The 121,733-nt window shown below is 47.8% G+C and overlaps 4 protein-coding genes and 1 pseudogene across 13 annotated transcripts; 2 read left to right on the plus strand and 3 right to left on the minus strand.

The window, feature by feature from the left end:
* Positions 1-315: 315 nt before the first annotated feature.
* Positions 316-11,193, minus strand: LOC109459189 (CKLF-like MARVEL transmembrane domain-containing protein 1). Its single transcript, XM_019753496.2, has 4 exons — positions 10,842-11,193; positions 8,521-8,679; positions 1,976-2,074; positions 316-455 (listed from the first exon to the last, which is right to left on the minus strand). The coding sequence occupies exons 1-4, from the start codon at positions 11,190-11,192 to the stop codon at positions 330-332; spliced, it is 735 nt and encodes a 244-aa protein (XP_019609055.2). The 5' UTR covers position 11,193; the 3' UTR covers positions 316-329.
* Positions 11,194-11,689: 496 nt separating this feature from the next.
* Positions 11,690-19,868, minus strand: CKLF (chemokine like factor). The gene is made up of 4 exons (XM_019755225.2): positions 19,664-19,868; positions 18,590-18,748; positions 14,148-14,240; positions 11,690-11,825 (listed from the first exon to the last, which is right to left on the minus strand). The coding sequence occupies exons 1-4, from the start codon at positions 19,739-19,741 to the stop codon at positions 11,715-11,717; spliced, it is 441 nt and encodes a 146-aa protein (XP_019610784.1). The 5' UTR covers positions 19,742-19,868; the 3' UTR covers positions 11,690-11,714.
* A 3,672-nt stretch (positions 19,869-23,540) lies between these two features.
* TK2 (thymidine kinase 2) lies at positions 23,541-48,858 on the plus strand. Of its 3 annotated transcripts, XM_019755200.2 has the most exons (10): positions 23,541-23,844; positions 24,800-24,831; positions 28,226-28,300; positions 31,038-31,091; positions 33,440-33,529; positions 35,519-35,592; positions 42,339-42,427; positions 43,007-43,086; positions 45,332-45,412; positions 46,463-48,858. In XM_019755200.2, exons 1-10 carry the CDS (start codon positions 23,556-23,558, stop codon positions 46,559-46,561), a joined length of 963 nt encoding a protein of 320 aa, XP_019610759.1. In that variant the 5' UTR covers positions 23,541-23,555; the 3' UTR covers positions 46,562-48,858. The 3 variants fall into 3 exon arrangements, with proteins under 3 accessions (XP_019610759.1, XP_074170879.1, XP_019610774.1); XM_074314778.1 differs by lacking the exon at positions 43,007-43,086; XM_019755215.2 differs by lacking the exon at positions 24,800-24,831 and having other exon boundaries at positions 23,583-23,844.
* Positions 48,859-61,178: 12,320 nt separating this feature from the next.
* On the minus strand, positions 61,179-97,551 carry BEAN1 (brain expressed associated with NEDD4 1). Of its 8 annotated transcripts, none has more exons than XM_019755167.2 (6): positions 97,420-97,551; positions 91,026-91,157; positions 87,476-87,582; positions 66,618-66,875; positions 63,982-64,132; positions 61,179-62,943 (listed from the first exon to the last, which is right to left on the minus strand). In XM_019755167.2, the coding sequence occupies exons 3-6, from the start codon at positions 87,498-87,500 to the stop codon at positions 62,604-62,606; spliced, it is 774 nt and encodes a 257-aa protein (XP_019610726.1). In that variant the 5' UTR covers positions 87,501-87,582; positions 91,026-91,157; positions 97,420-97,551; the 3' UTR covers positions 61,179-62,603. The 8 variants fall into 8 exon arrangements, with proteins under 8 accessions (XP_019610726.1, XP_019610699.1, XP_074170881.1 ...); XM_019755140.2 differs by having other exon boundaries at positions 66,618-66,878; XM_074314780.1 differs by having other exon boundaries at positions 90,926-91,157.
* LOC141567689 (nuclear envelope phosphatase-regulatory subunit 1-like) lies at positions 76,957-77,546 on the plus strand (annotated as a pseudogene).
* Positions 97,552-121,733: the final 24,182 nt, after the last annotated feature.

Here is a 121,733-nt window from a genome sequence, read left to right on the forward strand (position 1 = left end):
GGCGGGAACCAGAGCGGGGTCAAGGCCCTCGCCGTGGCCTCCTGAGACAGCCATGCCCAGTGCCCCACGGGCGCACCAGCCTGGGCAGGAAAATGTAACTCGACTTTTACACAAGGCAACACGTGGAAGCAGAAGTGTTCCCGACTTAGCAGCCCTGATTTTATGATCACAGGTGGGCGGAAATGGGTGGCAGCAGGCGAGCTTGGTGGGGGGAGCAGGAGGGGTGAGACACCCCGCTTTTGCCTGCAAGGCTGTCTGTGAGGAGGCCTTCGTGGGTTATGGGGCGCGCGTCGCGGTGGGTCCCACCGGGGCGGGTTTCGGGGTGGGTTCTACCGGGAAGGGGAGGACCTGGTTTCGCTTTCGAGTCCCAGGACTCTTTTCACGTTATTCCTCATCGTTTTGGTGACTATAGTCGCATCGACGAGACACACGATTGCCGCCGCGAAACACAAGGCCTGTCAGACACAAGACCGTGTATGGGAAGGAAAGGGGGTGTTATTTTGCAGCTCAGCAACAACTTATCTTCCCGAACCCCAGTCCGGGATGCCGGATGCTGGGGGCCTCTTTTCCCTCTCTGACCCTCCACTACCTGCTGCGGCCCTTTCTGCCGTTCCCAGAGAAAGGGACTGTGGAAATGGTGGGTTTTGCTGCTAGTAATGACCTTGCCTGATGCCCGAGGCGCCAGAAAAGGACTAGAGGAGGGCAGTGGCCCCAGGAGTCTCCAGCTCGGGATGGGCTCCTGAAACAGACGTCCCTCGGTGGAAAGGACACTTGGGCTAAGTTTGAAAGGGCAGAAAGGAGTTTCCCAGGGGACCAGCTGGGAGGAAGAGAACTCCAGGTACTGGCTTGAGGTCTCCAAGGGATCTGGTGTGGCAGAGGCCTCTGGAGCTGGTGAGTGAGGGAGCAGAGTTGAGGCCGGGGAGATGCCGTGTCTGGGACTTCATCAAGAGGAGAGGTCAGGTGTGCCAGATGCAGAATGGAGATGCAGACGGAGAGTGAACCAGGCTGGAGGCAGAGAGACCAGTCCGGGCTGGTGGGGCTGCTGCCATCCAGGTAAGAATTGATGGAGATCAGCGGGTGGGGGCCTCTGGAAGGCAGGGGAAGGCTTGGTGGCTGAGTTAGCAGGTGGGGATCAGCTGTCTGCCTTGGATGTTTCTCTTTATGGTCACTTAAACCCCGCTGCTTAAATGAACTTTTCCTAGGTAGGTCTTGCCCCAGCTAATCTGTGAGCTCCCCGAGGGGGAAGGGACTGTATCTCCAACACTGAGTTTAGGCCTGGCACAATCCAGTGGGATTGACAAAATATTTACTGATTATGGAATGAATTCAATAAATTAAACTTTTTTTTCTGGATTAATTTCTGTTCCCATTGCTTGACTTCTTGAGTCAAAGTCTCACCTCCCCACCCCCAACTTCCAAGCATTTAATCTGCCATATCTTGTGCTCTTCATATGAGGAGGCTTTGTGACCCAGGGCAAGGTATTTTACCTTAGTGCCCATATCTGTGAAAATGAGAGTTGTAAAGATTAAGTCAAAATGTGCCTAGCCTTGTGTGGGGCACATGCTGAGAACGTCCTTCCTTCCTTCCTGAATAGGTTGGGTCACACACCTTTGATGATGCACTTGTTTTTTCCTACCATCATTCTTTTCATGTGCTTTTCTTCTCTAGTCCAGAAAAGTCAAAGTCCTATTTATAGACAAGAACATCTTGCTGAAACAGTTAAAAAAATTGTACAATTCTCAAAATGGGTTCAACAGACTTGTTTTTGTCCCTATCTGGAGAATGAGAATGAAGATTTTCATGAGCTTAGAGTTTGCACAGTTTCATATCTTCCGTAGAAGTCAGTGCAAGAAAGAGAAGGGGTGGTCATGGGGATGTTGTTCTGGAAATGAAATAATGATGGTCTGCCGGTTTCCCTGTTCAAAGAGTCTTGAAATACTGATCTTAAGTGGAGTCACAAAGACCTCTACTTACCCCTCCAACATACAGTAGATGGTTTTTTTCCTTTTCTTGTATTGTCAAGGAGGCAACTATGAAAAGGGACACAGCTGTAATGAAACTGTTGATAAGATCCTGTAATACAGATTTGAAAATTGTCAGCTTTACATGAAAATGTGTTTCGTAAAATATTTAAATTGGTCAATTAGCCATCTAAGCATGGATGCCTTTTAAAAACTTTCTCTTTGAATAATACAAAAAGGAACCCTCAGCAGCATAATTCTTACATCTTCCAGAGACATGAGTTTATTTGATTTTAAGTTCTTGGGTAGGATTTTGTCAGCAGAAAAGGGTTTAATTTCATTAACACCAGTAAAAAACAAACAAACAAACAAACAAACTAAAAACTGACAACTTTTCTATTAGACTTTTCTTAAAGGGCATACAAAAGTGAGCATGGAAAAAATCTAGAGGTTAGGGGGCCAAATTGGTCTTCCATGATATGATTTTTTTTGAAGTCTTGTATTGTAAATTCAGCATTCTATTCCACACTATGTTTGTCTTAATATAAAAATAAAATTTTAGGTTAGCGCTCCACGGATTTAATTCTACTCCCTAGTCTGCAGGTAGAACCGATCCTTTGGCAGGTGGGTCATGTGATTCTGTAGGTTCACATAGCCCAAGAAGGCAGGAAGCCACCTTAGGAGCATGCCTGGTATTCTGAACTGAATGCCTGTGCTACTGACTTCTGCTGTTCCCTACGATATGGCCACAGTTGAGTCTGCCCTGACATGTATAGGCTATTAGTGTCCTTCCTTCTGGGTTTCCTTACTGGCTTCTTTAACTGCTAGCCCAATCTGATGCTTTGTGTGCTAAATAAAGGGTAAGGGTGAGTGGGTGGGGGCTCACCCCTGAGTATAAGTAGAAGCTGGGCTTTGGTACTGGAGCAGTGATGGAAGAGAAGGTACTCGATGTGTCAGTGGCACCAGTTTATAGAGAGGGCCAAAAGCCCAGGGTGATATAATCATGATAGGGCCCAGATGTCTAATGGGAACATTTTCAGTCTTAAAGTCTTGGTGGCTCATTATGCTGTTTTGTACACCTGAAACTAATAAAAAAAAAAGTCTTGGTGGCTTGACTTGGTAGTGTCAGCCTGTCTGTGCACTTGCCCAAACATAGCAAGGAGCCCTGCCCTCCAGTGTGTGGAATCATAATGGCTCTAATGAAGTGTGTTCAGTGTGCCAAGTTTCCCAGTCATTGTCTCATTTAACGCTCATAAACACCCTGCAAAGGCAGTATTATTATGATCTGCATTTTAAGAGGATGTAACAGAGGCTTAGAGACGTTTATTAAATTGCCTAGGATTGAGTATCTGCCAAGGAGTGGAGTCAGAACTCGGGTCACTGTTGTCTCCCCTCAGGGACACCCAAATAAGGAGGAAATGAACTATCTCCCTAGGATGGACGTGCAGCATCCATCTTTTGGCATTTTCTGTGGAAAGGGTCGTGGAAGGTCAACATAGTATGGGACAAATACCGTGAAAGTGTTTTTTGTTGATGAAATCGTTTGGCCTGCCAATTCCTAGATGTGTGACCCGGGGCATGTTTTATCACACCTCTGTGCCAACCTGCTGATTTTTAATATGGGGATAATGATTGAGATTCATTGTGTTGATCTGAGAATTACATGGCATAACGAATCTGAAAGCATCAAGTAAGGTGCCTGGCATCTAGTCGGTGGTGGGAGTACCTCAAAATGTAGATTCGTGACAGATATCCTCAAAATGTGCACAGATAGCAAACTTTCTGCAAACTCCAGGTGTTTCTCCTGTTTTTATTGGCAAGCAAGGAGCCCTATTGTGGACTGTGACTTGCCTCTTGGAAGGGCACTAATGTCTATTATTTGGGCACCTGGTGGGTAACACTGGAAGGGGACGTGGAGTAGGGCTGTGAGGATCAGAAATGTTTCAGCTGGGTCATGTAGGCTGTGCGGAGGTCTGGCCATCGTGGGGCAGGCACCGCGGTTTGCAGCTTTGCAGGAAGCTTAGCACCTGAGGATGATGTAAACCAAGATATCCAGAGATGTGAGCAAGGACGCTTACAACTAAGGGGTGTAGTGTAAACTTTTTGAAATAAAAATTAACTAGCTGTGGTCATAGATCACTGAGAATCGGGATGAGAGTACATTAATAATGATAATAGGAATAAACCAAATGCAGACTAGGCCTCCCTGGGCAATCGCTGACTCCCTGTCATCATTCCATCTCCTCGTTTGACTCCCGGATGTTATAGTTTACCCTGGTCCTTACGCAAAAGGAAGTGCTCTCCTGAATTGTCCCTTGGAGCTAATGCCTTGTACCTATCATTCCTCTTGTAACTCACATTTCTTGAGCACTTACTGTGTGTCATATACTGTGCCACATATACTGTGTAAATACGTGATCTCATTTGATTCTCACAACAAACTCTCATTAGCCCCAGTTTACAGATAGCGGAGCAGCTTGTCCGGGGTTGACTTGAGTGACCAAGGGCCTTCTCCTGACTAACCCCACTTCCTTTTGCCTTGGACACAGACCTTCTTGTTTGGCTTCATCTTTGACACAGAGAGAGATGTTTTCCTTGATGGGGTAAAACTGCAGCTGAGCCTTGCCACATGCAATAGGACTTCTGGTTCCCCCCCAAATGCTGTCCTCACTCACCTTTTTCTTCCCCCCTTGACTGAATACCCTATTGATTCAGGTAACCTCCTCTGACTCAAATGAGAGATGGGTTTGTTACTTGACTGTTATTTTTCCATAAAGCTCTCAGACTATTCTCTGAGATAAACAAAATGGTATAGAATTACAACTAGGAAAGAAAAAGATGCTTTAATGGTGAATGCTGATTTTTAAAAATCACTGAATATTAGAAAAAAAAAGTAAAACATTTAAATTTGTTTCACAAAATGTGATCTTTGTAACAAGAATTTATAAATAGTAAATATTAGATGGTAGTCAGCTAACTACAACTTTCGTTGGTTCCATTTGTGCCTGGAGTTCTCCAAACACATGGCAGAGCCTCATTAGAAATCACCAGACCTGTTGGTTTTCATTAATCTTATTTGAAGGGGATATTCTAAGGCTGAACTTATAAATGTAAAACTATTGCTGGTAATTTTTGAAACATTACTTTTATAGAGTTTTAGCTTAAAATATGTTTATTATTATTTTTTTAATTGCTTTCTATTGGCAAAAACATCTGCTTGACCAGGACTCAAGTTTCTCTGACCATACTGGATAATATTTTTCACAATGTAGAAGTGTTAAAAATATGGGCTATTCAGAAGACAATAATTACAAGTCATACTTTTCTTGGGTACACTGACAGATGACACTAGACGAGGGTGGGTAAAATTGATCATGAAGTCTAAAAACGAAGACAGTGACTCCTCCATGGTGGGGTGAGGAAAGCTGTCTGCTTACTAGCTCTGATGCAGCGCCATGCTGACAGGTCAGGGGCCAGATGAGAGTTGGACCTGCACCCTCCCCATGGGTGTCAGGGTCCCTGGCACAGCCTTTTCAGAAGTGAGAAGCTGCAGTTGAGACTAGGGTGTGGGTCCCCAAGCCCAGGCTCCATCATGGCTCCAGAGAAGGAGACTCTGCCAAAATATGGTCCCAGAGTGCACTGCCCTCTCAGTAAGTCATTTGGGAGGCTAGTACCCCCTGTCGCTGCCCTGCTGAGGTCTGAAGCCCTGATTTATCAGACTTCCTGTCTCCCTGCTGGGGACTTTCACCCTTAGCCCTTTGCCAAACAAGAATGGGAATAGAGGAATAAGGACATTTATCCTGGTGTGAGCCTTTAAGGAAATTGCCACTTAAAATTAGTACTCCTTTATCCTAATCCTGTACCTTCTGGCACAAAACCATCCTCCAAACAAGGGCTGAAAGATAGTGGCAGCTGTGAGTGCTGGGCCCCTCTCGTGTGTGGGCAGGCCTTCAACCTGCACTGAAATAGTTACAGTGAGAAGTAGGTCCTGTGTTCTCCAGCGAGCTGCACTGGCCTTTCGCTAAGGTCCCAAGTGACTCCCGCAGCTTGATGCCAACACATCTCCAAGTGTACCTACTCTCTGAAGTTTCAATTAGTCACCTCGTAGGCACCAATACTGTCATTGAGCCAGCACATGTCTTACCGTGCCAAGCCTTCCCTGTTATTATCCAGTGGTAGCTATTTACCCCTCTGAGCAATCTTAGATGTACATGTCCTTCAGCTTATGGGACCTGAAAGGGCAAATTCGGAAGGAAGGGACTGGATAGGAGAAGAGAACGCAGTTTTGGATCCTGTTTGGATGGGTCTTTTCAAAAACCTTCCAAGTCAATTAGCTCACCACCTGACCAACTATGTTGGTTAGTATGTAGTTGCTTAGTATGTTTACTGCGGGTTAGTTGAGCATCAGAATAACTGGGCCACCTTTGTGGTAAGACAGTTTCCCAACTATGAAGCTGCTGGGAGTTCCTGACGCTTTCCATGTGCTGTTCCAGGCCTGGGCCCTCACCTTGGACGGCAGTGGCAAGGAAAAGGCAGGGGCTCTGAATCATACTCTGGGCTCCCATAGCCCTCCAAAGATAGGAGAATGCTGTCACCCAAGGACAGAGGTAGCAAAAGGGGGCCTGGCTTTATCAGAGTTGACCAATGACCAAAAGCCTGCAATGCTGCGAAAGCTGTCCTGAGCCTCCTGGGTCCTACGAGCACAATTCCTCTCACAGGACCTTCATGGTTCATGCTGAGGAGACCCTAGCTCCTGCCTCCTTCTGAGACACTTCCTGGACACGCCCCCTGGGCCCTACAGCAAATCTGGCGCCTTGAGGCTCTCTTCAGCTCTCCAGCATTATGGCAGTGGACCTTTTCTCAGAGGGCTCTGGTTCTCCTGCCACAGCTGCTGACCTTGGCACTGTGGGACCCTCAGTCACCCACACCCAAGGCCCTGTGCCCCCCCCAAGATAATCAAAACTCACCCTTGCCTCCAATTTTGAGGGAAACCATGAGGAAACAGGAGAAGATAGAGAGAACATAAAATTTAGAGAATCTAAGGAGAACAAAGATGTCATGAGGGTGGAGCTAGAGAAACCATCACAAACAAATAAGGCATAAAGTCTGGGCTTTCGGAGTCAGACACACCTGGGCTCAAACCTGAGTTTCCATGTGCCTACATATGACCATGGGCAACTTAATCACTTTAATCCAATTTTCTCACCTGTCAGATGGGGAGTGGGGGATGACTACAACCTCACCGGTTGTTGTGAGGATGAAATAAGGTAATATATGTGAAAAAAGTATCTGGCACATGATATGTGCTCAAAAACATTACCTTCCCCTCTTGAAAATGTCATGGACAGAGATTTGAGTTTCCCCTCAGAAATCTCTCCATGGTTATAGCTCTCCATAATTAAGAGGGTCTTCCATACATCCAATTAAAGTTGCTCACATTTCGCTTTGTCTGCTCCCTGTTGCTCGGCTCTCTGTGGCACAGAGAGCTCAGCAGCCTTTTCAGAAAACCCATCAGACACTTAAAGAAAATATTTTGAGTTTTGGATCAATGCAACTGATCCTACCTTAAGGACAGAAGAAGATACAATAAGGAAATGGGGGTGTGGAAGAGGCCTGAGCTCAGAGTTAGGATTGTTCGCAATGCAAGATAACCTGGTAAAAGCCACTCGGCTACCTGATGGGCCTGCTGGCCCCTTCGTAGTGAATGTTTACTCTGTGCCAAGCACCGTGCTATTTTCTTTAAATACCTTTAAGTATTACAGGAGCCCTTGAGGCAGCAATTATCATCACACTTTTCCTTCCCTGAATTTCCTGGATGGGGAAACTGAGGCTAAAGTTCACACAGCTGGTAAGGTGCAGGGCCAGGAACTGGGTCCATGCCTGTACCTGGACAAACCTATCGTCCCTGTCTAGTCTCCACAATAAATAGGATTTATCTGAAACATTATGCATTAGCTTCAGGAATTTTTCAGTTGGTAAAGAATGTGAGATTCTGGGAGAAAGCTATGATGAAGGCTATACAGACAATGTCTTTTCCTGAATACCGCACCGTCAGTCACCCCTTCTGGAGTATGGACCCTTAACACATGTGAAAAGGTTGACTCCTGCAATCTTTCAGGGCATGAGTGACAAGTTTCTACAACTCTGCCCTGTCCACCCTTGCTTTTGGGGGGGATGTTTATAATCTGTTAGAGAGGGTGCTATTTGAAAAGTAGAAGCATGTGCTGTTTTCTAAGCAATAGGTGAGAAATGTGTTTCCCTACTGAACATATGAATTAAAACTTTCTTTAGGACAAGCTGAAAAGTATCAGGCGTTCAGGACCGTAGTGAGATGGAAGCACGTATGTGTGCTGGTTGTCCTGTAGACAGAGGCGTCCAAGGAATCTTTCTGGGAATTAGGCTAGTTTCTCTCATGGGACTAGGGCAAAACCCTAACTGTCACAGCTCAGCTGTGTCCTTGTCTAGAGAGATAGCTCTTGTGTTTTCACTTGAGGAGAGAGGCTCTACTCTGCAGCTGAAGGCAAAGCCTATATTTGAATTATGAAAATGAACACTTACAAGTAAGGGCCAATGTATACAAGTCATCAAGTGGTGAATGGTTAGCATATAGATTAGAATAAAGAAAAGAACGATGCAGGTTTCCAGCACTGTGATTGCTATGTATAACTCATGGGTTCTGGAGATGACGAAACAAGCTATTGCTTCCATGAGAAGACTCTGCAAGAAAGGAAACAATTTGTTTTAATGCATAGAGGCTATTAAAAAAAACCCCTATTAATTGTCAGAATGTAAATCTGATTATATTGCAATTATCTGTATTGTTTTGCACATTTTATTTAAATTTTTAAAAATATTTTTAAGACATGAAATAATGAACATGCACACAATAACGAAGGGTGAAAAAATAACTTCGGTTTCTTTCTTCTCCCTCAGCCCAACTCTAGTCTATCTCCTTAAAAGTAACCACTGTTCACAGTGTATATTTTATACCAGAAAAAAGTATGTATATACAGGTAGGGTAACCATACATTGACTTTGACAGAGTAAGGGAGAGCTCCAGCTTTCTTTCTTTCCAAACAGCTGCTGATTATTCCAACATCATTTATGGGGAATCACCAATATTTTCCCCACTGATCTGATATCCCATCTTTATTATATACTAAATTCGCAGGTGTATTCAGGTCTTTTATTGGGACTGTTCTCTTCCACTGATTAGCCAATTTCTTCTCTAGTACTTTTGAAATTACAGGAAATTCATTTTTGTATCCCATTATCTGACCTGGTTTCCCATTCAGTACTCATTCTTAGATTGTTTATGCCTACCGTACTTGTCTTGGTCAAGTTCCCCAAACTAAGCCTATTGGTATTTTAATTGAGATCTCATTTAATTTATAATCTGGAAATGTATTACAAAATTTAGTCTTACTATTCAAGGAAAAAGTATGTCTTTCCAGTTATTTTAGTGGTTTTTAAATATCTCTGAGTAGAGTTTTAAAGTTTTCTTCATATAGGTCTTTCAAATTTATTTCATCTTAGATATTTTATTTTGATGGTTATAAAGAAAAAAGCTTCTGTTTTAAGTGGCTGCCTGCTCATTTTTACCAATGCATTAGTAGAATTATCTTGTTCTAAATTGTTTCCCAGTTTTTGAGTTTTTTAGTTATTATGATCTTATCAGCTAAAATATATTTTGCCTCTTTTTTCAGGTGTTCTTATTTCTTTTTCCAAATTGTGACAACTAGTGGTTCCGGAAAAATATTGAATAACAGTGGAGGTAGTGGACATCCTTTCTGTTCCGCATTTTAATGGAAATACCTCTGATGTTTAATTATATATGATGCTGACTTTTAGGTTTATTTTAACAATGTCAATGAAATATCTATGTATTCCTATTTTGCTGTCCTTTCTTTGGTCTTTCTCCTTTGCAATCAGAGATGAATGTTGAATTTTGTCAGATGTGTTTTGTATTCTACTTGATATAATCTCCTAATTTTTTCTCCTTTTACTTATAATATGGTAGATTAGTTTAATAAATTTAATAGTGAATCAATCTATGCTTCTTCATGGTGTAGTTTTAAAAAGTACTGATGAGTATTTTCTGCTAATATATTATTAATACTTATTGCTTTGAAATAAGTGAGATTTCTGTTTAGTTTTCTTTTTCTGAAGTTGGTCAGATATTGATATCAGTGTTATACTGACTTTGTAAAAATAGTTCAGAAGTGTTTCTCAATTTTCTGAAAAACTTTAAATAGTATCAGAATTACATCCCATGAAGGCTTGAAAGAGTTAACCTGTGAAAAAGCCTGGGTCTGATACATTTTTGAAAGATACGCATTTGATAAGTTTTCATTTTCTTCTGTGTTTATATTGGTCTGTTTAGGTTTTTCTCTATTCTGGGATCAGTTTTGGTAATTTATATTTTCCTTGAAAAATCAACTGTTTCATCCAATTATTCAAATTTGTTTTGGAAAGCACTCTGCGGATCCTTTCAGCTTCACTGGTGTTTGCGATTATTTTCCTTTTCCGGTTTCTGACTTTGAATATATGCCCTTTCCTCCCCATTTTCTCCCTGTTACCTTGGCCAGTGGTTTATCAATTTTATTGGTCAATTCTATTATTTTTGTTTGCTAATGTACGCATTTCTGCTATTATCTTCATTGCTTCCCTAATTCCCTTTGTGAGGGGAAACCTGAGAAATAGAAAAGACAGTAAAAAAAAAGCCAAATTTAGTAGAAAGGTTTGATGTGTGGGAGGAGCCAGAGGAGAGGAGGAGGAAAGGTGAGGCAGAAAAGGGTGATTGGCAAAGGGACCTAGGGAAGGTTCCCGAGGCTGACGCATGCATCCGCTCAGCCGGGTCACCCGCTCTCTCTGCTCACCAGCCTCACGACCTTCAATGCTCCGGCGGGCGAGCAGAAAAACTGCTTGAAGCTGTCCCTGATTTTGGGCGGGACTCTGGCCCGGCCCTCCACACGCTTTTGGATGGCCTCCTTCTCCGATTCGCTCAGGGGGGACACTTGGTGTTCAGCGGGCGTCTGGTGTGGAGGCCCTGTGGGCGTCTTTGAGGGTGCGGTGTTCCTTGAGCGTGCAGGTTGCTGCGCCACGGGTGCTCCTTGCACGGAGCGCTCAGGACGCTCTGGAGCGGATTGCCCAGTGCCTCCCGGGCGCTTCTTGCGCTGTTCCCGGGATTGCAAGTCCTTTGAAGGTTCCTTGGCGCCTTCAGAATTCATGGTGGGCCCCGGTCCTGGCTATGTCAGGCTGGCCCTTTGTCTCTGACCCCTGCCCCGCGGAGGCGGCCGCCTGTCCCCTAGTCACCAGCGTTGAGCCCCAACGGCTGCCTATCCCACGCGCACACCCAGCTCTCGCTGCCCAAGGACAAACCAGCCACCCTCGCTGCCATCCTGGACGCAAAGCCACTGCCTCGCCTGGGAACTCAGTGTTGCAAACTCACCACCTCTGTGCTGCCAGCCAGCCAGGAAGAGGGCTCAGAGACCATTTAGGGTGGTCCTGGCGCCTCCTTCTCTGCCACCTCGGCCCAGGAGTGGGGAAAACCCAACCCGATCCCATCCAGGCGCTCCCAGCGCTCCCTTGGAAGTTACAATTAGGGTGACCGCCGGGTGCAGAGCTCCTAAATCTCATCTTCCAGGTCCCATATTGAGATTAGAATGAGAACTGCTACAGAAATTATGTGGAATAATAGAGATATGTTTAATACTTAGCATTGACTAAAAAAGAATATAAAATTACAAAACTTATATTTTGTCAGGACTTTTCTGAAAAGGACCACTTGGATTCAATAGAAGCTTCCGGTAAATAAGAGCTGCATCAGCAATGCAGCATACCACTGCCAGGAGTCCAAACACCTGGAAACAAAGACAAGTGTCACTGCTGTGGCTCTGACCTGCACTTCCTGTCATTCATACAGGTTTTAAGTGTCTGCCCATGGGCTTCCTCTCCTGCTAGGGTCCTGGGATTGCTCCCTACGCTGTCACCTAATACCAACATAAGAATACCTCGGAGATCATTTTGTTGTCATCCCCAAGTTTCCTAATACCTGCCTAGAGAAACGGAAAGGATAACTTTAGTGAGCAGAAATGACATTGAAGTAGTGTGAGCTCTGCAAGAAACACTCGTCTGCATCTCTTGATTTGCCCCTGAATGTATTGTTTAAGGCCCTACTGATACTCATTTATCAGTCAACATTTATATCTCGAATGTTCCACTGTTTGACTTTCCTATTGTAAACTCTACTGGAGAAAGGGTCCAAGTTAACACCAGCTCAAGACTAAACCACGGCAACAGTAGCTGTGATGAAAGCTTTGGAGACCTGGAGTTATACGATGACCCAAAGTAAACTCTCAAAAGCTGGGCTACATCCATGTAAGGGGTGGGATTCTAAACAGGCCTTAGAAAAATACAATTGAAGTAAAGGGAATAAACTAGAACATGGTCTTTAAGTACTATGACGGCTATGTGAGAGCTGGGGAAGAGACGTCATGTTCCTTGCGTGCTGTTTGGTCAGCTCCATCCAACGGCTTGCTTTCTGGCTTCAGACACTGCTCTGTTTCCACCCTGAATCTCAGGTGGGCTTCCCAGATCTGACCACACTAAGTACTTCCTGCCTATACTTTCATGACTCTGGTACTCTCTATGTTGCTGGTTCCTCCACCTGGAACGGTCCCCCCTGTTGCCTTTATTCCTGTGATTCCACTGCCAGAGAAAAGTAGTTGCTTCCTCAGTTCTGTACCTTGAAGTAGTGTCAACACCTTACATATTGCTGTTCGCATGTCTGTCTCCTGCATTACGCTCTAAGCAACTTGAGGAAAGGGCTCACGTTCTAGCCAGTGTCGTCTGAGAGAAATATGTGAGTCAACCATGTATGCCACATAATTAATTGAAAATTTTCTAATAGCCACATTAAAAAGTGAAGAAAAACAAGTGAAATTAATTTTAATAATATATTTTATTTAGCCCTATATAGCCAAAATATTATCATTTTAACGTCATCAATATAATAAAGTTATTAATGAAATATTCTGTATTCTTTTTTTGGGGTAGGAAGTCTTTGAAATCCAGTGTGTATTTTACATGTACAGCTCATCTCAGTACAGACCAGCCATATTTACAGGCCTCAGTAGCCACATGTGACTAGCGGCCACCACACGGGACACCATAGCTCTATACTTTGTCAGCACCTACCAAAGTGCACTTAAAGAATGAATGAATGATTGAATGAATGAATGAGTAAATAAGTGAATGAAAGGAAATCCTATGCCTGGTCCTTCTTTCTCCATAGTAGGGATAACATTATCTTTAAACACAATTGGGGGAAATTGCTGTTACAGCACAATCTCATTTCTAGAGTAATTCCCATCCCTCAAGAAGTTGCTTAGGGCCTAATAAGAGAGATGAAAAACCATGGATTCTGACATACTTGGCTGTCTGAGAACAGTCAGTTCTCCTAAGTGGCCCATACTATGAAAAGACAAGAAAATACGAGGGAGATTTATTTAAGAAGAACTTTCCAATTCACTTCTCTAGATCAGAACCTAGAAAAGCCAAAAGATTTTGAACCTCTGTAACAAATCTCGGAAGAATATTAGATGGGACTAATTCAACTGTATTACTTGACACTTTTTAATTTTCGTTGGCCTTCTAGGATAAAGTCTGATTATACTGATTCGCATCTATTCAAACAGTGTGCAAAATAATCCTTTTGTTACAAGGCTTCCTACCATTGCCTTATCATGAGACATCTATTATATTCCATCTGAAGAAGGACCTGGTCAAGAAATAACTGAGCTCAGAACAATCTGTTTCACCTTAACAAGTGGTATGTTTTTCTTTTTCTTTTTTAAGTGAGAGCTATGAAACTCATTCATGGTGTTTTTGCTTGACATCATGTTTCTCAGCGTTAAATATTGTAACTGATTTCAGTAGCTTTTCTTAGTCTAGGTTTTCTCAGTCTAGTCTAGCTCTACATACCTGAGAAATATGTAGGAACATCTTTATTTGGTTAACTTCATTTTAGTGTGAAATCATATTCCTTCATATTAATCGGGCATGTATTCATACCAAAAAAAAAAAAAAAAAAATAAGCCGCTGAGTACTATATACATATACTGGCCATGGAAATCTGAATTCTGATCAAACCTAAGGAAGAAAGCAGAGAGACCTCCACTTACCCCTCCGAGGACCGTAAATGTGTTTTCTGATGTCAGTGCCAACACTGATATGATTATCATGAATATTGCTGTTATCAGAGAGTTGATAATATCCTAAAAACACAGAATAGAAAGGTCAGCTTTATATGAAGACCACCAAAAGAAAGTGAATCAGCTCCCTAAAAATTTTGAAAGTTACATTTTATTAAACAAACGTATTTAGTATTTATCTTTTAGGAAATCAAATTGACACAGTAAAATGCCACCTATATTGTATTTGGTCTACAGTGATGCCTGGTGGTTCTCTTAAGATGTGATATACCAATTATTTAACTACTTAACAGACTTCTTTCTTATGTACTTGGAGGGAGAACTCATCTGGTTAGGAGTAGGTGATATGTGGAAAGTTTAAGGTAGAATGGTATATTGGGAAGTCAGAATGCTCACTTTTAATAAGAGAAAGTGTAAATTAGTCTACACTGTAAACCAAACTTTGTTACTGAAATGCAATAAAACTTAAAACAGTGTACACTTAGGAGAAAGTGGTCATTCTCAGGAATAGCTTCCATCTGTATGCAATGGCTGGCCAATTATCCTGTTATTTCTGATGATGTAGCTCATTCATTTAATGATTTCTTGAAATGAAGCATTTCATTCTGAACTGTGGCTTTAAAAGGTGCAACTTACATTTTGAATGGATGTGTAGTGTGGGGAAGGAAAATCGTCTTTATTCTGGAATGATGTATGTATGTTTGCAGATAACTGTAGACAGGGAAGAGTTGTCAACACAGAAATATCAAATTGCAAAACCCTGGTAACTTAGAAAAATAGTTATTAAAAAGAAAATTGGAAGAGGTTCAATGGAGACAGGTCAAGATTAGATATACTTAGGAAGAAACAAAGTTCTCATTTGCAGGAGATATTGAGAGTAGCTGTCTGAGGTTAAAACCCCTCTGTACTGGACATTTTGCTCTGCTTCAAGGCAATAGACCGCACCTCTACTTCAGACAGGCAGCCCTGCCTCCTGGGAGTAATTTGGGTACGTGTATATGAATGGCTTTGGATAAAAGTGGTGCTCTAGGCCTTGTAGAGAATCACAGCACAAAAAAGGATGTACCTGCCTCAGAACATCAATGACCCTTAATGGTCATTGAAAGCATTGTTTTTATATTAAAAACAAAACATCAATATGCCACAGAGGAGAATGTAAATTTAATTACAAAAATGCAGATTTCACAGAAATTTTGAGCCTGCACTTGGATACCACCACAAAACCCTGGGTTAGCTCACATCGTTTTCGGTCACTGGAGCACTTGAGGGGAACGGTCAGAGAAGGCCTGCTCCCAACTGTCAGTTACTGCAACTTTGAGACAATCATACACATACTGATTCTGAGTGCAGATGACCAGTTCCTTTCCTAGTCAGTGAAGTCTGGCTCTCATTCCTATGGCCCCTCTGCAGGGACCTCATACTGTTCATGACCCTCTTTGTCCTTGACCCACTTTCCTCAACTTGGTGGTGGCCCCTCTGGTTACAGTTGTCTCTCCTTCCCTGCTCAGTCTGACTAGTCCCACAGCTTTACTGTCACCTGTTCACTTGAGGCAAACCACTCTGGTGCAGGTTGTCAGGAGCCTCTGTGGTCAGTGAGTATTTTTCTGGACTTTCTTTATATGTGATATATAAAGATATCTAAAGAAGCAAGAAGCACTCCTTGCTTCTAGAAATTCTCCTCTTGGCTTCCGTGACATGCGTCTCCCTTGGGTCCTCTCCTGCCTGTCTCAGGCCACTCCTCCTTTTCACCCTGTATGTTGGTCTTTCCGTTTTACCTTCAGCTTGCTCTACACTCTCTCTCAGCCATTTAGGCCAATCCCAGAGCTCATTTCCATCACAAGGTGATAACCCCCAAAGCTGCAGTGCTCGCTCCTCTCTCCTAAGCTTCAGACGTGTTCTGAACATTTCCATCTGAATATCCCGTACACAACGAAAACCTAGTATTTGTCAAACTGAACTCGTTATGTACCACTCTCCCTGGCCCGTCCTTAAAACCATTCTTTGTCCTACACCTCCTATCTCATTTTCTTCCCAAGATAGTTACTCAAATGGCAGGTACCCTTGATTCTCTTTAGTTACCCAGTCCTAGCCATTCTATTCCATTAACATCCTCTTTCCCTGCAGCTGCTGTTATGACCTTACTTCATGCCTTTATCATATTCATGCCTGGATATAGTAATAGACTTCTAAGTGGTCTCTGAGACCTACTTCTAGTTTTGTTCCTCTTCAAGCCATTAACACTGCCACCAGTGCCATCTCATAAAATGTAAGCTCATCACGTTACTCTCCTACTTAAAAACTTCCAAAAAGTGGCCTTTGGTTTAAAACCCAGGGCATACAAAGCCTTGCGTACTCTGACCTCCTACTGCCTCTCGGGCCTCCACTCTTGTTCCCTCTCTCTTCTTCACAGCTCAATACCCAGCCATTCAGAATGATCTATAGGTCTTTGGGGTCATGGTCTTTCTCCCCCTTTACCCTCACATACATTGCTCCCTCTACTGGGAAAGTCCTTTCATCCCTGTATCAGTCAGCTAACTACTTTTTATCCTTAGCCCTCAGCTCAGGCATAGTTTTCTTCAGGAAAGCCTGTTATGTATGATTTGGTTTCCTTCCCTGGCTGGGTGCCTCCACACTATCCTGGAGATAACATGTGTCGCAGTACCTATTAACACTGAATTGCTCATCTATCTGGTTTCCTGGCTACACTGAAATTTCTCAGATACAAGGTTTGTGTTTTGTCTTATCAAAGAACCCATTACAGAATCTAGGCAGCTATTAGGTTGGTGCAAAAATAATTGCAGTTTTTGCAGTTATTTTTAACCTTTTAAACCACAATTACTTTTGCACCAACCTCGCAGAATACAGGGATTGCAGAAACTTAACATTTGTTGAATAAATCACTTCATTAGGTCAAGAGCAGAGAGGAACCTGGTTTTCATAACGGAATAATAACTTAGTTGACCATATAGCACCATTTCTAAAAGATTAAAATATGAGCAAAGTTTGAGCTTCAGAGTTGAGAGACTACTTTCAGTATGCTACACATAGGTCACTCTCCCTCTCAGTGAATTCTGTTAAACTTAGGGCTCCAAGTTTATTACTGGGACATGTAAAAAGCTTCAGAGAATTATTAGTCTGCAGAAAAATAAATGCTAAAACCTGGAAAAGTAGAGTATGAAGAGCAACTATCCAACTTTTTGAGTACAAGATTAAAAGGACGTGGACCATGTTCATCGTCTCCTTGAAGAAATCCTTGGGAGTAATCCAGCTTGGCCCTTTCTGCCACTAAATGATGTTATGTACTGAGGACCAACTGGGGAAGGCTTTGTGACCTCTTTTCCTAGACCTTCCTCTAGTCAGATCCAGCTCTAAAGTGTAGATCAGGAGGAGTTTGGAGAGGTACTATGAAGATCCTATCTATTACCCAACTTTCCCTATTTTGGGACTTTCTCAGCTGGTGATTAGCCTGAAATGCTCATCACTGGCCTTCAAAAGTGGCTCCAGAAGGTACCACTTTATGGCATGCTTATGGTTTGAGAATAGCTCTGAAGTCCTCTTTCTTTAACAGGGGTTATCAGCTTGGATATCAGCACTTCGAAAGGATGAGACAAGTACAGCAGAAGGTCATAGGAGGGACACCTGTGGATATAGGATGCTGGGGATAAGACTTGAAAAAGGAGAGGTGAAGTCACTCAGTTTTTCCCAGAACCAGCTTATATTCTGGGCTAAAGGACCATATACTTGTATACCTTAACTAACATCTTCAACATGCCTATTTTAACAGTTTACAGAACCATTTGGGCACTCCGCTGGGCAGTTATTCCTAATGCTATGAGTATGGTGGGTGAAATCCATATGCTACTAGATAAGGCTCCACCAGATCAGTTAAGAATTATTCAGCATTGATGATTGCAGACATTTTTAAGTAAGATAATTTTGTGCTTTATTGAGCCTCCCTAATTATTTTGATTTTCCATTTAGTGACCAGGCATGTGTAAGACAGATACTTGTGTATCTGCCTCCATCTCTGTACCCCCAAATTTGAGGCCATATCAACGTGCATTTAAAAAGGAGGTAAAGATTAAGAACGCTCTATAATTTTATGAATCATGATCTTAAATTTCTTTAGAAGATCTACACTGAAGTGAATTCTCCTAACAGAAGGGTCAGCCACATCTAAATTTAGATGGAGCTCAGAAGAGAATTGATGCTGCGACTGCTCCTGTTCCCTGAGAAGCTCCCCCAGGGACAATACAGAGCCCATTAGCAGTGGGTACAGCGCCTCCTTCCGCAGCCTATCTCTATCCAGAGATTCCTTACAGGCTTAAGAAAACTGAAGAACAGAGTTTATTAAAATGTTTCACTATGGCAGGAAAAAGGAGTTAATTTTAACAATGAAACTGAACACTTACAAGCAAAGGCCAAAATATAAAGTTAATTACTCGATCAAGCCTGAGCATATATAAAATGATGAAAAAGAAAACAACGGTGACTTCAAATCCAGTGATAACAATGTATGGTTCAGGGGCTTGTGAGATGATAAAAAAGGTCATCGATGTCACAGTTAGTCCCTATAAGGAAAAAAATATATGATTTATTAAATGATTATTGAAAACAAGTTCAAGCTGTAAAAACGATCATTTCTAAAACAGGTAAATCGATGGGTTTCTGTATATGGCAGAAACCCATTTATTTGGCTATTTACAACATCCTTACTAAGTGCTCTATGCCTGTTACCTTTGCTGTCTGGGAATGGACTGCCTTCCCAAGTAGCCATTTCATTTTGGGAACTTTCCCAATATAAAATTCTTCCTTATATTAAGCAGAACTGTTCCCCTGTAACTTTTAACTATTTCCACCCCCTCGCCTATATGTCACTTCTTTAAAATTTAAAAATTATTTTTCCTTCCCTTTTTTTCTTGAATGCCTTCAACATATTCTCCTGTGACAGTTTCCACTTCTCTAGCCAGGTCACCTGGCTCCATATGGTGATTCTCTCCAAACCTCTGTTCAGAACTGACCACAATGCTCCTGGTAGGTCCGATGCCCCAGAAACGGGCAGTTCCACCGTCCTGGCCCTGGGCTATATCAGCCGTGAGCTTGGTCACATCAAACTTCTGACTTAAAGTAAGTAAACGCAGAAGACATCGAAACCCCTTAGTCTTCTTGAAATCTTGTTGGTACAACTGCAGCTGCCTCACCCGGTAACCTGGTGCCTGGTTTTGCGTCTAAGTGCAAGCGAGGCCGTTCAGGTAGATAACGCTGATTTTGCTTTATGAGTGTGTGAGTCACGCCCCTGACGGGGAGGACAGTGCCTTATTTCTCTCCTTCTCCCTGGATGCGTAGCCAGATGCCTTGCCTCTAGGGAGGCCTTGCTAAACGCAAGGTTGGAAGAGAAGACAGGGCATGGTACTTCCTACCTTAGGGCCATCTCACTGCCTGTGAGCATGGTTCCACACTGCCCCCAACCCCCGGCTAGCCCTCACCAGCCGCAGCATCTTCACAAGGGCTTTCACGCTGAAGTGGAAGGGGTGTTGCTCCTGCGTCAGCTTCAGGGCTGACATCACTCGGTAGACCCAGCAGCAGCAGCACTTGCCCTCCACGTCCCCCTCCTCAGCCCACTGCTCCACCTGGCCTCGCGCGGCGGCTGCAACTGTTGGCGGCTGACTCGCACCGCCCGGCTAGGCTTCCCGCCCTCGCAAGCGCATGCGCACGCGCACGTCCCTGCGGCCCGCCTTCGTGCGCGTGCGCCCTACGCTACTCTCCCTGGAGTTCGCCCGCTGCATCGCGCAGATGTTGAGAGGCGCAGGCTAGCGCCCTGTTGGCGCTGCCCCGCCCTGCCAGGCGCCAGTGACAACTGCTCTTCAGCTCCACAAGGGCGGTCCTGTCCAGAAGTGCTCCCTGAGGGTAGGGTGGGAAGGTAAGGAAGGAGGGGTACAGGAATGGCTGTCCTGCCACTCCAGACTCTGAGTATCTCAAGTGCCACCTCCTTCGTTACTCTGTCCAAAGTAGCCACAAAGACTCTCTCCTCATAGCATTTATCATTAGATGGTATGTACATATCTTCAGAATCTAAATTGCACAAAAGCAGGGAACCTCCAGTCTGCTTCTGCCTGTAGGGTCCCCAGGGTCTGCCATATAGGAGATGCAGAATATGTGTAGTGTGAATTAATGGCCTGGACCTCATACACTCTCCCTGGCCCCAGGGAATCACAGTCTGGGTTTGTGAGCCTGTTTGTTCTGCGCATTTTTATTTTGACCTGGCACTGGTGCTTCTTCCATAGAACAGCCTGTGGTCCTTTAGATAATTCAGTTCATATTTTTTACAAGTGCTCCTGCGAAGCCATAGCTCCACCATCTTGGAGCCTGTCCTTTTAGGGATGTGAAGTTTGTGGCTCCTTTTATGTGATATAAATTCTGTCTTGGATAATTTGGCCACGGCCCCAGTCCATTCAGCCTTCTTTGGATCCTGCCCATCTCAGCTTCAGTCCATTTCATTCAGTCACGTCTGATCAGCAGGTACCTCTAGCAGCCTCATCTCAAGTAACTCACAAAAAATGTTGAATTTCATCTTGAAGTTTGTTTATGGAGGGCACACACTTGCCCTGTGCTAGGTCAGTGGCAAATGGGCTTGTGGCTTTCCAGTAACAGATCTAGAGGCGGAGTGACCCCTCTCACAAATGACTTCCTTTTTCCTATACACAAGGTGACTTCCAGCATCTCGCACTTCCAGCAGAGGTGGGAAACCCCTCCACCCAAGCACTGTAGTGGGCACGTACACACAGCAACAGCTCCTTACCAAACACCTTAGGTTGCAGGGCCTGGGCCCTGGCAACCTCACACCTGGGCTGAAGTTTTGCTACCTGACTATCTATGGGTTTTGCAGGCTTCCTCCCCACTCCCCTAGTCTCCTGTCCAATATTGGTTGTGCCTTTGTTAAAAGATAAACTGAGGCAAAAATCGGTTTGAATCGGGCAGCATCCAGTCTAGCAGATGGAAAGGCGTTCTGAAGAGCTATACAAATGAAAGACTTACATGCAAAAGGGAGAGGAAACAAGGAAGTTACAGTAGACAAAAAAGCTGGCCAGTTATCACAAGGTTATTTTCCTTTCGGGGATGACAGGGGTCTATCAGGCAGATGACCTAACTAGGCAAATCACACTAGTGAGCAATTCCTGACTGATGGATTTCAGAAGCCATTTCTGGGCGAGCCAAAACTATAATTAAACTAAGTCTTGGTTTGGTGGTGTGGGGCTTAGCATAAGTGACTCCATTTTGGGCCTGTTGTCTTGTTTTTGTTTTATTGATGTAGAGTTGACATATAATATCCTATTAATTTCAGGATATATCATAATGATTCAATATTTATATATTTTATGAAATGAGACCCATGATAACTCTAGTTACCATCTGTCACCATATAAAGTTATTATGATATTATTGCCTGGCCAGCAATTTCCCTGTGCTGTACATTACATCCCCATGATTTATTTATTTTATAACTGGAAGTTTCTATCTCTTAATCCCCTTTACCTGTTTCACCTCCCCCCTACCCCTCTCCCCTCTGGTAACCCCAGTTTGTTTCCTGTATCTATGAGCCTGTTTCTGTTTTGTTTTGTTTGTTCATTTGTTTTGAGTTTTAGATTTCCACATATCAGTGAAATCATATGGTATTTGTCTTTCTGTGTCCAGCTTACTTCTCTTAGCATAATACCCTCACATTGTCACAAATGGCAATATTTCATTCTTTTTTATGGCCACACACACACACACACACACACACACACACACACACACCCTGTCTTCTTTATCCATTCATATTGCTGGACACTTGGGTTCCTTCCACATTTTGGCTATTGTAAATAATGCTGCAGTTAATATAAGGGTACATATATCCTTTTGAATTAGTGTTTTCATTTTTTTTTTTTTTGTATAAATACCCAGAAGTGAAATTGCTGGATCATATGGTAGTTTAATTTTTAATTTTTTGAGGAACCTCCATATTGTTTTCCATAGTGGCTGTACCATTTTACATTCCCACCAGCAGTGTACAAGGGTTTCCTTTTCTCTACATCCTCACCAACACTTGTTATTTTTTTGTCTTTTAGGTAATAGCCATTCTGACGGGTATGAGGTGATATCTCATTGTGGTTTTGATTTGCATTTCCCTGATGATCAGTGATGTTGAGCATCTTTTCATGTGCCTGTTGGCCATCTGTATCTCTTCTTTGGAAAAATGTCTATTCAAGTTCTCTGCCCATTTTTAAATGAGGTGTTTTTTTTTTTTTTATGTTAAGTTGTATAAGTTCTTTATATTTTTTGGATATTATTGATATCTCCTTATTGGATGTATGATTTGTAAATATCTTCTCCCATTCAGTAAGATACCTTTTCATTTTGTTGCTGGTTTCCTTTGCTGTGCAAAAGCATTTAAGTTTGATGTCATCACATTTGTTTATTTTTGCTTTTGTTGCCCTTTCCTGAAGAGACTGGTCTAAGAAAATATCTTAGAAGATATTAAAGAGGTTTATGTTTTCTTCTTGGCATTTTATGGTTTCAGGTCTAACATTCAAATCTTTAATCCGTTTTGAATTTATTTTTGTATATGGTGTGAGATAGTGGTCCAGTTTCATTCTTTTGCAAGTAGATGTTCTGTTTTCCCAGCACCACTTATTGAAGAGACTGTCTTTTGTCTATTTTATATTCTTGCCGTCTTTGTCATAGATTAATTGACCATATATGCATGGATTTATTTCTGGGCTCTCTATCTTATTCCATTGATCTGTGTGTCTGTTTTCGGGCAAGTACCGTAGTGTTTTGATTACTATAGCTTGGTAGTATAGCTTGAAATCAATGAGGAAGCTTTGTTCTTCTTTCTCAAGATTGTTTTGGCTACTCAGAGTCTTTTGTAGTTCCATACAAATTTTAGGATTCTTTGTTGTTGACTTTTTTTTTTTTTAACATCTTCCTGAGGGATCTAGTACATTTACAGCCCAGACTCTGGATACGTCCAAGTTCAGAGAGAAAGAGCAGCCTGTGAAGCAAGATAGATGGGCTTGAATTCCAGCTCCACTCGAATGCTTCGGATCATTTAAACAAGTTAGCTAAGTTCCTAAAAATTAGCTCAGCTCCCAGATGGGAGTAACAATAGTCACTTGCAGGGTTGTTGGGAAGAATAAATGACACCTTGTGTGCCAGGGCTCAATTAAGTAATCTCCAATAATTATTAGCCAATCAGTCACTTATCATTGGCCATCTATCCCCCAGTCTTGCCAAATCGTGGGTTCCTTCTGCTAGCCTCCTGTTAGCGGGAAGATTTCCTGGCTGCAAACAGCGAACCCTCACCCTGTATTATTTTCCGGCCAGAGAGAGGGTGAAATGCGACGGGGTCTCTTTAAGAGCCCTGGCCCAGCAGGCGCTCGGGCGAGGCGGGCGCCGGGATGGAGGCGGCGCTGCGAGGCTGGCCAGCCAGCCACCGGGCTGGCGGCGCTCGCGCAGATTTGTAACGACTCGCACAGGAAGTCGGGACCCGCGGGATCTGTCCGCCGGGCCATGCTGCTGCCACCGCTGCGGAGCTGGGTCACTCGGCTGCTGCGCCGCCAGGGCCTCCGAAGCTCCGCCTCTGGTCCGGCGCCGTTGGGGGCGCAGCGCCGGGCCTCGCCTTGGGGTAACGCATCTCTTTTCCACTTCGCTGGCGGCTGGCGCTCAGCGGGGTCCGCCCCACTTCCATCCTTCAGCTCCCGGGACCGACCTGGGACCGGCCTGAATCCGAAACGCCTCTGAGGCGCAGGAAGGGGCGGGGACAGCCACTGGCTGGTACCCCAGACGTGAGCTGGCAGCCAGCGGATGGCACCTTGGGGCTCTGGGCCATCCCGTTTGGAGCTTGGGAGTCCTCTAAAGAGTAGAAAGAACCCCACTCCCCATGGGCGGGGCTGCTCCCCATCCCACTCCTGGTCTGATTCTTTTGGCCTTGGGCGTAGGTGGTGGGGGCTGGAAGGCCCCAGCGGGTGGTGGGTGGGGTAGGTTCCCGTGCCCTCCCTCTCCCACAGGGAGTGGAGACCCTCACCTTCAGAAATGGATACCATTTCCCGCCCTGTTAAAGCAAAGTTATGGCATTCTTTGGCCTTGGGCTGTTTGGTGACACCTCTGAACCACCTGTGCAGTTGATGGGCTGTGATGTCAGCCCTGGGCCTAGAAGAGAACCGGGAGTCCTGGGTGGAAACCTGAGACCTGGGCCGAAACCAATGCCCACAGCCAACTCTTACCCGTGCACTGCGAGAGGGAGCCACTCTGTTTTAACTTGCTGGACACCCATCTGTGAGGACAAATATAAAATGTGTGGAAAATGGAAAGTATAATACGCAAAGTGAAAAAAAGCTGAGCGCAGTTGGGTTCCAGGCCTGCCAACAGGACCCAGGTGGCAGTTGCAGTGTCACACAAAGGTAGACAGCTGTGGTGGGTCTGCTTCCATCCACCCAGGGAGGGTCCCAGGGGTCACTGCAAAACGTTTTTAGGTCAGGGAACAAGCATAAAAATTACTGTTTTTGTGGTTGTTTAGCAAATTAGGACAAAGTACTGAATCATTTAAAGCAGTTTAAAAGTTGATTTCCTGTCTTTTGTAGATAAAGAAAATGAAAAAGAGAAAAGGTCAGTGGTAAGTCACTCTTTTATGTGTACTTTCCAGCATAGAATAATATATATATGATATATATATAGTATATATATATATGATATATATTATAAATATAAATTTTACTTTTGGGGAGGGGAATAAAGAAATATATGCACATAGTAAAAAACATGCAAGAGGATCTTCAGGGATAGAGAAGTTTATCTGCATCCCCGGGCCTCAGACTCCCTCTCCCCGGAGGCCGTGGGATATCCTATGTGATGGAATAGTATTCAAAATCATGTTTTTGAAAAATGATTAATGACCTGGGAAGGTACTCATTATATAAGAGGTGGAAAAAAAAACCAAGTGTAAAAATATATGAAGTATGATCCAAATGAAATAATACATAAACTATCTATAGGAAAACAAAAGCCAGGAAAGAAATATTACAAACTGTTATACAGAAATTTTCAGTCCAGTTAAGGGAAAGTTGGGGTATGTTAACGGTGGGTGTGTGTGAGAGAGGGAGAGAGAATTTGGGGGGTGAGGAGTCTTCCCTTATCAGTTATTGGAATGTTAAATTAAACTGCATTTCTTTTTTTTATTAACAAAACAGCCCTATTGAGTTTAATTTCCGTATCCTCAAATGCACTAATTCTAGGTGTACCATTCAGTGAGTTTTAGTAAATTTGCAGAGTCCTGCGACATCACCACAGTCTAATTTTAGAACATTTCTATCACTAGGAACAGACACCTCCTGCCCCTTTGCAGTCCCTCCCCCAGCCTCAGGCAACCCCTAATCGACTTCTTCTGTGTGGCTTTGCCTTTTCTGAACTTTTCCTATCGAATGGAATCATACAGCATTTGGTCTTTTGGGTCTAGCTTCTTTCACTGAGCATAATATTTTCGAAGTTCATCCATGTTGTAGCATGTATTAGAACTTCATTCATTTTTTATTGCCCAATAGTATTCCATTGTGTAGATGTACTTACAGGTTGTTTATTTACCAGTTGTTGGATATTTGGGCGAGTTTCCTATTTACTGCAGGTTTTTCGGGATCTTTAATAGGACAATATATATTTTGGTTCTTCTGGTAGGGGCTTTGGAGCCCGAGCTTGTTTGCTCTGGAAAGCTTGGTTCTGATTGAACATCCAAATGATGCTTATCTCTGGAATTATGAGTGATTTTTATTGTATTCTTTTAGTTCTCTGTTTTCCTTCTTGTGAAGATGCTTCACTTCTATTTTCAGAAAATATTCAATGTTGTTATTTACAAATAAGGCTAGGTGATGCAAAGCAGTGTTAGTTACAATCATGTGAAGTTGGACTCAAGGTCTAATAGCCCAGGAAAGTGGAGGTAAACTCGAGCACATCACAGAGCAATGGGCTGGGCCGGCCACGTGCTCCCACAGCATGCTTTTCTTGTAATCTGTTACTTTCCTCCCCATCCTCACGCTCATTGTGAGCTCTGCGAGTGCTGGGACTGGCTCCTGAGTCCACAGTGCCTGGCACATAATAGGCCTTCAATGAGCAGTTGAAAGACTCTCAAAGATCAGAAACTATAGAAAATACTTGCCTGAAATATGCTGAAAGGTAATGATATTTGTGAGATTCTTCATGCCTTGCCTGCTGTACCAGGAAAACCAGTTGTTAATCAAAGGCCTTAGATTTACCAACTTTCAGAATTTCATGATGGGAATTGGAACAAGTATTTTTGGAAGAAGGTCTCATCTGAACAATATGTTCCTTGCAGTGAACAGGAAAGGAACAAAGTTGGTGCAGAATGATGTTTGGTTGAGCTCTTGAAATATGTAGGAAGAGGAGAAGTTTCTTTAAAGAACCATAAAAAAACCCAACCTCCTAGTTTCCTAATGGGATCTCCCTTTTGTGCATTCCCTTGGGTTCATTTTGTAGTTTTGAGTTCCAAAGGACTGAGCTGGCAGGGAGCCGGGATTGGAGGATAGCCTGGCATCTGTTGGAAGTGTGATTGTCTAGCTCTCCTGGATATCGTTTAGGATCAAGGCAGGAGGAAACCTTCAGAGCCGACTGACAGGAGTTTACAGTGGGTGAGGCAGGGTGATTCAGCCTACTCTGACCCCATGTTAATGGAGGGTGTGACTAAGGCTCCACTGGGGTCATGAGAAGGTCTGCCAGGCCTGGGTGTGATTTCTCTTTCCTCTGCTAGGCCCGGTACCTTGGGCAGGTCACCTAAGTGGCCCACATTTCTCTGGGTGCCTCTAGCCTGGGTGTAAAGGTCACTGTGCAGCAGAAGGGGTCCTTCCCTGACTGTGTGTGCCCCAGGCACATCTAATATGTGTTCTCAAGGGGCAGTTTGTCTTCTTACTTGTGTGGAAGTGCTCGTGTCCTCTTGTGATGTGCTGGAGCCAAAACCCTGGGGCTTGTGTCACCAGCAGTGCCTTGCTGAGCAGAGCCTTGTCAGAATTGCTGGGTCTGGGAGCTCCTCTGGTGCTTGTCAAGCAGGGTAGGGTGTCTGTCAGCAGTGGTGCTCAGCCTTCCTGCACGTTGAAATCACCTGGAGAGCTTTACCAGGTACTGAGGCCTGAGTCCTACCTGAGAGATGATGCTGTAATTGGGCTCGGTTGTAGCTTCCTTGTACAGATTTTTCAAAAGCTCCCAGGTGATTCTAGCATATATGCAAGACCAAAGACCACTGCCTCAAATGCTTTCTCTCCCTACAGTGAGGTACTCGTAGGAGGCTCCTTGGTTTTTGGTACAGACAGACCCGAGATGGCTGGCTGTGGCCCCTCTGTCCAGTGCCGTGACACCCCTCTCCCCCAGTGCAGTTAGTATGAGCAGAGAGATGGTTCAAGCTGTCCTCCCTGCTTTACCCCCTTTTTCAAGCCTCACTTGTCTCTGATGTGAACATGTTAGAACCCACTTCCCAGGTTTTGGTGAGGTTCCGTGTGGTGATGGCGTATGCTATGCATCTTAGGGCCTGGCCTGCAGCAAGGGGCTCCTCCAAGTCCTTCTCTCCTGCCTTAATACCTTCCAGCCCACGGCTGAGTGTCTTCTGCACAAAACAGTGAGTTAGGTTCTAGGTAACATATGCCTGCTTCACAACCTCAAAGCCATTAGGCTCTAGTTAAGAAGGCAGGACACATAGGCCTAAAATCTGAGTCTGAGGGGTTGAGCTAGGGAAGAGCAGAATGAAGGGGCTGAGGGCAAGCTGTGTATGGTCTAGGGTTTGACATAGGGAGGGTCTGTCATGGGGGGCAGTGGGCTTGGAGCCTACCACTGGAGGGGAGGGTCAGTTTGTTTATTCCTAACCAGGGGACCTCAGTGGTTTCCTGTGGAAGGATTGTTGTGTACACACTGAAGTCTTAGACTGAACCGGTTAGGCTGCTCACCTGAGCCCTTCCCTAGAAAGTCTTCCCTGATACTCTTCCAGGTTCTAACATGCACTTGTCTTTTGCCAGGTATGTGTGGAGGGCAACATTGCAAGCGGGAAGACGACATGCCTGGAGTTCTTCTCTAATTCAACAGACATCGAGGTACGGTCTTCACACCGGGTTCGAAGTAACCTGCAAAAGCTTGTCAGAGTAATTTATAGGTGGTATAGACCAGCCCTGTCCAAAAGAAATATAATTCGAGCCACGAGGGCAAGCCACATGTGGAATGTAAAATTTCTAGTAGCCTCAATAAAAAACCAGAGAGAACATTTTATTTACCGTAACATATTCCAGATATTGCCACGTCGACAGGTAATCAGTACAAAAATCATCAACGAACTATTTTGCATTCTGTTTTTCATACTAAATCTTTGAAGTCTGGAGTGTATTTTATATTTACAGCGCATCTCACTTTGGATTAGCCACATTTCAAGTTCATAATAGCCACATGTGGCTGGTGGCCACTGTGTTGGACAGTGTAGGTACAGAGCTCCCCCCAGTCTGGTTAGGGAGAGTCTACATGTGGAAGAAACCAGACTATAGAGCATGGCTGGAATGTTGCAGGGTACAGCTAAGATATCGGGGGAGTCTGACCTGTGTATTAACATAATTTCTAGTTTATTTACAGCCCAGTCACTAAAAATAACCTCACCAATGTTTAAGATTTGTTTCAGCACCAAGACCCTGACCCTTCTGCCTTGTTGTAGATTTTAGTGGTGTAATCTTTTCTGTTTGCGGCCCTGCAGATCCTATAATTTCTATACCTTTAGAGTCGTTTGTGTTTTTTTTTTCCTTTTTTTCCTTTTTCCCTTTCCTGGTTTTATTTCTGTTAAAAATATATATGGTTTGATAAAAATAATAAACATGATTTAGCCCTTGTCTTCTTTATGTTCATGTCCTGTTGTGCAGAAAAGAGTTAACATAGCAGGCCTGAGACTGCTCTCCTTGGAGGCTAGTTTGTGAGGTTGGCCTTTGGCTGGCATGTGGGAACTCAAGCTTTGCATGAGTTTCCACCGTATCTTAACTGATAGGTGTGGCTCTCTGTGCGTAAACAGTGCAAACAATATGGTTTATTCTGGACACCTGCTTTCTTTCTGGGAGTCTGGAATTTTCATATGTATAATATCAGGCAGAGGCTGCCTATATGACTGAGCCCTGACAAAAACCCCAAACTCCCAGGCTCAGGCCAGCTTCTCTGGTAGACACCATTTCACAGGTGTTGTCACAACTTGCTGCCGGGGGAATTGAGTGTGTCCTGTGTGACTCCCTTGGGAGAGGCCCCTTGGAAGCCCGCGCCTGGTTTTCTCCAGACTTTGCTCTATGCGCCCTTTTCCTTTGCTGATTTTGCTTTGTATCCTCTCACTGTAATGAATCTTTTAAAATTTATTTATTTTATTTTTATGTTTTTGTAATTAAAGTTTATTGGGGGGGACAATTGTTAGTAAAGTTACATAGGTTTCAGGTGTACAATTCTGTAATACATCATCTATATATCTCATTGTGTGTTCGCCACCCAAAGTGTAATGAATCTTAGTGCAGTGTAAGACTATGTGCTGTGTTCCGTTCCCCTAGTGAATCACCAAACCTGGGGAGGTGGGGGTCTTGGGGACACCCATCCTGAGTGGTGTAACTCTCAGTGGCACTTTAGAAGTCTATTTGACCCTTGAACACCATGGAGATTAGGTGCACCAACCCCGTGCAGTCAAAAATTGTGTATAACTTTTGATTCTCCCAAGACTTAACTACCCTCGGTATCCGCAGGGGATTGGTTCCATGACCCCTTGCGGACACCAAATTCTGCAGATGCTCAAGTCCCCTATATAAAATGGCATAGGTCATGGATGCAGGCTACCGTCCACATCTGCAGACTCCCAGCCACAGATCGAAAATAGTATAGGTGTTTATTGAAACAAATCCGTGTATAAGTGGACCTGCGCAGTTCAAACCCGTGTTGTTCAAGGGTCAGCTGTGCTTGTATACCCACTGGAGACCTCGCAGCCAGTGAATAACAACATCAGTGATAATGAATATCTAAGGAGGACACTGCTGTATGCCAGGCACTGTGTTGCGGCCTGAGTGGTACAGCATATGCTACTTAGGGGATAGGAATGGAATGCTGAAGACCCAGAAGAAGGAGAAGAGGTTGGGAAGGGCAGGGAATAATTCACAGAGGAAGGGATATTTGAACTGGATTTTGAAGGATGTATAGGAGTTTTCCATGTAATGAAAGTTGATGTGAAATGAGGTGAGGTGGGCCTGTTGGGCAGGAAGACTAGCATGGGCAAAGGCACAGGGGGGTAAGAGGTGGGGGAGGTTACTCTTCAAGGGCCTGTGCCTTGCTTTCCTTTGGTCTCCTGTGACTTATGGTACCTGCTCATGCACTTGGAGGTCCCCAGGTGGATTTGGGTACTTTCAAAATCTTGACCCCAAGAACACCATTTAAAAAGCCGTAGCCTGAAGTGCTTGAAGTAGCTTGTCTTACCTCCCTGCCCAGCTAGACATGGTGGGCAGTAAGGGCTGGGATGGACCAAATGGAGGAGGGATTGAGAGAACGTGCCTTCCTCTCAGGGAGCCCCCAAGGCAGCTGGAGAGGTGGCATGTGCACATACTGGTATATAGGCATGGATAGAGTTGTTCTCAAGTCATTTCTGGAAGTCACGTGAGGAAGCCATGTTTAGATGGAGTTGTGGCCTCACACAGAGGGTAGCTCAGTTATTTTGGCTCTCAAAGATTTGGGAGCCCAAATCTTTATTCTCTCTCTCCCTACCCCCCAAACACATGCTTTCACAGAGCTCAGCACTGAGAAACTGCAACTCTCTGATGTTTCCTTTCCTTGCAGGTGTTACCAGAGCCTGTACCCAAGTGGAGAAATGTCCGTGGCCATAATCCTTTGGTGAGTGTGTTGTTTCCTGTGTGAACCACCATCTTCCTCTCTAGCACCTAGGGATGGTGGTGCTGGTGGGGCCTGAGCCCGAGCCTGCCCCCTGCCCAGACATTTTCTTCGCTCTTAGCTGGGTTGGAGGAGGAGAGGGAGGAGACAAATGGAAAATGGCGGCATGTTGGCGTTCTGAAGTCAAGGACCTCAAAGGCTTTGCTGAGCATGTGCAGAGCCCTGGAATCTCTTGTCGGTGATCCCAAACTATCCCAAGTGGTCAGCCGCAGCTTCTGGGGGCCTCTATCTCCTGCTGCTCTTTCTACCCCCACCCTCTTCTGGAAGAAACCCATTTTTACCCAGGTCTCCTCAGGCCTAGCCCCCCAGGACCTATCTCCTTGGTAAACCTCTGATTGGGGTTTGCACTTGGCAATGGCCAGGGGCTGCCTCTGGCTTGCCCTGAAGCTACCTGTCTGCTTTCCCAAGGGTGGACCTCGCAAGCAGGGGCTATGGTGTGCCTGTGGCCATTGCACTCCTTCCTTTTCAGAAGGTTCTGCTCTGGCTGCTTCAAACAGAAGGGTGGAGTCTGGGTCCTGTAAGAGAGAGCTTAAGAAAGGCTCTTGGTTCTGGGCACCTGCCCCATGATACAGGATGTAGTTTCATTTTTCAGGTGAGGAAACTGCAGCTGCAATAAGTTGCCCAAGGTCACAGAGCTGGTAAATGACAGATCTATGTTTAAGCCTTGGATTGGGAGGAGGCTGTGCTGTCCCCCCATTTCTAGCAACACAGTTGGGATCTCCTTGTATGGTTCTTTAGACTCTTGAGTTTCACTAGAGGCAGGGAGTATGTCTAATTTGAGTCACTGTTGTTTGCTAGAACAACACACGGCTGAGCACTCAGTAGGTAGTTGTTTAGTCATTCATTCAACCAGTAATTTTGCCCACTTTTGTTCTCCTGTCCCTAATATTCCCGTGTGGGGAGGCAGAAGACAATTAAATGTATGATGTGGCAGGTGGTGCTACCTGGAGCTAGGAAGAAATCTAAGCAGGTAAAGGATATTTAATTAAAGCAAAGACTCTCAGAGTCTTTTGACTAAAGAATCCCTGAGGCATGAAAAGAGTTTTCACCTCAGTGCGTGTGGGACAAGATGGAATGCCAGTTTTTCTTTGGGCATAACAAAAAAGCCTCAGAAACATTCACATTCTTTAGGAAATGGAGGAGCCAGGGCTGGATTATTGTGTAAGGCAACTAGAATGCAGACATTAGGGGTTAGAGGTGACATTTCACAGGACTCAGTCGCAGTCTCAGAAGTCTGAGTATTCTTGGTACAAAGAGCATTTCTGATAACAGTTTTATAATAAAAAACAGAATTAGGTATTTTTACACAAGTTTCCACTCTGGACAGGATAGCAAGATTCATAGTTTTGTGAAACGTCTCAATTCATCCCTTTATCTGAATCGGCTTTCTGATGCAGACAGGTGTTCGCTTCTGTAGCTATCAGACAAGGAGGAATTTTTCTCCTAACCTTTCTGAGATTTTCTTTTACCCACAGTTAGGAGCCTGCAGTTTTCAATGCACAATATGGAGTTTCATTGGTTAGGACCAAGAGAAAAAAAAAAGCGAATATGTGGAAGAGAGCAGAGTAAGATTATTAGTAAGTGGAATACGGAGCATGACGTGTTCTGTATCTACAGGCAGTAGAGAGTGATGGGGTGGGTCTTCTATTTCAGAAGGGATAGCTGGGGAGGGCATCTCTGATAAGGTGACATTGGCGTAGACACCCAAACAAAGTGAGGGAGTGAGCAATGTACGTATCTGTCGGAGGAGCATTCAGACAGCAGGCACAGCAAATGGATCATGCTTGAGTGTTTGGGGTGCACTGAGGAGGCTCTTGTGGTTGGCAGCTCACTGAGCCAGAGTTAGAGGGTAGGAGACAAGCGAAGATGGAAGCAATTCTCTAGGGCTCTGTAAGGGCTTTGGATTTCATTCTCAGTGCAATGGGAAGTCCCTGAAATGTTCTGAGCGGGGGGAGGGGTGGTGGTGGTGCAGGGGGTGCTGGCTGACAACTGATTTAGGTTTAACAGGCTTACTTTGACTGATGGATAGAGAGACTCCAGGGGCTCAATGAACATTTATTGAATGGCTGAATGAATGTTCCCTGGGGACTTTACATCAGCTTCTATTACAGCTGTTACTGCTCTGTCCACTCTGTTCTGAGGGCCCTGTGATCATGTTAGGTTTGTCTCTGGCCCAAGCTCAGTCCCACATAGGTTTCAAGGATTCATGAGATGGCTATCAGTGACCAACATGATCAGAGTCCTACAAAGAGAGCACTTGGAGGTATATTGCTGTGTTCTCTCTTCTGCAGGGCCTGATGTACCGTGATGCCTGTCGATGGGGCCTCACGCTGCAGACATACGTGCAGCTCACCATGCTGGACCAGCACACTCGTCCTCAGGTACCTTTCAGATGCTTGGTTTCAACCTTCTTAACTTTTTCTTCAAATGAGGGGCATATGATTGCCAGGAAGGGAACCCTCCCGCAGAGGCCTCGCTGGGTCTTCTGTGCTGCTCAGCCTTCTGGGTCTCGGGCCAAGGTCTCTGTTCCTGTAGCTCTCTGAGGACAGCCTCTAGTGCCCCCGCCCACCTCAGCCAGCCAAGAAATTGCTCTGATGCCACAGTGAGCCCGTCTTCGTGATCCGACCACAGCTAGGCTCCACACCATTTAACTGAGTTCTTCTCAAAGTGTGGTTCCTGGGTCAGAAGCAGCAGCAGCACCTGAGAACTTGCTAGAGATGCACATTTTCTGGCCCCATCCTGGACCTGCTGCATCAGAAATTCTGGAGATGAGGCCCAGCAATCTGTGTTCTCTCAAGCTCTGCAGATGATTTGAATGCACGCTTTGTTCGCATGTTTGAGAACCACTATCTAACCTTCACAAGGTCTGGCTCATGGTTCAAGTTCTTGAGAGAAAGAAGCTGATTGGCTCAGCTTGGGTCAGGTGTCCAGCCCTGGGCCAGTCGGGTGTTGGGAAGATTATGCAGCACAAACAGGCTGCTCAGGCTCCTCCATCAGTGAGGATGTGAAGAGGGGCAGTATCTTGGAAGAAAGCCTGGCTGAAGAGATCCCTATTGGCACCCATAATTCCAAATCGCATGTACCACCTGAGACACTGGCTTTGGAGCCTCTCTAAGAAGGTGATCCCTACAGCCAGTTACGCTGACGTAGCCACTTGGCTGGGTGCTTTGATCAAGGTGCTTGCAACTATAGCTGTCATTCTTCCACAGATCTGTGTCTTAAAAATGGAAAGATATGAGTAGAACCATATGAATTTCTATCTCCCCAAATGCCTGTCTAAATGATGCATGTTAGAGGAGCTGAGGTGGGTACTTTTCCCCTTTGCCCAGTCTACGTTTCCTGATCAGGCACTCGCTTGCAAATCTGAATTCTTTCTATTATATCTGAATATAATTGGACATACGTGTGATCTTCTACTTAAGGAAATCTACCATGAAGGAGGCAGAGAGAAAAAGAGAGATGGACAGACTAGGAGAGATGAGCAGAAAGAGAGATAGATAGATGGGGAGCCAGCAAAAGATGGGCAGTGGGAAGTGATAAGTAAGGAGAGGGCAGAAATGGAAGGGAAGACAGATGGACAGATAGACACAGGTAGGGAGAGAGTCGGGCAATTCCTGGGTTCTGGCTTGACTCCGCCTCTGACTTGCTGGTTCAGGTCCCATTGTGCTGTTGGTGCTTGGGTGCCATGCTAAGTGAGAGCAGCGTTTGCCCACTTGGTGTCAAGGGTAAGGGCCCCTCCTGCTTCCCCGTGGACGCTGTGGACGAAGGGCGAGCTCGTCTGTGGAGGGTGTGAGCACCTGGCACAGGGGAGATGTCAGTGTCACCCTGCTTCCTTCTGGACACGATCTTTCCCAGTTTCCAAAGGGCTGCAGTGATCTCCAACCATGAGGAAGCGGTAGAGTTGGCAGGTCGGGCATCCTGCTGGGGTCCCAGAAAGCCAGACGCTGAGGCACTGATGGCATAGTCCCCAGAATGTCACCCGAACCCCAGTCCTCTCTGAGCTCTCTACCGTAGGCATTCAGATCCCACCACTTAAGCAAAGACTCCCTATTTTAGGTTTCTAGTAATCACCATATTTTGCACTTGATACCACTTTCCTGGACAGCCCTTGGCAGTTCCCCAAACCCACAATCCAGTTGAGCCTTACCTCTCCTGCTGACGAGCCCTCAGCCCCAGCACAGCTGCACTGGCCACTGAGCTTTAGGGGTACAGACGGTCCAGGTTGAGGGAGGAACACAGCTGAGCCTAATGTCAGCCTCTCGATTCTTGTATTCAGTGTGGGCCATTGGCAAGGGGAGCATCGGCGTTCTTCAAGCCTTCCTGACCCCCTCCTCTTTGCCTGAGTTAGTGAATCATTTTTTGTTTTATAGACGTCACCTGTGAGGTTGATGGAGCGGTCGATTCACAGCGCAAGATACATTTTTGTAGAGAACCTGTATAGAAGGTACCGTAGTTTGTTCAGCTGCTAATTTATTAAACCATTAATTTGTTAGAAACGAAACTGGAACTTGTTTATCCGATTGGCAGATGTTGAATACCTACTGTGTTGTATCAGTTATGTATTGCCACAGGAATGCTGTGTGACAATCAACCACAAAACCTCGGCGACAGACAGCTTTCTGTACTGATGGGTCAGTTATCTAGGGTGGTCAGCTAGGTGGTTCTGCTGAGCTTATCTGGGCTTGATGATATGTCTGTAGGTCGCCTGGTCTAGGAGGGCCCCGGCAAGGGTGACGAGATGACTCGCCTCTTTTTCTTGCCTCTCATCCTCCTCTGGGACCAGCAAGCTCGCCTGGGCATCCACTTCTCATGGTGATGGCAGAGGGCAGAAGCACAAGCAGACATCTACGAGTGCTTTTTCAAGCCATGGCTTCACATTTGCTAACTGCCCTTCGGCCAAAGCGGGTCACACAGCCAACCCAGCCTGAGAGCTGGGAGGGCCCTTGTGGGTTACATGGGAAAGTGGGAGGATTTGGGGAGGGTGAAGATTTTGGAGTGACTAGAGCAATCATTCTAGCAGTGTGCATGATATTTGTTGTGGTTTTCACTCAGAACTGTCTTCTACCCTCATGGGAGCAGACTCTGTCATGCTGATATAGTTGGAGGGGACTTATGGTGGCCTGCAGTGCTGAGCCCTCAGAAGCGTGGGACCCTCCATTCCTGTGCTCAGTTGACTGCTGATTTTTAGGGGTCGTGGGGAAATGGGGTTCAGGCTGGCGCCTGAAACTTCAGCTTCTTCCACGCCCCTGCCTTCTTGGTAACTGTGTACCGGGTCCCCCTCTCCTTGCCAGCCCCCTACACTACTGCTTCTTGCTTTGAGCTTTGGGGTGCTTGCGGAGTTGGTCCTGCTATCTGCCTTCTACTCTCTATGTGCTGGCCCCCCATTTCTTCTCATTTGCAGTTATCGTCCTAAATGTCACCTCTCCTGACCGTCCCCAACCACCCTGTCTAGATGGGTGAAGCCCCTTATTATTCTTAATTACTATTGTCTATTGGTTTTCTTTGTAATATTTAAGACAACTTCTAATTAGGTTGAATCATATGAAAAATTTGATATTGGACCAAGTTTGACCTATGAAAGTGGCAATTTCATGTGGTTTAACTTAGTATATGTTTATTTGTGTAATTGTCTATTGTGTGTCCCCCAATGGGCCTATAAGCTTCTTGAGGACAGGGACCACCCTTAGTTTACTTGCCTGGCTGGGAACCAGCACAGAGCTGGCACCTGGTCAGTACTTGTTAACCACTGGATTGTTGGGTGCTGTCGCTCTTTGGTCTCCGTCCCCACTTGTTCCCTAGGCTCTGGCCCCAGCTCTTTTACACGCTTTCCTTTGAGGGCGCCACAAAAAGGCATGTCCCATGGGTACTGAGCTGCCTTGGACCGTGCCCTTGAGCCTGTGTGGCCTCAGGATGAGCCTCTGCCTCCACCTACTCTGAACATTAGACCTATTCTCCGGATTCAGGGACAGCAGCCAGGGTTTTGTCCTCTGACCTCAGATTGTCCTGCGGCTCTGCCCTTCCTGTAGGCAGTGTTCCCAATGTCGGTGTCCCGTCCTGCCCAGCCGCCTGGGTCTCCAGCAAGGCTGGAGTAGTCGCTGCTCGGTTTCCACGATCCTTCATTCTTCTCTGCTCTCTGCTCATTAGCGTCTCTGCCAGAGGGAGGACAGCAGAAGAGAGAAGGGAAACGTGCAAGGGAGCCCCTTTGGTGTTTGTTTACTGCTCTGATAAAAGTGTGGCTCGAAGAGCAGACACTGGGCCGCTAGCTGGCGGGGAGCCTGTGTCACCCTCACATAGCTGGGCTGTCTCTGTCTTCTAATTACAGTCAGTGTGGACCAGTCTGTGTGGCAGCCTGTGGCTCTTTTTTGAAGAAGGTGACCTGGAATGGAGGCCAGAAGTCAAGGGGAGTGAGAGGGTGTGGAGGTGGTGGACCTGGGGTCCATCCTGGCTCCATGTTTGTTCTCTTCATGAGCATGAACAGGTGCCTAAACCTCTCTGAGCCCTTCTTGTCACTGCGAGTAATTCCTGTTGTTCATCTCTGGAGAGCCTTTGGAACAGTTGTCTGGTTTGGATCCTGTGACTCTTATGTGGGTCCCTACCTACCGTGGTCTTCACCAAATTCCCCCTCCATAGGCTGCCCAGTGCCTGGGGAATTTCCCCAGGAGCCCCGTGTCTTTGCTTGTCCCAGGGGCAATTTAAGCTGCTGTCCATGGGCTTTGACATAGATCTTCATTACGACGCTTCTGATAGTGGTTCTGTATTTCTTAATCTGTGGTTATGGTCCAGGTCACTGGGCAAGATCACATGGGCCTTGTCCTGGATGGTTCTGTGCGTGGTGTCGGGCCAGGCTGTGGCTTTTCATCTTTGAGTTCTTTTCCTTCCCTGGTAATTTCACGCGTACTTATGCTTCGCCCCGCTCTCCCAGAAATCCTGGCATCTGTGCTGAGGATATCTGGGGGACGAAAAACCACGGAAGAAATGTACAGTGTCCTTGTTCTTGGTGTCTAATTCTTTTAAGTCCAGATAGCTCCCCCAGAGGGCGTGGATTCCCCCGCAGACCTTGTTGGAGCCTTGAGACCCAGTGCTGGTGGCACTTGATGCAGCCAGAGGCTGTTGGTCGGCGTGTGGCCTCGGGTGCTCCAGAGGCTGCCAGGACCACGTGGCATCTGGAGGGCCAGACCACACAGCACTAAGGTTTCGGGAAGTGGGAGAAAGTGGCGCTCCTCAAACCCTTTCCCTGCAGTCCTCCAAGGTCACACAGGTGGCTGCCTCCCCCCTTGTCCCCGCAGCCCCTGTGGCCTGAAGCAGGCTGCTTAACAAATAGAGTTTCTTTGACATTTCCTCTTTTATGTTGTACTGTCATTGGATTTTGCATTCTAACATGTTCTTCTGTCTATCTGTAACAAACATCATGCTTAGCATGTAGCTTGGAGTACCCCTTCCTGCAGCCGTATATTCCGGATTCCCCAGGTTTGGGAGGCAGAGAACCTCTGAGAAGCACCCTCCCAGTGTAGCTGAGACTCCTGTGAACTGGACCAGCCTATGCAGATAATTGGGGCATTTGCTCCGGTGGTTGAGGGGCAGGGCCAGGACCTGTGGACAGGAGCTGCTTTTCTCATCTGGGTCTTTGTGTGTCCTTCCCCTTTGAACCTCAGAGCGGCCCTGAGTAGGTACTGCTGACCCTGTGTGGCAGACCAGGAATCTAGACGGGATTGGAAAGCCAGTGCTTCTTCCTGACTGGGCAGGAAACTGGCCGGGGCAGCTGTCAGGAGGGAGTGGGGAGACACACCTAGACTTCTCGTTAATAAGGCCAGAGACATCAGGCTCAGTGGCACCCCCAGAGTGCTGGCTCGGGGAGCCAGGCCTCTGCCTCTTCCCGCCCAGGCTTTACAGTTGGCAGCTCCCACAGCTCACTGTGCTTCATGGTCACATGCACTCGCTGCTGCACTGAGCCAGGGAGGGGCCAGGCAGCCTGAGTTTCTATATGGGGCGGCTACCATCCTGCTGGGTGGGTATCGTACTTGCAGGGGCAGAGCTTCAGACGAAGCCAGCAGCCAGGTGGCCTGCAAGGAGCCCTTGACCTAATGCCTGCCCTTTCCCTCTGGAATTTTGTCCCTGTTGTTTCCTTTGGGGGCATCCCCTGGGCCTTTGGGGTCCTGAAATCAAGAGCCCCCCTCCCCATGGGTAGTGTTTGGGGCCAGGCAGTGAAAGTTCTGCATGGTGCAGGATTTCCTGTTTCCTGCACCGTCAGCTGTTTCACATTTGTTGCTTTAGGTTTGGGTTGTTGGGGGTTTTGTGTTATCTTTGTTTCAGGGGTCTCTGGGTTTATACCCCAGGTCAGGAGTAGGGCAGCCATAGGCCAAAGATTTTCTTTTTGGAGCTAAAGTGAAAGGTGGTTTTAGCCAGAGCTAAACGTGACAGAAGGAAGACCATAGAGTGTGGGCTCTCTTTGTGATCACCCTCCTTCCAACCCCAGCTTATCTTGATGCTGGGGGTCATCCACAGCGAAGTGTTATTGAGAAAGTGGATGTTTTGAGAGGTTTCTGCTCCCCCAAAGTAGAGATTGCCATCATTTGAACCTGCACCAAATGTAGCCTAGACCTGGGGTTGGCTGCCTCCTTTGCCTGTACCCAGGAGAGGATGTTTTGGTTCCCACCTGCGGGGAGTTTGGCTGGGTACTGGGAACCACAGACGGCATGTGTGGGGTGTCAGGTCCCGCCTGGGAGCTCATGTGGGGACACACAGCAGGGGGCGAGTGACTGCTGCCCCTTCACCTTTGGGTTGATGCTTTTCTCTTTATCAGAAGCTCTTGCAACCTTGGCTTGGAATCTGGGGGCCTGGCCCTGCCGTTTGCACTTGCAGGCTCCCATGTCCAGAAAAGCCCACGTATTGGAATTCTGCCTCCTTAAAGCAGAATTTCTCACAGGGCGGTTTTACCTTTTGGGTTCAAAAAGTGAGCAGTTCCCCTAGGGAGAGACTACCTCTTCCAGTACCTCGCCCCCTGCCCCCAGCCCCCAGCCAGTTTCGGGTTGGCAGACTGTAAGCACAGTTAGGCCACCAGGGGTCTGAGAGGGTTGTGTGACTGGCTGAAGAGGAAGATTCCGCTTCCACAGTTTCCTTAAAGATGAGAATTTCTGAGGTGTGGGCACTGTGCTGAAATGAAAAGCTGAAGGTGGTGAGAAAGACTCACATAACTAAAGCGGCGGTGAATAATTGAATGGAAAGATTTTGCAAGATTGCCTGGTCGGCATGTTCTAAGAGCAGAAGTAAGGGAATTGAGTGGGCCCAGCTCGGGAAATGATACCCAGACTGATGAGGGGCCGGTGGTCGGGGACGTTGATTAAGACCCTGTGTTGGGAACGACAGGCACGTCTTCCTACCTCCCTGACTGGCTCTGGCTCTTGGACTCCTCCCCCTCTCTCGTCCAGATGTGGGGGATTCACAGCTGAGTCATGGGTCTGAGAGCGAGGCCTTCCTCGGTTGACAGAGCAGGGAAGGTGAGTGATGCACTGGAGAGCATGTGGGTTTGGGGGGTCACAGAGAGCCAGGCCTGAATCCCTGCTCAGACAGAGCTGGGCTTCTCTGGGCCTCAGTTTTCCTCATCTTTAAACTGGGACTAAAATTGACCTCACAAAGTCTTGTGAAAACAAAAGAAAATAGTGTACACGAGGTGGCTGGTATTTGAGTGTGAGATTTCTGTTCTAACTTGTGCTGTGCAAACCAGGGGCTCTCTGGGCCTCAGGGCAAAGGTGGCAGCAAACTGTGCCAAGCAGAAGCAGCAGGATTTATTGGACCCAAGACCTCAATTTTGTCACCCTGCGACAAAGGCCAGGCCCCATGAAACCCTCTCAGTCCACTGGTGGTGAATTGCGCTGTTGAATTTTCTGTAGAGAGGCAGCGCCGCCCTGTGTGTGTGCTGTGGAAAGAAAAGCAGGAGATTGTCAGTGCTGCTGGTCACCCCATTCTTCAGGCAGAGTCAGGCAGTGTTCCCAGGAGGAAAACCACAAACCTGGATGAGACAGCACCCGCTGCCTGACGTCCCTCAGAATCAGGGAGACCAGGCGTCTGTTTCCGTACTCAGCTCAGCCTGGATCCCCCACTGCACACAGCTTGGGCATATCTGCCCCTTGTAGTCAGTCACCAAACCCAGTTCTGAGTGGATCGAAGATGGGTGAAGGGTGCTAACAGGGAATTCCTCTCCTGGGCCATTGAGGGGGCACCCAACTGTTGACAGGTTTGTTTCCTCCTGCTACTGCCATTCCTTTCTTTCCTGTTCATTTCCTCTCAGGGCAGAGGAAATCCACAGGGGCCAGGAAGACGCCAGGTCTCTTTTCACTCTTTGGCTCTTTCTTCCATCCCCTTTCCTCCCTCCCTCCTGCCCTCCCTCCTGCCCTCCCACCCTCCCTCCTTTCCTTCCTTTTTCAGTTAACAATTTAAATATGCAGTCATCTCCTCCTGCCCCCCACTCTTAATTTGAGACTAGGTTATTATATTTTGGAAAATACCGAAAGGCATAAAGAAAATAAATTGAAAGTCTCCCATAATACTACAGGTCAGAGAAAAGTCCTGTTAACATTTTGGTGTTTTTCTTTCTAGTCTTTTTTCAAAATGTGTGGATGAATACTCTTGAAAGAATGGTCGGGTCATATTATACGCACAGTTTCATATCCTGTTTTCATTGAATTACGAGCATGTGATTAGGAGCATTTCCACGTCATTAAATATTATTTTACACCATCACTCTCACTTCCTGCATGGCTTTCTGTTACATAGAGTATCAAGACTTAGTTTTTCATGATTTTAAACAGTGCTGCAGTGGGCGTCTGTGATTATTTCCACAAAATAAGTTTCTGGAGGTGGAATTGGTTTGCCACTCCACCTCCCTACCGGAGCGGTCCCTGTTCTCAGGGACAAAGCCCCGTCTCTACTTGGAGTTCAAATCCCAAGTGAGCTCTCCTGTTGGGCAGCGCCATGACACGCTGCGTTACACTGTCGTCCGTCCCCAGGGAGGGGAAGGTCGGGGTGTTAGGGTCCTTGTCATCCCTACACATTCACTGTTCTGTGGGTCGTACTACACCATGGTGCCCTTGGCAACACCCTTCCAACAAAAACAATCCCCAGTTCCTTTAGGGGAGTGGCGCATCCCAGAAACTTTCTCGTGGGTAAACAGAATCCTTACACCTCTCTTTGCAGCGGGAAGATGCCTGAAGTGGACTATGTGGTCCTGTCGGAGTGGTTTGACTGGATCGTGAGGAACATTGCTTTGTCCGTGGATTTGATAGGTGAGACGGCCCCTCTCCCCTGGGACTAGTGACCATGAGCTTGTCCAGGCACCACATCAGCAGGGGGTGTGTGTGTGTGGGGGTTGTGGGCGGGCCCTGACCATTGGGCATTCTTTCCCCATATCTGTTTAGCCTTTTCCCCAAGAGCAGACAGAACATGGGGGCTCCTGGTCCCTCCCAGAGAAGCACTCTGGCCTTTGGTCCTCAAGGCGTTCTCCTCTGGATCCATTGTGATTTGGTGGGCTTTTCTAGTTTGTAAGGGAGGCAGGAGGGGACAGAACCTGGACCCCCTAGGTGCCGGGCCTGATGCTAAGCTCTGTGTCTGGAACCTTAGTGACCTGGTCGGGCTGGTGACATGGAAAGGGAACAGAAGTCAGGATGAGGTCACGGTGCCTGTCGGGTCACACAGCTGGTCAGTGGTTGAGCTGGGAGCTCAGCCTCGCCGTGTCTCTTGCTCAGAGATGCCGGCAGATGTTTCTCTCTATGCCTTACCCACATGCCTTCCTTCTTCTTCTCCTTGGCTTTCACTTCTATGCCATGAACAGAGTCATTAGAGCCACGTATGTTTTTAAATCTCAGTTTATCTCCGGACCACTCCTGAGACCTGTTATCAGAGGTTAAAGATGAGATGCAGGGAAGAGGAGAAGGTCATTCCATTGGTAAGAGCCCCCTTTAACCCAGTTAGAGGTGAACTGGCCCCACCCTCTGTGAGATCATTGTGCTGCTGTCACAGAGAGAGAAACAGGAACTGAGCATATCGGAGGGTGAACACTGACTTCCCTTGTGCTGGAGAGCCTGTGCCATGTCCAGATCTGCTTCACTGCCCCAGACTCAGTGGTGGCACCCTCCTCCGCCCCTGCCCCCTGCCCGGGCATCACCAGGTTCATCTCCTGAAGATGGCTTGCTGTTGTGCCCGCTTGATCTGCTCTAAAATGTGCCCTCTTGCTCGCTGCTGCATTCCCAGTACTTAGCACGGTGCCCAGATTGGAGGTGGCGCTCACTGGTGTTTGCTCACTGCCTTGCCCTTCTGGGTTCTGGCTCAGGGCCACACCTGCTCTAGGCGGTGCTGTCGTAAGAGGCTCAGATGGCGCTCCTTGTCTGGCTGCCTCACTCCCCACCTCCCCCTCATGGTCTAGGATAAGGTGCCCATTTCATAGCATGCCATACAAGGTCCTGGATGATGGGTTTATCTCCCTCTACTGTCTGTCTTTCATACTCTGGCCATAAAGAACTAGTGGACACACACACACACACACACACACACACACACACACACACTCATCATAGGATTACACAAATGAGCCTTTGCATAGTAGTTTCTTTTGCTTTCTAAGTTCAGCTCAGATGTCACCTACTCCAGGAAGCCTTCCCTGACCTTCCCTCCCTTGTGCTCCCCCAACCCCTGAGCTTACTATGATCATAGCCCTTAGGACAAGCATACTGAAACTGTTTATTTACATGTTTGTTCCCCATCCCTCAGGAAACTGTGAGCTTTTTAAGATTACATCTCATTCCCTTTGTATCCCCAGCATGTGTCCCATGGCCTGGCACCTGGGAGTTTCTCAGTTAATATTGAACTAAATGCCCCATGTGAGAAGCTGCCACTAGAAGTACATAGGCAGAGGCTGTGCAAGCATCCATGGCATGTCACAGGGGCTAAGCTCAGGATGGGCTGGACAGGGCTCCTGAAGCTTGCTCAGCCCTGTTTGCCATGAAGGCCCAGGCCTCGGTCTGGGCAGGTCCTTTGAAATCCAGAGACAGGAATGATTGGAGGAAGGGCACAGTGGGGCAGGGATAGATCACGCAGTGAGGGGGCACAGCAGCTCTGTGCATTGACCCAGCTGTTCTAAAGAAATGCCAAGTCTGGAGTTCCTGTAAGCTATTGTCTTAATGGCTTTTGTTTGTTTGTTTTAAATTTTTTTTATTGAGGAATATTGGGGAACCCAGTGTGTTTTTCCAGGACCCATCAGCTCCAGCTCCAAGTCAAATCATTGTTTTCTATGTAGTTGTGGATGGCGCAGCTCACTGGCCCATGTGGGAATCGAGCTGGCGACCTTGGTGTTCTGAGCACTGCTCTCTAACCACCTGAGCCATCCAGCCGCCCATGTCTTAATGGTTTTGACAAGTCCTACAGGACAAATCTGTTTGTTGTGGCTAAGGGAGCACTCAGTGGTGGATGAAAAGGCAGCCGTGCAGTTCATACTAAGGGCTGGGCTGGGAATAAATTGCCGCTTGAGGAGGTGTTGGTGGGCAGCCAAGAGCACCTTGTGCCATGCGTGGGAAAGTGTGTGCTGTCCAGTCCTGCCTGGTGCAGAGGCACTGAGGGGTTAGGGGCGTGTCCAGGTCTCTCTATCCGCAGATTCCACCTCGTTGGGTTTTCTGAAGTTGGTCTTTATGCTTCAGAGGATTCACAGGTTACGAGCTGTCTGGTGGGGTGCAAGCAGTGGGAGTGGGGCTCCTAGGCCAGTGACAGTTACATTCCTCTTGGTGGAGGGAAGGGTTCAGGCTGCCCAGGACTGGGATGCCTGGCCATGGATCCCACCACCCCCAACACACTGAAGGAGGTGGTCTCCCTGCTGCTAGAAAAGCAGCAGTAAATGAGAGAAGCCAGGCAGGAAGGTGCACCAGAGGGAGGGATGGGCAGCGATGGTGATACTTCTGACTGTTGTAATGCCCGGCCTGGCTGGCAGAGTGAGTGGCTGCATTTATCGCTGTCCACCTGAGCCAGGGTGGCTGTTGTGGGCTCCTGGTCCAAGCCACTGCCCCATGGTCATTGATACCCGCCCTACCTGCCCAAGACACTGGGTGGGAGTGTTTTGCTATCTCTCCTCCTTACTCCAACAGCGTGTGTGTGTGTGTGTGTGTGTGTGTGTGTGTGTGTGTATGTGTGTGTTTTCCTGGCAGGAGTACCTGGATGCTATTCACCAACTCTACGAGGAATGGCTCATCAAAGGGGTCCTTTTCCCCGTAGCAGCCCCTGTTCTGGTAAGTCCCCCTGACTGTGCAGGAGACTTTTCTAGAAGTGACCCGGGGAATGTTGGCCACTCTGCAGTCTGGGGAAGACATAAGCGGGGAAGGTGAAAGGGGTTCTTTGTCTCTCAATTCCCCATTCTGGGTTGAGTTGGACAGACCTGAGGGAAGGTGATGGGTCTCAGTGTCATCACACCAGAGACCACAGTAACATCTCACTTATCCAGCATTGTCAGCGAAGGAACGTTCCAGATGGCAGAAGCTTCTAGACTGGGGTTGTAGTTTTAAGCATTTGGGGTGATGGCCTTTCTGATGCTACCATTTCTTCTTCCGTGGATGGCACACTGCACCTTTCTCGGTGCCTCGGGGCACCTGAAGGAGCACCATTTCCTGTTCTGTGCTGTCACGTGGTGACGCCCTTAGGTGCTGAGGTGTGTACGACTGTTTGCCCCAGTCTACTGATGTCTCTCAGTTCCTGGCTTTGCTTTTTACGGTACTGCTTCTCCTGCTGACACTGCCCGTTTCTAACTTTGTTGATGTGTGCCGTGATTTCTTGCTTCTCAGTCCCCTTGTTTTTTTGATTTGCTGTTGCTGAATCTCTAGGCAGGCACGTGGATATCTAAGGCTGCAGGGATATGTAAATAGTGTGAGATCGGAGGGCGGGTCGTGCACAGGCTCTTGTGCATGGCCGTGGGGACGTCTGTTTGGGCTGCTCAGACTTTCACTTGTGGCTCTTCAAGGCAGTGAGGTTGCTGGAAAGTGAGATATTACTGTCGTGCATTTTTAAAGAGGTGGAGTCCATTTTCCCCCCTCGTTGTAGAAAATTGAATGGCATAAAATGATGAGAAAAAAAATCATTTATGAGCTTGCTGCGGGGACCGCTCTGGTCGGTTCTTCAGTGGAAATACAGCTGAGAATGTAGATTGACCTAGAACTGAGAGCTGTTTGGCTTTAGCCTTCCTCTCCCTGCCTCCTCCTGCTGCCTCCATCTCTTTCTTTCCATCTTTGAAAGAAGGACAGCGTTGGGGTCACGTGCAGCCTTGTGACCATGTGTTTAATTTCCAGGTGATTGAGGCTGACCACAACATGCAGAAAATGTTAGAACTTTTTGAACAAAACCGGGACCGAATATTAACTCCGGAGAATCAGAAACGTGGCTTTTAGAATGGGAAAGATCGTGCCAGAAAAATGCCCGCTGCTGCCAAGTTAGCTATTAAGAATGATGTGGAAAATCTGCTCATGGGAGGGCTTTGTGTCTGGCCAGATTTGTTTTCCTAATGTTCTTTTCACCTTTGCCGGTGTCTGTCCTGGGTTTCTGGCCCTCGCGGGTAAATGACAAATGGGACCAATGTGTTTGTTGTACCCTGTAGTGTTTGCAGCCTTGCATCCCCCCTCGTGCGTCTCATGGTGGTTTCCATTACTGGATCCCTCTAATTAAACCCTTAGCAAGAGCCACCTGACATCATGCTGGTTCATGATCTCTAACCCTTCAGACCACTCAGGAGGGCAAGGTAGTGGTCTTATATCCCAAGGGAGAAAGTTGAAGCTCAGAGAGGCAAAGGGACTCCCCGGGGTCACACAACCAATGACAGTGGAGTTGGCACCATTTATATTTTGACAATTCTAAAACATTCTCTCACCCTGGACTGCCTCATCCTGCCCTGCTTTCCCCTGCTGGAGACCCTCATATCTGTGTCAGGAGAGCCAGCAGTGCGTGGAGCCAATGTCATTATTTTTCATTATTTGACCAGTTCTCAGGACAATTGGCATCTTTAGACTTCCACACAATTGTGCTGTGTTTGGCTCAAGCCCAGTGTGTAGTGGTTTCCCAGCATGAGGCCACTGTGGCGTTTACCACCTCATCATCTGGGCTTCTTTGTCCTTAGAATCATGCCTTGGTTCCTGCTTGAGTTGCTGCCAGTTCCGTATCAGGGAAATGGCTTTTGGTGCCTGGCTGGTTTGCCCAGTACCAAGCTGGGGCAAAGGGCCACCAGCCCTGGCTTCGGAGGCTCCCTTAGTCCCTAGTGGCCTTGTGTGTGGAGCTTTGCCCTTGAAATTACTAAGTGTTTGTGGCCTGGGAGAGAGATACAAGTGGCCTTACGTCTTTTTGAAATGTTTTTCCATTCAAGGGGACACCTTGGGCCATAGAGCATGAAACCATCTTTATTGGTTCAGAAAGTATCTTAGCTTTGCTCAGCTGTAACAATGCATTGAAGGTGCAGCTGTCTCTTGAGTCAAGTAGGAAACAAGAGAAAGGAAGAAAATTCTCTTTGGGGACCATTTGGACAGGAAAGTTGGGACTTGCTAGCAAAGGTTCTTGGAGCCCCGGTGGAGGTGGGTGGAGAGAGCTTTAAGAACACTGGTTGCAAATGCAGGGAAGGGTCAATTGTGAACTTTGGGGAAACAGGCCTCGGAGCCTCCTGAGAAGTAGTTGGGGTGAGTGAAGGTTGGAAGACCTTGTCCCAGCCTCTGAGTGTAGCACCTGTGCACACGGCTCTCTGACGCTACACAGGTGACAGGTGCCCCTGGTGGTACACTCCTAGAGGGAGTGCTAAGAGGGCAAGGACTGTGGCTCCCCGCCCTGGCTGTTTGGACCGATTCTTGGGCTGTGTGGGCAAGACGAGGGGAAGCAGTCCAGTGGCAACATATCTCTCAGCCCCAATGATTAACTAGAAGCCTGGGGGAGGCGAGAACCTCTATGACCAGGACCCTTGACATCCCAGGGCCATCTTGGGGAATTTGTAAATGATTGGTCCAGTGTTTTCCCCACCGCTCAATTTGAGCATCTGTTTTAGGGGAAATGTGATTTCAGGAAAAAAACTCTTGCTCTATAGTAGCCAATAAATCCTTCACCTAAAACCTGATGTTCTATTTGGAGTGCTTCCTATGCCAGTGATTTTAGCTTCCTACAGCATCCTATTGCCAGTAAGATAACGTGTTTTTCTTTTTTAACCATCATGTTTCCTAACCTGGAATGTATGGGTTAGGAGCTCTTTGTCTCTCCACCGGGCACTGCCAAGAGGATGCTGTGTGTATTTGCAATGACTGGGGCTGGTCACAAAAATCTCCCAGCCCAGAGATGTCACATAAAGCTGCTGGAGCCCAGCTTTCCCGGTGCAGCAGGTGGGGCCGGTGGCAGCAGGCAGTTATGAACGGAGCAGTTATGAACCCTGCTGTGAACCGGGGCAGGAAGAGAGCAGATGACACATGGTAGCGCAGAGGGAAAATCTGCGCAGAGGGAGGCATTCCCCAGGGACGCCCAGGGATGGCTGGGAGGAGCATGGCAGGGCCTGGCATCCCTGAACTGCCGGCCAGGGCAAGCCAGGGCAAGTGTTCCAGATCTGTGGCGTTACCCCATTCTGGCCCTGAGGCGGGGTTCTATAGGGCATAAACTCAGTACCCCTCAGAGCTGCCCCCGCTGCCTTGACTCTTGCTAATTAAATAAAATTTTTTGAATAGTATATACATTTTAGTCAGCATCTTTAGTGAAATAATTCCAATTTACATTTAAGCTTTTTAATTTTACACGTAAACTACCTGGTTAGAACCATTTAGAAATGTTTCATGGACCCGGTGATTTAAAAAATGAGCTAGAAGTATATTTCTCTTTCTCATAAAAGGAGGTGGGTGTTCCGGGGCTGGTGTGGCGGCTCCGCTGCTGTCAGGCTCCTAGGCTGTTCCTGCCCTTCTGTTCCCAGTTCAGCGTCCTGCTTCGTGGCTTCCTTTCTCCAGCGGCCTCCCTGTCCGAACGGCGCCTAAGCTCCTACTCTGGCTAATGCTGGCCATCAGGACACACTGCTTCCTGTTCATACTTTAACCCAAATGTGGATGATGCCCTTTGCAAGGCCTAAGATAAGGTTCTAAGAAGTGAGATAAGGGACTTTGCTGGAGGTCTTGGAGATGGGGGAAAGGCAAGAGGGAAGCTGACGCCCATGGGCTGGACCACCCCGTCTGGCTTCCGGGCTGCCGTGCCCTGGGCTCCCTCCTCCTGCTGTCTACCCTCACCTCACGTCACCCTCCCCACCTGCCTCCTGTGCTGGGCCGAACCCTGTGAGGGCAGAGAATACCAGTCAGACGCACTCCCACTGCTTGGCTCTCAGGAGGCCCTCACGACATGTGGAAGCTGGGAAATGATGTCACCCAGCTTGTTTTTCCCTTTCAGTTTTTCTTTCTGCCCCCTTTCATTTCCACCGGAGCCCTCACGTAGATGAGAAGTGCCCCTCTGCCTAGGGAACAGTCAGAGCCCTTCCTGGGATGCCCACAGACTCCGCCTGTCAGATCTGGGCAAGGATGGAGGCATTTACAACTCTGAGAGCAGGTAGAAGAGTTTTCTGAAACCAGTCTACCCCTGGGTGCTGTTGAATCTGGGCCACCTCATTTTCCTAGATCCCCGGGGCTAGAGGGGGGAGCTCACTTCAAGTGCACACGTATCTGAGAATGAGTAAACTCATCCCCTTGGCCTTCGCCACCCTTGAAGAGTCAGTTATTAAAATAATTGACAAGCCCTTGGAAATGTCAGCCCTTCATTGCTGAGTCTGATACCAATGATACCTCTCAGGTGCCTCTGGGCTGTGGCACTGGATTATTCATGGGACATCCCATGGTCACTTGTTCAGCTTTCTTTTCCTAATAACCCCAACTCCACAGCTCCCCTAAGGCTGGAGTGAACTTTATGTTTCTCTGGTTTACATATGATGGTGAACTCGGCCAAAGCTGTCGTTAAACAGAAGCTAAGAGAAAGCCAGTCTTGTAGAATCCGGAATGGGTGTTGGCATTTCCTACTGACTTCTTGAATGCCTACATTTCTTGGCTTTTTCTTCTTCAAGACCGGGGTCTGTGGAACACAGGTGTTCTGGGGGATGACAGTAGGTGTTCTGAGAAAAGAGGGTTGTTCTGTAATCCAGGAAATTTGGGAAACACCACCTGGGTACTGTCTCTGTGATGGACATGGTACCTGTACATTAGCCTACTTAAAGTCAAGAATTCCTGTGATAAAAACACCTTTTAAACTTTAAACCGGGGACTCTCAAACTCATTTGACAGTAGAACCCCTCGTTAGGGGAATAATTCCTTAGTAATCTCCAGAAGCACTAGTGTTCTTTGAAACACACATTGGGAAGCACCGTTTTCGGGGACCTGTAGCTGCTGGTGACTCCCAGCTCTAGTGCCCCTTGGGATTCTCTAGTGCATGGTTCTCCAGCTTCAGAGCCTCTGCGCCCCCTGAGGGCCTATTAGACCACAGGTGGCCGGGCCGACCCCCAGAGTGTCTAATTCAGCGGGTCTGGGATAGGCCTGAGATTCTGTTTTCCAACAGATGATGGTGAGGCTACTGGTGTAGGGACCACCCTTTAAGACCCACCTCTCTGGATTTACGCTTTCTAGAATTGCACACCCAGGAGTTCAAAGAAACCTGGGCTCGTTGTTGAACCTCCTGTGAGCAGTGGTTATCTCATCTGTCAAATGGGAGCTTTGCCTCAGAGCTGTGAGGATAACTGACCTGGCATATGGAAGGGGCCCGGGCCAGGGCCTGGTATGCAGCAAGTGCCCCATAAATGTTAGTTCCGCTGATGTGCCGGGGAAAACTGGGCGGAGATGCAGTTGGTAAGCTCAGGAATGGCGGTCACCGTGGTACCAGCACTTTCCATCAGAGCGGAGGGGATGCACGTGCTCATCAATTAATCTGGGACCGTCTTGACTGACCTGTTCAGGAGGTCACAGGCCTGGTTGAGGCTGAGCCTCGGGACTGCACCTCTGTAAAATGCCTCCGGATCCAATAACAGAGCATTGGACAAGCAGATGGCCTGCCTTTTTAAAAAAATGTCCCCATTTCTCATGGGACTCTGGATCTGCACCTGGCGGGCTATGGCGTGAGAGGGAAGGCTGGGAGACACACAGCTGCTTCGCAGGCTGTGGGATCCACCTCTTTTTGTACCAGTGAGGCGCTGGAGTTCCTTACACAGCAAGCTGATGGTTTTCTAGTGTGTTGTCTCCTTTCTTGGCAGACCTTCCCCATGGGCCCAGGTGACCTCTCACCTGCGTGTTCCCTAATGCACAGAGCAGATTTATCTGTAGCCTGGGGTGGGTAGGTCTTGGCAGCTCCAGGCTCATCTTTAGAAAAGCACAGAAAATGAGCAATGACCAATTGCTAAGTTTTAAATGAATCTTAACTTTTGGGATCCACTTGGCTTTGTATATGGGGTTTGGGCTTTGGGGTCAGAACATGGGCTGGGATCCCCATTTCCCTGGTTATTGGCTGCGAGACCTTGGGCAGGTCACCTCACTTCTCTGGTCCTGTTCCTTCCTCCTCTAGACACTGCAGTTCTGTTTTTTTCCCTCCCAGGGAGAGGGGCTGCATAGACGAGGAAGATATGAGTTAAATGAGTGATGCACATAGAGGGTCTAGAGCAGTACCTGGCTATTTCCTGTACCTTCAAACTCCTTCCCTTCGCTGTCCTTGGGTAGAGAGGCAACCAGACTTTTGTACTTCCCCTGGCAAATTTCCTGGAGGGGGAAGCTGTGGGTGGGCTGCTCCAAGCCAGGGTGGTGGAGAGCCTGCTTTTTCATTTTCAAAACCTGCTTCTCCATCAGGGCTATGGGGGAAATATTATGTCAGTATCCTCTCCTGCCGTTTGCTCACCTGGGAGTCCCCAGGTAATCGGAAGCAGACCTTTGTTGTCTCCATGCCATCTTACAGCCCTTTCCATGCATCAGCCCTGTGCCAGGCTCTGTGTTGGATGCCAGGCCCACACCGCTGAACAGGACAGACATGGACGCCCCCCTCCTTAAGCATTAGCTCATCAGAGCTGTTTCCACCCTGAAATATCCTTAAGAAAATCCACGCGGAGGCAGGAAAGCCCCAGTAGCCTCATCTCTCCCTTCTGATGGGGTAAAAAATGCACTCCAATTCAGTAGTGTACCCCAAAGAATCTGTGAGACAACCAACACAAACAAGATATCAGTGATACAAAATTAACACATGCAAACAATCAACAGAGGTTATAATGCTGGTGAAAATCCATTTGCAATGTTAACAAAGAAGATGAAATACTTTGGAATACATTTAACAAAAAATTTGCAAAACCATGCAAGAAAAATGTTAAAATAATTCCTGAAAAGACACTGAATAGACTTGAACAAATGTAAAGACATCCCATTCTTGGATAGGAGGACTCAATATTATAAGCTGTTAGTTTCCCGAAGTTAATTGATAAATTCAGTGCAACCCAATAGAAACATCACGGGCTATTTTATGGAGTTAGATATGTTAGACTGAAGTTCTTATAGAAAAACAAACCTGCAGGAATAACCAGGAAACCACTGAAAAAGAAAAACAGTGATGGAGGACTAGCCTAACCAGATATTAAAACATACGGTAAAACCTCTAAAATTAAAACAGTGTGGTACTGGCACCTAAAGAGACAAATACCCCAGTGGAATAAAGAGCTCAGACATAGACCTAAGTACATGTGGAAACAGTATCTGATGGAGGTGACACCTCAAATCATTGGGTTGAAGATGGTCTTTTTAATAAGTGGTGCTGAGATAAATGGTGACCATTTGGAAAAAGATAAAAATAGATCCATACCTAACATCACACCCAAGAGTAAACTCCAAATGGTTGGAGAGCTACATGTAAAAATTGAAACCAAGGAGTAACAGAAAACATGGATGAATTCTTTAAAACCTTGATGTAGGGAAAGCTTTATACCTCTGATTTAAAATCTAGGGCCAATAAAAGATGAATAAATTTGACTAAGTAAAAATTTTAAAATTTGTGTGACCAAAAAACACTGTAGACAAAAGACAATCAACAAACTGGAAGAGAATATTCACAACATATATCACAGACAAAGAGCTAATATTTCTAAATATCCATGAAGATTCTTTAAAAATGAAGAACAAAGGACCAAAAATCCAATAGAAAAAAATGAGAAAAAGATACAAGCAATTTCCAAAAAGATGTAAAAATGGCCCATAAACATGAAAATACTCAATTAGAGAAATGCAAATGCTGTGATCTAAATATTTGTGTTCCCCTCTCCCCAATATTTATGTTGAAAACCTAATGCACAAATGGTGGTGTTAGGAGGTGGACTTTTGGGAGGTGACTAGGTCATGAGGGTGGAGCCTCATAAATGGGATCAGTGCTCTTATAAGAGACCCCACAGAGCCCCGTCCACCATGTGAGAACGCAGTGAGAAGTCGGCAGTCTGCAGCCTGGATGAGGGCCTTCACCAGAAGCTGCCTGTTGTGGCACCATGACCTTGGACTTCCAGTCTCCAGAACTGTGAGAAATAAATTTCTGTTGTTTATAAGCTATCCAGTGTGTGGTATTTTGTTATAGCAGCCCGGACAGATTAAGACAGCATTAAAAGACAACTGATACCATTTCTCACCTGCCAGACTGGCAACACAAAAAAGAGAAACAAGCATAAAGAAAACCCGTATTTTGTTGGTTGATCTATGAGGAAAAAGCACTCTCATAAATTGCTGAGGGGAGTGCAAAATTTGTACACCCTTCTGGAGAGAAATTCGGTAACACCTAATGGCATATGTACTTATAGCATGATCCAGCAGTCCCACTTCTAGGATCTGATACATACTTTCTAGGATGAAAATATATATGCACAAGATTATTTATTGCAGCATTGTTTGTAAATGCAAAATATTGGAAACAACCTCAAGACGGTGTATCCACACAATGGAGTAGTACGCAGCTGTAAAAAAGAATGAAGAAACTCTCGGATACGATTTCCAGAACATACTGGTAAGTGAGAAAAAGCACCTTCTTGGGAAACAAGGGTGTCCGGTGCAGGACAAGGTCACTGTAGCAAGCCAGGCACTCCTTATTGTCCGAGTGTGTGCTGGCATGGCGCTGGGGATCCAAGGGGACCGGCTGGGCCAGTGAGGGGACTGGGGGGTGGTTGATAGCTCAGGCAAGCTCAGGGCCACAGGCAGAGAGCTCTGATCGTCAGGGCCTTGGGCCGGGGCCCTCTCAGAACCCTCCCCTCAGAGGGGCCTGGGCTTTCTGGAGGTGGTGATGGGTCTTCTCCAGCCCTGCTCTGAACTGTGCCTGCAGTAGGGCCTGGCCGTGTCTCTCTGCCAGGCCCAAGCACCTGCCTGCCCGAGGTTCCGAGAACAGCCTGACATGTGGCGCTTGCCAGGAAGATCTCAAGTACCATCTGCTTGGTGTCTTCCTCGTTGACGGCCTGGATCAGCGAAAACTCGGCCTTGGAGGTAGCCATGTAGCCCAGCCCGCCCAGAATGGTCTGCAGTGTGTGTTCAGAAAGCACAGGCCACACCCAGTAGGCAAAGTTCCCAGTGTATGTTTGGAACAAACAGGGATGTTTATTAGAGGTGGGACCCATCTCAGCACAGTGGCTGAGATAACGCTAGGCAGGACCAAGGGCTGATGCCCAGGGGTACTGGAGGCTCCTGAGAAGCAGGTAAGCCATAGCATTTGGTGAAATGGAAACCTCGTCCACAATCATGTTACCCCCGTCCCATTTTACAGAAGGGCACACTGAGGCCCAGAGGCAGGACTTGTGTCTCCAGTTATGCAGCAAGAGAATGACCGAGCTGAGGTGAGGCCCCAGTATCCTGGCTCCCGACCCAACATTCCTGGCCTGGAGCCAGAGAGATTAAACCTTTCCAGTGGCTTTTCACAGCCAAACTCCTTCCCTTGTTTATTAGGAGCTCATTGGTTCTTAGCCTTTACAGAGGCAGCATAGCCTAGTGGTTATGTAGGAGCTGCACCGCCTGAGTTTGCGTGCTTACCGTCTGTACTGCTGATGAGCTGGTGACCACCGAGAATTACATTGACCTCTTTCGCCCTCAGTTCCTCCAATTATAAAACGGGACCAAAGTCTGTTGGCATGATGGACAGGCTGTTTTCCCCAGAGGCAGAGCCCTTGCCCCTACCCGGACACCCTTGCTCAAGGGCACGGCAGTGCCCACCTTCAGGGACCTGATTTTCTTCCTCCAGGGAAACAAGGAGGTTGACAAAGATTAGCTCCAGGAATTCTAATGCCCATACCAGTTCGTGGCAGACATGTTGGGCAGGGCTGAATGCCCCCTGGGAGTTAGTGGCCCCCAGATGAGGAAGGGCCACGTACTCAGAGCTGAGCAGGGGCCGCTGTGCTGGCTGCCCGCCTGCAGCCCGAGCCTGGCCCTCGCCTGCCCCCTGCCGGTAGTAGCTGATGAATCACCCGGGAGAGTCGCATGGCGGCCTTGCCTCGCTTGGCCTGGAGGTGGGCGCTGCTCATGGTGGCCCCGAGAAGCTGGGTGTGGAAGAGTCCTGTGGGTCTCCCCAGGCCTGGCCTCGGCTCACCAGCCTCTGTCCCGCCCCCGTGCTCAAACAGGAAGCTGAGGAGGAAGTTGTGATAGCAAAAGAGAAAGCTGCACATAGCACAGCCTTGCCACTGCTTGTCGCTGGAGGGCTGAGATCTGAGGGTGGCGGGGCTGTGCCCAGCTCTCTGTCCCCATCTCCTCCCAGTGGAGCAGAGCTGAGGTCAGGCTCAGTCCTCACCTTGTCCCCAGAACAACTGGGAAAGCAGGCATATCAGCGCCTGCCTCTGCAGCAGATGGTGTCCGTAACTCTCAGCCACTGCAGATGTCACTGCCAAGGTTCCTCACTTCTCAGGCTTGGGAGTGCTCTCTGGCTGCAGGAGGGTGCCCTGCCTGTGTGGGGCCGGCTGCAAGGGCCAGGGACTTAACACCCATGGGCAGCCTTCACCCAACCCAGGAGGGGCAGTGCATAGAAACCCCAGCTGCCTGCCCTCTTCACGGCAGTTCTGAGGTATGCTCAATGCTGTCTTTCAGAGGGTCCCCAATGGGATCGACCCAGTTGTCACAGCAATAACCTGCTCATGAATGTCCCCTTTGTTGGCTCTTCTCCCTCCCTTGTCTTAGTTCCAGATTCTGTCACTGCTTCCTGGATCACCTCCTAAGTAAACTACTTATACCCAGATATATCCTTTTATTAAGGACAGCTTTGGGGGGAACTGACACAGAACTAATCACCTGGCACTCTCCCATCTGCCCTTGTTCCTTCCACTTGTCACCTCCCTCCGTCTTCCTTCCCCCCTCCCTCCCCCCTCTCTCCTCCTCTTCTCCCTCCCTCCTTCCTTCCATGTGGGTCCGCATTTCTCTAAGTATGCTCCACGAGGAGCACTTGTTGGGGGTTCTTAATCAGTCTTATGGGAGTAATACTTTCCTCGGCCAAATAAATAAATATGGGAACTGTTGGGTTAAGTAATGTCCTTTGGGTTCTTGGCTTCAGGACTTCAGGGTCCCTTTCAATGGCCTCGTCATTGGATGGTCTGGTGTTTGGGGAAGTGCTGTCCTTGAGCAGCCAGCCTGTGCCCCTCCATGCCAGTCTGGGGGCTTCAGAGGCAAATGAGATAAGGTCTCTGCCCTCAGGCAGCTCCTTCCTGAGAACCCAGTAGGACAATCCAGGGTAATCGCCTCATCTCAAGGTCTTTTACTGAATCGCACTGCAAAGTCCCTTTGCCATGAAAGGTACATATTCACAGGTTCTGAGGATTAGGAGCTGGACATCTTTGGGGGCCACTCTTCAGCCTGTAACACCAAGTCTATCTGATATCTGAGGCCACGCTTCTTCTGTGACACCAAAGATTTATAAGCACCCCGAATGGGAGTGCCAGATTTGGGGGTCAGGGGAGATATACAGGGTTCCAGGCCATTGTGTTGTCTTGAAGGGTAGGTCACATGCCAAGGAAGGGGTAGGGGTCTAGTTCTGTCTCTCTGTCTCTCTCTCCTGGGCCCAAGCAGATTTCCTCCCTGAGGAGAGGGCTGGAGTATCTCTGTTTTTTTCCCTATCAATAACCAAAGTTTCACAAATGGGCACACAATTGACTCTTCCCCCACTGATTCTTCTCCTGCTTTGGGTTACTTACTGATTTAACCACTTCGTTCATTCTGGATGCCCTAATCTTCACTCTTGGGAACGCTGTCATGCCTGTGAACGGCCTTCGGTGCCTGGCTCCCCAGGGTGGCCCAGGATCATGAGGGGGAACTGGGTGGGGTGCCTGGAACCCTTCCCTCTCTGCCCTCTGGCACTTGGGTCAGCCCTGCTTCTCTAGTTCCGGCTTCCTCCCCATTGGAACACTGTAGTCTCCTGGAACAGTTGGAGATGGTGGTAATTGCATCATTCACACTTTGAGGGCCCTCAGGGGAGTGGCTGCTTTAGTGAGAACCTGCGTTTTCTGCCTGCCAGGGTGACTACCATGTTTCCCCGAAAATAAGACCGGGTCTTATATTAAGTTTTGCTCCAAAAGACGCCTTAGGGCTTATGTTCAGGGGCTGTCATCCTGAAAAATCACACTAGGGCTTATTTTCCAGTTGGGTCTTATTTTGGGGGAAACACAGTAACTCTGGGGACAATACAGGGGGCAGGCAGAGGAGAGGGGGCACTGGAGATCTGCAGGGGCTGGTGGGGGGTGGGGGTCCTGAGCCCAGAGAAGGAAGGAGTCTGGCTGAAGCTCACATGGTGAGCTGATGACAAGCAGGGACAGCCAGGTCTGGGTCCCAGCACCCAGCCTTCACTGACAGCCGCCCCTGCTGTGTAAGGCTCATGAGCTCTCTGCAGAGCCCAGGCTCTCCGAGGCAACAGGAGCACAGGGGTGGGGTGCTCCCTGGGAGGGGGCTTCCAGGTCTGGAACTCAGCACTTACTGTCTTCAGGGCTGTGACACAGGGAGGAATCTGTTTCCTTCGGAATTGAGCTGAATATTTCTGCCATTTGTCCACTCCTAACCCCCAGCCCACCGGGCCCACCACACAGACAGAAACCGCGTGGGCCCTGACTCTGGTTGTCCAGTCTGGCAGGGATGGTTCAGGCACACGGGACAGTCCAGAGAGGGAAGGGCTGGGAGGAGGAGATGTGGGAGCCCAGGCGGGAAGGGCCCTCGACTCCTGGCCTTGAGCCTCAGGCCTGATAGCACAGATCCTACCTTGGCTTTTTGCCCAAATGTATGTCCCTTTTCAGGAATGGAGCTATGTAACAACCAAACTATGGGTAGTGGGAGTCTCGTTGTCCTCAAGTCACAGAGTGCCCTCCCTGTGGACCTTGGCCAGGTCCCCCAGCTGGAGCTGGCGTCTGTGGCCTCAGTTCTCCCTGACAGCGCAACTGTGGGAAAGAGCCAGGATAGATTCAAGATGGTGGCCCCATGAGTCAGGTGCCTTTAGGCCCTGCTCTAGGCTGGCTTTGACTTCTCATCTGCCATGGGCCTGGTCAGCAGCTACCCATGCCTTTCCTGCCCCAGCACCTGCCCTAGCTTGCCAGGTGGTCACTGTGTAGCCCTGGCGTGGTGTGGTCACTCAGACTGAGAGCTGGTGGTGGGGCCTGGACCGTCGAGGGAGTGGGCAGAGCTCTGTCCTGGGTGTGCCCGTCCTCCCTACCCGCTTCCCTCTTTGCTTTGAAGAACCCATTCCAGGAAAGCCTGATTTGGCTTTTGCTCCCCCTGTGGGAGTGGGCACATGAGACTCTGCTCCCCAGCCCCAGCCATTCACAGAGGGTCAGGCATGAGTGTGTGTCCAGGCCATTTCTCTCTGAGATTTGATATTTGTTCTCTGGGAGAGAGAGTGTCTCTTAATTTTGGATCAGCCAGCGTACCTGGGGCCTCCACAGCCATTGCTCCTGTGGGAAATGAAAGCAACACGGCAGGCAGTAGAGCCAAGAGAATACACCTGCCCATATTCCTGGACTCCCTGGATCCAGCTGCACCTGAAGTGGGAATTATCACTTGGACAATTTAGGTACATGAGCCAATAAATTCCCTTTCTTGTTTAAGTCGGGTTTCTGTCTCTTGAACTTGGATAATGGGGGTAAGGCTCAGAGCCTGTCAGGGCATAGAAGGTCCCCTTTTCAAGAGCGGTCTCCCATAGTGGTGCCAGCTTTGTGGTGGGTTGTGCACCAGTCAGCTGTGGGGCAGAACAGGCAGCCCCAGGACTCCAGGAGTCAGGCTGGTGAGGATGGGTAGTTGTGGTGTGGCTGAGGCTGTGACCACAGGCCTGAGAACCTGCAGGCCTGCGATTCCTTGGAGAGGCTGAGCAGGCACAGCTGGGCTGCAACGCTGAGGGCAAAGGCATGCCCAGCCCCCAGCCCGGAAATACTGGGCCTGACCCATGTAATTGGTCCTGATTGAGAGAATTCACCTGGGCTGGGGGAGGTGCGATGTGAAGTGAAGCAGCGCAGAGCCCAGGACGGATGGTTCACGCTCTCAGACGATGAAGCTGCCGGCCCTTCCGCCGCTCAGATCCAGAACCTGGTCAGTCATGAGCTCAGTCACTGAGGGTGACACCTGAGTGTGAGAGTGGGCAGCCTTGGAGTGTGCATGTGGAACCTTTGAGTGTTTAAGGGCTACTAGTGTGTGTACAGCGAAGCTGTCTGAGCAAGTGCATACAAAACCACAGGTGATGAGTGCTGAGCGATGCTACATTTGAGTGTGTGTCGGGGTGTCTGTAGGCACTGGGTGTGAGAGAGTCCTTTGTGTGTCTGTGAGGGTGGCTTGGCTGGCGTGAGCCAATGGATGTTCCGGGGGGCGGCTTGAATGGCCATCCTCTATCAACCCTCCTTCCTCCTTTTCTCGGCGATTCCCGCTGCTCACGTGTAGTGATGGCTGTTGGTGCTGTCCAGGGACTGTGCCCATGCATGCTGGCCCAGTGGAAGAGCGTGCTGACCATTCTTACGGCCTCCTATGCCAGCAGCTGCAAATCCCCTTTCTGAAGGCTTTCTCTGGCCAGAGGAGGCCACTCAGCCTGCACAAGGTTCCTCCTCGGCCCCCACCCCTCAGGTCCCTGGTAGAGAGAGGAGGTCAGTTGCGTGTGCAGAAGGACCTTGAATGTGGTGCCATATGTAGACACAGGCTGTGTCATGCATGGAGGAGGCAGGAAAAGCTGAGTCTAACAGTCCCTTGGGCCGGTGGGATCCTGAGAGTTTGCTGTCAGAACTGGGTGTTGGTGTGGGGTGGTTCAGGCTGGGGTACGCACGTGGCTGGATGCCATCACCATAAGGCTGCTACATTCATTCGCAGGATGAGGAGCCCCAGAGCACGGAGGTAGCACCTGAGCCATGCACAGTGGTGTTTAGGACAGAGGAGTGATTGTTTTGCATCCAGAGAGAGGGGTACTTAAGTATCATGCTGTGTTCAGAGATGCTGGGGGAAGGAGCTAGTCCTGAAAATGGAATGCTTGAATGGGTTAAACCTCATGGAACATCCCAAAGGTGGAAGACAAGTTTCGTCTACAACTATGAGTGGCCATGGGCAGTGGATTCGAAAGTGTGAGGAGGCAATTTGCTCCTTCTTCAGGGGCAGACTCGTTTGCTTTGAACAGTGGCAGCAGGCGGCCAGCAGGTGGCAGTATGGGCTTGGAACAGGGCTAAGGGTTGTACCTTGAGGAGGGCACCCCACTTTGGGGGCACTTGAGGACCTAAGACTATGCTAGCGGGTTCTACTTCAGTTCAAGTGGGAGGGAAGGATGACAGGGGAAGCGAACCAGCCTCTGTCAGCCAAGAGGTCAATGACCAAAATCATGGTCTTATGGAGAGCAGAGGAAGGAAGATAATTTCTGCAGAGGGGAGAAAACAAGTCATTTCAGTCTAATTACAAATTGCCCCTCTTTCCTGGTAATCAAAGCCATCAGGGCGATAAACCAACTGCTTGAAAAGTAACATGTACAGTCCCTGGTATTCCCGGAGTTAAGTCCTGAAGTTCATAGCCTGTCTTGGTGACATTGACACAGGCCAAGTCTCGGAGAAAGGATGCTGTGTCTACAGAAAATAAAATTCACAATTGCCATCCTTGCCACCCCCCTCTTCTTAAGAAAGTGATTAGTGAATTGTTTTAGCCCTTCGTTGGAGGATTTGGTGTGGGGGAGAGGATGGATGGGGGGTGTCCTTAAAGGATGGGGGAGGGAGGCAGAGTAGATTTGAGGACTCCGCTCCCTGCCGCTGGTGATGCTGGCGGGACACTCAAAGATGCTTGGCCGCCACCCTCTGGCAGACTGGGTCTTCAGGAATCAGCTGTTACCTGCTTGGTCTCTGATGGAAACTGCCTGAATTCATGGGCCAGGATTGGAGCCACTCTACAACTAGGCAACCCCACACATCTCCCTCTGTGGTGCCCCTGGCTGCGAGGCTGAGATGCAAACACTGGTCCTCTTGCAGTGGCACGGAGCGGCTCACATTGCCTTTACTTTGCCTCTGCAGACACCCGGGAGGGCAAGGCCAGAACATGTCAGCTCAATTCCCAACTATGAGCCACCCCCCAAGAGGACAGCACCAACTTCTTGGGTCTGGCTCCAGCCCATTCAAGCTCAGGCCACAATGGTCATCTATCTGGGCACGTACTCCTCTGCCTCAGAGCCTTTACCTCCTTTGAAGACGCTCAGTCGGGGTAGTGGTTGGACTGATGTGGGGACAGCTGTAAGCTACCACCACCACCACCACCGCATGCCCACCAGGGGCCCTGTTCATCACCTGGGGCTTGGGATGGGGGCTTCTGAGATAACTCCGCTAGCACCACCAGACGGAGGGCACTGGTTAGGGAGAGGGCAGGGCGGGCTGTGAGGGCCTCCAGGTTGTGCCTGAGCCCCCAGACCCGTGGCCCTCACCCTGTAAGTGGCAGGGTGGTAATGTGGTTCTTTGCCCTGTAATTGAGAGAGAGGTACAGCACATAGCTGAGCCTCACTGAGGCCTGTCCCACCAACTGGGAGGACAGGCTGCCCTGTGGGGATGAGGGGGGCAGGCAGCTGACCTGGGACGGTCGAGCAGTTTCCAGACGAAGAATCAGAGTTTGGGCACAGCCTGCCAGGTGAGGGCAGGGGCAAACAGGCCCGGGGGACGGTGTGGAGAAAGCCCCAGTCTCTTCTCCACCTGTCTTCACAAAGTGTTGTCTACAGAGTCATAACTCACAGGCTGGGGAGGGGGCTGGAGGTCGAGAGAGCTTCATTTGTAATGAAACCTTCACAGATGGTTGTGTGGGTGGGTGGGGACTTGTGTGCGTGCACATGTCTGCACACATGTGGGGCATGTCCGGATGTGTGTGTACACATGGCGTGTCAGTGTGCATGTGTGTACACGTGTGTATATTTGCACGTGGGAATGCTGTGTGTGCGTGCGCATGCGCGTGTGCCTGGACGACGTGGCTCAGCCCCAGGGACTGGTAGGACTTGGGCAGCCAGCACTTACACAATCCTCTCTGGGCTGGAGATCGGGGCCCGGGTGGGGCTAGGGGGGCCCTGGGAGCTCCACGGCCCGAGCTCTAGACCTGGCAGTGGCAGCAGGCCCGATGGAGGGTTAGCCCTACACACAGCCTCGTAAGAGGGAAGGGTATCCATGGAGATGGTGCGGAGGCCACTCTGGCCCTGGATCCTCTGTGCCTGCTGGAATCGGCCCGGGCTGCCACTGCTGCCTGCGTCCGGGAGGCCGTCCAGCACGGGGCAGGCATCGGTCAGCGAGTAGGGTGGTGGTGCATCCGTGGGGATGTACAGTTGAGTGGCTCCTGGCCCCACACACTCCTCGTAACTACAAGAAAAGGGGCTCACTCAGGGCCCTGTGGAACCTGGCCTGAGGGGAGGGCACAGGGTCTTTCCCCAAGAACTGAGGGCCTCTCCGTAGTGACAAGCTGCCCTGGCATGAAGGCCAGGCCTCTGTCATGCTGGCTTCAATGAAACCCCGCTACTCCCCAGGGAGGGGCACCACAGAACCACTGAGACCTGGACTTGGGTCCTGACTTAGCCACAATGTTCTGTGTGAACTTGAGAGAGTGTCACTGAAGGCTGGGTCTCAGATTGCTCAGAACAACAGCAGCTGCTAGTGATGGAGGATTTCCCAGGCTGGGCACGGAGTGTGGTGGTGGGAGTGACCTCAGGCTCCAGGCACCCCTTGGTCTCAAGTCACTCCAAAGTGGCTGTTCTAGGTTTAGGAAGGAGTCCTTGGGGCCCCTCTGAACCCATAGATTCAGGGCAAAAAACCTTCCTCTGGCCTGGGAGAGAGCAACGGCACTGCCCCTCCCAGGGGCAGGGGGGAGGGTAAAAAGGGTGATGGGGAAGCTGTGTCTGTTCTGTCAGGCCTGAGGAACTTCTCGCAATAGGGACGTGATGAAGGTCCTGACCCCTTTTCTCTTTTCAAGTACTAACTGGTGGGTAATCTGCCTGAGGGTGGCTGGCAGGACAGAACCCAAAGGTCCCCAGAGAAGAATTCCTCAGTGGGACAGGGCCACCTGATGGACGTGATGACCCCTGTACCCGTGGATGTGCTTTGGGCTTTGGGGACACATACTAAGACTCAGGGGCCTGCACCCTTCACCCCGCCCCTTCACCCTAGCCTGAAGGAGCTGAGCTTTTCTCTTCCTTATCGAGTGTCTCCTGGTGACATCTGCTGAGTCACACCCTGCCTCATTGGGGACCTGTGTGGTCAGGAGGGGTGAGCAGGTGGCCACACCCTCTGAATCGATGTTTTCTGCATTTATACCATTTAGGGAGGTGTTGCTGTTTCCCATGGGGGGATTCGTGCCTATAGCCCCATCCTCTTATGCCCTCCTCCCCCACAAGGCCTCCTTACCCTGGCGGAGAATCTGGGTACAGGTCTTGGGGCTCTATGGCATCCATTTCCCCGTCAGAGCTGAGGTCCAAGGATTGGGACCAGTCCTCGGCAGAGCTGCAGGCATAGCGCATCCTGTGGCTTGAGTGGCTGTACATATACCCATCAGACACTGCAGGGAACACACATGCCGCCTGGGACTCAGGCTGGAGCCCAGGAGGGTCCCCAAGTGTCTACCTGAGGCCACCGAGACTTCTCTCCAACTCACCATCTTGCTCCTCACCAAGCACAGATCCCCTCAGTGACAGCCCCAGAATGTAAGCACCAATGCTGTGTGGGCATGGGGTACCTTTGAGGAAGCAGAGCTTGTCCTATCCTGGTGGGGCTCCCAGGGTGGTGGGCAGCCTGCCCTGGGGACAGCCAGTACTGAGCAGTGTGTTATGAACTTTGATAGAGGAAGTACTGATGCTGTGGGAACAGAGCAGGCCTGACCCAGCCTGGAGGTCAGGGAGTGCTTCCTGGAGGCGGGGCTCCCAGAACTGAGTCTTGTCTAGGAATTAGCCAGGGGAAGAGGGGCAGGCCAGGCAGGCGGAACAAAATAGCTTGAGCCAAGGAGGGAGGGAGAAAGAAGAGTGTGGTGTGAACAGGAAGCTTTGAGCTGTGGAGAAGGGCTTGGCCATGAAAAATGGGCAGGAGTGTGTCAGGGAATGAGGGCTGCAGAGGTCTCCGTAGTCAGGCCTCCTTACTCCCCGCTCCCAACCGCACACTATTCCCATAAAGTATTCCAGGGAGAAAAGTGGCTTCTATGATGAATCCTGGTGACTCCATACATTGCATTCTCTTCTGGGTTTTTGACCACATTGGCAAATCAAAAGCTCTGAGAAGTCCTGCAGCTGAGAAACACATTTAACTGTGCTGCTCCAGCATTTGACCACAGAATCTCATTGTCTTAGACCCAGTGACACTGCTTAGGAAATGCTGATGGAGCACAGTTTTCTCATTCTCCCGCTGAGGTTCAGAGAGGCTCAGCGACTTGCTGGAGGTCACACAGCGAGTTATTGGTAGGACCAAGGGCAGCTGGATATCCTGGCTCCTCCACCCTGTAAGCTGTCCACCTCCCAGTTTCTGGCAGGACTCAAAGTGCCTGGAGGACAAGGGGAGCTGCAAAGATGGCTTCTCCCCTCAGAGAGCAGTGCTCAATACCAGGGGCGGGGCTTGGCTGGGGTGGAGCTCATGACCTTTCTCTGAGGTGGACAGCACGGTGACCACATTCTGTAGACCAGGAAGCTGAGGCTCAGGGTCACGTGCCTGGGAAAGCGTGGAGGTGGGATTCCTGCACCGTCTGTATAACTCCAAGGGCTGCTCTTTCCACTCCCCTGAGCTCTTTTTCCAACTCTTGATACAAGGGTGAGTGGAACAAATCTGAATACAAAACTATCTGCAGCTATAATCGCAGGGTTCTCTACGGACATTGAGAAAACTCTCAGAAGGATATATTCTAAACATGTCATCAGTGGCTTTGTCTGGATGACAGGATCGTGAGCCTCATTTTTTTCTTTATATTTTCTATATTTTAAAGGTTTTGTGCTGTGAACACATATTACTTTTCTACCAGGAGAAAGGAACCCAATAACATATGCTGTAAAAAGGAGCTCTGCCATGGCTTTCAAGCCTCCAAATCACTTAATCTGGAGTGTGACTAGCGCCCCCTGGCGGTAGGCAGTGCCACAGACCTGTTTTTCTTTTCCCTGTCTGAGGCAGAGGGCCCCCTTTGGGCCTCTGCATAAGATTTTTCCTGCCATTGAAAATTGTCTGACAATTTAATGCAATGGAGTTCCTTCCTGCTGCTTTTAGATAACTGGCCCCTTCCAAGAATGAGCCAGAGTCAGGTAGGTGGCTGCATTCTGTAAAAAGCTCAGGCATACTGGGGAGATGGATACTTCTGGGACCCGTCAGTTCAAGAATTGGCCACCAGCTCATTCACCTATCATTCATTCCATTCATTCATCCAACCACTTGTTCATTTACCCACTCATCCCATCTAGCACCCCACCTATTGATCCCCCTACCCGCCTATTTATCCATCCTTCCATCCACCCATTCCATCTCTCCCTCCACTCACACATCCCACCCAATCCACACATCTACTCACCCCCCCATCTAACCATCCATCTCCATCTTCATTCATCCACCCTTCCATCCACCCGTGTAGCCATCCGTCCCCACCATCCACTGCTGCACCCACTCACTCATCCCACCCAACCTCCCCCCACCACACACACCTGTCCATCTCCACATGTGCTGATCGGATTAGCCTCTCATCCCTTTCTCCATCCATCACTCCATCACTCCATCCAGGCACCGTCTGAACCAGCTGTCAGTACAGCCAGCCTGGACCAACAGTGGCCGGGGCCAGGGAGCAGCCACATGCCCTCCCTCTGACCTTCAGCCCCACTCTTGGCCAACAGCCGAGCTTCGCATGCCACTGAGAACACTGTGGTGGGCATCGGAGAGCTCCTCCTGATCACCCAAGACCTCTAAGATGCCTTCCCTGACCACCCGCCCCCTCTCACGGCAGAGCCGTCCCCTCCCTGAGGCTTCCTGGGTGCAGTCACCATTGGACAGGAGGGTGGCCCCGGAGGTGGGCAGCAGCTTACCTTGGCCAAGCTCATACTCTTGAGAGCGGCGGCGGCGGCGGCGATGGTTGCGGTGGTACTGGTACTGGAGTTGCTGGTTCTGCTGGGCCTGGGCCTGCCTTTCCTTGCGGAGGCTGCCCACGATGATGGTGATGCAGGAGAGGATGATGACCACCCCTATGACCGCACTTGCCACCAGCACAGGAGACACAAGCAGATGGCTGTGCTCCGAGTTCTCTGAGAATGTGGGGTAGAAGTAGTTGGTACGGTTGTATCGAGCTGCTGGGAACAGAGAGAGGACACTGAACGGGGGCACAGACCCCGCCACATACCTCCCTCCTCCATCCCTGCTGCCCTGTGAGTTATTTGTCCCTAACTCAATGGAGGATAGTCTGAGGTCAGGCCCAGAGGCTCTTCTGCCAGGAGGGACGTGAACAGCGCCTCACCCCACTGCCTGCAGAAGCCTCTGATAGCAGGAGCTGACCTCCCCTCCTCGTTCCCTCCTCCCCTCTGGCCTGAGAGCTCAACTGACTCACAGGTAAGAAAACGAAAGCTCAGAGAGGGCAATGGACTTGCCCAAGGCCACACAGCAAATTAGTGAACCTCAGATTCAGTGCTAGAAGGACTCTACTCCACCAAGACACAAGGTTAAAAAGTCAGCATGACTTTACCAAGGTCTTGAGAAGGGGTTAGGGATACACAGAAAGATGAACGGTGAGGACCAACTTTGCTGGCCTCCAACAATGGCCACCTGTCTCAGGGGTGAAACCTACCCAAGGACTCCAGGGAAATCAGGCAGGCCTGGGTGGTGGGCACCAACTGACCTACACATATGTGGTGGTGGTGGTGGTGGGGACGTTGGCTTCCCAGAGGAGGTGAAGCTGGGAGACGTTCTGGGAAGGGGACGATCAGGCCAAGGCCCAGAGGATTGGGAAGGAACTTCTAGGGAGGGGTGTGGAGTGGTAGGAGCATGGGGAGATGCAAGAACCTCCTCCAGGACTAACAGCGGGGTCACTGAACGCCGTGTGGAAGGATAAAATGATGGGGCTCGGGGGGCTGGGGTCCCGGGAGGGTTAGAGTCAGACAGGAGCAGCCACGGCATCTGTCGCCCTGCTCAGGGATTGCCAGCCCCTTGGCAGTGAGTGCCCTGGAGTGCTGCCTAATTCCCTTCCGTTCAGCCGGGCAGGGATGTGGTTTTCCCCTTTCACAGGTGTGTGTATAAGACTCACTGGGAAGTGACCAGTCCTCAGTCACCCAGGACTCTGGCCAAGCCACGCTAGAACCTCCAAGTCCAGTGCTCACTCTCCAGCGTCCCCTGCCCCAGGCATGAGCCCTTCTTGAGGATGCTAGCCCGGTCTCTGGACAGCCATCAGGAGATAACTTCAGACATTCAGTGAGCCACAGGGTGGGGGCAAGTATCCCCGGGCCCGTTCTGAAAGGGGCGCTCCTGTTTGTCCTCCTGGAGCCCAGGTCCAAGTCCCTGTTTTACAGTTATTGCATATGATTATGAATAGTTTCCAGGGCTGAGTGTGACTGTTCTCTATGTTCTCAAACTCGGCACTGGGCCTGGGCACCAAAGGTGCCCACGGCCTGTATTGAGTGAGTGGCTCCAGACTTGTCACCAGATGGGGAAAGGGTCATGAGGCCCTGAGCTGCCTCGAGAATGAGGCCTCCGTCTTGGATGGTCATCAAGCAGAATGTGGATGGCCACGTCTTGAGTAGCTGGAAGAGGGCTTTTTTTCCAGGTGAGGGCCTGGATTTCTGCACATCAGAGGCTGGACTCTCAGCTGTGGTCGTTTCTCTCTTTCCATCCCTTCCCAGCACTGCCTCCACAGCCTCCCTCATACTCAGACCATAGCAGGGACAGGTGGATGAAGCATGAACTTGGGGCCTTCGCCTGAGCTATGAACGTGCCCTGCCAGCAGTTCTGGCCATGCTGGGGGCTTTTGCTTCCTACTGGGCTTTGACAAGAGGGGCTGCTCTAGAGGCTGTGTGTCTGGGCCAGTATGGCCTCCTAGCCTGAAGTCCAAGCCTTTGCTTGTGGATGTTCATGGTAAGCTGCTGCCTTGCGAGGGCATGTACTGGGGAGAGCGAGATCTCCTTGGCTTTGGCTAGGCATGCATGCTTCCTGACTCTCTGACGTGAGAATGCTGGGGTAAATGGATTTCTGGAATTCTTTGAGGGCCAAACACAGACCACTGCTTTTAGAGCCCCTACAATGTGTAGCCTCTGTACTAAGAGCTCGTTTTACTCTTGAAGCTATATTCCTACAATTCTGTCCATTTTACAGGTGAGGATACTGAGGTCCAAAGATATTAAATGGCTAACCCACAATCATAAAGACAATATATGGCTAAGCCAGGCACTCTCTGGGCTGAAGTCTCTCCACTAAATCATGAGGAGCTGGAAAATGTATGACAGCAACAGTACAGGAGGTTCCGGTCAAGATGTCAGAGTAGCTAATGATGATTGATTGAAGATTTTGGATCAGGAAAATGGTGTGATAAAAACTACTGTATTTCCTTGTATCCTACCTAGTGCTTTGTACATAGGCAGTACTAAAACATAAATATTGACTAAAAAAAAAATAATGGCACTAAAAGGGGGCGAGGGGATAGATTCATAGAGGAGTAACTGAAGTAACTCAATTCTCACTGGAATTAACAATATAAATATGAAGTAGATTGTGATACATTTATGTATAGTAGGCCCTAGAGCAACGACTAAGGAAATAACTCAGACAAATATAGTGAAAAATCATTAAAGGAATTAAAATATTACAGTAGAAAATATTCATTTAAAGTATAAAGGAGAAATAGAGGAACAGAAAAGAGACATATAGAAGACAAAAAAATAAAATGGCAAATGCAAATCCTAATACATCAATAATAACATTAAATGATAATTGATTGGCCAATCCAATCCAAAGGCAGAGATTGCCAGACTGGGTAAGAGGCAAGATCCAACTAGGTTCCCAAGAGCCTCACTTGGGAACCAATATGTTGAAAGTAAAAGGATGGAAAAAGAGATACCATGCAAATAGCAACTATAAGAAAGCTGAATGGCTGTACTAATATCAGAAGACAAACAAACAAAAAACATCATTAGAGATAAGAGGGGCATTTTAAAGTGATAAAAGAGTCAATCCATCAGGAAGTTATAACAATTATAAACATAGATGCACCTAAGAACAGAGTCCTCAAAATACATGAAGTGCAGCCTGGCAAATTGAAGAGAGAAAGAAAATACAATAACAGTTGGAGACTTCAATATTCCATTTTCAACAAGGTATAGAATTTGGTTTCTTTGCTTTTGATGGGTTGTAACTGCTTGAGTTTTGATGAAGTGCCAGCCTCTCATTTTTATTATCTTGGCTGTCAGCTACCCTAAGCTAAAGTTTTCATTTTTCTTTAATACCCACAGATGAAAGGTGGAAAAGTGAGGCTTTTCTCCATCTATTGCCCAGACAAAAAGGATCAGTTTAAATTGTCCAGTCCGACCTCAACTTAGCAGATATCTAGTGCTTGGCTGGCAAATATATAGCATGCCTGCCATCATTTCCTAAGTCTATGCCAATGGCGCACCTTATGAACGGACAATGGTTCTCTTTCCTGTTCAGCCCAGGAGGCAGCCTCAGTATTCTTTTCAAAACCGTACTCCACACTCCACACAGTGATTACATCTGGTCAGGAAATGGAGCTTTGGGCCACCACTCTTCTAGTGTGACCACAGTCCTCCATGCTTCCACTCCGGAGCCAATGGCCAGGGCTTTGGCTTGGACTAGAGCTGAGCCAGTGGTCTCCCTGCTACTGCATTATCTCTAATAAGTGACAGGCAAGCTGGCTGTCCAATCAATGTCATCATCTTCCTCTCTGCCATGTGACCTCTCACCTTGGAAGCCAAGAGCAGGATTTGGGAGTGTCAGGGCCATCAGCCCTCCTGGAGGAGGGGATGGGTGTATGGGATCCACACGGCTCTGGACTGTTCTGTTCACTGTGTCCCAGCTGTAGCAATGGCTTGGGACACACTGGTCACCCAATGATCCAAGGCTACCAGAAAGCTGGCAAGTCTGCAGGTGCCCAGCATGAAAACCTAGGGTTGGATGTGTGTGTATGCCTGCCCTGCTCAGCATGGTGCCAGCCCCACAGGGTCACCTTGAGGACACGCCTTCCTCCACCAGCCTCACCTTCCCAGTCGTGCCAGGCTCATTACCAGCCAGGCATGGAGATGGCATCACCCACACCTGCAGATAGAGCCCGCTGGTTGAGAAATTAATCTTCTCGTCACTATGACCAGCAGATGTAGGTGCTGCTTTAAATTATGAGGAAACTCTTCCAGTTTCCAAATGCAGGGCCCATTTTATCAATGAGATAAATACGATGGCAGAGAAATAACATGACAGCCCCCTTTCTCACCCCCCATCTCCCTGTCCCCTGCACCAGCTGTGGCAAGGACAGAGGCTGAAGCAAGCTTTGTCTGTATCCTGGACTTTCTTCCCAAGCCTCTTCTACAAAGACGCCCAGGATCAAAAGGAAATTGTATCTCAAAATACCAGCTCTTCCCTGAGCTGCCACCCTCCCTCCGTATACCAGTATGAGGAGCTCCCACATGCTGAACGCCTGCTGTGTGTCCTGTACTATGCTCAGTCCTTCTTACACTATTATTTAATCTTCTTGGTGACCTATATCGCGACCCCCAATTGACACGTGGGGAAACTGAGCCTCAGAGAGGCTAAGTACCTTGTCCAAGGTCACATAGCGCATGGAGGGACAGGGTCAGTGAGCAGCCGAAACCCCATGCTCTCAGCCAAGATGCTATTCTGTGGCTACCAGACACTGTCCACGGGATCTAGCTAGAGTAAAATGGTTTTGCTTTTTTGATACTGCTAAAGTAAAATACTCTTATCCCTAAAATGATGCTTTGCCTCTTCTAGGCCACTTAATATGTAATCCGAACCAGCCATGACCTACGGCTTACTCAGGCTGAAGGTGTATCAACAGCTGCACATTGCTGATCAGACACCAAGATTCCAGAGAAGGGAGCCCATGTGTCGCAGGAAGAGATGGACAATGGACAACGGCAGGCAGGTCCATAGGATGGAGGTACAAGCAATCTGGGGCTGGGGAGGGGGCAGAGATCCTGTTCTGTGTAATTTCTATCTCTGCATCTGTCAGACAGATGTTGTTGGCATGGTGGGGAGATTTCTCCAAAGAGGAACAATGATGATACTCGAAGGGGCTCTTGCTGACTGGGCCTTAGCCACCCATCAGTCAGGCTAGAAACCCTTTACGTGCACAGTCTTCTCATGTAATCCTTACAGCAATGTGAGTGGTAGGTATTGGCATTCCCCCATTTTACAGATCGGGGAGCTGAGGCACAGAGCTAAAGTGATGGAGCCAGAACTTAGATCCAGTTTGCAATCCCCAAAGCTTAACTCCTCTGGTTGTATATGGACTGAGAGCCCTTGCAGGGCAGGGCCTCAGTCCTCTGTATCGTGTCCCTGTCTCCCCAAGGCCAGGAAAGAAAGGAAGCTCAGGAGCCATTTGAATAGCACCAAGGGAAGTCAGGGGTGAGCTGCTCTGGGTGCCTGAGTGTATTCTGGGGAGGGCAAATGGGCTGCTCTCAGGCCTTCTCATTCACGCACTGGCCCTTCCTTCCACCCATCACTCACCTCCTACCCAGACACCCTAGCAGCCAGTCCAACCCTGGGGTCCACAGATGTTTACAAACACTAGCAGACTGTGAGAACGGAGGAGATGCTTCCATTCAGGAGAGTAAATCAGCTCGTAACTGAGGAGTCTGCGTGTGGGGTGGGCACCAGATCAATGATAAATCAGTCTGGCTAATTCCACCATAGAAGAACCTTGGGGCTCCTGATAAGGGCCGGATACTTTTGACAAACCAGGAGAGAGGTGGGGGCTGGAGGGAAGACTGGCGGGGGCTGAGTTTTGAGGGGCTGGCAGGGGCCAGACCATGAGGGATCTTAAGGTCAAATGAGGAGACTTTTCTTTATCCCAAGGGCAAACAGACACATGGAGGGGCGCTGTCAGTGCTTTAGGAGAGCCCTCTGGCTGCAGAATGGGGGCAGGGTGGGAAGCAGTCCAGTGAGGAGGCTGCTCTGGGGGTCCACATGAACACAGAGCTGGGGTGAAGGAGGCTGAGCCCCACAGGCCCCACGCTATGCAGAGCTGTGCAGGGAGAGAGGGCTTGGCTGAACTACTGGATGGGCAGAATGCCGCGGCAGAGTTCCGCTGCCCCTGCAGTTTGAAGCTGTCTGCGCAGGCCTCAGAGACAGCCCTGGTGCTATCCCCACTCTGCAGATGGGGTCCTGGCTTTGGGGGCTGTTGTGGTGCCTGGGTCTCTGGGCCTCTGCTGTACCAGGCAGCAGACTTGTGCCCCCAGACTTCTGGTCCAGGGCTGGGACTGGGAGCGACAGTTGAGTCAGAAGGCTTTACATGACCCAGGCCTAGATGTGGGGCTGGGTCTTGGGCTTGCTTATTTTCTGTGCAAATGCCATTGTCACCCCCATTTACAGATGAGGACACTGAGTCTTGGTTGAGCTGAAGTTTTCCCACCTAGTTTTGTGGCAGATCTGAGATTTGAACCGAGGCCTGTCTGATAATTCATCAAATAGTGGCACAGAGCAGGGGAAGAGAACAGGGCGGACCGGGCTGGGGCTGGGAGCTAGGAGAACTGGCTTCTGTGTCTGGTTCTAGCACTCACTCACTGTGTGACCTTGGGCACATCCCCTGTCCTCTCTAGGCCTGCTCACTACCTGTCTGAAGACACACTTACTCTTGCACCGTTCTCTCTCCAGGGTGGGTGAATGGGTCTGATAAGGGTGGGCAGGGGTTGAGAGCCAGGCCTGTGTCTAGGGAACCTGGGGAACATGAAGGGAAACTGAGGCAGACCATCACTACCAAGTTCTTGCTGAGTGTAGGATGCAGGCAGCTCCACAGTCACTCTGGGCACAAGGAAGCCTGACGCTGCCTGAGGAGCACTGACAATGGGAGGACACCTTTTTAGACCTCCAGTCCACTCCCTCAGGGGCGCTGGCTAGAGGGAGCGGGGTGGTGGTGGTGTGGGGGTGTGTGGGGCAAGGACTCAGATCTGACTGATGGCTCCTGTCACAAAAATTTCTGAAGACATTTGTCACTTCCCTGGCAAGTCAAGCCTCAGCAGTGCACGTCTTCCTCCACTGTTGAAACTACCAGGATGAGGGAATATGGAGAACAGGATTCAGGCCCCATCTTCCCTCGGCTCACCATTGGCGGGTCCCAGCCTCCTAGCAAGGATGGGGAGAGGGCCTGAGACAGGGGACATGGCAGGGCAGACTTACTTGCTTAGGTAATTCTCAGTCTCTGATTTTTTGGGCAATCTCTCAGCCTACTTGCTGACATCCATTCTCTGGTCACCAGGGGACTGTGATGGAGAGATGTCCTAGTGCTGGGGGCAGGTCAAAGACAGCTACCAGAGGGGCCTGGGTCTTGAAGGACAAACCAGTAGGAGAAGATCAGGGGAGGGAGGAAGGAGCATGGGCGGGAGCACAGAGGGGTGAGGTCCCAACAGAGTTCAGGAAAGGGGGAGGTGCTCCTGGGGTGAGGCTGTGGGGTGTCACCTTGATGGGAGCTGAACAATGGGACGCTAGAGGTGAGGGAAAGGCTTTTTGGTATTTAGGCTCCTTCTTACAATGGGGTTGAATCTCTATAAGAAGTCAGCAAATGCCATGTCAAGGTTGGCTGACATCTTTTACTTGGCCATTTGTGGCATTACAAGTGGGGCAGGTTACAGTGGAAAGGAAGATTGGAATGTGAAGTCATTTACCTATTAATCAATCCTCCATAAATTTACTCAACCAACCAATCATCCATCCTCCCATCCATCCATCTATTCAGTCATTCATCTATCCATACATGTATACATACATACATACATTCAATAATCCACTCATTCATCCATCCACTCATTAATACTCAATACTCAGTGCTTATTCCATCCCTGCACACGTGCCAGATGCCAGGAACATGGATATGAGTCAGACTAAAATGAACCTCTCAGACTGTGGAAGGCAGGAGGTCCCACACAGGTGGGAAGTCTTGTTAGATCATGAGGCTCCCTCCTCTCATTTCATGCAGAGTAGTTCTGCTTCCATCTGTTTCATGTATTAGAGTTAATAAGAGAGTGCTCCACTACCAAGTAGAAGATTTTCAACCACTGCATTAAAATATAACTGGAAAAATATAAGTGACCGCCCACAGTCCTTTCATGATTCTATAAATATAAGATGAAAGTGATTTGTTCCACTATTAAGATAATTCTGCCACCTAAATAAACTCATGAAAATTAACTCACATGTACCTCCATAATCCAAATTCTATGCGTACTGTTATGTCGCTATTCACTAAGGATTTATCTTTGGTTTGATGAACAATTTATTTATTGACTGGAAAACTCACTGAGGCAGTATCACAAATCACTTTTCCCTATTTCCACAGAAGAAATCATGAACTGGTTGACATTTCAGAACCAAGCCATGACAGAATTAGACTTTCCACTTAAACCCACACCAAACTCTCATGTCCCTTCTAGAATCATCACTGACCCTGACGTCCTTTTCTCTCCTCTTCCATCACTAACTAGCGTTGGCTCTTAGGCGACTTTCCACAAAGAACACAGGTTTTTATAACATCAGCAGAGTCACTGTGCATGCTTGATGAGTAGGAAATAGTGGAATTATGTTGAGAAGCAGATGCAGGGGGGCTCGCTTGGCCCACCTATCAGCTAGGGGGTCAGCTTCCACATCCCAGTTTGCATTACGAGACCAAAAATTATGGCTTGGAAAAACGACTATTTACAACATGGACTTTCCAGGAAGTTCAAGAGTAATTGATATATAAAATGTTAAATTCATGAATGATGAAAATTATCATCAGCTATCCCACTATAAGTCAGACCAGCCTAGAGCTATGTTCTTGGGCCACAGTGACTTTTGCTTTCACAGGTTCTGATTCTGGAACATGTTAGAGGCAATGGGATTTTGTTCTCTGCTCCACAGAGATTCCCTCAGCTCCCAGAATGTGTAAGGGTATATGGGAAACCAGCACCAGGGCAACAGTGTATTAAAAATAATACAGTATAAGCAGAGAGGGCTCATTCCAAGAATGCAAGGATGGTTTAAGTGCTGGAAATCTGGTAACATAGTATGTCACTTCAGCAGGTAGGATGAGAAAAACAAGTAGACTAGGCAAAGACAGATGCAATAGTCCTCCCTTATCTGAGGTTTTGCTTTCTGTGGTTTCAGTTCCTGTGGTCAATAGCAGTCCTAAATATTAAATGGAAAATTCCAAAAAGAAACAATTCATGTTTTAAGTTGTGCACCGTTCCGAGTAGCATGAGGAAATCTTATGCCATCCTTCTCTGCCCGCCTGGGGTGTGAATCATCCCTGTGTCCAGGGTCTCCGTGCTATATGTGCTCCTGGCCTGTTAGTCACTTATTAGCTGTCTGGGCTATCAGATTGACTGTTATGGTATCACAGTGCTTGTGTTCAAAGAGCCCTTATTTTACTTTATAATGGCCCCAAAGGGCAAGAGTAGTGATGCTGGCATGTGGTTCACAGAACACAGGTTCTTAAAAACATTGTGAGGTGCTTGGGGACAAACCCTTTGTCTCCCCAACCCCCAAGATTGCTTCAAAGCCCTGAGCTGTCGTGGGAGCCAAACCATCCCCAGTAGCAGGCCTTTTATTCACCAACATTCAGTATCCTGAGAAGGTGAATGTCCCTAGGGTTCTCTGGGGAGAAGTGTCAGTCCTCAGCCACCTTCCTCGAGGGCAAGCCCAAAGCTCCTCCATCAGAGCTGACCAGCACCTTCTCTTAGGTTATGTAAGACACAGACAGTTCTGGGTTCAAATCCTAGTCCTGCCTGTACCAGGCAGTGCCCTCTGAGCAATTCACTTCTCTGATCCTCTATCACTTCACTTGCAAAATGGAAGCAGCAATCTCTGGTACGAACTAATCAGACCACACTGCCTAGTAAGATGCCTGGCACACAGTAGGTGCTCAACAGATGACAATCAAACCTTCAAATTGTAAAAATATCCCCTAGACATAGATCTAAATGTGAAAGGCAGAACAATAAAGTTTCAAGAGGAAAACGTTGAGAACATCTTCATGACTTTGAATTTCTTAAGCAGGATGCAAAGGTACTTACTAACCATAAAAAATTGACAAATTAGATCACATACTAAATTATATTAAAATAAAGATGTTTGGTGGGAGTTTGGGCTTCGAGGTAGGCCGTGGGCCATGGAACCGCATGGTCCACTGAGATGAGAACGGGGTCAAGGCCACGGCTGGAGCAAATGGAAGGTTTTAAAAGAAGACTTTCTAAGTATTAGGTTGGTGCAAAAGTAATTGCGATTTTTGCAATTTTTTTTTTTAACCTTTTAAACCACAATTACTTTTGCACCAACCTAATATATTCATCATTTGCAACCTGCCCCAGGACACTGGGAAATACTTTCCATGGAGGTATCTGTATAGATGCCTGGAAGTAGTTAATGGATCCCAAGTCACAAAACGGTCCTTCTTCACATCTTTATGGAATCGTCCACTTTTCACAATGAGCTATTTCGCTCTAATGGGCTTGTTCTTTGTGGAATGCCCAAGAGAGTAGTTGCACCATCACTTATAGCAGTTCAATGTCAAGCAATATTAACAGACTATAACATGTCTTGGGATGATACAGGAAAACCAATTTTGAAACCTAGGCCTCATGTTCAATGAAGGAACCTAAAACAGCCTTTCTTCAAAAAGTGGTAAGTAAAATGCCCTGCAGGGTTCCTTTTCAGTCTGCAAAAAATGCAAGGCTTAGCAGCAGCTGACAGAAAATGTGTGACATTCACCTAGGCTGTCTTTTGATGATGACTCCCCTTCCCAGTGCCTTGCTACCTCTGATTTTACCTACGTTTCCGTATTAGTGTCACGTTAGTACTTCTAATCCTGCAAAGATTTTTGCAGTCGAAGTATAATTCTTGGTTACTCAATTAAAACTTAGAAACAGACCCTCATTCAAGTTTTTGTCAAGCAAAAACTTTGTCATATGATTTTGCATTCTACTCTAAATCAAAGCCAATGTTGAACAAAGGGAAAATAATTGTGCACACCTTTCTCCTCTTGCATGTTTCATCAGCTTGCCATCCCCATGGCTCTTGTGAAAAGACAATGAAAAAGCTGGGCCTTTCATTCTTGTGCACTTAAAAATATCCTACTGCAGGTGAAACGTTGGATGTGCTAAGACTGAGCAGAAACTGATATTGAAATGATAGGTACACATTTGTTAAGCCAGTTACGGAAGCTCAGCCACTATTGTGGTTATACGATTTAGCTCAGTGTTCTTATTTAATGCTCAGTGTAATTTATATTTTAAAAGAATTCAAAGAACACTCCACAGGTTTCTGAATATTCAAATTCAGTTATAAATTACATATTGTCTGGCAATTTGATAGTCACGTTGTTTTAGATAATTGGATTTTACGCTTGGTAGACAGGCAGTATAATTTCCAGTGCGCTAGTATTGCACAGGGGTAAGTGATCATTTTACTCCCTCACAAGGACAACAAGGGAGCGATGCCACAGTGCTACTATTCTCATTGTTTAGAGAGTGTTGGTGACATACTGCACGTGTGTAACAGCCACATGAACTATAATACTCCTCAAACAACTGAGATCACTCTCGATATTTTAACGTGTTGGAGGTACCTTTCTACCTTGACAAAAATAGGAGATTTTTGAAAGAGTTGAAATTATTTCATGAGCAATCTTTTAAATTTCATTTAATCTAAACCCTGAAATTTCAATAATAGACAAAAAAACTCTTTAAGAAGGCTGCCATCCAACTTAAAAGGTGCCCACCTTGGCTTTCACATTTATGAAATTTTATTCTTTGAGGTGTAACAGTAAAATCCTCTGCTCCTAAGAAGTCCAAGAGGGTATTCCTTTATTTTACATTCTATATCATTTTATTTTCTGTAAATTTTGAAGTTAAATATGCATAAAGTAAAAGCATACACAAATTAATAAATATTTTGTATATAAAAATTAAGAATATCTGTTAATTCAAAGATACCATTATGAGAGTGAAAAGGTAATCCACAAAGGGGGAGAAGACCTTCGCAATAATATATCCAACAGAGGACTCATATTTAGGATGTAGAAAGAACTCCTAGACATCAATAACAAAACCCGATAGAAAAATGGGCAAAAGACGTAAAGAATCACTTCACGAAAGAGGATATCCAAGGAGCTAAACTATATTTAATAACCAGAGAAATTCAAGTGAAAGGCACAAGGTGCTCTCTCTACTACTTGCCAGAATGGCTAAAATGAAGAAAGCCAGATAATACCAAGTGCTGGTAGGATGAAGAGCAACTAAAACTCTCAAACATTGCTGATGGGGGTATGAATTGTTACAGGTACTCTGGAAAACTGTTTAGCTCTATCTTTTAGAGCCAAAGATACACATACCCTATTACACAGAAATTCTGCTCCTAGGTGGAATGCATTCTCCAACAGAAATGCATCCATATGTTCGCCAAAAGCCACGTATTAAAACTGCACGGCTCAATGTGGTAGCCACTAGCCACATGTAGCTACTTCAATTAATTAAAATAAAATAAAATGAAAAATTCAGTCCCTCCGGTGTACTACCCACATTTCAAGCACTCAATAGCTACGTATGCCTGGTGGCTATCATTTTACACAGTGAAGGTGCAAATATTTTCATTATCAGAGAAAGTTCTATTAGACAGCCCTGTACTAGAGTGTTCACAGCAGCACTATTCATTCAGAGCCCCAAACTGAAGACAACTCAAATGTCCATTAAAGTAGAATGGATACGTTATTTGTGGTATGCTCACACAGTGGGTTACTACATAGTGATGAGAATAAATGATCTACAATGGTGCTCAGTAGTTTGCGTGAATCTCACAATGCAATGTTGAGTAAGAGAAGCTGTATGTTCAGTTTGTGAAAAATCGTTGAGCTGTACACTGAAGATTTGTGTACCTTTCTGTATGTATGTTCTATACAGTGTTGTGCTGGTAAATCAGCTTTCAAAAAAAGGAAGGAAGGAAGGAAGGAAGGAAGGAAGGAAGGAAGGAAGGAAGGAAGGAAGGAAGGAAGGAAAGAGGGAAGGAAGGAAAGAGGGAAGGAAAGAGGGAAGGAAGGAAGGAAGGAAGGTCCCTGATTTATAGTGTTTGCCAATTTTCATAGTGTAAATACTCCCGTCATGGTGAATTTCAAGCTGGCTACTAACAGTTTAACAATGGCTCAGGAAACTCCTGAACATTTAACTATTGACTCTTGTTAGCTGGTCTTTCTACTAAACAAACAAACAGCAACAATGAAAAACAACTCTAGAGAACCCCCAGAAAAGGAATTCCTCAGTTCTCACTCCAGATGTTCAGAGAGTCTCCTTGTATCTTGGGACACAGAGGAGAAAGGGCTGCAACAGCAGGAGGGGAGGGGTTTGCTGGTCTGACTGGACCCCGCCTCCAAGTGAGGCTGAGGCGGTCGAGGTTGTGACAACCTTTCCCTTTTTCAAGCTGTAACTTGGGTCACCATTTTTCTTGCAAAAGAGGGCTACTCTTTTTTCTGCATCTTCATGAGAACAGGGCAGTGGGCTCCACGTGGAAAAGAGCACTTTATGTGGAATCAGGCTGGGAGCTGCAAGGTTTCAGCCATGAACACGCTGTGTACCCTGGTCAGACCTCAATCTGCATCTCAGTTTCTGTGCCTGTGGTATGAGGCAGTTGGGGTAGAGTCCCACAGTAAATCCCAGAGGGTCAGCGGATGACCTGTTTGTTACATCCTATCTACAAGATATCCGATCATGTGAGGCACTCTGGAGAAAGGCTGGCCCCTGATGAAAGCCTGTCATATGCTGCCTTTCAGCCCTAACCTGGGGCTGGCTGGGAGGGAGAAAAAGATGTGATCTGCCCTCAGAACAGTCTTGGGGGGACCCTGCAGGGATGACTGACTGAGTTCTGCAGCTCTCACTGCGGGATTAAAGAGCCAGAGGAGAAAGAAGAGAAGAAATCCTTATTGAGCACCAGTCACGTTGGAAACTAGGTCTCATCCCATTTTATAGGTGAATAACTGGAGGCCTGGACGATGTAAATGCATTTACTCCACTGGTTTCTGAACCTGTGTCTTTCAGCTCTGTTTTTACTGCATGAGGCTACATCCACACTCAGGCCCCAGACTTATCCCCACTCCTAGGGGGCACAAGTGTCATTCAGCTGCTGAAAGGCCTGGGGTCTGGGCAGAGGAAAGCTCTAGAATGATGGAATGACTCTCTTGAGCAAGGCCTGGAGGTCACCTACAGACATGGATTCCATGTAGGATCAGGTGGGAAGACGAAGCAGCCCCTAGAAGCTGATGGTTTGAGGACTAATGGGGAACATGGTGTTTTGATTGCAGACAGAAGCAAGTAGAGGGAAATCTGGGAGGCAAAAATGTACTCAAGCTCCCAGAGGGACCAGTGTGGCCACTCTGGGCTTGGACCCAAAGGCTCTGTTTTTGAATCCTGTCTCCTTGTCCAGTGGTCCCTGGGTCCACGGGGCATGGGACTTCTGCCTGGGGGCCTCTTTCTCGTATCTGGAAAGCATGCAGGCCTGCACACTTCTGCAGTGACAACCAGCCTTTCCCAGTCACCCTGGGCATAGTTCCAGGTGCAGGCAGAGCTGAATTTGGGGGTAGCTAATTAGGGTAGCTCTTGGCAGAGAAATGGCAATGTCATTACACATTCTCATTTGTAAGTAAATCCTCCCCAGTGCACTTGGCTTTGGGATGCCGTGGGTGGCAACTCTGGGGATCGTGCTTTCCTTGGCAAGAATTCTAGACGCGGACACCAGTCTGCCCTCCGCCAACCCAAGCATCAGTTTCTACATCCTTCCCTTTCCTACACTCTATGGCTGTGGCAGAGGAGGCGGCACCGTGGTCCAGGAGATGACAACAGTGCCCTGGTCCAGGGCTTTAGCGGTGGAGGTGGCAAGGTGGGGTCAGATTTGAAGGTGAAACTTTTGTGCAAGTTGATTGGATTTGGGGTGGATGAGAAGGAGATCAGTAAAATGTGACAAAGGTTGGGGCCCAAGCATGTGGAAGGACAGAGCTGCCATTTACTGACGTGGGGAAGGCGATGGGCAACTTTGATGGGGGCCTATGAGTCAAGATTTCAGGTTCTGACATGTTATATCTGAGATGCTCTGCAGACATCTGAGTGGAGATACGGGTGGACCGTAGGATATATGAGTCGAGTTTAGGGAGAGTCTGGAGCTGAGATGTAAATTTAGGGACTGTCACTGCTGCTCAGGGCCACGAGGCTGGAAGAGATCACCCAGGGAGCTCACTGCCAGGGGACGCCGAAAGGCAAAAACTTGGCCAGCTGGGAGAGCTCTGCAAAATCTGGGGGTAGTGCTACTGTTATTACTACTACATTAAGTGCTCAAACCAAGGTGGATGCCTTCTTGCCAGGGACTCATATGAAATGATTGTGCATTTAAAATTAAGATTAGCCATCACTACAGTCAGACTAGATAAGGGAACTCTGAGGAGGGGCAGCCAGGACCTCCATGGGGACGTGATGTTCTGTTGCAGGGCAGACGCCCCATCCAAGGGGCGGGGATCAAGGAGTGGACTTGACTCAACCTGGTCCTTTTGTCCAGCTGTGGTTTAGCTAAAATTGAGCCCTGCAAAGACCCACGTGGGTCCCACAATTTTCTAGCTGTGTCACCTAGAATAGTTTCTTCATGTCCTTGAGCCTCAGTTTCCTCATGTGTCAATTGTACACACTGACCCCTTCCTTGCAGGGCAGCTTCAAGGAAGCAAGGAGGCCACGTAAAGAAATGAGCATAAGGCCACGTAAACGCTTTACCTGTGAAATCTCCTTTGATCCTCACAGCACCCCTCTGAGGTGGATACTCTTATCAACTGCCACTGTACAGATGAGGAAACTGAGGCTCAGCGAGACATGATTAGCTGAAGTCGCTCCTTCTGTTCCTCTGTCCACTTCTAAGTCAGACCTCAGCAAAAAATGGACAGGGGTTTCATTCCACAGGCAAACGATCATTGGGTAGAGCCTGCATGTGTTTAGAGAGAGTCTGAAGTTGCATCCGGGCTCAGTAGGAAACAGTGCTGCAACTGAGTACTGATGTCTGCTCTGGGCACAGAAGTGGTAAATGATGGCGTGTGTCCCATCATTTGCCCTTCTTGCCCTGGAGTCCTTCTGTTGATAACTAAGTCTCTGCAGAGGTAACTGTTACAATAATGAGCAGAGCAGAAAACAGTAGTATCTGGTCCAAACCCCAAATTCATTTCCAAAATCCCTATCTGGCTCCATTTTCCCTGCTCTAAAGACTTGGGTAATACTAAGTTTTGTAGGGAGAGGGTGATCAAAAGGACAAGACTGTCACGTTTCTTGAGCATCTCCTTAGCCTGGCACCAAGCTAGAGTCTCCTTGGAGCACATCAAATCTGAGCATCAAACTAAAAGTTTGTTATGACTATTTCTATTTTATAGATGAGCAAATTGAGATTTCTAGATGTTAAGTAGCTTGCTCCAGATCACACAGTTGGTAAGGGTCAGTGCCAGGTTGTACTTGAACCCAAGCACTGTCTACCACATCACATTGACTCTGAGGGAAATCTAAACCCACCTAGAAGCTCTGCCAGGCTGCGATTCCTGCCAGCCTGCGGGCAGCCTGTGAGCTTAGCAGAGACACCTGACTTCTCTGTGGGTCAATGAGTGCTACCTTCTGCCCTCCTTCCTGCTTTGCTACAGGCTCAGTCCCCCTGGGGCCTCTAAGCCCCTCCTCCCCCTGGCCTGCACCCCCCCTGTCCCCCCCCTCCCAGCCTGAGGGTGTCAGAATACCCCTACCTCACAGGAAGCTCTGTGGAGCTGCCATCTGCTGATGGTAAAGAAGAGGTTGTGAAGCATCTGTTCTTGGAACCTGGGTCCTGGGGGAATCCTGGGCCACCCTGCCCAGCTGGGGCCAGATGGAGAAGCCTCCCACGCCTCCAGCCTTCCTGAGGAGCAAGACTGGCCCGCCTCCTTCTCACTCAGTACTTAAGGCTGGAAAATGGCTCGCAGGCCTGGCACTTGCTGGCAGAAGAGCCGACTTCCCTCTTGCAGCCACATGGGCAGAACTCCTCTGGGCTTCCCTGGGTCAGGGGTTCCCTGCCTTCTCTTTCCGTTCTTGCCTCCTCTCTCTGCCTTAGTCTTCTCACCTGCTGAATTGGTGGGGAGGGGTCATGAGGTCTGCTGGGCCGACTCTGTGAGGGGCTGAAATGCCCGGAGGCTGAGATGGGCTGCGGTTGGAATGCTGGGGTGTGGGCAGTGCCTGGAAGGAGTTGGCCCAGCCTGGTCTGATTAACGCCTGCCTGACTCCCAAGAGGCCAGTGGATGGACCTGCTTTACTCAGTGTCTGAGCTGTGGAAGCTGGGCAGACCTGTGCCCGCTGCCCAGCTCCCCCTGCACTGGTCGACCTTCCTCTCTCTCTCTGGACCTCCTGAGCTCTGACTTTCATCTTCCTTGGGAAACTTTGGGGCTTGTTTGTCCTTCTGGGGACTTTTCCTTTTGCCCTTTGCAATCAGCATGGGGTAGGGACGTGGAAACCCAAACATAAACAAGCTATGGCTCCTACCCTAAGTCTTCCAGGTTCGGATGGGAAATTTTGGTGTCTTCACATGTTACTAAGCAAGATCATTTTACGAGCTAAGAAAGTTACAGCAATTCCCTGCTAGGTACCTAAATTCGCAGAGCACATCTAGATCCAAAAAGGAGGTGTTAAAAGAGAGGGCATGTGTCCACATTAGGGCCTGCCTGGAACTCGGTTTCATTTTTCAGTGTTCCTGTGTTAGGTGTTTTCGGGATATCGGGAGCTCTTATGTTCTGTGTCCCTTCTGGAAAGTATGTGAGGGTCTCTGATCTGCAAGCCCAGGAAGCTGCCCACACGGCATCTGCTTTGTCTTGATTTGTTCACTTGTCTGGTTATTCAATAAACGTTTACTGAGGCAGCGATTTCCAGGTTGGGTCTGAAGAGGCCCTGGGTGGGAATGAAGTCAGAATGGCAATCTGGTGAGCCAATTGGGAAACCCCCAGGTCTCCTTGGGCAGTTGGCAGTGATGGGTGTGTTGGCGGGGAAATGAGGGTCACTCCCAGATTTCTGGCCCAAGGGACTGAGCTCACGGTAGTGTCCTAATCTAATGCAGCAAAACCAAGAAAAGCTGGCTTGGAGGGGAAGACAAAGCGTTCTGCTGGCGACAGGCTGAACTTGAGGTGTGAGGGTGGGTGCTGCCCAGAGGAGACAGGCAGCAGAAGGCAGAGGAAGGAACCAGAAGCTCAGGTAGAAACTGGGGTGAGAGAGAGTCATGGAAGCTGCCAGCTAGAGGCTGCATTTGAAAGCAGAGTGAGGATGAGAAGGTCTGGTGTGTTTGGAGGGAGAAGGCCAGGGGCTGGGTTGGAGCCCTGGGGGCAAAGATCCGCCCTCCCCTACTGCCAAAGGAGCATGAATGGATGGTCAGAGCCCATAAGGCCAGAGAGTGTGCCGGCGCACCCTGAAGGCTCAGAGTCCGGGAACCCAAAGAAGTCATCAAGAAAGTTGACGTGACCAACAGGGTCAGAGGTAGCTGAGAACTGGAAACTCTGGGATGAATCTAGTGACACAGACGTCGATGAGGTGTTGGGCTGGGGGTGCAGAAGGCAGATGGGTACCAAAAGGGGGGACAGTGGGGACTTAGGTAAGTTCAGAGAAAAAGGAAGGAGCTGGATGGGACAACGTGAGAAGAACTGGGCAGAAAAGGAGAGAGATGATGGAAGGAGTGGGCCGGAAAGCCCCACGGTACCCGGCCTGCCACTGCCTGGGACCTTCTCCAAATGACATCTGAGAGACCTCAGCCTGTAGGCAGATATAGGCAGAGCTGCTCTGGCTGAAGCAGTGGGGGGTAGGCGGCCGGGGGGCTGGCCTGCCTGGATTTCCCGAGTCCCCGGAGCCCATTAGCCTCAGACTCCCCTTTGTTTCAGAGAGGAAGACTAGTTGGCCAAAGTCATGGAGAGCATGTAGTGGCAGAGTCTGAAGCTGTAGCCCCCCCCCCCCCCCCCCCCCGTGCCTCCAGCTCCTCATGCAGAGTGTTTGACTATGCGTTTTTTCAACAAGCATTTATGGAGTGCCTTCTGCATGCCAAGCACCTGGCCTCGGGGTGGGGGGATTCAGAGACATGTAGGAACTGCTTCTGAACAGCCCAGCATATCGATGAACACACCCTGGAGACCTCAGGAGGTAGACATGCAGAGGGCTGTCCTGCGGGGATGGCGTCTACTAGTGCCGATGGCAGGGCTCTGAAGGGCCTGGCTTGGCCCCAGAAGCTTCTCCACTCTCATCAGCCTCAGCCTTCTTCATTCCCAGCTGCTCGTGGGGGTGAGGCCATGACCACCCCAGCCCTCTGGGGCAGATGTCCCTGGGCTCCAAAGTGCACTTGAATGGCAGCCTTCATACCTGTCCTGGGTCTTGGGCTTTGATTTCTTGGTAATGCCGAACAACCAGTGATGACAGTGACAGCAAGTTGAGCTTGTACTATCTATCAGTAAGGACCTTGTTATTGCTTGACCTGTGTCCTCCTTGGGTACCCGTGGTAGCCAGAAGCCAGGCTGGGCTTTCCCACCTCTCTGAACACCACTCTTTGCACAACGAACTGCCTGTCACCTTATTCTCCCAGGCATGTCTGGTGATTCCCTCCAGACAGGATATGCCAGCGCCCCCTACCCACTACTGCAGCAGCCCCTTGATGGTCAAAGATTTAACAATTAGGGTTTTGACTTTTTGGAAGAGACCCCCATCCCCAAGATGTGTGATTTATACCAATGGTATAAATTTGAACAGACATTAGTGAGTGGGGATGAGGCATGAGCCAGAGTGAGCATGGGAGATAAATGGGGGCTACGGTGGGGTCCCTGATTTTACACAGACTCACAGTCCCAACTCCTCAAGGAGAAGGGATGGGGATGTTACGTGTGTCCTCTCAAACTGCAGCAAGTGACGGCAGTTTTGGGGGGTTTGGGGGTGTCATGGGAGAAAGCAGGTGGCTGCCAGGGAGCGAGGTGATGGGGAGCCTGGGGTAAGAGTAGCAGCATGAGTCGGCTGGTGGAGATGAGGGGAGTAAGATAAAGGGGGCAGCAGCCTTGAGCCCCAGGATACACCTGATTAAGTCCACTGCTGGCCTCGTGGGCACCAGGGAGCTATGAGAAGACTGTAATGTGCAAAATCACCTAACGGCTTCATTAGAGGAAATTAATTAGGAACTGAGGGGCTTCCTAGAGGGGATGCTGCAGGAAGGGTGTCCTTAGGACAGTGAACGACAGGGAGTGTGATCTGTGCAGTCCCCATCCCATGACACATTCCTTGTGGTCCATTAGTCTGGGAAGACCCCTGGGCTTTCTCTTTCCTGTGGGGGCCTCACAATACACATCACATTAAAGGCTCTGAAACGTCTTGCAGTAGCAAAACCTACTTAACTTGTCTCACCCAGCATTTCCCACATTCGTTTGGCAATGGAATTTTTAAGTAACCCCGTTAATATCCTTCAGAGGAACCCCGATCCACTTTGGGAAGTGCTGCTATAGACGGACAGACAGAAGTGAGATGTCTCTTGCAGAAGTCAGGGGTCTCATGCATTGCCCTCCCGCCACCCATCACACCACATCAGACACTGTGCAGACCCCTGGAACTCTCTGGTCAAACACCCTAGAGATATTTTCTGCAACCCTGACTCCAAGCTTTGCCCTCGCCTGGCCCAGAGCCATGGACAGATGCCGGAAGAGACTTACAGGGGCAGGGGCGTTTGAAGGACATGTAATCCTTGGAGCAGAATAGTGGAGCCAGCCTGCCCACGTGCACAGCTCTGACTTCTCACAAGGAAGGACCCTCCGCTCACCTGCAGAAACACAAACAGGCTGGTGATGGGGGTGCCCACACAGTACCCACTGACCCTGCAGGCTGGGCACCCATGTCCCCTGGGCTGTCAATCTCTGGGGAGAGGATGGTGACTTTGAGATGTGTACACTCTGGGTGGAGGCTGGGGAGAGCTCTGGGCTGCAGAGTATGGGGGTGCTGGAGCAGGGATGGGGCAATTTTGTGCTGGGGTCCCCGTGGTGGGTGGAATACCTCTGCTGCGTGAACCCTTGAGTGAGAGTGAGCGATGCCACAGAGTTCTCCTGTCTCATGAACCTATGAGATCCCACTGCCTCTGATAACTGCAATGGGCCATGACATCCCAAGCATCTTATAACTGTCAGGACTAGAGGGTCCCTTAAAGATCTGCCCAATGTCCTCATTTCACAGAAGGGGAAGGAAACTGAGACCTCGAGAAGGTGAGGGGCTAGTTCAGGGTTCCACAGCTGGCTTTGGAAGGGTGTTCACAGATGTCTAGCTCAAACAATATTCTTATTACTATTGTCCCAACAGCTTTGAGAGGAAGATGATGTTTTCATTCTCATTTTATAAACAAGGAAGTTGAAGCTCAGAGAGGTTATGTAGTTTGTCCTCGGTCACTCAGCTTCTAATCATGGGCTGGGACTAGAACCCAGGTCTGTTTGATTCAGCCAGCACAGTCCCTTAGAAGGCACCTAAAATTCAGAAATAAAGGCCTAGAGAATGGAAATGTCTTTTCCCCAAAGGCCCCTACACCTCCCATATTAACTTGGTGTGAAGCCTGGATGTCTGGCAGCAAGTGAGTGCCAGCTCACTCTAACACCCATTTGCAGTGGAGGACACATTTTAAAAATGTAAGCCATCCTCCGGTGCTGTGAAAGACCTGAACTGGTTCAGTCTCTCCTGAGCCCCAAGTGACATGCGGCTGTGGAACAGCAGGGAGATACAGTTCTTATTTCTAGGGAGTGTGGTCACTTGACTTGCAGAAACCAAACTGCACCTGTGGGGGTTGCTGAGCAGGGACCATGGACACAGAACCCCGCGAGCTCTTGCAGGGGAAAGCTGGCAGTCACAAGCCAGCAGGGAAAGAGCCTGTCCCCCGCCCCCAGGTCTCAGGAGGCAGTCGGCTTCTCTGATCCTGGGGGTGACACTATTGTGGACAGCACTTTTCCAGAAGAGGCGAGTTCAGAGGTCCCCAGCCTTGTCTCCCCAAGGGATCCCTTTTATTATATATATTCTTTCCTTTAAATGGGTCCCAGGTTTTGACAGAGCCCATTGGCCAAACTGCACTGACTAATAACTGGGATTTCTATTTGATCAACACATCAAAGACCTGTATTAGGAGAGACTGAGCGTCGGGGTCCAATTCCTGAGTGCTGCTATCCACTCTGCCACTTCCTGTCAGTGTGACCTGGGGCAGAGCAAGCGGGGTCAGAGCACTTCACCTGCTGTGAGGGTGAGGGTATCTATGGCAAGCCCCGGGCATGAGGTGCTCGGCCTCACTGCTGTCCGACCTATTGTTGCTGACCCAGGAATCCCTCTCTCCAGGTGGCGTCCAGCTCAGCCTCCCTGCTGTGAAGCCCAGGCTGGCCTGAAGCCCACTCCCAGGACCACAGAAACCCACTTGAAAGTTCTGCCCGGGGAAATGAGGGTAGGATGTGATCTCCCCAGGTCTGGTAGAGAAGTCTCCTTGGTGTGGCAGGCTGTTTGGGGAACTGGGATTTCACACCAGAAAATTCACTAAGATCTCAGGGCCTGGGATCTATGCTTTCTAAAAATACATGTGTGTCCATGTGTCTGCATTCACATCTGTGGGTGTGCCTTGTGCATTGTGGTCACTTGTGTGTCTAGAAGGGGACGTAAGTAGGCTGACAGGTCATTTCTTGTGCTGCTTCCAGAGAGGCCTTTCTTAAAGGCAAAGTGGGCTATGTCACTCCCTTACTGAAAACCCTTCTGTAGCTCCCCAGTGCCCTCAGGAGAAGTCTCGGCCTCCACCCTCCCTCCACAGCCCCAGGGCCCTGCGTACCTCTCCTGGCATAGTGTAAGTGCTTCATAAATGCATGCTGAATGTACACTTCCTATAGGGCTGCCCTGGTGGCACCTGATGCCATAGAGGGTGCTGACCACCACCTAAGCTTCAAGGGGTTGTCCCCAGGGTCCTGCTTCCCCTAGAGGCCACCTATAGGCACTCTTTCTTCCCACAGGCTCCTGAGATGAAGGCCGAATCTTTGTGAGGTATGGGGAGGTGGGAGATGGGTCTCCTAGGGCAGGTGGCACCAAGAGCTCTTGCATTATGTGTGGTTTTCTGTAGTTAGTTTTGGTGCTCGGTGGACAATGTGTAATTTCTCAAATGGCTTGGGAGCCTGGTGAGGGGTTGCCCAGTTTGGCCATGGGTGAGGTAGACATTTCTGTACATAGAGGCCTCTGGGCACTTGGGCTTTCAGGTGTGGTTCACTTTCACCAAACACCTGCACGTGCCAGGTAAGGTCACCAACATCATTGTAACAGGTGGGTGACATCATTTCCATTTTGCAGATGAGAAAACTGAGGCTCAGTGATATAACCCACCCAATGTCAGAGGAGAGATGGTGGAAGAGCTGTGCAGGGAGGGGCTCCGTTATCCCTAGTCCCCCTCAGTTACTGCCAGGGACACCCCACAGAGATCTGACACCCCTGGCACTCTGGCTGGCCTGCTTCCTGGACACACTGGGGTTTTCATGTTTCCAGGCTATTCCCTTTCCCTGGGATGCCATTCTTTTCCTTTTTACCTGGCAAACTCCTATATAGCTGTCAACACAGCTTGAGAAATCTCTTCAGTGAAATCCTCTTTGATTGCTGGAGATAGAACTGGTGGCATCAGACCCTCTGCTTGGGTGCTGTTGTTGGGGTCATCAAGACAAAGCTGGGTACATGGTGTCCTTGCGAGTAAGTGCCCACCCCTATCTCCTCATGTGTCTGGAGTTGCTGTAAGGATGCAGTAATGGGGGTAGTGGATGGACAGGTTTGGCACAGACAGGCTGAGCCTATCGTTTGCTGGGAGAGGAGTCCTGGAGCAGGGACTGTAGGGGTGGGGGTTGGGAGGAGGGCCCGCTCCCAGGTCACGTCTCCCCTGCCCGCCTCTCTCCGAGCCTAGCATCCCAGGCGAGGCGCGTTCCTGCCTGTGACTCATCTCCGACCGGATTGTCTGGCTAGGAACTGGAGGGCGGGTGGGGGGTGGGTGGCGGCGGCGACACTCCAGGATCTGAAGTGACTGAACGGTATGCGGCAAGTCCGCGGCACTCCCACACCGCTTCACGTCCCCGCTCCCAGAATGCATCTGCTCTGGGGCCCGACTGCGACACTCAGACCTGGGTGGATGAGTGTGGGTAAGGGGAGCGCCCCCGCGCTCCTGGCGGCGAGAGCCGGGCTCCGCGGCAAGGGGCGGCTTGGCGCATGCGCGGCAGCCACCTGGGAGGGTTCGGCGTCACCGCGGTGGACAGCAGACTGCGCAGAGCGGCAGGAGTGGGCGAGCCTGTGGAAGACGCCACGTGATGTCCTGATGTTTATGGTGCGCAGCTCAACCGCGGTCACGTGCAGTCACTGGATCGCAAAACAAATCCCCATTTTACAATACTGCGACTCAGAAATGATGGGGGTTGGGTGAGGTAGTGAGCTCCCTGCCCCAAGACTGCCCTTCGCAGGATTTTAAGCAGGGACGCGGTCTGCTTTTATCGTTTTAGGAAGGTCTCCCTGGTCTCAGTGTAGAGGGTGGGCCAGGTGTGGGAGACAGGAGGCAGGGGAGCATGGAAGGGGATGATGCGTCTAAATGAAGGCGGTAGTGACTGGAGAAAAGGGTGACAGGCTACATTCATTGGTTCAGCACATATTTATTGAAAATCCCTTGAGTACCAGATTTTGAGTGTTGGGGATAGATGGGTGAAGCAAACATTGACAACGCCTGTCGTCACGGAGCTTTCTTGTGATGGAGACACAAACGTAATGGTGGAGTTGGTTAGGTAACAGAGAGGAAGGCACAGAAGCAGTGTGTAGGTGGAGGTTGAACATTCAGATACAGCAGCTGCAGAGGGCCTTGGTGAGAGGGTGACCTCTAAGCAAAGACTGGAGGAAGGGAGCTAGTTGGGTGAATAGCCGGGTGGTTATCTGGGAAAAGAGGGCTCTGGGTGGAGGGAGCAGAGAATGCAGAGGCCCCTGGGCAGGACGTGCTGTGCGGTTCTGATGAACATAGTGGGCTAAGTAGGGGATGTTTAAGAAGCAGGAGTAAAGGGCGAGGAAGGGGGAGGAGTTGGGGTGATTCCCATTGTCTGCTTGGGTGACTGGGGGATGGTGGAGAGATGGGGGCTCTTCCTGAGTTGGGGACGTGGTGACTTCAGGTCTAGACAGCCCAGATAACCACTGGTACCCTGGGGTCACCACAGTAAATGCTCAGGGACTAACTGCTGAATGAACAAATGATGACATCGTATTGGGGTTCCATGAACCTGTGGGGTGCAGGTGATTGCCCAGAGCCAGAAGGAAATCAGAAATTCCAGGGACTTTGGTCAGCCACACTAATCTTGAAAGGCTGGCATCTGCCTCACCAAGTAGGGGCCAACTCCCCGGGCTGCAGGTGAGGGTCCTCGGGCAGCAGAAAACCTTTCTCCTCTGCAGGAAGGTCTTTATATGAGGCTGGGACCCAGCTGGTGACTTCCCCAATGGAGGCGAACATTCCTTGGCAAGTGCGGATAAATGTCATTAATGTTTGTCGTATGATTGAATGGAGGAATGAATGAACACAGGAGTGGGGGAAAAAAGAGCTAGAGAACTGGCAGAGAGGTGGGCAGGGGATGTTTAGGTTTGCAAACAGGTAACTTGGTCCTGATATTAGAAAAGAGATCCAGGTGTGGCAGCCTCTGTAGCAAGGAGGCCTTCTGTCTCTATGCAACATCTGGCCACGTGCGTTTTCCACTAGGTTAGTCAGGATGTGCTTAGAGGTTACTGGGTCTCCATGTTACCTTAATTTCCTTGGGATAGGATCAGCTGCCACCTACTTCCGCACTGCCAACCAGGGCCAACTTCTAAGGCTTGATTTTCTGTCTAACCACATAAACCAGTCCATTTACAAACTGGCAAATAGGTCCTGACCAAGTGTGTAGAGAAGCCTGATTTAAGGCTCGAAAAAAACACTAAAGAGGGCACAGACAAGCATTATTTATAGCGTGAAACATGGGAGCCAACCCCATAGTCCAGTAAGAGAGGACAGACTGAGCAAATTATGGCACATACGTATAATGGAATATTATATTGCCATGAAATCATGATTAAAAAAAATCTTACTAACAGGTAAAGGCTTTCAGTATAAAGAGGGGGAAAAAAACCCCAGGTTATAAAAAATATCAGGTTGTAGAGCTCTGCCTACAACATGATCCTTATTTTGTAAAAGAAAATAACATCCTAGAGAAAATATTCGGACAGAAAAAGATTAGAAAGGAAAGACACTAAAATATTCAGTCACTGTGCTCTCTAGGCAGTGGTGGGATTAAGGATTTTTATGTTCTTTACATTTCTTATGACTTTCCAAAATTTCTACAATGAACATGTATTACTTGTATAATCTGAAAAAAATCATTAAACGAAGATTTGAAAAAGCCTTTTGTGCTAACAAAATGAAAAGTAATTAAGTGAATAAGTCAGTGATAGTTAACTCATTGAAAGTTTTAAAATCTAATTTAATTGCTTTTGGAACATGTCATACGTTATTGCAAAGATTTTAAAAATTAACTTGTCTTTGAACTTATTGATAAGGAGCTTTATTAAAATGTTAGGAAAATAATCTCCGTTGTTCTTAACCTTCATCATGTTTTCCCTGGCGCTTGAGCAAGTCCTATTTGCCAATTTTTTGAGGGAAATGATTCTGCCATGAACCTTAATGTTTTATTTTCAGGCAAGCTATACACTTGGGAATAATAATAATAATAATAAAACCTATGTTTGTAAAACACTTTATAATTTGCAAAACATATTAAGTGCTGGGTACTATTCTAGACTCTGGGGATATCACAGTGAGTAAAATGGTTAAAAATCCCTGCCTTTGGGGAGTTTACATTACATTGATGAGGCCAGACAATAAACAAATGAATAAGCTATATAGATGTTGGCAGTGATAAGTGCTATGGAGAACGATGGAGAGAAGAGGGGTGGGAATAAATGGGGGTTGCTCTTTTAAATCAGTTTGATTACTGTTTGAATAGAAAAAATAAGTGAAGATGTCTCCTAAAATTCTGTAGCTCGTGGACAATTAACATATAGACATAAAGCGATCGGAGATCTCCGAGGAATCATTCCTATAACTAATGACATATCATCTAAGATACAATGTGCTAATTATCAATTTTACAAACTCATAAAATTATGAGTTACTAGTGATGTTTTAAGTATTCTATACTAGCTAAGTTACATAAGTTAACCTTTCTAAGCCTCAGTGTTCTCATCTATAAAATGGGGACAATTATAGTATATAAATCAGAGGGCTGTGGTCAGAATTCAAAGAGAAAACGTCAATCCCTGGGAAATAGCATGTGTTTGAGGCATGTTCATAATATAGACACAGCAAGGCCATTGGGAAGGGTCCACTTGACACTGCCATGTTTCCTATACAATTATCTCATGCATTTTGAAAGTTTGCATTGTGCCACTTCGCTTTTAGGCAAGACCTACATTAGTACCTGTTTTTGCTAACTGCAAGAAATCCAAGAGGATTTTGACTTTTACAACAAAAGGCAAAAAGCAGAAATAGTGTTAAGCATTTGCTTTGCAGCAGCTGTAATAGAGGCAGGGCGCACCCAGAACAGGGAGAGTGGCCCTGCCAAGCTCCTTCCCTGGGAACGACACTCAGCATCTCAGCATCAAGCAGCCAGAGCTTTGAACTGTGTCTTTGAGCATCTGTGCTTTATCTCCATTTATTTCGTGCATCTGTTAGCAAGAGGTGTCCTAAGGTAACAGTGTCTTTGCTTTAACGCCATTTTGGCTTAGGACAGGTTTCATAGCAATGCTCTGCGTTCACATAGCGGAGGGAACCTGCATATTATTTCTTCAGTCCTCAAAATTGTACTGGGAGGTCTGTAATATTGTTCCCATTTTCAAGAGGAAATTGAGGCTCTGAAAGGTAAATCTCCTGCGCAGAATCACATGCTATATAGTCAAACTCCAGGAAGCCACACTCTCAGCCACAACTCGATTTTGTGCCAAGGGGCTCCAGAAGCCCTCCTGGCCTCAGTTTCTCCCTTTAGGAGGCTGAGAGCAGATTTATACCTTTCTGCCCCTTACTCTGTGCTCAGAGCACTCCAGGGCAAAGGCTTCAGGTAGCAGGCCTCTGAGTGTGTCTAACTGATCATTCCCAAAGACTAAAGGTAATGCCCATATCCCTATCACATCCTCTGTTGGCCTTGTTCCAAGTACTATGTGAACCTGAAGAGGCAAACATCCTAATTAGTTTCTGATGAACTCCTTTGGGATGAAGAGGAGTGAGGATTATGGAAGATACAGGGATGTGACACCCTCGTGGGTGCATGGGGGTGGGGTGGAGGTAGGGTGGGGGTGGGCTACAGAGGAAGAAGAGGAGAGAGGGGGGGTTCTGTGTAGAAGGAGCCCTGACGAAGCAGCTTATTCTGCTTATCTCACCAAGTCCCCACCAGGCACTAAGTGGACAGACCCACTCCTCCTCTGCCACCCTGTTCTGGGCAGCTGGGCTACAGGTGACCAGGACTAACATGGTGTCCACAAGCCAGACCTCTGTTTTCTTCTCAACAATATTCCTGCCATCTACACCCTCCATCCCACCCCAAGGATCCCAGCATCCTCCCCTAGGACCTGGGCCTTGTCATTTCTTTCTGGGTCTGAGGCCCCAGCTACACAGACCAGACAGAACTCTTCCTGGGGACCTTCCAGCTCTGACGTTCTAACTTCTCAGTTGCCACTGGCTCCATTTTGTCCCTGAGGTTCATCATATCTGGGGACTGGTGGCTCAGTGGTCTGGATGAACACAACCTGGTCAGCACAGACTCCTGCTGTCTCCTTGCTGTGGTGGCTGGTCTCTCTGCTGCTTTCCACTCCCTGTCTGAACTGTTACCTCTGGAATGTCCAAGCCCCCTGACAGCCTGATTCCCCCCCCCAGGGAAAGCAATCCTCCCCCTGCCCCCACACCTCAGAGTGAAGGGAGGTGTGCAGAATTCCCTTATACAGAGTGTGAGCAATACGTGAGGAGCCCTCTGCCAGGGCAGCAGACATCAGCCAAGGGCAAAAGGAATGTCAGATACAGTTTTTTCCAACCTGAACAGAGATGGCAGGGTAGGGAGGGGCAGCAGAAGGCAGGGGAGTAGGGAATGTCTGAGAAAGGGCAGGCCCTAAAGAAGGAGCTTTGCATTGCAATCAGATGTCCACAAGGCCATGGGGGATTCAAAGGCCTCCTTGGAGGGGGTCATGTCCCCACCACATCAGGGGAAGGCACTCAGCCTCCGCATCTACAGGTGCTAGACACGTCATAAAATGACACCTGTAGCCAACCTGAACTGAATACTGGCTGTGTCAAGCATGGTGGTAGGCCCCCCAGAAGCATCATCTCATTTAATCCTTCCAACCCACCTTCCCCATGTTTCAGATGGGGAAACTGAGGCTCAGATAGGTTAAGTGTCTTGCCTAAGCTCACACAGCTAGGAAATCAGCCAAGCCCATTCTCTGGTTTCAAAGCCCTTAAACCTCCTGCTAACAACAGAATCAAGCCTGCTTGTCACTGGAGGAAACTGAGGCACAGGGAGGTGAAGCCACTTGTTCCACTAGAGCAGTCGGGATGTTTGAGTCAGGAGGGGCATCGTCAAGGCAGGTGCCTGTGGGACTGTGTGGGTCAAGTCCAAGGACCAAGCTCCTGGAACCCCTGCCTCTCACACCTGTCATGTGTCTTCCCCTTCCCAGCCTGGGCCTGGCCAACAACCCCCCTCCCCCCACGGCCCGCAGCCGCGTGGGACCAGGAGGGCAGTCTTGGGTCCTCCGCGAGCTAGGAACCCGATGGGGAGAGAGAAAGAGCTGCGCAATTCGGCCGGGGGTGGGGTGGAGTGGGCACTACCCAGTTCCCGAGGGCGCTGGGGGAGAGGCCGCTATGTCGTTTGACGCTGCGTAGCCAGCCAGAACAGCCGCCTCGGACTCAGCCTCCGGCCCCACTTACCGCGCAAGGAAAAGTATGCCCCAAAGCGGGAGAAGGTGCGGTTGGGGCGCCCCCTCTCCCACCCTTGGTGCTGAGATAGGCCAGCGTGGCAGGCACTGAAGCGGGGGCATGGCCAGGGTGACCCGCACGTCGGAGGGTCAAACTTCCAGACTAGAGGGTGGGGGGTGGGTTTTAGCTTTAAACTCCACAAAGCCCGGACCCCCTCTCCTCTTCCACCCCGACCGAAAGTGCATCCTGGTTTCCCCTTCTTGGGTGTGTTGTTAAGAGATCCTCAAAACCGACGGCGCGGGGCCCGGGAGACTGTCTTATGTCCCCCACACGGGATGGATGCTTGTCTGGGACTCGAGTCAGGCAAGAATCCGGGAGACCGCCCCTTCCCCGAGGCCAGAGGGCGTGCTCGAGGCAGCCTCGGCCCGCGCGGGGGCTGGGGGTCGCGGTCCGCAGGAGTGCGGGAATCGCAATCCGACGCGCTGCGGCTCCGCTTGGGATCGCGCATCCGCCCTCCCGGCGCTCAGCGCCCCGGGTGGGTGTGTGTGTATGTGTGCGTGTGTGTATGTGTGCGCAGGGGCCGCCGCAGAACGCAGGGGAGGGGCCCGGGACCCCCTCCTCGCCCCTCCCCAGCACCGCCCCCAGCCCCACGCCCCTTACTCGGCTTGGCAGCCTCGTTCCGCTCGGTGCGCCCCAGTGCAGGCTCCAGCTTCGGCTCCAGCTCGGCTTCCCGCTCTGGCTTCGTCTCTGGCTCCCGCTCCTGCTCGCGCTCCCGCTCCGGTTCCCGCTCGGATGCTGCTGCGCTCGAGATCTGGCTCTGGCGTCGCGGGGGGCGCGGCGCTCCTCCTCCGCCTGCTAGGCGCGCAGGGGCGGGGCAGGAGAGGCGGGGCCGAGCCGAGCCGACCCGCTGCCCGCGATCCTTAGCCGAGGCAGCGGCGGCTTCCCGAGCCTGGCCGTGCCCTGCCCTGCCGCAGCCCCGCCCGGCCGCCCACGCCACCGCAGCCGGCTCTGGCGCCCCAGGTGGCGGCACACCTCCCGGGCCTCGGCAGTACTGCTCGGTGGCTCCGGGGTCTCAGAAGCGCTGCGTTGCCGCCTCGGTCATTCCTCAGATGGGGGGACGCGGGGGATGGGGAGGGCCAAGATGCGCCCCTCTGCGCACAGCTAGCCCGACGCCCACACAGTGGCAGGCGGGCGTTCGCGTCGGGGAGGTCTAGAGATACTGGAGGTCGAGAGATGCGGGAGGCCAGCGCGCCAGCCAGACGTGTGAGGACAGATAGGCGTGTGTAGGGAATAACAGACAGACTGGGGGGAGTAGAGAGGGATAGACATACAGACGTGTGCAGAGAAGTATAGACGAACTATATGTCTAGGGAAGGACAGCCAGACAGGTTGGTCAGAGGCAGGAATGGACACTTGGGCAGGTAACCTTGTCTCGGCCACTGGGAGGGACAGACAAGCCTGGCAGGGCCTCCTGGTCCTGTCCTCCTCTGGGGCCTTGGAAAAGCCCATCCCACCCCCCACCCCCCAGGCCTCTCTTCATTATAATAGATCTCCTGTTTATTGTACCCCTGGGATGTGAGGTGCTCTCCAGTTATTTGTGGAATCATTTATTTAATCTCCCCTGCCTGGCTGGGAGCCCCAGTAGGGAGACGCTTGGGGGCCTGCACAGAGCATGCACTCTAAATTCGATGACTGAATTGATGAAATGCTTTGTTGATAACTCTCTTCTAACCCCCATTTTGTTGATGGCAGTTAGTTTCTTAAAACATGATTTAAAAAAGTAAAAATATGTATCATTTATTAAAAAACTAAAACCTGATGACGAGCTGCACATGTTGATGAAACTTGGGGAAGCAGAGGAGCCCTGGGACAGCAGGGAAGAGACGTGAGGCAGCCAGTGGCACTGTGGGAAGGGTGGAGCCAGAGCAGGCTCTGATGGAAAAAACAAACCTCACTCCACCGCGGTTCTGCCAGTCACCATGTCTTGTGCTTCCCTGGGTGGAGGCAGAGGGACCCGCATGGTCTAGGGCCTCAGTGGGTGAGGATACTGCCCAGTCTCCTTTGCTAACAACTGTTCATTCTGGGCTCTGCCTCCTGCTCTGCTTTCCGCATTCTCCCTACACTGTGGGAGAGGGTAGGCCTCAGGCTGGGGGATTCCAGCTCCATCTAGGGCTGTCGTGGGAACATATGTGCTATGCAGGAGAGGGGCCAGAATAAAGGGAAACATCTTTCAGAGTCTTACGAAAGGGACCTGAGAGGCTCTTTGTCCAACCTCATGCATTTATTTTATGGATGAACAAATTAAAGACTAGAGAAAGGAAGGGATGGGCCAGGACCCGGGCCAGGACAGGCAAGGACTGGAGTCTCTAGGACCCCCAGGCTAGGGCTGTGTCACTGCATAACCCTGTTAAAGGTGATGTTGACGTCCCTGAGCAGACACCTGTTGATCCTTGGGTGTTGAGTACTTTCACCTGTAAGCTGTCTTGTTTGGCAAGTGTTGGTACATGCAGACCCAGGGAGAAGCCCTGAGACAAAGTCTACCTCCATAAGCAGAAGGCAGAGAGAGACCAAAGAAAGAAGCTGGCCACTCCAGTCTGGCAACTAACGGAGTTTACTAAGAGAAACTGACATATGAGGTGTGGCTTGGGTGATTGCAAGACAAAATGGATTCTACTGCTTGGCAGGTGCCAAAGGATTACATACAGTAAAGGGGGTACTAGTACGTGAACGCTACCAGGTACGGGAAATTACTTTACATGCTTGACCAGGTCAGGACAATAACCAGTTCCAGGAACCGGCACATGGCAGGAAGCGAGGGAGGGGTGCTGATTTGTGTCAGAATGAACATCAATTACAGTCAGTCCCTAAGAGGGGTTTGCAGAAAGCAACCTCTGTTCTGGGCCAGGTGCAGCTTGTGGGACAGACGGCGATCATGTCATGGAACACTCTGTCCTCCACAGCAAGACAATGTGTAGATGTGTTTTGTAGGTGTGGAGGCAGCTTACATTGAGTGAGTCCTTGTGGAAGGTTCCAGCCCTAAAGAGCTCATTCCCTCCTACCCTCCATTTGAGAATCCCTGGTCTGGCAAATCTGGCTCGTTCTTCACACTGGAACCCAGAACTGGTTTCTATTGGGGCTGGTGGTGATGTATCTAGTTTCAGGAAGTTGGACTATGACTATTTGCCTTTCTATCCACCCACGAATATATGCTAGTGTAGTACACTTGGGAAATATAAAAAAGAGAAAGAAGAACATAAAAAGTGGTCATTGCTAATACTGAGTTTTCTTTTTCTTTCTTTTTTAATTGCATAGCTCTACAAGTGTCTTTAAGTGGGGCAAGCTTGCTGACTATCTGTCTTCCTGTGTCACACTTTTAGTGGCTGCCTAGCATTACATCAGATGGTTGTACTATGTTTTGTTTAACCAATCCTGTATTGCTGGGCATTTAGTCTGTCTCCAGCTTTTCACAGTTGTAGACAAGACTGCCGTGGACATCCTCATGGGTAAGTTTGTGCAAGTCCATTACGATTCTTTATTTCAGCAGGTATGTCCATATATTTTTGAGGCTTCTGAATGGGGTCAGACTTTGCAGGAGGAGCAGCTCCTGAGTGCCAGAGAAGCACAGTGGTGTTCAGTGTCTGCTTGGTCAAGGGCAGGGCTGGAAGGCTGGAGGAAGGCACCTGTGGGAAGTCAGGCAGTGCCATCTCAGGACAGAGGTGCCCTGGGAGCCCCCGAGTGCCAGGCTCTGGGGACTGACCCTAGAGTATGCTTTGTATGACCCTGTCACAGGATATGGTCAACTTATCAATTCAGTTGTTGGGGAATCTTCTGATACTAAGGGTGGAGGAAGGAAAGGGAAAAAGCCATCAGGAGGGTCTGGCCTCTGGGTGGTATATCAGTTTAAAACACCCATCAGACCTTTCGAGAAGGTTACTTCTTGCTAGAATATTCTTCATATGGAATTATGTCAAAAGCACCCCCCCCAGCCTTGAATTACATTACAAAGCCAGATTGCCCTGGCTTTGGGGGTGGGGAGCGCACCATATCCTAAAAAGGAAGGAGGCAAGGGAAGAAAATCTATCCCACCAGTTTTTCAAACAAAGTTTTCCTCTTTCCTTGTGAAATTTACTGACATGTCTTGGTGGTGTTAAGGGGAAATGAAGGAAAAGGCCTTGGTTCTTGCTTGTTGAGTGGTAGGGTCAGGGTCAGGGCTTTCCTAAGGCCAACAAACTCAGGGGCGGTGCTAAAGTAGAGGGAGAAAGCTCAGGGGTGGGGAAATAACCTGTAAAACTTGAAGCAGCTCTTTCTGGAGCTGCTCTCTGCTGAGAGCTTGGAGCGTTTTTTTTTTTTGGTGTGTTTTTTGTTTTTTGTTTTTGGTGGTTTTACCTCACTTTACAGATGAGGAAACGGAGGCCCTCTGATTTTAAGTGACTTTCCAGAGATGCACGGCTGGTTAAGTGAAGCACTTTAAAATTGCAGAAAAGATTGCCAGATGTCCTTCTAACTGAATATTACGTGTTACCTGGCACATGGTTATCTGTTTCTCTAGGGGTATGTCTTTCATGGTCTCTGAACCATTTTATTTATTTATTTATTTAAGATTTTTCTTAAAAAACATAGTATACAATATTAGCTTCAGGTGTACACAATAGTTATTCAACATTTATATACCTAAAGAAGTGATCACCACGATAAGTCCAGCAACCGTCTGACACCGTACCACGCTGTCACAATGTTATTGACTGTATTCCCCATGCTGGACATTGCATCCCCATAACTTATTTGTTTTATACCTGGAAATTTGGCCCCCTTATTGTGCTTACCCTTCCCCCCCTTTAAAATTTTTTAGTTATAGTTGACATTCAACATTATATTAATTGCAGGTGTATAGCACGTGGTTAGATGATTATATAATTTAAGAAGTGATCCCACTGACCAGTGTAGTACCCGCCTGGCACTATACATAGTTATTATCATGTGATTGACTATATTCCCTGTGCTTTACATGATTATTTTGTAACTACCGATTCGTACTTTTAATCCCTTCACCCTTGTCACCCACCACCCCAACTCCCCTCCCATCTGGCAACCACTAAAATGTTCTCTGTATCTATGAGTCTGTTTTTGTTTTGCTTGTTTATCTTATTCTTTAGATTCCACATATAAGTGAAATCACATTGTATCTGTCTTTCACTGTCTGACATACTCCACTCAGCACAATACCCTCTAGGTCCATTCATGCCGCCACAGATGGCAAAAACCCATTCCCTTCCATACAACTGAGCAATATTTCACTGCATATACGAGGTGCGATAAAAAAATATGGTGAATGTTTAAATTAAAATTTATTACAGTAAAAGACACATTACCATTAATTCCTCTCAAAATACTCCCCCATCTTCGAATACACTTATCCCATCATTCTTGCCACTTTCTAAGCAGTTCTGGAAGTTCTCTTTCATGAGTGTCTTTAGTTGTGCCTCGATGTCCTGAATCGATTCAAAACGTTTACCTTTCATGGTCATTTTGACTTTGGGGAAGAGCCAGAGTCGCATGGTGCCAGATCCGGTGAATAAGGTGGGTGAGGACACACTGTAATCCGGTGAATAAGGTGGGTGAGGACACACTGTAATATATATATATATATTATTTTTTTTTTTAAAGATTTTATTGGGGAAGGGAAACAGGACTTTATTGGGGAGCAGTGTGTACTTCCATAGGACTTTTTTCCAAGTCACGTTGTTGTCCTTTCAATCTTAGTTGTGGAGGGTGCAGCTCAGCTCCAGGTCCAGTTGCCGTTGCTAGTTGCAGGTGGCACAGCCCACCATCTCTTGCTGGAGTCGAAACTGGCAACCTTGTGGTTGAGAGCCCGTGCTCCAACCAACTGAGCCATCCGGGAGGCAGCTCAGCTCAAGGTGCGTGTTCAATCTTAGTTGCAGGAGGTGAGCCCACCATCCCTTGCGGGAGTCGAGGAATGTAACTGGCAACCTTGTGGTTGAGAGCCCACTGGCCCATGTGGGAATCGAACTGGCAGCCTTAGGAGTTAGGAGCATGGAGCTCTAACCGCCTGAGCCACCGGGCCGGCCCCCACACTGTAGTATTTTTATTTGACAGAAATTGCTGTACCAGAAGTGATGTGTGACATGGAGCCTTTCCTGTTGCAATCAGAAAATATGGTGAATGCTGATGCCAAGTGTCATCCAATGGAAAGGCAGGGATCTTCAACATAGGAAGCAGCGTGTCAAACCTCAGTAACAGTGTGTGACAATTTTCAACTTGTTTAGTGCAGTCAGTCGGGTGTGAGCTATGGTTGAGAGAAGATGTGTTTTAAAGTGTGCTGTAAACCATCCTCCATCATGACAACGCTCTGTGTCACACATCGCTTCTGGTATGGCAATTTCTGTCAAATAAAAACATTACGGTGTGTCCTCATTCACCTTATTCACTGGATCTGGCAACATGCGACTTCTAGTTCTTCCCCAAAGTAAAAATGATTCAGGACATCGAGGCAGCCACAACAACACAACCAAAGACACTCACAAAAGCGGACTTCCAGAACTGCTTCAGAAAGTGGCAAGAACGATGGGATAAGTGTGTTTGAAGTGAGGGGGAGTATTTTGAGGGGGATTAATGGCAATGTGTCTTTTACTGTAATAAGTTTTTTAAATGTAAATATTCACTATGTTGTTTGATCACACCTTGTATATACCACCTCCTCTTTAGCCATTCTTCTATCGACAGACACCCGGCTGCCTCCACATCTTGGCCATTGTAAACAGTGCTGCAATGAACATGTGGATGCACCTGCCCTCTCGAAGTAGTGTTTTGGGTTTCTTTGGATAAATACCAGGAAGTGGGATTACTGGCTTCTTAGTCTCTTTGTTTTAAAGTCTATTTTGTCTGGTAAAAGTGTTGCTATCCCAGCTGTTTTTTTTGTTTGTTTCCATTTTTAAGAAATAATTTTTTCCATCCCTTTGCTTTCAGTCTGTATGTGTCTTTCAATCTGAAGTCTCTCGTAGGCAGCATATGTAAGGGTTTTGTTTTCTTATCCATTCAGCCACCCTATGTTTTTGATTGGAGCGTTTAATCTACTTACATTGAAAGCAATTTTTGGTAGATATGTAGTTATTGCCATTTTATTATTCATATTTATTTATTTATTTTTCCATCTTAAAGAAGTTTCTCTAACATTCCTTGTAATTCTGCTTTGGTGGTGATGAAATCCTTTAGCTTGTCTCTTGTCTGGGAAGCTCTTTATCTGTCCTTCAGTTTTAAATGATAGCCTTGCTGGCCTTGGTTGTAGGTCCTTGTTTTCCATTCCTTTGAATATTTCCTGCCAATCCCTTCTGGCCTGCAAAGTTCCTGTTGAGAAATCAGCTGACAGTCTTATTGGAACTCCTGTGTAGCTAACTGACTGCTTTTCTCTTGCTGCTTATAGAATTCTCTCTTTGTCTTCAACATTTGCCATTTTAATTATAATGTGCCTTGGTGTGGGCCTGTTTGGGTTCATCTTTTTTGGGACTCTCTGAGCTTCCTGGGCTTGTATATTTATTTCCTTCGCCAAGATAGGAAAGTTTTCAGTCATTAGTTTTTCAAGTAGGTTTTTAATCCTTTGCGTTCTCTTCTCTCCTTCTGGTACCCCTATGACGTGAATGTTGTTATGCTTGATGTTGTCCCAGCAGTCTCTTAAACAATCCTCATTTTTTTTGGATTATTTTTTCTTTTTGCTGTCCCAACTGGGTGTTTCCTGCTACCTTGTCTTCCAAATTGCTGATTCTATCCTCTGCTTCATTTAGTCTGCTGGTGATTCCTTCTAGTGCATTCTTCATTTCAGTTATTGTATTCTTCACTTCTGAATGGTTCTTTTCTTATGTGTCATGTCCATTTTTATGCTTGCTATCTTTCTGTTCAAGTTCTCACTGAGTTCCTTTAGCATCCTTACAACCAATTGTGGTTTGAACGCTGTATCTTGTAGGTTGCTTGTCTCCATTTTAGTCTTTTTCTGGATTTTCCTCCTGTTCTTTCATTTGGGACTTACTTTTTTGTTTCCTCATTTTGGCTGTCTCTCTGTATTTGTTTCTGTGTATTAGGTAGGGCTGCTATGTCTCCCAGTCTTGCCAGGTGGTCTTATGTAGTAGGGGTCCTGTGGGGTCCAGTGGCACAGTCTCCTGGTCACCTACTCTGGGTGCTCTAGGAGTGTCCCTTGTGTGGGTTGTGTGTGCCCTCCTGTTATAGTTAAGCCTTGATTGCTGTTGGCATTTCAGTGGGTGGTATTGACCCACAGGCTGACTGGCTGTGAGGATTGGCCATATCCACAGCTTACAGGTTGCTGTGTGTGGGGCTTACCTCACTGAGTGGGATTCACCCCAGTGGGCTATGGTGCCTGTTAAGACCACTCTGTGTGTGTGCTCCTTGTGGGGCTAATTGGATGGTGTTCTGCTGTGGTCTGAAGCCAACCTCCAAGTGTGTTAGTTCTGGGGCCTCTTGGGAGGGGCTCTGGTGCAGACCCAGGTAAGCCACTGCCTATGACTGGCCAGGGAGTACCTGGTAGGAGCTACAAAGTGATCCACAGTTGGTTGCTGCCTGTGCTGTACCTGCAGGTGTATCAGAGAGCCATGCTCTCCCATGCACTGGCAAACCGAGGATGGCTGCCACCACTACTGGGTCTGGGGTAGCTCCACAAAAAGCCAGGAGACTCTGAGACCTTCTGCCACCTGCTGGCTCCTGTAAGTTTCAGCCACTGGTAAAGCCTTCTGTGGTAGGCAAGTTGGGTGAGGTAGGGTCTCAATGAATCAGAAGGGTCTGAGCAGCAGAGCTCACGAGGTCAATCAGATTCAGATTTGGCCTGTGAGGGTGGGCTCAATACAGGAAAGATGATGCCTGCTTGCCAGCTGCATGGAGGAGGGCCCCACATGGAAAATGGGGACTGTCCCTCCAGTCCTTGCCCTGAAGTTACACAACTTAGTCTCTCCCCATACGTCTCTGATGCCCCAAAGTCACTGTCCCTCTGCTGGAGCTCAGGGTGAGTGCCTGTGCCGGCCTTTAAGAGGAGGTTTAGATTTCCCACAGCCTTCTTTCCCATCCAGACAGTCGGAATCCTCACTGTTTTTCACAACCAGAAGTTGTGGGGGCTCCTCTTCCCGGCATCAGTACTTCAGGCTGGGGAGCTTGGTGTGAGGGGCTAGGGTCCCTCATTTTTTTCATGGCGAATCTCTGTGGTTGAGCTCTCTCCTGATTTTCAACCACCACATATGGGTATGGGACCAGCCTGTGTCTCATCTCTGCCCCTCCTACCAGTCTTCTTTATATCCTTAATTATAGGACTTCTGTTCAGCTAGACTTCAGGTGGTTCTCCAGGCTGATTGTTTCATAATTTAGTAATTTGGGGGGATGAGGCAAGCTCAATGTTTATTACTCTGCCATCTTGGATATTTTCTATTATATTTTAAGTTGGAGAAAACTGATTGTAATGCAGGCTATCCTTGTCCATTGAGATGCAAATGAATTTTATCAGGTGAGGTCAATTGAGATCCTGTGTGTGGGGCATGGGGTTGCTAAAAGCTATGCTTGTGGCTGTGCTTGGGATTCACCTTTAAATTGTGTGTAAATCTTATTCGCTCCCTCATTAAGGAGTTAAAATCTTTGGCATGAGTTAAATAAAATCTTTGACACCCATTCCTTCATCTACTTAGCCTTCCTCTCACCTGTCCACTTCCCCGTCCTCCCCACATTCACTTATTCTTCCTCCTATTCTCATATCTGTTCATCTATCCATTTGTCCACACAATCTCCTATTTGTCCGTCCATTTACCCATATGTACCCCATCTGTATCCATCCATTCATGCTTCCCATACATACTCATTGATGCCTATTACAGGCCCAGAAATCTGCTGTGTACTGGTGAAAAAAAAAAAGAGGTAAAAAACCAGGTCCCTGTTCTTAAAGAGCCCACAATCTGTTAGAAGAGGTAGATGAATAAACCAATGGTCATAGAACAATATATTTTCTGTGCCAGACATGCATAAAAAAAGGACACTTAACCCAATATGAGGAGGTTAGAAAAAGCTGCTTTAAGCTTGTGTTCCTTGAGTTGAACTTAAAGTTCAATTAAGATTTTAACAGCTGGATGGGATTGGGTGATGTACCAGAAGAGAGAATAACTTGTGTGTACAAAGGTGATTCCAGGGACATAGGTCATTTGGAATATTGGGAGTGAAGTTGAGTGTGAATGAGTGGTGTGTTATAAGAGAAAACCTGGAATGGCTGGTCTGGAGTGTTTTCCAACACCAACAACCAATTCTTCTTCTTTCTGGCCACCAAGTGGGTGTCCAACAACTCAGTGCAATTCTGTCACTAACTACCCAGAGTCAGCACACACCCCACAGGTTAAGGCCTCAGTGCCACAGGAATGCCCCACACTTTAGATGCTCGTGGCAAAGCTACCCTTCTGTTTACAAATAGAGGGTTCAATAATTTGCTCCTCCTTGGGTTCAGTAATTTGCTAGAATCGTTCACAGAACTCAGGGAAACACGTTTACTAGTTTATTACAAAGGCTACAACCCAGGACCAGCTAGATGGGAGGGATGCACAGGTCATGGTATCGGGGTGTAGAACTTCCATGACCTCTCTGGACGTGCCACCCTCCCTGCATCTCTATGTGTTCACCTGCCAGGAAGCAAATATCATTGTTCAAGAGTTTTTATACAGCTTAATCTCCAGCCCGACCCCCATCCCCTTCTGGAGGTCAGTGGTTGGGGCCTAAATTTCAACCCTGTAATCACTGGACTTTTTGGTGACGATTGCCATCCTGAGGCTATGTAGCAGCCTCCCCCAAGTCATCTCATTAGCATAAACTCTGGTGTGATCAAAAGTGCTTCATATGAATAGCAAAAGACACTTCTATCGCTTAGGAAATTTCAAGAGTCTTAGGAGCCCTATACAAAAAACAAATACCATAACCAAAGATGCTCCATCACCCTTCACACTCAGAAAATTATGTGGGTTTTAGTTGCTCTATGGCAGGAACCTGGGACAAAGACTAAGTATGTTTCTCGTTATACCACAGTAGGTCATAAGGCCTTGGATGACAGGCTAAGGCCTTGAATAGCAGGTCTATGTAAGGGCTTTAAGGAGTGGGTGATGTGGTCAGGTGTGTGTTTTAGAAATATTTCTCTGTATGTCTTGGGGAAGATGGGGATAGGTATGTGTGTACAGAGTGGATCAAACGGTCTAGTCTCTGTAGAATGAGGGCTTCACCAGTGATGTACTTTTCATCCATCCTCTGAAGTTGGCCTAGGCCCCTACATTTGGCCTGGACCCAAACCCAATTCTCATTCTATTTATCCCGCCAAGACTAAAATCAAAGCAGCCAGGCTGAGGGTTGTGGCATGAGGAAGACTTAGGGGTTCTCTATTTTCCAGGGTGGCATGCAGTATAACCCCCTGCCCCACCAAGGTTTTAGTCTTGTGGTGGTCCCTCTCTGGCTTTAGAGCAGACATGGACTTTCGTCAGTCGCTCACTGGCTTCTCTCAAGGTCACTAGGAAATATCTTGATTTCATGCCCCACTTTCTTGCCTCTCTAATTTGAATCCATAAAACCCATAATGTCTCATCAGTCATGCCATGATGTTTGCTCTGGCTCCATGAAATCTTCATCCTGGTGGTTTGCCAATGACGTCTGATCCTGTTCAGCCCAGGTGGAGCTTGTACAGTGAGTCAGATGTGGCCCCAACCCTCAAAAAGCTTGCAGCAAGGGCGAAAGATTGATCTGGGGGTCCCACTGATCTAGACCAAGAAACACTAGCGTGTGGAAAGGGAAACAGCTCAGGCTGCAGAGTTGGGGGACTCTTTGTCCTACCCCTCCACTGGATTGTGACCTTGGGGAAGTCATTTTACTTCCTCTGAGCTTCAGTTTCTTCAAGGGAAAAATAATATTTACCTATTTTTCTTTTTATTTTTGGTAACAATTAATACAACTAATGGGAACCAACTTGAATTACTTTAAGCAAAAAAGAAGAGTTTATTAGAACCTAAGTCTGGGCTTTTTGAAGTCCGAAAGTGGGGGAACAGAAGCAGATGGGAACCCAGGAAGTACTCTGCCTTTTGTGTCTACACTTCTCGGCTCTGTCTCCTAATTTTTATTGCCCTACAGATACTCTGTCTCCATTATTCCATAAAAAAGTCCACACTGCAGCTTGGGAGTGAGTTCACAACACCTCAGTTCTAGCCACAAGCAGACCTAACTGACCATCTTTCAAACACAAATCCAAATTCCCAAGAGAGAATCTGATTGGCTGAGCTGAATTAAATGTTCATGTCTGGTCCAATCAGCTGTGATCAAAGGGGTGGGGTCATATAGCACAAACATGGCAGTTAGTGGACATGTCTATAAGTAGGTGTAGTTTGCAGAGAAAGTGAGGACTTGTGAACTGGGCAAAACCCCCAAAGGTGTTTCACATAGTATGTCAGGTTTGTTGAGAAGATGAAATGAGATAATGAATGTAAGCATTTGGCAGTTTTTGGTATACACTATGGCTCTATTAACGGTAGTTGCTATTATTCATTCCTTGCCTTGTTTAATAAGCACATAATAAGTGTCTGGTTTGTACTAGATCTTATACTAGGTGCCGAGGACAAAGCTTGAAAAATGAGAGTAATGAAAGTAACACTATTTCACAAGGTTGTTGTAAGGTTTGAAAGAAATAATACATGCAAAGTGTTTAGTACAGTTCCTGACACATAGTAAAGTCTCAATAAATATTGCCTACAAATATTGAATGTCTAATTGAAAAAGAGCAAAAACAAAAATCCCTATGGCTTTTCTATATATTTCTTGGTCCCCTGGCCACAGGACTGAGACATCTTTGGTTACAAAAATAGATTTCAGTGATCGAAATAATGTCAGCTGCCAGACAGACAGTTTCAGATGCTGTATTGGAGTCTAAATGTTTAAAAAAATAACACTGGCATCTTCTGAACTCAAGCACTTAAGTGAATTATCAATAGTTAACTCAGTTAAAAATACACATGTGCAACCTGTGATTGTCTTTATTTTCCTGACCAAGAATGGATGGCCCTGCCCATCCATAGCAGAGTAAGTTGTGGTATAACGACATGACAGAAAACAGCAATGAGAATGAATACACTACAGCTACAAGCAATGTATGGGTGACTCACGAACACAAGGTTGAGCGAAAGAAGCCAGACACTGAGTGATTCTATTTATATAATGTTCCCAAACAGGAAAAGCTCATCTATGGGATTAGAGTCCATGCAGTGTTTGCCCTTGGTGAGGTATTGTCTGGGAGGGGGCTTCAGGTGTGTTGGCTGTGCTGTTTCTTGGTCTGAGTGCTGGGTACACAGGGCTATTGTGTTTTTGAAAATTTACTGAACAGTATACCTAAGTGCATTTTAATGTATGTACACTAGACTTTGACAAATAGTTTTTTTTAAAAAGAAAAAGAGTACCCCATCTTTTTGCACCTGCCTTGTTGAGGCAGGAGAGACAAGCTCCCAGCTTGAAACTGGAGGAAGAATTGGGATTCCAGGCAGAGGGGGCAAAAGGGAAGGAACTAATATTTATTCCGTCTGTGGGAGAACTTTCTTTCCAGGCTCAGTAACAAAAATAGTTTCATTCTTCTGAACAACATTTTTTTCATTTTTAAATATCTCTTGAATATTGAGAATCTTTCAACAGAGGGTGGCACTTCCTTCCCTCTATGGTGGCTGCGACTTAAAGTCAATTTGGGGAGTCTACCTCTGGCTAGTGCGGTAATTGTGTCTTTCAGTGTCATCCTGAGTTTTTCCTTTTATTTCCTATCCTTATTTTTTTTTGGTCCCAATTCTCCCACTTATTTAAAAACATTGAGTTGTGTGTATTTTTCCTTTGCTCCCAGTTACTCACTTGTTAGAGAAAACATTACATTATGTGTGTTTGTGAGTGGCTTTGATTCTTTTTGGAAGAAGATGGCATATGAATAAACCAAACAGTGCAGAAAACATTTATAGAAAACCTGCGTGTGTGTCAGGCAAAATTTCCCCCATTCGTTTCAGATAGTCACAGGGGAAGGGCTGTTGATGCAGGAGGGGCGGGCCTGGCCCCTACTAGGTGCCCAATGCACTGGGAGGCATTGGCCAGTGGGGGGTGGGGAGGGGATACAGGGGTCTACATGAGGGCTCTGCTTTCTTGAAGTTCTGGAAGCACAGAGAAGTTCACTCTGGACTGGGTCAGGAGCTCTGGGTTTGGAGCCAGAAAAGCTGGTTTCAATTCCCTGCTCTGCCATTTGCCTGCTGTGCGTTCTGGGGCAAATCACGTGTCCTGTCAGAACCATGGTCCAGCAGGAGGAGTCTCAGGTAGGCACTGTGTGGGGCCCGGATGTCCTGTCCAGTATCTTTAGCTTGTGGCCACCTCGACTGGAGCAGCTAGCACAGTGTAGAGGGGACTCTTAACTTTGCTTCTCCTTTCTGCCTTGGTCCTGTCCACCAGAGTTCCTGGAGACTCTTGGGAACTCAGGAGTGGCTCCATATAACCTGCACATACCCATAAGACTCAGAACAGGGAATCCCAGAACCCAGCTCAATGGCTGTGGGGGGCTTTGCTGCCCTCTGCACCTGCTCCTCTTAAACAGGCACAGCAGCTCAGGGAGCTAGGAGAGCTGTGTGAGACAGCAGGGCAACCTAGACTGGCAGACAGAGAGATGGGGCCCCTCTTTTTGCTCCCTTAGGAGGCAGTCTGCTATTTGTTTGAGCTGACCAGGGTGGACTCGAGGTGCTGCTGGGAGAACTCGTCCCTGAGAAGTACGTTAATCACGTCACCTGAATGCAGCACAGCACATGGACAATTTACACCTCTGGCGCAGTGCAGCTGAGCCTGTGTACGTGGGAAACGGCAGTTTGGTTGGCTGGGGAGCCTTGTGGATTTCGCCCTGAGGGGAAGAAGCTATTTCTCCGCATCTCTGTTTGGAGTATTGCCTTGTTCATTTTCACCGTTATAGTGTGCTGCAGGCATCCTTCCCCCTAAAGCAGGGCACACACACTGGCCTCAATACAGCCTCTTCTTGATTCACTCTAGAGAAAGGACACCCTTCCACACTGTAGCCTCAGCTTCCTTAAATCAAGCCACACCCTTGCCCAAGCTCTTCAGTAGTTTTCCGTTGCTACAGGGTCAAGTCCACCCTGGAAAGGACAATCAAGGTCCTTTCTGATCTGGTCCCTGCCCAGCTCTCTAGGTTCTGTTCCAGCCACTCTCCACCTCAGTGCCTGGGCTCTAGCCACCTCTAATGTCCAACCCCCGTCCCCTTTTTCAGTGGCTTTGTTGACCTTGCCTTCCCTTAGGTTGAATTAATAGCTCCTTCATCTGGGGGCCCATCATATACTTCACATTTCAAGATGATAGAAACTGCATGAGACCTTTTGTGTGTGTGTGTGTATACTTGCCTCCCCGTCTGTGATGGCAGGACTGGAGTCTTGTTCAATACTGTGTCCCCAGCTTGGGGTCAGGTCAGGGCTCCATATACACTTGCTGCACAGATGGACTTGGATCACAGAGATGCCAGCAATTGTGCTGGAACAGGGAGCTGCCACCAGAGCTGCGTCAGGTGCGCAGGCAGGCCTGCCCTTGCACGAGACGGCCCCAAACTGTGCTGTCGTTCTTTCTCTCTCCCTGCCACTTCTCAGCGGGTCACTTCTAGCTCTCCTCCTCCTTCCATTTCATACTTCTAAGCTTCACAGAAGAACTGTGGGTTTCTTGAGAGAACAATGTCCATGATTGCTAAATAAATAAGCTATAGTCAGAGACAATTCGGCGAAACCAGGTTTGGTGAGAATGACTGCATTTTTACCAGGATGTTGCTGGCTGCATAGAAGCCATTTAGAAGACAAAACAAAACGCCCTTTTTATTTTAAGGTAAGTTTAGACTTTTAGACAGAAAAGTTGCAAGAATAGAGATCGTGTATGTCTTTTACTCAGTTTCCCCTAATGATAACAACTTACGTGTGCTATGGTTATAGCACAATGCTCAACACCAGGAAATTAACATTGGTACCTTATGTGAATTTCACTAGTTTTTACCTGATGTTCCTTTTCTGTTTCAGGATCTCCTTTAGGATCCCCACATCGCTCATAGTTGTTTCTCCTGAGATTCTTCCAATCTATAAAAGTTCCTCTTTCTTTCTTTGCTTTTGTGACCTTGACATCTCTGATGAGTACTGATCAGTTACATAGAAGCTTTTTATTTGCTTCCGGTTCCTGGTTGGTCTCCGGATGACTGAAGTTCCTGGAGGTCTGCCTTTACGATGAGGTCTGGATAAGTACTTCTTTTTCTTCCCGCCTCTCATTTTGCTTGCTTCCCTTGGGATCCTCGGGAGCAACAGCCAGGTAGAGTAGGAAGGCATTCTGTGGGGTGGTTAGTGCTTCCTGGCCTTGGGTGTTCACTGTCATGGTCAGAGTTCCCAGTCACATCTGCAGTCAATTATGCAATTAGGCATGCACGTTGACCTTTTCTGTGTATCCTTCTCTGTTCCCTACATCCTGCGGTTGTTCTCTGTTGGTAACAGATTAGAGCAGGCTCCGGGGCTGGCAGACCTGGTGCGCACATTGCCCTGGAGTCATGCACTCGGGGGCACCTCTGCCAAGTCTGCTGGGGAAAGTGGCTGGTGGATTTGGGAAGTAGGACCATGTACTCACCAATGATGGGGTCACATGGCCCATGAGGTTAGGGACAGGAGCAAAGTATAAAAAGGGTCAATCTGCTCAGCCCCTGTCACATTCAGAAAGTCATCTTCCAATGATGAGATTGGGCTTTCTGAGGGATGATGGAAGAAGATGCTAGAACCTATTCACATTAATTCATTCACATATTCATTCAACCATTTGTTTGACCTGAGTAATAACCTTGTTGGTTATTATTATTGTTGTTGTTGTTGTTGTCATTATTATTAAGTCTTAGGTATGAGGATGCATCAGACTGGGGCCCTAAACTCAGAGTGGAGAAAGAGAGAGAGGGAGAGAGAAAGAAAAAGAGAGAGAGACAGAGAGAGACAGAGTCAGAGAGAAAGAGAGAGAAAACCTCAGCGCCATGCTACAAGGGCTCTGTCGAAGGGACATATTAAGTTTGTGGGAGCAATAGAGGAGTGCCTTACTTGTGACAGGGACATGCAGTGGATGGGCCGGTGATGTAAAGGGTTTAGAACAGTTAGGCCAGCAAACAGGGATGGGAGTAATGCTCCTGGTAAAGGAACAGCCTGTGCAAAGACCTGGAGTGCAGAAAGCCTGTGACTACCTAAAGGAATGGAAAACTCCCCACACCTTTACTCCTGCAGTCACTCATCCATCCACCCATTTGCTCTTGGCCAGGCTCTGTGCTGGGCACAGGGCCACCAAGGGGAGGCAGGCCTGACCCTGCCGAAGGGACTCATAGCCAAGGCAGGGAGACAGACAATTATCATGAGAGCAGAAATATACACAGATGCCTTAGGGAGGAGAGAGAGATGGGCAGGGAAGGCTTCGTGGAGGGCGATATCTTTGAGGTTTGACTTGAGGAGTTGAGCAAATGAAGAAGCATTCTTTACAGAGAGAGCAGCATGTGCAAGGGCCCAGTGGTCATGTGTTCACTCATGTACTCATTATATTTATTCATTCAACAAATATGTGTTGAATGCCAGCCCTCTGTCTGTACTATGCACACAGGTTACAAAGTGAACAATAATGGAGCTTACATACATTGTTCAGTCAGCTTAGGCTAAATTATGCTTTGGTGACAGACAACCCCCAAATCTCAGTGGCTTACAACGTGTTTATTGTTCCCTCAAGTTATGTGTTCATTGCTGGTGGCAGAGAGAAGAGAGTTGGTGGAACCATGAGCTGGCTCTTAAAGTTTTGCTCTGAAGTGGCAAGTGTCTCTTCCACTCACACTTTATTTGACAAAGCGAGTCACCTGGCCAAGTTTAACATTGGATTAGGGATGTGTAATGCCACAGAGAAGGGCAGTGTGTATTTTGACCAATAAGACCATCTACCATATGTCTGAGGAAAGGTTAATAGTTTAATATGATGGCGTGTATGTCACGAGAGCAGATATGACAATAAAGAGATGAAAATGTTAAGGAGAAGCCAGATCATGCAGGGCTTTGGGTACCAGACTGAAGCGTTTGGGCTCTATTGTTTGGCAATGGAGAGTCATGGAAGGTTTGAAAAAGTCAGTTGGGGAGTTTTAAGTAAGGCAGTGCAAGAGCTCATTTGCACTTTAGACAAATCATTTCAGTGCTAGCAGGAGAATGGCTGGCAGAAGTTGAGGCTAGAGATAGGAAGAGCAATTGGGAAATTGTGCGAATACCATAGGAGAGAGAATGAAAAGGTCCCCAAACGAAGGGTGGAGCAGTCGAGAAGGAGAGAACAGGGCTTCAAGAGATGTCAGCGATAGAATCAAGGGAATTTGGCACATAGTTCAACAGGTATTTTAGGAAGAAAGAATGAACGAATAAGTAAGTGCAAGACTTGGGACTTTATGCGCCAGTGAAGTGACCAATAAATTGATCACATAAAATGACACAGACTCTGATCAAATACCTATTTTTAAAAAAAAATTGTTGGTGATTGAGGAAAATATCACTTTTAATTTACATATAATAACATGCACGTTTTTGGGAGCACAGCTCTGGGATTTTGTCAGATGCATAGACTCGCATAACCTCTACCACAAATAAGATACTGAACAGCTCCATCCCCCCAAAATCTCCCTCAGGCAGCTTCGCCTTGTTACTCAAATCCTCCCTCCTCCCCAACTTTTGGGAACCCTGTTCTGTTCTCTGTTTTGCCTTGTTTCAGTGTCGTGTGGATGGGATCCTACAATATGCAGTCTCATGCGTCTCTTCTTTCACTTAGCAGAATGCATTTGAAATTCACCCAAGTTGTCGCATGGATCAATATTTCCTCTTTTTATTACTCAGTCATGTTTTTTTCACTCAGTCACTTTTTATTACTCAGTCATGTATGTATGTACCAGTTTTTGTTGTTGTTGTTGTTGTTTTGTTTTTTTAAAAGCCCCAGATCATTTTTCATTCTTTCCTATGCTCTGCAAAATGTTGGCTGCTAGATGTGGTGTCTTCGCTGGGGCTTTTCTGTCTCCTGCTGAGCTCTCTATGCTGTAGGTCTCCTTCTGCTCAGCCAGGAAAAGCCTTCTCTAGTTTCTTGAGCTCAAAGGTATCAAAGGTAGAGTTTTGTTTTCTTCCTTTGATGTCAAGACTCACTTCCTGCTGAGAGTCCCTTCTGGAAACCAAACCCCCTTGCACAGCTTCCTGTGTGACATCATTAAACATCCCGCCAGCAACCATTACTCAGGAGCATCATAAGTGAACTGCACTTTCTACATCAAAGGCTACAAAAGCACATTGCAAAGTCCTATGAAGTCCTGACTGTTGGTGCACACTCGATTTTCCCAGGTATCTCCAGATGGCCTCTGGATGATGGGCTGTGAGAAATTGATCCCAGTCGTTTCTCTTATATCATTAAGAAAGAGTAATATAAGATATGTCTGTGCATTGAAGAATCCTTTGGGGTCACCTGCTGGAAACCAGGTTTTACTCATTTGTGGACTGCGATTATTCTGATCCAGAAAGATGCTGGACATTTGGGGCTAAACAATTCCGAAGGCTAAGAGGTACAGGCCCCACATAACTAAGTTCAAAGAAATGCTTTCAGAAATTAAAAAAAAAAGTCATTAAAAACCTCAAGAAATTAACCCTCCAACAACATTTGCTTTATAATGATTTCAAAAGCAATTTACTTAATTTTTTAAAAAAGGATCTGTTGCATTAATAGATAGTAAATTCAAAACATTATTTTTGAACAAAAACTTTCAATGTTTAAAAAAATATTTGGGGACAAAGTTTGATTATTGAATTCATTTTTTTTTTCAAAGAGAAGAAAGTATTTACAAATTAACATTAAAATAACATCTTTTCTGGTTAGAAACATAATGCATGCTGATTATAGATAATTTGGAAAACAATTGAGGAAAACAAAAATTTTTCATAATTCTAAAACCTGGAGATGAATATCTACTAGAAAAAAAAAAATTGGGATCTGACTGTAAATAATGCATTGGGTACTGCGGTTTTGCTTGACCTTGAATTCAGCTCAAGATCACCATGTCATAACGTGACTTTGAATGGCTGTCCAGGATTATTTTATGGATCTGCCATAATTTACCTAGCTAGTCTCTCATTGTCAGACATTTCTATTTTTTCCATTTGTACGTAACCTGAAATTAACATTGTGGCAGATATACCCTGTGCATGTCTTCTGCGGGGGAATTGCAGGGTGGTCTGAGATTTTGGTTTTGGTGACTCAACCCATCACCTCAAGGACAGTAGGATTCATTGTAAGGATTCTTGACCTGGGAGGTACCTGGAACCATGGCACTCAGGGATGGCTGCTGTTTCTGGCCCAGAGTCAGTGCTCCAGGATTGGTTTGGGGAAAGCAGGGTGGGGCAGCCCAGGAAGACTGGGCAGACACTGAGGCAGGGGTTCCTGGTGCCAGGAGGGACTATAGGGTTTATTGTGACCCTCACAAGCCCAAGGATCCCGCAGCCAGGGCCAGCTGCTCCCTGTGATTGAGATTCTCGGTGGCAACAGGGCTGCTGGAGGCTGCAGGTACCCTATCTCCCCAGAGACGCGGGGAACTTGGTCCTTGACTCTTCCCCAACAGAACCTGGCATTAAGGGACGTGCGGAACCGGAACCTAGGAGGGGATTGTGGGGTTGGATTCCAAGCGCCTCTATGATTCAGCCAGGTTCTTCGTCAAGAGCAGTGTATTACACCTAGGATGCCAGCGAGGGCCGAACATTTGTTGATGACGCGCGCCACCTAGTGGTCATTTCTCCCTATAACCAGCACAGTGGGCCTGGATGGTGTTTCTTGGTCCAGCCTCCAGCCCCCACATCTGGGGACGTCTCCCTCAGATCCACGAAGCCAGGAGATGAGTTCTAGCCCTAACTCTGTCTTTAACTTGCTGTGTGGCTCTGGCCACATTGCACCCCTTTCTGGGTCTCACTTTAGTTATCTGTGAAATGAAGAAGGTCACGTCATGCAGGCCTCATAGGTTTGTCCTAGGGGAAGGGAAGGGCTCAGAGCTTCTGCTGCCCCTGCTCACTTTGGCCAGGCCCAGCGCTGGCTGGAGAAGGTATGTGCAATGTGGTAAGCAGATTCCAGGGAGCACTGGGTTTGTGCCCTACTGTGGTGTCAACCAAAGGTTCGAAATCTAGAGGTGAGCCTTCTGCTTTCACGAGCATGACTCCTTCTGCCGCAGGATGAATAGGAGCCAAAGAGAGGAGGTGGCCAGGATGACCCAGAGTGAAGAGCCAGGCCCCACTGGAGGGTTGGACGAATAGGGACTGACTGACCTGGGGGTGACTTGAGACCTGGGAGCCTTCTTGGAGGAGGAGGTAGTGGACAGATCTCATGGGTTCCAAGGGTGGACAACCGTGAGTTCAGGAGCAGGCATTTCATCCAGGTAGGAAAGCAGCTTAAAAACCAGCATGAGGGGTGATATTAGCAGGAATGGCAGAATAAAGAAATCCTGTCTTCCATAAAAGCAATAACAGTGGAAAAATTGTCAAAATAAACTTTTTCAGAACTGTGGAAATTAACCAAAGGCTTGCAACAATTAAGGGAGTGTTTATTCAAGAAAATGGCTAAATCTTGGTAAGAACAGTGAACTTTAAAATGCTTTAACTTACCTTAGTCCCATCTCCCTCTCTCCAGCCCTGAAGCCATATAGTAGCCCTTAAACTCAATAGCCCCACAATCACAGTGAAAATAAGCAGCCTAGCAGCTGCTGGAAGGGGCAAACCAGGGTTGGAGGTCCTCCAAAGCCCAAGGTCCAGATAACTGTCATTATTTTCCCTAGAAAACATCACTTGAAAGGTTGTGTTTATTAAACGTCACTTGAAGTTTGCTCAAAGGTGCAGCCATTTTTCCCCTGAGGGCATTTGTTGAAAACAATCAGTGGCAATTATTTACATAGCTGGGGCAAGCAAGAAGCTGACCAAAAACCTTAAAAGGAAAAGTTGGTGAATGAGCTGTCCATGGAGGGCTTTGAAAAACTTGGCATATTCCTGGGAATCTAAAAGGCCACTCACATGTGTAAGGCTGTGCATATGTACAGGAAAGACCCGAGAAGGTCTCAACTCTGCCTGACTTTGAGGCTCTGTACAGTCAGAAAGTGAAGGCTCAGGGAGAGTTGTAAACTTCCTGCCTGTGCATTGAAGGTGTTGTCAACATACACACGGGGTCCCTCAGCAAAAGCTGAGAGAGACTTACTGGTTCCAGGCATCTGAGGGTATATTTGCCAATCATTAGCTGACCACTACCAACCAGAGACTTCAGTGGCCATACACAACAAAAAAGTACAATCTTTCTGGTGTTAGTTTAGGAAGCCACTAAATAAATGGCAGCAGCAAGAACAAGCCAGTAACGACAATCCCTGTGGGGCAAGGATCTGCTTTCCACAGTTGCCACATTGTATTATTTAAAATATGCAATTTTCTACAAAAATTATGTGACATGCAAAGAAACAAGAAAGTGTGACTTATTCACAGGAAGGAAAGCAATAAAGAGAAACTACTGCTAAAGAAGCCCAGGTGTGGGACTTACCAGACAAAGACTTTAAAATAAATGGTTTAAACATTCATTTAATGTATGTTCAAAGAACTAAAGAAAACCATGTCTAAAGAACTAAAGAAAAGTATGAGAATGATGTCTCACTAAATAGACAATATCAATAAAGAGGTATAAATTATTTAAAAAAAAAGAATGAAGTAGAAATTCTGGAGTTGAAAGTACAGTAAGTGAAATAAAAAAGTTCACTAGAAGAGCTTAAGATTAGATATGAGTTAGCTGAAGAAAGGATCAGCAAACTTGATGATTATCTAGCCTAAGGAACATAAAGAAAAAAAAGAAAAAAAATGAATAAACTCTTAGATATCTGTTGGACATCAGAAAGCATTCTAATATATGTATAATTTGAGTCCTAGAGGAGAGAGAGAGCAATGCAGAAAGACCATTTGAAGAAATAATGGCCCATATTTCCCAAGTTTGATCAAAATATCAATCTGCAAATTCAAGAAGTTCAATGAACTTCAAGTAAAATAAGAATTTACCTTCGAATTTATCCTAGACACATCATAATTAAACTATTAAAAATCAAAACAGGAATGTTGAAAGTAGCAAGAGATAAACAACTTATCACACACACAGTTTCCTCAGTGAGATTAACAGCCATTTCTCATCAGAAGCTAGGGAGGACAGAAGACCATGGGTTGATCTTCAAAGTGCTGAAAGAAAAAACTTATAAACCAAGAAGCCTATATCTAGCAAAAATAGCCTTCAAAAATAAAGGAAAAATCAAGACATTCCCAGATAAACAAAATGGAGAGAATTTCTCACTAGCAGACCTTCCCCACAAAAAAAATATTAAAGGGAGTACTTCAGGCTGAAATGAAAGACACTAGACAGTAACTTGAATTCACATGAAGAAATAAAGACCAGCAATAAAGGTAACTGTATAGGTAGGTATAAAGACAGTTTAAATAGCTATTTTCTTGTTTGTGACTTTTCCCTACTATGTGATTTAAAAGACAAAGGCACAAAGCAATAATTATAAATCTGTGCTGATGGGCATACAATGTACAAAAATCAATACGTATGACCATGATAGTGCAAAGGACGGGGGAGGTAGTAGAGCTATATTTGAGCAAAGTTTTATATACTCTTTAAGTTGGTACAAATTATAACTAGATTGTTATAAGTTAAGATTTTAAATATAAACCTCAGGGGACCCACTAAGAAAATAATGGAAAAGAACAGTAAAAGATTTGACAAGATAATTAAAATGGTACACTAGAAAATGTCTAACGTAAAATAAGGCAGTATTGGGGTAATGGAGGAACAAAAAACTTAACACATAGAAAACAAATAGGAAAATGGAAGACATAAATCCTACATTATTGGTAATTACATTAAATATAAAAGAATTAAACACTCTAATCAAAAAGTAGAGATTGGTAGGATGGGTAAACTGCCATGATCCAACTATGTTTTGTCCACAGAAGATATACTTTATATAAACAACACAAATAAGTTGAACGTAAGAGGACAGAAAAAGATATACTATGTAAACAGTAACCATAAGAGAGCTGGAGTGACTGTTCTAATATCAGACAAAATAGACTTTAAGATAGAAATTGTTTCTAAATATGAAGAGTTACATTTTATAATGCTAAAAGGGTCAATATTTTACAACCATTATAAGATACAACCATTATAAACCTATAGGTCCCTACAACAGAGACCAAAAATACCTGAAGCAAAAACTGACAGAATTGAAGGGAGAAATGGACAATTCAAGAATAACAGTTGGAGATTTCAGCACCCCACAATGGATAGACTCGCTAGACCAAAGCTCAACAAGGAAATAAAAAACATGCACAGCACTATAAACCAACAAGCCCTGATAGACATCTGTAGAACACTCTACCCAACAACAGCAGCATATACACCTCTCAAGTACATGTGGTGTGTTCTCCAGGATAAAAACATATGTTAGGGCATAAAGCAAATCTCAATGAATTTACAGGGATTGAAATTATAAAAAAGTATATTCTATGACCACAATGGAATGAAATTAGAAATCATTAACAGAAGGAAATTTGGAAAATTCACAAATATATGGAAATTAAACAATATATTCCTAAATAAACTATCAAAAAAAAAAATCTCCAGGGAAATAAGAGCAAAAATTGGAATTGAGACCAATTGGTCTCTGAGAGCTTCAAAAAGTCATGTTTGTGCAGAACACAGTTTGCAAAATATCATTTCTGGGGGACACACTTCCCAGGGAACCCTGCTGGCAGGAGTCAAGGAGCAGGGTCCATGCCGAGCTGGGCTTTATCCCCCACCTCCCCAATTCAGACCTG

Source organism: Rhinolophus sinicus, linkage group LG11, assembly GCF_036562045.2.
Source record: "Rhinolophus sinicus isolate RSC01 linkage group LG11, ASM3656204v1, whole genome shotgun sequence".
NCBI classification, from domain to species: domain Eukaryota; kingdom Metazoa; phylum Chordata; class Mammalia; order Chiroptera; family Rhinolophidae; genus Rhinolophus; species Rhinolophus sinicus.

What these genes read in the sequence shown, in the direction of transcription:
- BEAN1 (XM_019755140.2), bottom strand. Translation starts at nt 87,500, where the DNA reads ATGTCCTTCAAACGCCCCTGCCCCT. An exon ending in CTTCAAACGCCCCTGCCCCT is followed by an intron (nt 66,879 to 87,475) that starts GTAAGTCTCTTC and finishes CTCTGTTCCCAG; the next exon opens with CAGCTCGATACAACCGTACC. An exon ending in AGAGTATGAGCTTGGCCAAG is followed by an intron (nt 64,133 to 66,617) that starts GTAAGCTGCTGC and finishes TGTTCCCTGCAG; the next exon opens with TGTCTGATGGGTATATGTAC.
- CKLF (XM_019755225.2), bottom strand. Translation starts at nt 19,741, where the DNA reads ATGTCAGCCCTGAAGCTGACGCAGGAGCAACACCCCTTCCACTTCAGC. An exon ending in TTGTGAAGATGCTGCGGCTG is followed by an intron (nt 18,749 to 19,663) that starts GTGAGGGCTAGC and finishes TTTTCCTTATAG; the next exon opens with GGACTAACTGTGACATCGAT. An exon ending in CATTTACGGTCCTCGGAGGG is followed by an intron (nt 11,826 to 14,147) that starts GTAAGTGGAGGT and finishes CTTTGTTTCCAG; the next exon opens with GTGTTTGGACTCCTGGCAGT.
- LOC109459189 (XM_019753496.2), bottom strand. Translation starts at nt 11,192, where the DNA reads ATGAATTCTGAAGGCGCCAAGGAACCTTCAAAGGACTTGCAATCCCGG. An exon ending in CATTGAAGGTCGTGAGGCTG is followed by an intron (nt 8,680 to 10,841) that starts GTGAGCAGAGAG and finishes CCTTTCTTGCAG; the next exon opens with AGTCTTCTCATGGAAGCAAT. An exon ending in ATCTACTGTATGTTGGAGGG is followed by an intron (nt 456 to 1,975) that starts GTAAGTAGAGGT and finishes TGTGTCTGACAG; the next exon opens with GCCTTGTGTTTCGCGGCGGC.
- TK2 (XM_019755200.2), top strand. Translation starts at nt 23,556, where the DNA reads ATGCGACGGGGTCTCTTTAAGAGCCCTGGCCCAGCAGGCGCTCGGGCG. An exon ending in CTAATTCAACAGACATCGAG is followed by an intron (nt 28,301 to 31,037) that starts GTACGGTCTTCA and finishes CTTTCCTTGCAG; the next exon opens with GTGTTACCAGAGCCTGTACC. An exon ending in GTAGAGAACCTGTATAGAAG is followed by an intron (nt 35,593 to 42,338) that starts GTACCGTAGTTT and finishes CTCTCTTTGCAG; the next exon opens with CGGGAAGATGCCTGAAGTGG.